At 41.7% G+C, this 137,516-nt stretch overlaps 8 protein-coding genes and 1 non-coding gene across 12 annotated transcripts in view; 4 read left to right on the top strand and 5 right to left on the bottom strand.

Moving 5' to 3' along the window:
- LOC126390658 (cilia- and flagella-associated protein 54-like) overlaps positions 1-24,543 on the bottom strand; it is a 25,804-nt gene extending 1,261 nt beyond the window's left edge. The window contains exons 1-54 of the mRNA XM_050045054.1: positions 24,318-24,543; positions 22,058-22,163; positions 21,606-21,755; positions 21,220-21,385; positions 20,669-20,727; positions 20,075-20,218; positions 19,575-19,688; positions 19,068-19,163; positions 18,782-18,974; positions 18,538-18,609; positions 18,285-18,397; positions 18,034-18,148; positions 17,530-17,615; positions 17,260-17,397; positions 16,510-16,651; positions 16,218-16,273; positions 15,888-16,016; positions 15,471-15,711; positions 15,177-15,310; positions 14,840-15,037; positions 14,648-14,740; positions 14,355-14,543; positions 13,925-14,043; positions 13,677-13,824; positions 13,304-13,459; positions 13,039-13,161; positions 12,740-12,856; positions 12,417-12,525; positions 11,787-11,876; positions 11,571-11,697; positions 11,267-11,369; positions 10,705-10,796; positions 10,403-10,600; positions 9,927-10,096; positions 9,690-9,844; positions 8,679-8,888; positions 8,276-8,475; positions 7,548-7,683; positions 7,071-7,200; positions 6,703-6,864; positions 6,398-6,607; positions 5,802-5,889; positions 5,467-5,637; positions 5,298-5,364; positions 4,760-4,945; positions 4,581-4,667; positions 4,367-4,486; positions 3,327-3,374; positions 2,732-2,873; positions 1,825-1,991; positions 1,531-1,685; positions 1,313-1,436; positions 854-1,013; positions 280-437 (exon numbers count right to left, since the gene is read on the bottom strand). Coding sequence (XP_049901011.1) covers positions 280-437; positions 854-1,013; positions 1,313-1,436; positions 1,531-1,685; positions 1,825-1,991; positions 2,732-2,873; positions 3,327-3,374; positions 4,367-4,486; positions 4,581-4,667; positions 4,760-4,945; positions 5,298-5,364; positions 5,467-5,637; positions 5,802-5,889; positions 6,398-6,607; positions 6,703-6,864; positions 7,071-7,200; positions 7,548-7,683; positions 8,276-8,475; positions 8,679-8,888; positions 9,690-9,844; positions 9,927-10,096; positions 10,403-10,600; positions 10,705-10,796; positions 11,267-11,369; positions 11,571-11,697; positions 11,787-11,876; positions 12,417-12,525; positions 12,740-12,856; positions 13,039-13,161; positions 13,304-13,459; positions 13,677-13,824; positions 13,925-14,043; positions 14,355-14,543; positions 14,648-14,740; positions 14,840-15,037; positions 15,177-15,310; positions 15,471-15,711; positions 15,888-16,016; positions 16,218-16,273; positions 16,510-16,651; positions 17,260-17,397; positions 17,530-17,615; positions 18,034-18,148; positions 18,285-18,397; positions 18,538-18,609; positions 18,782-18,974; positions 19,068-19,163; positions 19,575-19,688; positions 20,075-20,218; positions 20,669-20,727; positions 21,220-21,385; positions 21,606-21,755; positions 22,058-22,163; positions 24,318-24,463 — 7,308 coding nt within the window. The 5' untranslated portion in view covers positions 24,464-24,543. The remainder of the gene's footprint in view (positions 1-279; positions 438-853; positions 1,014-1,312; positions 1,437-1,530; positions 1,686-1,824; positions 1,992-2,731; positions 2,874-3,326; positions 3,375-4,366; positions 4,487-4,580; positions 4,668-4,759; positions 4,946-5,297; positions 5,365-5,466; positions 5,638-5,801; positions 5,890-6,397; positions 6,608-6,702; positions 6,865-7,070; positions 7,201-7,547; positions 7,684-8,275; positions 8,476-8,678; positions 8,889-9,689; positions 9,845-9,926; positions 10,097-10,402; positions 10,601-10,704; positions 10,797-11,266; positions 11,370-11,570; positions 11,698-11,786; positions 11,877-12,416; positions 12,526-12,739; positions 12,857-13,038; positions 13,162-13,303; positions 13,460-13,676; positions 13,825-13,924; positions 14,044-14,354; positions 14,544-14,647; positions 14,741-14,839; positions 15,038-15,176; positions 15,311-15,470; positions 15,712-15,887; positions 16,017-16,217; positions 16,274-16,509; positions 16,652-17,259; positions 17,398-17,529; positions 17,616-18,033; positions 18,149-18,284; positions 18,398-18,537; positions 18,610-18,781; positions 18,975-19,067; positions 19,164-19,574; positions 19,689-20,074; positions 20,219-20,668; positions 20,728-21,219; positions 21,386-21,605; positions 21,756-22,057; positions 22,164-24,317) is intronic.
- On the top strand, positions 6,160-6,232 carry trnar-acg (transfer RNA arginine (anticodon ACG)). Its single transcript has one exon. It is a non-coding gene; the product is annotated as a tRNA-Arg (tRNA).
- A 1,572-nt stretch (positions 24,544-26,115) lies between the features above and the next one.
- Positions 26,116-28,003, top strand: LOC126389622 (alpha-crystallin A chain-like). Its single transcript, XM_050043310.1, has 3 exons — positions 26,116-26,378; positions 26,780-26,902; positions 27,000-28,003. The coding sequence occupies exons 1-3, from the start codon at positions 26,199-26,201 to the stop codon at positions 27,189-27,191; spliced, it is 495 nt and encodes a 164-aa protein (XP_049899267.1). The 5' UTR covers positions 26,116-26,198; the 3' UTR covers positions 27,192-28,003.
- Positions 28,004-28,961: 958 nt separating this feature from the next.
- LOC126389623 (melanoma-derived growth regulatory protein-like) lies at positions 28,962-30,398 on the bottom strand. Its single transcript, XM_050043313.1, has 4 exons — positions 30,136-30,398; positions 29,812-29,945; positions 29,573-29,683; positions 28,962-29,490 (listed from the first exon to the last, which is right to left on the bottom strand). The coding sequence occupies exons 1-4, from the start codon at positions 30,251-30,253 to the stop codon at positions 29,467-29,469; spliced, it is 387 nt and encodes a 128-aa protein (XP_049899270.1). The 5' UTR covers positions 30,254-30,398; the 3' UTR covers positions 28,962-29,466.
- A 238-nt stretch (positions 30,399-30,636) lies between these two features.
- On the top strand, positions 30,637-35,132 carry LOC126389621 (BICD family-like cargo adapter 2). 2 transcript variants are annotated; one of them, XM_050043308.1, is made up of 4 exons: positions 30,637-30,922; positions 31,619-32,109; positions 33,920-34,135; positions 34,382-35,132. In XM_050043308.1, exons 2-4 carry the CDS (start codon positions 31,864-31,866, stop codon positions 34,520-34,522), a joined length of 603 nt encoding a protein of 200 aa, XP_049899265.1. In that variant the 5' UTR covers positions 30,637-30,922; positions 31,619-31,863; the 3' UTR covers positions 34,523-35,132. The 2 variants fall into 2 exon arrangements, with proteins under 2 accessions (XP_049899265.1, XP_049899266.1); XM_050043309.1 differs by lacking the exon at positions 30,637-30,922 and having other exon boundaries at positions 30,938-32,109.
- A 13,736-nt stretch (positions 35,133-48,868) lies between these two features.
- Positions 48,869-54,139, bottom strand: LOC126389619 (uncharacterized protein C14orf93-like). 2 transcript variants are annotated; one of them, XM_050043305.1, is made up of 7 exons: positions 53,768-54,139; positions 51,957-52,214; positions 50,184-50,449; positions 49,866-49,927; positions 49,680-49,777; positions 49,461-49,582; positions 48,869-49,250 (listed from the first exon to the last, which is right to left on the bottom strand). In XM_050043305.1, the coding sequence occupies exons 1-7, from the start codon at positions 53,964-53,966 to the stop codon at positions 48,921-48,923; spliced, it is 1,335 nt and encodes a 444-aa protein (XP_049899262.1). In that variant the 5' UTR covers positions 53,967-54,139; the 3' UTR covers positions 48,869-48,920. The 2 variants fall into 2 exon arrangements, with proteins under 2 accessions (XP_049899262.1, XP_049899263.1); XM_050043306.1 differs by having other exon boundaries at positions 53,658-53,908.
- Positions 54,140-55,586: 1,447 nt separating this feature from the next.
- LOC126389620 (germ cell-specific gene 1-like protein) lies at positions 55,587-64,927 on the bottom strand. Its single transcript, XM_050043307.1, has 5 exons — positions 64,315-64,927; positions 59,782-59,829; positions 57,513-57,665; positions 57,251-57,362; positions 55,587-56,619 (listed from the first exon to the last, which is right to left on the bottom strand). Exons 1-5 carry the CDS (start codon positions 64,601-64,603, stop codon positions 56,325-56,327), a joined length of 897 nt encoding a protein of 298 aa, XP_049899264.1. The 5' UTR covers positions 64,604-64,927; the 3' UTR covers positions 55,587-56,324.
- Positions 64,928-72,267: 7,340 nt separating this feature from the next.
- sec23b (SEC23 homolog B, coat complex II component) lies at positions 72,268-85,811 on the bottom strand. The gene is made up of 19 exons (XM_050043304.1): positions 85,637-85,811; positions 82,731-82,958; positions 82,287-82,344; positions 82,081-82,167; positions 81,278-81,514; positions 81,079-81,161; positions 79,652-79,796; positions 77,640-77,798; positions 77,398-77,513; positions 77,162-77,285; positions 76,973-77,053; positions 76,776-76,865; positions 76,413-76,519; positions 75,925-76,078; positions 75,667-75,744; positions 74,584-74,745; positions 74,366-74,452; positions 74,025-74,246; positions 72,268-73,306 (listed from the first exon to the last, which is right to left on the bottom strand). Exons 2-19 carry the CDS (start codon positions 82,949-82,951, stop codon positions 73,217-73,219), a joined length of 2,301 nt encoding a protein of 766 aa, XP_049899261.1. The 5' UTR covers positions 82,952-82,958; positions 85,637-85,811; the 3' UTR covers positions 72,268-73,216.
- Positions 85,812-89,193: 3,382 nt separating this feature from the next.
- On the top strand, positions 89,194-125,928 carry ccdc85al (coiled-coil domain containing 85A, like). Of its 2 annotated transcripts, none has more exons than XM_050044539.1 (4): positions 89,194-89,892; positions 91,198-92,296; positions 121,852-121,909; positions 124,820-125,928. In XM_050044539.1, exons 1-4 carry the CDS (start codon positions 89,647-89,649, stop codon positions 124,836-124,838), a joined length of 1,422 nt encoding a protein of 473 aa, XP_049900496.1. In that variant the 5' UTR covers positions 89,194-89,646; the 3' UTR covers positions 124,839-125,928. The 2 variants fall into 2 exon arrangements, with proteins under 2 accessions (XP_049900496.1, XP_049900498.1); XM_050044541.1 differs by lacking the exon at positions 124,820-125,928 and adding an exon at positions 122,257-122,382.
- Positions 125,929-137,516: the final 11,588 nt, after the last annotated feature.

The following is a 137,516-nucleotide window of genomic DNA, read 5'->3' as shown; positions in this document are numbered from 1 at the left end:
AGGAAAGTTCCTCAAACTAACAAATTTCAAGGATGTTACAATTTTCATAGGTCACACATCATTTAGAAAAAAACCCATACTGACACGTTAGTGTTCTTTTTCTTTCCTCTTTTGTGTAACTTGCTAATCATCTTTTTCCTTCAAACGAAAATTTTTCCCTGAACGGGTGTAAAAAGGCACCTACTGGTATCAACTGTTGAACAACAACAAAGGAGGACAAATCTTTGTTTGAAAATAAAATGTGACAAAAAAGGGGTCTGTGTGCCTGTGTGTTGGTACCTGCAGCATTGCCATGCTGTCATCAGGCTTGCCTCTCTGTGCTTCCAGTTCTGCACCTTCGACCATCAAAAGGGCTTGAATATCCAGTTCTCCCCATCGTGCACATTCATGAAGACCCTCCTGTAACACCTGAGCTGCCTCCTCATTGATGTTCTTCCCTTGAAAATACAATCACGTTTGTCACACAGACTAAACATGCAATATTAAAAATCATATCACTAACTTATATGCAGCTCATGAAGTCTCTGGTTTTTTGTTTCATTAGTTAGCCATTTTATGTTACTGTAAACCCTTCGCTTTTTAATACTCTAATACTGTACTCAAATATTCTGGTAACACTAGGCACTCTGGGCATAACATACCAAACCTTGTTATGTGAAACAATGTAATGAAATAACGTAAAGTAGTCCTCCACGTATTTTTCAAGTGTACACTCAGTGCCAGTTTGCATATTAGGAAAATGTGTCTAACCCTTGTTTTCACATTTGTAATCCTTGTGACATTAGTCCAACTGTTTAAAACATACAATACATAAATCAGAAAAAAGAGAGAGCAGCACAAAGCATGATCAGACCTGAGACAAGAGCAGCAGCACCAGGGATTTGTGCAGCCAGGCTGCGGACCAGAGCCAGGCGGCACCGCAGCCACAGAGGAATTCCAATTCTCTCACCAGCCTCAACTGCTCTGGGACAGTCTCCATGCAAGGGGTTTGAAAAACCACAATCTTTAGTACCCTGTAGACAGGATATTACACATATTACCAAATGCATATACGTAAACCATGTACAATAAATCTCTATTCTACTGCCCCAGTCATGTGCATATTTCACATTAAATAAAAAAGGTGACATTATCACATTTTGGCACTTTCAGATTGGTTTCTGCAGTTTCAATACATGTTCTACTTTTGGTTGTAATGTTGTCATGTTCTGTAATGCTGACAACACAATACACAGATAGGGATTTCATATGCTTGGATTTTGCTCCAAAAACAACTATTTAATTCTGCATCTAATCTATACAAACATCCTACTCGTTCACTTCCAGTCCGGGCATGTAGGACCTCAGACGCAGGTTTCTGAGCGCCAGGTAAGATTCCTCTCATGATTACAGGAGACGTCTCCATCAGCACCAAGGATGAAATTGCCGTCTCAGAACTGAAGGAGGATGATAAAATAGTTAGGATGGTCAGGACATACAAACATGAGCATGTTAATACACGCACAGCACACATGAATAAGGCCAACGTACCTAAGTGCAGCATGTCCTTGCTGCAGGTATAGGTCTGCCTTTAGAAGATTGGACTCTATCACCAGTTCTAGGTTAACCACTTCATTACAGGACTGAGAAGTGAGCTGCTGAGAAATGGAATGCAACAAGGAGGATGCTCCTTCTAGCAAAATGAACTACATCAGAGGAAATGACAGAAAGTCGACATAAAAAAGTTAGAATCAACAGTAAGAATAAAACAACTCAATACTGATATTACAGTTAGTGGCAAGCCCATGAAGTAAAGATGTATTGAAATATCCAAATATATATTACCTTTATCCTTTCTGGTGTGAGCTTCTCCTTCTCTGTATCAAAGGTCAACACTTTTGGCTTTTCTGTCTGTAGACAGGAGCCCTCAGTGTCCAGCCTGTCCTGTTCATGGGGTTCTGAGTCCACCCGACAACTTGTTGTGCTGGCACAAGCTTCTCCTTCAGCATCATCTGAAAGACATTGAAAGAACAAAGCGAACACAAACCATTAGAACATGGCTAAAGCAAAATAATAACCTTATGAACAAGTTTGTTTCGATCTCACTCCCTCTTGACTTCAACCCTTTGTTTATTTTTCTCACTTCGATTTCTCTTCTTGTGCACTAAGTTGAACTGAGTGATTTCATTCACCTACAGGCTCCATTGTCTCTGATGCCAATTCAATATGCTGAATCAGCTGAAAAAAAGCCAAAAAGGGCTTTCAAGGACTGTCAACAGCCGATGGGGGCCAACACAGCGGGAAACACCAGGGTGCCTAAGGCAACAGACACTCACCGACAGCCCAACATTGACCAACTGCCGACTGTTGGCTTGGTGTGTCAGGGCCTTTACAGGCCAGTGCATATGCAGATGTATTCTCACAATGCAGTGAAAGACTCTTATTTAGCCCTACAACACTAAATTATAAAATAACCTTTAACTATTTTTCCTATTACATAACCATTCTTAGACATAAATTGGTTGATTTTTCATGTTTATTTAAAAAGATACACAGACCCTTTTGGATGCTGAACATCTGGTGAAATGAAGAACACAAAAGGTCATGTGCTTATGTATATTAGTTTAACAGTATGTATCTTACCCTATTGTCTGTTTATTAATACAACCTTATTTGGTTAAACATGTCACATGATGCAAATAATTAACCCAACATAAAAAACAGAGAGAAGAAAGTACACTTGCATACAGACCTGGAACAGAGGGGCTATGTACAGTGTTACTGAGTGCCAGGATGAGCTGAACACGAGCAAGGTTGAATCGGAGGCACAATGTGGATCCATACAGGGTTTGGACCTCTGGAGCAAAGTCACAGTTCACAAGTTCCTCCAAAGCCTAACCACAAACCACAACCACACAAATTACATTAACAATATGTTAATTTGTCAAATATAATGCAGAAACAGCAGCACAGAGACGGTGAACAGGTCAGTCAAGCATTTTTGCCTACTTATGGAAGGATATGTAAATTTTTTACGTGTTTATGTGTGTGTATTTTTTGTCAGTGCATTCATGTGAGTGTGTTAGCTGACTGACGTTTTTGAATATGTCGCAAAGACCAAATGGCAGGGAGTGGGTTAGGGTTAGGAGGATGAGGCGATTCTGTTATATTATAAAAGCAAATAAAACTGCACCTGCACCATACAAAATGGGACAGTCTCGTTATTCCTTTTAAAAATTATTTGTGCAACAATTCTTCCAACAAAAACAACAGGACATTTAATTTGAAATCTAAATAAGAATACTTCACTTTTCAGAAATCTACTGAAACCATATATAAAAAAGTACCTCAGAATTGTCCAGGAGAGACTTGTTGCTGTAGAACATCCTCACAGGCTGCAGAATAAGCACAATTTGTAATATAATCATACAAACAAGGAACCTAACAATACCTTTTATAGTGTGCAGAGACAGCACTAGAACAAAAAGAAAATGTTTAATAGTTTTCCAGAAATACTGTACAGTCTTCCACTAATGTTTAAATTAGGTTGGAAACAGCAGGTACACATATCTCTCTAAGAGGGTGAAAGGTAAACAACCTTCACATATTCCATGAAAGATTCAGATTTACAGTATTATAAACACAAGGTCAACACTAAAAGTGAGCATAAGGTATGTTAATAACACCAAGATGCAACACCTGGGGTCAGCAACCTTTATTATCAAAAGAGCCATTTTTGGCCAAAAACATGTTAAAAAAAAGTCTGTCTGGAGCCACAATACATATTTGTGCCTTACAGTGTAGTGACGGCAACACAGCCTATTTAATCTACATTAGCCTATAAACATTCCTAACAGGTCTAAATGAGCATTCATCAATATGCTTTACAACAAAAAAGCTACTCTGCAGTGGGCTATTTATGATTATTTGGTACTTTAATTTTTCAGCGTAAGTGTGAAAGTGAACAAATTTGTCCACCCACTATGAAATTCTCTGTTTTCCCTTCAAGACTTTTTCTTTTTTGGATTTGGAATCACAGACTAGCCTCATTAAGGAAACTCAAGCTTTGCCATGGCAATTGCGATTCGGCAAATTTCAGGAAAAGGCGCCAGGCCGTAGATGTATGGTGCACATAGCTGACAAGATGTTAAAATTTTTATTTATTTATTCATTTTACTCTGCTACACATTTATACTATTGTAGGGAAGAATCACTTAAAATTACAATGTTAAAAGATAACTGTTATTTATTTCTATATATTTTTGTCAAAGCCACAGGGAGCCACTGGAAAAGAGCTAAAGAGCCACAGGTTGCCTACCCCTGTGCAACACTATCAAAGGTACAGTACCAGCTTGCACAGGCTAAGAGAAAACATATGTGTTTTTACTTGGAGATTGTCTTTGGCAATGTTGTAACCATGAGGCAGACGGACTCCTGTTCCTTGTGTGAGCTGAAGTGCCTCCTTTACAGCTTCAGTGAACAGACACAGTTCTGTGAGGGCACGCATCTGCAGAAAACAGCAACCCAGACTGAAAACTCCACCACAACCACGACAGGAAAAACATTTACATGTACATATAGAAGCCAACTCAAATGCTGACCTTAAGTATTCTGCCCTCAACATAGCGTTGGAAATCTCTGCACACAGTCCCCACAAAATGAAGGTAAAGGGCGAGTATGGGCAGCAGCTGAAATAACAAAGATGATTTAACAAGTCAATTATTTATCTTGAGAATTAGAGTTCAAAATGGGGACAGACAGACAGTGTTTACGCGTTTACCGTGATATAGTAGCCTGTGGTGAAAAGCCAGTGGCAGACGAAGTTAAGGCTGGTTACAGTGGTGCTAAGGTGAACCCTGTGGGGTTCAGAGAACGGGTCAACTCCTGGGAGCAGTTCATCTTCGATGGTGTGAGAGGCGTACTGGAGGTCGGCCTGGGGCTGAGCCAGTGAGCAACACAGGACACACTAGAGAAGTGGTTTACACAAACACACACATGCATGTCAGACATAATAACTTACAGTATACAGTCATGAAAGCAAAAACTTCTCCTGTCATTGTTTCCTCAATGGTGCATTTAGCAACAAAAGTAAAAACCGTGTTTAAGAGAGAGATCAACATCCACTTTAAGTATTACCTTAAACTTGCCGGCGCCCCATGTGTAGAGGCGATGCCTCGCTGCAGCGGTTGCGAGTTCGACTCCGGCTTGCAGCCCTTTGCTGCATGTCATCCCCCCACTCTCTCTCTCCCCCATTTCTCACACTGTCCTGTCCATTAAAGGCAAAACGCCCAAAAAATAATCTTTAAAAAAAGTATTACCTTAAACAGGTGTGCAGACATTAGACAGCACTTGGTCCGTTGGCTGATATCAGACGTTAAGATATACCTGTATTTAAAAACACATCCCTCAGGAGCAGGTAGATTTAAAGAGATGCTTGCAACACAAACAAAACATATCAAATCAATTATGAACCTCGTTGACACCTACTGTGCAATATTGGCAGTGAGCCCAGCGGCCTGTAGACATCCCCACATGCCAGCCTGTTGCAGAGTTTGTTGTAGGGAGCCACCCCCAAATGACAGACCGTCCCATTTCTCTACAGCACCTGAGCACTGTAAGGCACAGTCTACAGCTTTACTCCAGTATGAGTGTGCAGCCCTGGGGATAAAAAAAACAGGCAGGAATTTAGTTATTATAAGATTGTAAGGAAAACCACGAAAAGCTCAACTCACAAACCTTTGCTGTGTAACTGTAGGCAAATGGCTGAAGGCTTATATCAACACACCCACACACACATTCCTACTCAGCAAACAGATTCTTACCGTGTGTTTCCACTGTAGAACTGTAGGTTTCCCATCTCATGCAGTGCCAGAACTCTGAGGGAGTCATGATTGTTGGCCTGGAGATACTCTGAAGAAAAGTTGGATGGAGATGAAGAAAAGTAAGACCTTTAGGACCCTGACAGCCAGACACATACAGATGATTCATGCTATTATCTTGTCATGCAATCTGCTGGTAGTCTCTGTAATACGTCTAACTCAGTGTCCCACCTATTGACAATTTGACAATACATGTCTTCTTAATGTAAATGTTTTCCACACTTCCACACCCAAGTGAACAACAAAAGCTTACATGCAGTATTGTGGCAATGTAGCTGTTCCCAACTACAGCTGTACATAGGGGCTAGTGGCGCAATGGATAACGCGTCTGACTACGGATCAGAAGATTCTAGGTTCGACTCCTGGCTAGACCCTCAAAGGAAATTTACCACTGGAAAAAGCCACATGATGGGTAAATGGCCTTTCGCCATGTGCTAACAAGGGATTTGAACCATTGTGAAACCTCTGTTGTGGTCTCTAGTGTAACTTGCTAATCATCCTTCTGTGGGTTTTTAGAATTTAGTATTGTGTGCTCTTACTAATGGAGATGGAGTATGCAGCTTTGACAGTTGGCAAGTGGTCAGGGCCGATGGGAATGTTGTAAAGAGCATTTGGAGTACTGAAGTCCTCCTCGGTCAGGCTGCAAGGTTGGATGTTTGGAGTAGGCAAAACTAAGGGGCTGAAATCAACCAGGCTTGCTGAATGGCTGAGACTTCTGCTCTGACAGTGCTGCAACTGTGTCGCAAAGCCTGGAAAGAGACACAAATTAATGCAAACAGTGAGGATTTCAAACAGCTGTTGTGTGAGTGAGTGTGTGTGTCAAATCAAAAAGCCCTGAACTCACAGGGATTTGTGTATGCAAGAAGTAGCAGCAGTAATGAGCGGCTATGCTGGAAGACGTGCAGACAATGTGGTCTTCTCTCAAGAGCTTGACGGTAAGAGCTCAGCGTGTCTTCCACATCCAGAGGAACGCAAACAAGGGACATGGAGCGCTGTTTCTCTGAATCTTAGACACAGAACAAATATGCATGAAAACATTTTGCACAATTCATACCATAGTATCTCACCATTCCACCATTAACTATGTTTTTTTTTAATATTTGGAACATTTCAATTATAAGGCAGCCATCACAATTTACAAAAGCCTACAGACTATTGTTTGTGTGATTAAAATATTTCGTCATGATAAGACACGAGGCTGGCACTTCAAACCTTTAAGATCAACTGCATCTGGTTGTGTAGAGTTTGTGAGTGCTGCTTTTTTGCGATTGGGCAGCTGCTGTGCAGGGTGAGGGCTCCGCCCAATGAGCAGCTGGGAGTCTGCGTAGCTTCTGTAAGTTACCTAAAATAAAGAAAAGAAAGCACCAAATATATATGCATACAGTACAATACACATAATGCATAAGTGTACACAAAAGAGATTAACGATTTAGTTATTACACTTTCAATGACTGACTTTCTAGATTCTATGGAACTGAATGATAACTGTTTAAGCTCTCAAGACATTCTCAATCGAAAATGAAGAGGAAAAACCTGAAAATAATTTGGGTTTCTCTTTAATTTTGCAAAGTAATGAAATATCCCATGGCATTGGTTATAAGGTATTTGTTTAATTGGCTTGCTTTTCATTGTTACCATTTGATTTTGACTATCATACAGTTTTTAACTGTGTGTGTGGGTATGTGCCACCTCCTTTCCAGTGGCCTTCTGTGTCTTGACATGGTGTGGTTGAGGAACTGGTGGTCCTCCAAAAGAACTAATTCTTTCGAGCAGCCTCCTCTGAGCATGGACTAGTAGAGGAGTTACGGTCAAGGCATAACGTTCTCTGCGACAGACATAAAGATACAGGCACACATAAACACACACAGAATCATGAGTATGTACTCTGAGACAGGTGACTCTGAAATTCTTTAAGCAGTTTTGCCTTCATTTGACTAGGGACAGTGTAGAAATGCGTGAAAGAGAGAAAGAGGGGTGTGATGTGCAACATAGGTCCCAAGGCTGGAATCAAACCTGGGACGTTGCAGTTATATTGTATGCCCTCTAACTACTTGGCTATCAAGAAGCTTCCATGATAGGTGACTCTCTGATTCAGATTTTCAAAAAATATGGCAATGTTAAATCCTAAAGAGACATTTTTTGTTTAATTCCACTTAAAATGTTTATTTAAGTGTTTCTTGTAGGATTTCTGTATATTATGCTGTAGTGATTGTGTGCTATGTTATCTTGGTCCTTAAAGTCTTGTATTTTAAAAGCTCCACACAAATCTCTCTTTAATGATAACCTGCCCAAAACCTTTACTCCTTGCTCTTGAACGTTACTATACAGAACCATTTATTACTAAATCTTAACCCACTTGTAGATTTATGATTGCAATATAGTCTGTGCTTTGCACAAAAAAAAAAAGTCTTACTGACCGAGTGTGTGAGTTGAAAACTAAGGCAAAGTGGGCCAGGCTTTCCCATTTTTCACTGTAATGAAGACGCTCCAGAGTGTGCAGCACCAGGGTGCAGACCCAACGCAGGTCCACCAGTGTGCTGTTATCCAGAGGGGATGAGAAGTGGAGACTGGACTCTAGCTCCTCCTCAGTCAGGTCACTGTCATACAAACTCCACAGCTAGCAGGGAAAAAGACGAAAGATGATGATGAAAGTCACAAACATGACTGTGTCATGTTCACTTTGTGGTTGTAAATGTGTTTTTGCTTTAGGCTGCTAAAGGTTTGCTTTTCATACTTTGGTAAAAAGGAACAATTATGTGTTTGAGTTGTTTTAAACAAGCAGCTACAGTATGTATGTGTATAGCTGTATGTGACACTTACCTCAAGTCTCTTCATCATGTCCATGATTAGGTCAGTGGCCAGTACCAGTAGTGGGGTGAAGGTGGTGTGCAGTTGGTCTGCTGTGATTGGGGAGGGAGGTTCAAGTTGAGCAACTCCCTGTTCTAGGACATTGATTCTACAGCTTTGGTCCCACACAGTCTGACACACACGCTGCAGAGTGGTCCAGTGGCTGCCACGATGTGCCAACACCTGAAAAATATTAAATATAATACCAGGATTAAGACTGTATAGTCACGCGTGATGTCCACAATTCTGTACTTGTGTGTTAGAGCTCTGATTCATTGCCAGAGCCTTATTAGGCCCAACCTGGCCCGAACCAGGCAGGGCTGTAATTTCTCATTATTGCCCCCGGGCTTGAATCAGGCCAGATTCTCACCAATTTAGCTGTGTTATTTTATTTATTTATATTTTTAATGTAACTGGCAGTTCTCATGCATAAATGACATGAGTTTTAATGGACTGAATCAAGAGGAAAAGAGGAAGAAAGAGGGGGGACTGTGACTGAGAGAGGGAAAGTGAGTGAATAATAGAGTAATATAGTTAAGAACCAGGGGACAAAGATAAAGCGCACATGAAAGAGAAATGGACTACGAGAGAAAGAGAGATAGAGAGGGGCTGCAGGGGAAGCATTCCTTTGCCTCCCCAGCAGTGGGAGAGATGTGCGAAACATGCAGTGAAGAGCAGTGATCATCATCTGCGCGTCACATGGCCATGGATAGAACCTATCAGGCACCAGACGACAGACTATTAAAATAACGAAGAGAAGAAGGACAAGTGGGGCGAGGAAATACATCAGCCCTTTGCTTGTAATAAATGTTTTCATATAAAAAATATAATTCACATTTCTTTTACAGTTGAAATTCAGGTTTTAATCAGGCTCAGGCCCAGAACAGATACTGGGCGGATTCATGTAGGGTCAGGCCTGATTTTTTGGGCCCATTCACACCTCTATTGTGTGTGAGAGCATGTCTGCTTTTGTGTGTGCACTACCATGGCCCTTCTGAGATGTAAAGCAGCTTTGTTAAGTGAGTCCAGCAGCGAGGCAGCAGTGACTCTGTGTGTCTCAATCTGCTCTTCCACAGTTCCAGAGGAGTCCTCTCCGTCCTCACAACTCTCTTCTGTGACAGAGTCATCCACTCTGACTGCTGGAGGAAAATATTGAAACAAGTGATAAAACACACACCAGGTGATAGTTTTTCTTCTAGATTTTTAAGGAGTTTTTCTCACCCTCCTTTGTGCTCCTCTCTTTGTGTAAAGCCACATATTCCCTCAGACCAGAGTGAGAGGGGTCTTGCTCTGAGGTAACCTCATATTTAGAGGACTGCTGTCGCTGTGACTTCCACACCAGGACACCAGAGTAGGCCAGAGAGAAACACAAGGGATTTAACTGACTGTAACTGAAACAAAGCACATACAGAACATAATATTATTGGCACGCACACAGGAATATACAATTTATGCAGGATTATCTATATTTTAAACAGTAATTATGGCAATAATGACGAGAACTACTACAATATCTGACTTCTGATACCAAAATCAAGACTAAATGTCTCCCAAAAACAATGCAACCCTGCTAAAGGCCAATCAGCAACAATATGTCTCTTAGTGTAATTGTGGCAACCCCTCGGTGTAACCTGTCAATAGTTCCTAGAAAGCAACAGCAAAGGTGAAGTAAAGCAGCTGGTATCGTGTAGGTGAACCTGTGCTGCAGGGCTCCTCCATACAGCTGGTCCAGACCCTGGTACAGCTGTGCTAAATGTGCCTCAGCCATGCTGTAATTGAGCTGAGACTTCCACACTCTCTCCTCGCAGCACACGTTCCTCAGCTTATGCTGGTTCTTGTGCCGTTGCACCACAGACGACATCATGCTCAGCAGGTTCTCCACAACCTGCATTTCTCTATATACACATGGAGAGACGTCCAGTGCACGTGGTTATATGAACCTACATATACAAATTACACACAAACACAGGCAAATAAACACAACACACACATACTGTACCTGCTTGTTCTCAGTCTCTTAAGCATGCTTTGTGGCATATTCTGCTTTAGTTTCTTTCTTGCATCATCATGTGAAGGTGCTTTCTTGTTCTGCTACAAACAGCAGCACAAAGTATTTGGGGTTAAGGTACTGTATGTGCCTAATGTACTGCACTTACAGCTAACTGTGATGAGTGTTGACAGTATACATAAGGCACTAAAACTGAAAAAACAATGACCTTATGATATCAAAAACAAGAACACTTTATTCCGCATAATAATATTGGTTCTCTGTGAGTGGTCCTGTAAGGCAGTTTAAAATAAGCTAATTTACAGTATTTCTTAAAGCAAGTAAAAATAAATAATGTTAATTTGCATAGCTCATTTTGCTTGGCAAGATCAGACTCAAATGATGCCAGAGGGGCATCGTCTGTACACAGGAGAGATGCTTCAGCTGCTTGGTAGATCATTGTCCATGAAATGTAATGCAAAAAAATCTTTGTTTAGCACAGATGCTCAGGATTTTGTATGTTCTTGTGTATTTACATGTATGTGTTGGGTATCTGTGTGCATATTTTTTTCACCTGTGCTGGTTCATTTCCTTTCTGGGCCTGAGCACTACTTTTTCTTTTATTCTGACTTTTTCCCTCCGAACATTTTGTGGACAGTCCCATCATGTGGTCACGCCTGACAGAGAGAGAACCATTAACATACTGTCAAGTCTTTATCAGCGTAGGCAAAACAGCTACTATCTGTAATCCAGTGGAGTGTGATCCATATGTAAGTGGACAGTGCGGCATTGTTTGGTGTTTGACTATAACTGTATACATTCGAATATTACCATTTCTTTATTTAAAATCAGCAAGGAGGTGAATAGTGAAAGCACACCTGGAAAGAAATTCAAATACGGCTTGCCCCCACTTTAACACAAGGTCTGGGGGGCCTTCTTCCATGGCTCTCTGGAGGAGCAGTGCCGCATACTCAGTAAAATATGCCTTGTATCTGAGCTTAATCACTATAAATAAGAACACACAAAAACAAAGGCGTCAATGACCAAAACTAATTATTCAATTAAAAAAAAAAGTATGTAAGTGTGTGTGTTACCATCTTGATAGGCATCCTCCAGTGAGCTGCTGGAAATCAGAGCATACAATTTGGTGGGATCCTCACAGCCTGTCAGTGGGCGTGCAGTCTCTACAGAAAAAAGAGCTTAGAGGAACATATTATATTGGTTGATGTGTAACTGTAATATAATGTAATATGCTTGACAAAGTCCAGAAATTGTTCACAGAACAATCACTAAGTTAACCAGCTGAGAGACTCAAAGAAATGTAATGAAATATTTAAAACTGAGCCTTTCTGATGTGTTACATGACGGTGTTACTTTTGGTAAAAAAGCTTCAAAAGTATTATCAAACAGTAGACTGAAACGTTTTTTATAAAAGATAATGTAAATGCTATAATATATTATATATTAATTAATACTGTATTTCTTTTCTTACTGATAATTTTATCAAGTGTGTAATATCCTGTTGCTAACATGTTTAAACTAAAGCCGCCCTAGCATATTTTTACCAAACATGGTATAAATACTTATGAAAATGCAGACACTGTAAATGTCTTGCTATACACACCACCTTGTTTTCAACATTTTTGCATTTAAAATAAATTAAACTGGCTTGTGTGTTTGCGTGTGTGTGTGTGTGTGTGTGTGTGTGTGTTTATGTGTGCTACCATTGTCTGCGGTGAGAGCTGCTTCAGATGTGATTCTTTTCTTGTTCTTCCGCTGCAGTGCCTTCAGCTGCAGCTCACCCTTGATTGTAGCATGATCTGTGGTCTTTGACTACACAAACACAGTGAAGCAAAATATTCTTCATTTGGTGTATTTTTAAAAATTATTTAATATTAAACATCACTAAAAATACTGCAACATTTTGTACGAATCTAAAATTATATTGGGTAATCCTATTACAGTTATTTCATGTTTTAAAGTCACTCTAAGAGTGAGGATGAGTCATGAAATACATCAACACTTTTACACTGTTCCTTTCACTCACAGCTTTACTGGCAAGTCTACTGATCTGCAGCTGGGCATCATAGACCTCTTGAAGCAGCCTTCGACCGCAGTCCATCAACATAGAGGCCATCTGATGCTCCCCGAGCACACGCGATGCCTGGTCAGGGAACATAATGGATAAGACATTATTTTGTTGTAAGGCTGTGGATTGGTTATCATTTGGGATATCTGGTAAGTCACTGTGGATTAGTGTGGTATTAAGAAGGTGAATAGAGTATCTGCACACTTGATATTAATCACCACAAAATAAAATATACAGGTGTATATATGCAGACATACCTTGGACAGGTAGTAAGTGATGCAGGCTATCATGTGCATAAATGACTCTGTGGCGTTTCCTGACCATTTTTGTTTGAGAAGACCTGAATTCTCCTCCAAAACTATCAAGCACTTTTTTAGCACCTGCACAGCAGAACAGAGACAAAGGCATATACACACATAGTTATGAATTATTTACAGCTCTATTGTGTGATGTTGTTAACAAAGTTAATTTGTAGCTTGTAGGACAGAATGTTGAGACTGAAATGGATGAGGTATTGCATACCTGAACAACAGGGTCACAAGTGATCTGATGGAAGATTAGAGGTGCCAGGAGGCCATAGCAGCTAGCTACAGCTTGCAAGGCAGCGCTGCCGTCATTCAACCACATTGCCAGGTCCATGGCAACAAGCATTCGCTCACACTCTGCCAGTCTAGCTTCCTGCGCACATACATGTGCACATATCATTTATAAATGTTCATGTTAATTTAAAATATCTAACCTTTGTTCACATCAATACAAGCAGAAAAAGGAGATAAAAATTCACATTGTGGTGCTGCTAACAATGATAATTACCCAACAGTTTGTGAAGGTCATTTTATATTGAAAATAAATATTCAATGTGCATGTATACCTTTAAGCAGATATTTTTTTTTACCTGTTCCCAAATAAATGGTCCACTGTCACTGAATGAGTCACAATAAAGCGATCCCTGCTGAATGTTGATCTCCGTCTCAATGAAGATGGAAGTGAAGAACAACTGTAATAGGTGAGTAGAGGAGCACCGCAGGGTCTGGACATGCAGCCTTCAGCGTGGTGAATGAGGACAGAGCAAAATGAGATTTGCAAATGCAAAGAAAAACAGACTGCTTGACTTGAACTGTGAGGATGTGTTTCCCTCCTCACCCTTTGACAGCGAGTCTATCCTGAGAGCTGGGGGACCCATCGTCGGTGTAGGTATAGTGGATCCACAGTTCACTGCAGGCTCTCTTTGCGATGGCATACTGCTCCGTTTGGAAAGCCACCTAAGGAAGGAGAAAAAAAATAAAACCATAACCCTGCTTTTTCTCTGGCTCAATGGGCAACAGTGTTAAGGTATCCATCAGTTTGGCACAGGCCAAAATACCATAAACAGTTGTCTGAGTCAGTGTTAATCATTGTAATGCCTACAGGCTCTCCATTCTACCCTACATCCAGATAAGGCAATGTGTACATGTATATTAAGGTGAAAAGGCACTGCTATTCTTCTCCAGAAGTTTTTCAGCACCTGGAAACCAGCAATGATGAGGGTAGTGAGGTGACAAAATAGAACCAAGTGTCTATTAGTTAAGCGTACCTGTGCCAAGTGAGTCCATGTAGAGAGCAGTGGTACCGGCAAGGATGCCAGCAGCGGGGCTGTTGACCCTCCTATGGTGTTGCCCAGTAGCTTGCCTTCACTGTTGTAGGCTGCTACAGCAAACACGTACTTCTGGTTGGGCTCCAGGCCTTCCACCTTCAGCACGCATTCACCAGATACTGCTGGTACCTGGAAACATACAAAGTAAGACCTAGTATTACACTAGATCATACAAGATGACAAAAGGTGTTCCACTAAACCTGACACTCTTCTGCTAAAGATAAAAACTGTACCATATTTCCAGTTCCTGGCAGGCTGCAGTCTGCGAGGCGGACTTTCTGGTTAATGCCGCCAACAGCACGGCCGCAGAGCTGGTACCAGCACACCTGAAAGGAAACAAGAAAGAACAGAGTGAGATAAAAAAAAAGAATAGAAGCTGTGTTAGATCATTTGCTACTTGTTAGATTAATAAATTAAAATCTCACTTGTCCCTTGAAGTTATAAGGTGCTGGGGCAAAGGTAAAGGAGTGGTCAGTGCGTGAGAGCAGGATGGGAGGTGGCGGAGGGCTTTCCTCTTTCTCATTTATCCTTTCATCTTTGCTTTCAGCTGAAGTCTTAGGGGTGGTAGAGATGTACAGTCTTCTCTCTTCCACCCCAGCTTTCTCTATCAGAGTGGAGGCCTCCTGGCAAGAGTATACGGACAAACACACATTTGCAAATAAACCTACACATTTCTTTGCATGTGGAAATATCAGGTATTTGACATTACATGCGTAGTTGTGACTGTATCTAAGAAAAAGAGAAAGTTTGTGAAGCTGTAACCTCGAGCAGACTCTTGGTTTTGTTGCTGTTATTTGGCTCCATGTTGTTGTACTCCAGCGAGGCTTTCTGGATCAGGAAAAGAGCTTTGGACACCTTGTTCTTCTTGATCCGATCCAACAGCACAGACTCTGTGACTAAACACAACCAACAAAGTCATACGATTTTCATATCAATATTGTTTCAGAACATTTACACTGACTAACCATGATTTATTGTAAGAGATTTCAACTTCTGTTTTGTATCAATGTAAAATTAAGCAGTAAGTAAATGTGTCACTGTAGCAGTGAGGCTGACCTGCATTTCGCTGCAGTAACTTGAGAGAAGCCCTGTGGTGGATGATGTCTAGCTCTAGATGAAGGTCTGCGGCCAGCAGAAACACATGTGTGGACTGAGTGCGTTGAGCACCTCTAATATCTGATTCTGTCTTAGTTTCCACTTCTTTTTCCTTCTCACTTATTTCATCATCTTCATTTCCCTTTTCCGATGACGCTGGAGCCAACAGAGAGGGAGTCGATGGATGGAGGGGACCAAATTTCTATCAGAATAAGAGAACAACAGGTTTTAGTGACACTCACTCTCCTGGTTTGTTTGTTTTTAAAATGTTTCCATCCCACAATACAGTGTTGAGAACTTAACTCAAGGCAAGACCTGGCTTAGAATGGTGTAAATGAATAAATGTCAGATTGAGTGTTCGACAGGTTGCATGCCTACCTGCATGAAGGCAGAGTCAATGATTGCTGAGCAATCACGAGGCAACAGTGTAGCTGCACCCTTTGCTAGAGCTTCAATACCCCTCTCCGCCACCTCACACACCTTCTGAAGCAGCTCTGTACTTGAACTCTGCAAGCACACACAAACACACACATTGGATGATGCTTCGTTTTTTAAATATTTCTGGAAAAAACACCTGCGACAGAATACAGCACATTGGCATATGTGTAACTGTTTTTTTCATCACATGCATATGCTTTTTATAACACTAAGTACTTGTATTATACAGAAATATAAGTTGATGCATGTAAAGACATTAAATTTATATACCTTAAGTATAAAGAACGAGCTTGGTTTCACACCCTCACAGTCTGCTTCTCCAGCTCCTAGACACAAGACATGAGAATGATTATATTGTCACAGCTATGATGAACGTGACGTGTAGCAGGTGTGTGTGTGTGTGTGTGTGTGTGTGTGTGTGTGTGTGTGTGTGGGTGAGTGAGAATTTACCCAGTATCAAATACCACAGTAGCATTCAATAAAACAACACAAGATGAAGTACAAAAGATACATGATTTCAGCTGTCCTGAAGACTGTTAAATGGAGGAACCTAATTCCTCACCTGGACACTGATTACTGCATTCAGCTGCACTCTCCAGCAGTATGGCCAATGTGTGTATCATCTCTGCTGTCATTATGCAGTCAACAGTTGCCAGGTCACAAGCAAAGGCCACCTCACACAGCACTGACAGACACCACAGCCACTGCGAACATGTTACATACACGTGAAGCACATACACATGAAAAGAAATAAGTAGGATTGCTACATGAAACATACAGTCAAAAATGTAAAATATGCCATACAGTAGTACACTCACTGAACTGCATCAATGCGCACTCACAGAGTCCTCCTTTGATTTAATTAAAGGATATTTAATTTTCAGTTGTGGACTCAGAATTTGAATTTTGTTTCTTCTGAATTATTGATGTGAGATTTTGTGTTTGATTATTAACTTTGAATGGAGTGTATTTGGTTGAATACAAAGAGATTTAAGTGATGATTGAGATGATGGTTTTTGTAGCAGACGTTTGCTAGCTATCTGGGCTAACTCCCCAATGTTTTTAAATTAATATCTCTATAAAAGTGACAGGGTAGTATTTATTTTCCCATCTGGTGCCCAACTTGTATTTTGTTAATTTGGGGATAAACTTGTCTTATCATGTCCACATTAATGTCACAGTTCACTCAGTCCTAAACTTCAAAAACTGTATTCATAAAAAAATTCTTTGCTCACTATATATTTGACAATAACTTGTTCCTATCACCCTAAAAGTCAACACTTGGGTAAAGCTTACCTTTTTAAATACATACCTTGTCGTAATTATCTATCTTCTCAAGGCAGTATGTAATTTTTTGGTTCTGCAGCTGGTCCCTCTGGATCACCAGCTTCACTTTACCCCAAAGAAATAACAAAACATCCAAAACCAGGTCTCCATCTGGCTGCACCTCCTACACAAACACACACACACACACACACACACAGCATATGAAATGTCTGAGCTCTAACTCTTATTGTAATCTGAACCCTTGTCCTTGGCAGATCAACCCCAATACAAACACACACACAACATAGAAACTTACAGGAGCAGAGCGACAAACAGACTTGTGCAGGGTGTCTACCAGGACAAGGAACTCATCGCTCATTGAGAATGAAGACTTGTGTCTGTCTGTTGGAAATATCAAAGAACATGACCACATTATACTCAAAGATAACTTAAATCAGTGTTGGATATTTTGTGATCAAGTAACCCAGAGTTGAGCACCTGATTCATACCTAATCAATGCCAGGTTATGAACATAAAATATCAAAGTGTGTCAACTAATATCTGACAGGAAGTAACTTGGTTAACATACTCATATATTTAACAGCAACATGGCAACACAGTGACACACACAATTAACCTGAGGGAATCAAGGAAAAGAAGCCAGAGGGCTGTTCAAGAATCAATGAAGTCTGGGCTCTAGCAATAAATTGCTCATGAGAATTCTTTGTGGACAGTTTCTATAAATCCATTTGTCTTCATAAAGGCTCAGAGCCCTGATGATATAAATCAGTCCATGTGTGGCACAATTTCCCTTTGCTACCATCAGTCATGTTGTCCTCTCTAGGATGGCTCCTCTGGGAAGACAGCAGACTGTTGAAACTGTCAAGTAAAGCAAGCTCCAGCTCGGCCCTTCTGAATGACTGCCCCTCCACACCCTGACGCAGAGAGACACAAAAAGAAACACTCAAGATCACTCAGACACACAGCACACATTAAACTCAAATTGGAAACACAAGAATACACAAGTGGTTTCCTCTTTCCTGAGTACTGAGTTGCTTGTGTGTTACTCACAGACAAAACCTGCAGCATCTCTCTGGCAAGTTCAGTGAAAGCATCTGGCTGCTTGTACTGAAGCAACATCTTAATAAACCTCACCGCAGACAAGATGGGTACTTTGTTTTCTCCTAGCAACACAACACATCACATTACTCCACAATAATTTCCATATCACTGCACAAAACAAACACCTTGCAACACATGATAGAGTGTTATACATGCTGAATGTAATGTGAGAAAAAAAATAAATAAGAAAGCAGTGACTAACCTGAAATGGCTAAATCCATTAGAGTGGCTGCTGGTGTCAGCGCACTAAGAGACTCACTAGAAGCTGTATTTCCTTCACAAACACAAACATACAGGCACATTACTAAATAAACATAGCGAGCATTCCCCACCCTAAACACCCAATTTCAATTTAAGCATTCTAAAGCACCTGCAGTACCTGAGGGTTTTCTGTTCATTGTGCACTTGTAATCACTGTTTTTCTGCTATGTGTTTGTTTTACTAACCAGACAATATACTGACGCCAGCAGACAGGAGCTCCAGGATCACCTCCTGCAGCTCTGGTTCATCTGGCATCTTCATCTGCAGTGGGCATCTGGTGCTGTCCCAGAGTGCTTCCAGAATGCTCAAGAACTGCGCTGCACTGCTGTCAAACAGGCCCATTAGCATGCGCTCTGTTGTGGTGCGGGGCCATGGCGCCTACAGTAAATACAGGCAGGCGTACAGGGACACTTCAGGGGGGGATATTAAACATTGGGTATGATGATATGGCAGTACAGTGGATGTTATTACACTGGGTATGTCCTTCAGGGTACTTTTGGTTTTGAATCTGTTTTTGGGTCTCCTTTTGACCTCATAGACTGCACGCTTGAATATCATGGCCTCCAGCTGAAAAAAAAAGAAACAGTGTTGATAAAAAAAGACCAGCACATCAACACTGTAAAGGCAAATAAATAAATAGTTAACTTAGGCACAGGAAGTACCAAGAAAATTCCTACACCCTAGTGAGATTGTTATACACTGACAGTTTCCACTGAGTGATTTTATAAATGTAGAGCCACTGTTTGCTTATAAGGTGTGAGTTGAGAATTAAGAAATGAGACAGGACTTCACATGGCACTGAAACTGATTATATATGGAGATTGGAATGGTTTTATATTTGCATGTATAACAGCATTTGTTCCTTGCATCCTTTTGATGTTTGTAGTTGTCACTGAGTTGTGGGAATGATCTCTCCTCTCTAATATTTTATCGCAGTAACAGTATAAAGGGTAGATTTTGGTAAGAGGAGTCCCCTACCTTGATAGAGGCTTCTTTGAAGGCTCTCTGAGTCTCTCTGGTGGTGGGAACTTCATTCTGCACTTCCTGCTTTGCTAGCTCATTGATTTTTCCAAGGGCTCTCCTGGCAAATTCCTATAAGCATTTGAGGAAACACAAACCACTCCACAAACAAGGAGCAGGAGTTAAAAAAAATAATTCAGCATTTCAGTTTATGAATCATTCTATGTGCATTAAATTCCATTCAGAAACATTTGTTTGGAACACTGCTATCTTGATACAGCATACAGATAGAAATCAAAACAGATTTTAATTATATAGTCCTGGGTAATCTTCTCTAAAGCAGATTAACACCAAACAGACTGACGGCAGGCAGGCTGGCTAACAGAAAACTGCAAACAGTTCAACAACAGGTGACAGTTGGTATTTATGACTTATAAAGCAGCTTGTGAATCGTCTGCTAACATCACATTGACTGTGTGCTCGTAGGTGTCTGGATGCAGATGACGCGTGTTTTTCACCTCCGCCTGCACAGCAGCCTGGTTGTCATAGTAACAGTGGCAGACGGCACAGTAGAGAGTGACAATCCATGGCAGATACTCAGCGGTCATCAGAGGGATGGACAGCTCTAAACTGGCGCTTGCCCACAGAAGGTACTCCAATGCCTGGACAGGATGATAAGAGGTGGTATAGAGGATCATGGCACCCAATTATATCAACATTATCAATTACACAATTTTATGGTTATATCATATCATTCATCAGGTAAAAGTACCACTCAGTTTTAAGAGTCTCATTGTCTACATTAGTCACAGTGCCCCAGAGGGAGGTTAAGGATACCAACTGATGCGCATAAGAGAGTGAATCACTGAAAACTTACATAATTCGCACAAGCCACATTAATAGGTCAGTTATGGTTTTGCAGATCTCCCTGTGCTTTATTACTGCACACACTTACAACATTAAGAATTCAAGTCTGATCCATCTGTCACACACCATTTCTTACCCTTATCCATTTACCTTTTTCTTAAGAGTGTATCAGACATGGCGAAAACAATGTTTTGCAACTAGAATTACAGTAGTATAACTCCCAGCTATCATTTATCTTGAAGTACCTGTGCACTACAATTCATGGTCATCAGGTAACGGCAGATATTGAATATGTGTAATGAACCTGGAAAAGATTAGAAAGAAAAAGACAAAGAGGTTAGTTCTACAGTAAAATATCAAATACAGTAGAATCTCATACTCTCCCACTTTAAACAACAAATTACTGCAATTACCATTACTTAGATGATTGCCATTCTATACTTTTTTATAAAATTTTGCTTCTGAGAAGTTGTGTCAACATATTTCCAGGACTTAAGGCTGCTGTGAAACTGCGCCTACTTAGGGCAACAAATAAGTTTATCTTGGGTGCGTCGGTATTTCTTCTGCCATCCCTTCTTAATATATTTCCAGGAATCATCAGGTACCATTGGGAGGTTATTACTTTGAGTATACAAAGTCACATTGGCTTTGTGAATAAGACCCCTGCATCTAGGACCTCACAAACCCACCCTTTTGGGTACATGGTGAAATTGTCCTGTTTTAATTTATTCTTACAAAATGTACTATAAGACAAAAAGCAAGTACTGGACAAATTACATAAGTGTTACTAATATACCATTATATAATTGCCAGCAGAGGTGCTCATGTTGCTGAAATGCCTGCATCATGATCCTGATGAACTTCAGCAAATCCAGCAGTTTACAGAGTCCCTCCTGGCTGAGAACGCTGTGCTTTTTCTCCTGCTCAAATATACACAAGGCCCAGCCCTGCATGGCACGTATCTACAGACACAAACACGCACAGACACAATAAATATATTGTAGATATGTTCAAGGGTTCAAGGATAAACATTTCAAAATAACAATGAGCTTTCTTCACATGACAAAACTTCTTGGTAATATAAAACAACAAAGCACAACAAGCATGTCCTGCTTACTGTGAATAGTCAAACATATCCCACACAGCTACTCAATGCTCACAAGCTCACACACTACAGTGTACCTTCATGGCAAAGGTATCTTGGTCTGTATCAAAACCATCAGGGAAGAAGCAGGCCATGAAGTGGTCCACATCTGTGATGTCAGTAATATTTACTGAGCTGAACTGCAGCAGGTGGAGACTGTAGCCCTGCCAAAGAGCGAGCTGGTACATCTACACACAAAGAGGGGAGGGAAGAAAGACATAATGCCGACAATATATGGGTGTTGCGCAGAAGACACCTGGGCAAATTGCTGCAGTCAGTTTTGGGAGAGTTAAATGATGAATGATGAATGCTGAGGACAGTGAAGAGGCAAGGCATGGCAGACAACATTAAGAGACAAGAGGTTGTTAATGACTGATAATATTATGAAGCTAGAATTAAACATTTTTGATGAAACGCAACTGGTAAAGCAATTAACTACAGCTGTGGAAACCAAATATTAGCAGATATTAGCAGTGCTACTGACAATTACCTTTATCCCAAAGAGAAAATCTGCAATCTGCAACATGTGCTCCTGGTACATCTTCGAAGGCAATCGATGTTTGTACTTTTTCCATATCTCCACCAAGACTTTAATCCTTCAGAATGAAAATCAAATTAAAAACAGGCAAATATTAAAGTTGATAATTAACCAGACTGACAAGACAATACTAATATGGCTGACTCATTATGTATGTAATATAAAATCTGCTCCAAAGTTACTGTAGCACCTGTTTTATTGCAGAATGTATACCTGATAGACCGCAAGTACTCTTAGCAATCATCTCGACAGATAATAAGAATTCAGAAAACAAATTTTTAAAAATGCTGCTTGCACAACTGGCCAATAATGGGTGCTCCTACTGGAAAGGTGGTATTAAGAGTGACATAACTGAGGCACCCTGTTTATATAAAATGATTGTACAACCCAGATTCCAAAAAAGTTGGGACACTGTGTAAAACATAAGAAACAGAATGCAATGATTTGTAAATCCTTTTCTATCTATATTAAATTGAATACAGTGCAAAGATGCAAAGACAAGACTTAATGTTTGAACTGATGAACTTCATTGTGTTTTGTGAAAATACACGTATTCAAAATTTGATGCCTGCAACGCATTCTAAAAAATGTTGGGACAGTGGCAAAAAAGGACTTGGAAAGTTGAGAAATGCTCAAAAAACACTCCACAGGGAAACAGGTTAATTGGTAACAGATTAAAGTATCATCAATGAGTATGAAAGGGGCATCCATGAAAGGCTCAGTTGTTCACAAGCAAGGAGCGTCACTTTGTGAAAAACTGCATGGGTAAACAGTCCAACAGTTTAAAAACAACCTTCCTCAACACACAATTGTGTTGTCAAAAAGCTTCAGAGAAATTTTTACATAGGGGGCAAGGCTGTAAAGTAACACTGAGTACCCATGACCTGCGGCCCCTCAGGCTGCACTGAATCTAAAACTGGCATGACTATATAAAGGACATTACTACACAGGCTCAGGAACTCTTTGGAAAACCACTGTCAGTAAGCACAGGTCATCACTGCATCTACAAAGGAAAATTAAGACGACGATGCACCGACTTCTCTGGGCCCGAGCTCATCTGAGGTAGACTCACACAAAGTGGAAAAGTGTGCTGTGGTCTGACAAGTCCACATTTCAAATTGTTTTTGGAAATCATGGATATTATGTCCACCAGGCTAAAGAGGACAAAGACCATCCAGACTGTAACCAGCTCAAAGTAAAAAAAAAAAAAAGTATGAGGGTGTGTTAATGCCCATAGCAGCATGAGTAACCTGCTCATCTGTGAAGGCACCATGAATGATGACAGGAATATGCAGGTTTTGGAGCAACATGTGCTGCCATCCAGATGAAGTTTTTACCAACGACGTCCCTGCTTATTACAGCGAGAAAATGTCAAACCACATTCTGTACATATTGCAACAGTGTGGCTTCATAGTAAGAGAGTATGGGAACTAGACTAGCCTGCCTGTTGTCCAGACCTGTCTCCATCAATGTGTGCCACATTAGGAAGCACAAAATGCAGCAATGGAGACCCCAGACTGCTGAGCAACTTAAGTTGTACATCAAGCAAGAACAGGAAAGAACTTCACTTTCAAAATGTCAACAATCAGTGTCCTCGGTTCCCAAATGCTTTCTGAGTGTTGTTAAAGAAAAGGTGATGTTACACAGTGGTAAACATTCCCGTGTCCAAACTTTTTTGGAACATGTTGTGTGCATAAAATTCAGAATGAGTGTACATTTACCAAAAACAATGAAGTTTATCAGTGTCAACATTGAACATCTTGTCATTGGATTGTGCTTTACTGAATATAAGTCAACAAGGATTGGCAAATTATTGCAGTCTGTTTTAATTGACATCTTACACAGCGTCCCAACTTTTTTGGGGAATTGGGGTAGTATTAAAATGGGGGCCCACAGCCATGTTATGCTCTGGTGTTAGCTACGCACCTGTCGTCAACAGTGAAGCCTGCCCTTCCTGTTTCATAACTTATGACTAATAACCTAAACAAATTGCTTAATAGTGACTAAATAATGTTAGACTATGAATAACTTAGCTACAACTTTTTTTCTTCTGAGGTAAGTTACAGCTTCCTATAGTGTAGCTATGCTAACTGTTTCGTTCACTTTAAAGCTTAACTTAGTTTTACGGAGAATAAACTGCATTAAGCTAGCCGGCTAACCGTTACGTTAATTAGCAGCAAGCTAACACCGCGCGTGCTCTTAATTATCTCACCCTTTAGCATAAGAGCCGTTGTCATGGCTGGTGGAAGAAGCGACCCGTCTCATCAGGGTTATAAATGAGTTAATGTCTCGTTCAGCGTTTACAACAACTGGGTTTCTTTTATCAAGTTTCCCGTAATATGAAGCCGGTAGGTCCATTTCTGCGGCCACAGCGGCAACTTTAACTAACTAACGTTGACGCATTTCTACTAGCTAACGTATATCCCACAACAAACTGCTCGAGGCTGCTGGGGGCAAGGCGCATCACCATGGTAACGACTCTAAACAGACAGGAAGTAAAGTGACTTAATGACATAAAGTAGTCTCACTAGGTACTAGAAAATAAGTGTTTGCATTGATTTATCGTCTCATTTTAAGTGTAAATAGTCATAGGAGTTGCAAAATGACATTTAAGTAGGGCAGATGATTGTAACTGAGGTCAAGCAGGAGTCCTGTTTTATGGAGGAACTATTAACACTTAATACATTTAAATGAGAGAGCAGCGGAAAGCACCATGGTTGTGGTGCCATAAGGGTTTAAAAGTTTATGTAGAATCTCAGTACTTGCATATAAAATATTTAATGTGTGCAGTTCTTTCACATTGGAGACTGTAAAAAAAAGGATTCTGTGTGGTATCAAATAAAACCAGTTTAATTATGTAAGTCAGTAAGTGACATAATTAATAATGGGCACAGTATACCTACTCTACTAATTTGTTAACAGGAATAACTGCAGCATAAAAAAAATATAATAAAATAAACTCCTGCTTCCTCCCACAGTCCAAAGACATGCAGGTTAGGTTAACTGGTAACTCTAAAGTGCATGTTGATTTGAATGTGAGTGTGAATGGTTGTCTGTCTCTATGTGTCAGCCCTGTGATAGTCTGGTGACTTGTCCAGGGTGTACCCGACCTCTCACCCCCTGGCGACCCTGAACCAGGATAAGCGGTTACGAAAAATGAACGGATGAAGGAAATATTGTCTCCTGTGTATGACCGTTTTTCAAGTAAGGCTAACCTACTTATGAGTGATCAGTTAGTTAGGTAGGTGTTAGGTATTCTTCACCTAATAAGCTTTAGTGTGTCATAGCTGTTAAATTTAGTTACTCTTAACTCAAGACATGAGATGAAATCTGCTCAGACAAACCGAGTGCAAATTGTTACTGCACATTTATTGAGTAGATTTCATAGGTGTATAAGTGGACAGAAATTTTGGTTTGGCACAACTGTTGGACAGTTGGAAAGGACTTCATATTTGACATCTGAGCTCATGGCAAAATGATACACGCTTAGAGCATCACCTAATGCTCTCCCATACAAACTCATCAGTTCCCATTCAACCTCACATCCATTCTGCACACAAACCTAAAGCTTCTGGCACTGGGAGCACAGCAGGCTAATGCTCTGGCAGCTATTCCTTGAACAAACACACACACAATCACACACAGAGACACACACAGATCCAGACAGGGGCATTTCCTGGGAAATGAGTATGGGGGCATCAGCAGTACTCCGAGCCAGTGTTGCCCCATGACTGGGAGCAGGGAGATACAGTGAGGCTGAGTTATGGAGAGAGAGAGGGAGAGAGAAAGAGAGACAGCCAGTCACAGTCAGACCGATGAAACAAAGAGGGTGATGGGGGGGATAAACAGTTGACATCATTGTTCCAGAAAGATCAGCCTGTTGGCAGAGTCACTATGCCAGTGTGCATGGAGGGTTACGGAGGGGAGGGGGATGCAGAGGACGTGAACAGAGCCAAAGCTCGGGTGGGATGGGAGGGAAAGGCCTATAAATGTGGTGCAGAAGAGTTCAGCAGCACCCATCTCAGACCAAGTCCAAACCAAGAGGCCTCCTCTGTCTTACTCATCGTCTTTACAACTCCTCTGGAATCTCATCATGGATATCCCCATCCAGTACCCCTGGTACCGCCGGGCCTTCCCACTTCGATTCTCTGACCTCCCCTTGGCAGAACCTCTCACCGATTGGCCACTATACTGGCCTTTCCCCTGGTCCTTCCCCTGGATGCGCCCTTCATTCCTGCGCTGGTTCAACTGGCCTGACAATGGACACAGTGAGGTAAAGTAAAATTCACCTGCGTCCTTGAATTAATCTGAAATATGGAGTTTACTGCTAACTGCAAAAAGTATCACCAATATCTCTTCTACTGCTACTTAAAATCATGATTAATATCTAATATACTGGAGTGTGTAGAGTGATGTGACAGGCCATTAGATGCACTCAAAGGCACAGAAAGATTTAATATGTAAGATTTGTCTCAATGATTTTACATCACTGAGTCAAATATGCCACTGATAAATATCCTCTTGCACTAATGCCAGTGTCTGTATTATTTAGTACCTACTTGAGCCTTGCACTGAGATGAAAACAACAACTATTTTGTTTTTTTTGCACCCAGCCGCCTCCAGGCTGCAGGCATGCAACACAATGTGTTCCTAACTGCTGTATTGTCTGTATAGATGCGCATTGAAAAGGATCGCTACGTCATTTATCTGGATGTGAAGCACTTCTCACCCGAAGAGCTGTCTGTCAGTGTCACCGACGAGTACATCATAATACACGGCAAACACGATGGCAGACAGGTCAGAGAGGCCACAGAGATCTGCAGAAATAGTCTAAACAAAGTTGACTTGGCGACAGTTTACTCATATGATATGATGACTCTGATTCTGTTTCCAGGACGACCACGGCTTTGTGTCAAGGGAGTTTGAGAGGAAGTACAAGCTTCCTGCCGGCACGTCATGTGCCGAAGTCACCTCCTGTCTGTCAGTCGATGGTATCCTTACAATCACTGCACCTCGGTCATCCTCCAGCACAGAGCGCAATATTCCTATCTCCTGTGAAGATGGAACACCAAAACAGAAAATGTAGAGCAGAATCTAACGCTCCTCACACTGTTTCACTACTAACCCCCAGTGCTACCTGTTTTTATATTTAACCTGTTACTATTATGTTGGCAGTTTAATTCATACATACAGTAGGTGGGGCATACAGGTCTAGATGTCTATAAGTGCAAGTGCCTTCTAATAAATCAGTATCTAATTCCTAATTCACTGTTATTCTGATGTCTCTGCAAGACAATGGTGCTTTAAAACCAAAGACTAATAAGTTGAGCTCATGTGGCAGAGTCTATCTGACAAGGCACACTGGGGTGAGGCGCAGGATAATGAGCTTCTGAGAGTTAATGTCCCTATCACATGCCTCTCTGCCAAAGATATTTGCACCTCGGTGTATGTAAATGACACATTAGGGCATGTAATCATATATTGAAAGACATTTCCTCTCCTTCATTAGGCATTTCCGAATGTTAGAGTCTGTACTGGCCATGCAGTTAAGTGGAAAAATTGTTTTTATTAATTGAACCTAAAGCTGGGCAATACAGAGAAAATCAAATATCATATTATTTTTTTACCAAATACCTCAATTTCGATATTGTGACAATATTGTAAGGTTAACAATTGGTGCTTTTACAAATAAATTGAATTTTTTGATAAATAATCTTTAGTAATGTGGATATAATGACCAAGTGGTTAAAGGCACAAAATAAAACAGCGACAACAGTCTGGTAAGTTCAGAAAATTACATCACTTTTCTGTAATTCAGCCTTTAAAACCAGAAAGAGACATCAGTAATGATATTACAATATCCAAAATCTAGTCTCATATAACAATATTGATATAATATTGATATATTGCCCAGCCTTAAATGAACCCAAACCATTTTAGCTTTAGATTGAAATGCTAAAAAGTCAATTTAAGGGTTTGGAAATGTAAAGACATTTTCTTGAAACTGTCACTGAAGATGATTAAAATGAATTGTATCTACAGTACACAGTATTATCTGAGTGGGTATGAGTAGGATGCCAAATGTGCTTTGTTTGTTCGTTAAGAATAGTTTCTATCGAGGAGGTGGGAGTTCTCTGGAGGCATATGCAGTCATTTTTAGTTTGTTCACTAAAAGAAAAAGCCACCAAAGGACTTGGGACCAGGTGTGTGCTTGTTGAGAGGACAGAATTTGGGTGAATGAGCAGGAGGGAAAGACGTGGACGAAAGAGGAACTGATGTTTGGAGACGGACAGTTTTTTTTATCACTGGGCTCCTTTTCCGCTGGGGAGCATGGCCTCTGAGCTGCTAAGGAAAGTGTATGTGTGAACGTATGTGAGAGTGAGTGCACAATGTGCTTGTAGATGCAAAAGTTACAGCTCTATCATTCCTTCATATTGGCAACAACCCTCTGGCATATTAACACAGAACCCAACAGATAGAATAAATATTTAAATTTAATATCATAGACCTGCTGTGTGTTCTTTTTTTATGTCTGAAGTGTTTCTGATTTCGAGAGAACTTCACATAACAACACGCACTACACCTGGGAAGACACTGATGAATCATCCTTTTGTCTTTGACTTAAGACAATTACCATCACATATTACGCATGGAGGTTTGAGCATGATAATCATTCTTTCAAAAATAGATCCAGGTGCTTTATTTCAGTGTCAATAAGAAAGAAAGAAAGAAAGACGGTGCAAGATTAGAAGATTTGTAAAATATTGAATTAGACCCTACTGCAGAAGTCACCTGTAGGAGAGAGTGGGGTTGATTGGGACAGCTTTGTATCGACACAAAATAACCTTCCATCAAGTTATTATGATTAAAAGCCTCTGTTTTATTGCTGTCAGGTTTGCTTTTAGTTATATTTTAATAAAGGTGACGATGTCTATACACCACAAATGAAAGGAACAGCTAACTTGCATACATTTCTCACCAAGAAAAAGGAGTAGCTGCTATTGTACAAATTGCTTGATCAGAGAAAAGGCATGCATAGTTCACATTTGTCTCTTTTTAAAAAACATTATGTCACCTTTCTGCTAAACAAACAGTATGATGAAGTAGTACAGAGAATAAAACGGACACAAGTCAAATGTAGGGTGTTAAGCAACAATGGTCCTTCCTTCAGCACTTTAAAATCTGGTTACAATTTATAATCATATGTTGCTGTGCAGAGCTGTCGTCCTTATCTTCTAAAGTGCAGATTATCAACAGTGTGGATAAGCAAACCTACATATATGTTGTCAGCAATGTGTGTAAGATCGGCTCCTCTGATGTCTTAGACAAGAATGTTGTTCTCTTTATTGGTTGAGGCAACATCAGTTACAGTAGAAGTCCCATTTCTGTAAATAAGAAGAGAGGTAGAATTAGGGAGAAGCATTATATAATGCATACATGTGCGGAGGTGTGTGTGTGTTCACCTACAGTAGTCTTGACTTCAGTGTTGGCTGGCATGAGAGGATGAGTCTCCTCCACTACGCTGCTGGGGAAGTGGCCAATGCGAGCCTCCTGCTGTCCGTAATAGGAGTCTTGTACCTGCAAACAGACGATTAAAGACTACAGGTATTGACAACATCACTTTTGAGAGGAGAATGTGAGTGCTGCACCCACACAAGTGTTCTTGATGTCTTACAAAGATACACAAAAGCAATATTTTCACTCACACTGCCGGCCCAGAAGAGGTTCCCTCTGTCCTTAAGCATTGCATACACATAGATGAGCTGCCCCTGTCTGATGGGGATGAACCTGCAGTCTCCTGGGTAGTAGTCCTGCAGCGCACGAGCTATCAAGATAGGATCTGGGCAAGAATGTAGGAGACTGATGTGAGGTGGGAGGCTTCATATGGAGGACAGTTTATAATATTTGTCGTATCTATTCAGATTAAAAGCTCAACATGTGTAATATCATTTCTTTCCTACCTACAGTTGTGCAACATGATCACAACATACCAAAGCACAGCAGCAAAAGGAAGTTAGTGTGCTACTTACGACTGCATTCGGAGTCGGCGCAGAGTTTCTTGTCAGAAAGTTTTGGCATCTGCCTCCCAGCTTCAGAGGTTGGCAGCAGAAGCCACACCGAAAGAGCGAGCCAGAGTTTGCAAGGCATGTCTGTATGTGAACACACCCAATTATCCAACGGCCTTATTTTATGCTCAGTGAACGTCTTGAGGGCTTTTTGCTCCCTTTTGTCTGTTTGCCGTCTTTAAGAAGGAGGTGCACTGATGGCAGCCCCTTTTTCTACACTCCCTACCCCCCTGTCTCACACATGCACACACACACAGAGAGCCTTTCAAATCCCACAAGCAGGTAAACAGGATGGGGGATGAGGAGGAGGAGGAGGAGGGCCAGATTAGACAGACCCCTGCTTGTGTCCTGACCTTCCCCTCTCTCCATCTCTCACCCGGTGTCACCCTCACTCAAGCAGCAGAGCGTTGGACTTTGCAGCAGCGCATTCCTCAGAGGTAATCTGTGTGTTTCCCTGCCCTTTTCAGCCACTAGATGTCACAGCATTTTACTGCTACCACACCAGTGTTGCCATCCTCCCTTGTCTGTCCGCCTCTGTTTGCTCTCTTTACCTTTCCAGCTCAGGAGGTGGAGCCACCGGCTGTATTTACATACTGTATGTTTCCACTGCCAAGGAAACCAGCTCAGCCTCTCTTGTGCAAACACTCCCCAACACACACACACATACACATACACATACACACACACACAAACACACTCACCAAACAGGAAGAGTGTACCTGTTTGGTATGAGTTGGCTGTGATCTGTCAGGTAAGACACACTTCATTTTTGTTCCTTGGAAGTCGAACATAGTTTAATTTAGAGGTTCTGTTAGTTCTCATAGTGACAACAGATCATGTTAAAGTAGGAATGAGTTTTTCCTTTGTGATGATTTTAAAATAAGATGCCGCATGGTTTAATGGTAGCAGGTTAGATGGCAGATGGTGACGTCAGATTTACAGGCAGAAATGACAGGGCAGACTCAGACTTCTGAGGGTTGCTAAATGTGACCAAAATCTGGTTTATATAGACAGAATTTAGAGACATGATCCTGCTGTGACTGAAAATAACAATATGTGACAGCTGCATCTTTTCAAGCCTTATTTGTGGCCATATTTGTTAAAGCAGCAGGTGGACAAGTGTGGTGTGTCTTGTCGATTTGGTTAAAACTGATTACTTTAGAGACTGTTTTAGGAACAATCGAGACTTTGTTGTGTTTGTAGGAAATAGTGGAGCACAATGCCTCTGGAATTTAGGGAGGGGAGCAGGACAAAGATAAGCTGGTATTTCGGTCAGAGTAACAAAAGCACCTGTCAGACAAAAGACCTCCTTAAAGGCCATATGAGATTAGATTACTAGAAAACAACGGCTCCTATATTCACACATGCCATCATACATGTCCTGGATTTCACATGTGTTTGGTGTGTTTTTTCATGTGTGTTACTGAAGCTCTTTTGTCTCGCTCAGTGTTATCTGTGAAGAAGAGGAAAAAAGGATTTGAATCATACCAGCAGTGGGACCACTGGCACCAAAGTGAAGAACAAGTTTGGCAGACACACACTTTGGATTACAAAATAAACTCATCACACCCCTCCAGACCAGACCATCAAGAAGAATTCCTGATTTAAAAACCAGTCCACCTGCCGCCTGTGTGACTTTAAGTCCAAGACCTGGGACAATGCTTCTCTGAGTGACGCCTGCATCTATCAGCAATGTTCACCCCCAGGAAAGACAGTCTCCCGTCCCCTAGCTTGGAGGACTCCTTCTTCCCTCTCTCCTCGTCCTCCTCAGTGTCACTCTCCTTCGCTCTCCCGTCATCCACATCCTCTCTTGGTAGCAGTGACAGCGGAGGAGGGATTGAGACAGATCTGATACTAGCGGCGGAGCTGGGACAGGCTTTACTGGAGAAGAATGAGGAGCTGGCAGCCTCTCTGGAGCAGAGGGAGAGGGAGCTGGAGGTAAGGAGAAAGCTGCTGGGGAAAAGTGCGTGTGCAAACTTTCGAACATTACTAAGAAATATACTGAGGTGTATACTTGTTAATCTATGCCACCAATCACAGTTCTCCCATCATACTCGACCAACGCTGATAACAAAAACATAGGATGCAAAAACCTATTAAAAACATGCAAACAACATAACATATAATCCACAAGCAACACTATACAACAGAGCTTACAAGAGCCATGGTAACCCTCTGTCTTTGGACTCATCACTGCACTGCACTCTCAAACTCTAACGCCTTGACTACACAATTAATCTAGCCATTAAATTCTATTTTCAGATCCTAAACAACAATCCTACACTTACTGCTCTACTTCCAAGTCACAACACAAGACAGCAACACGTCACCAGATCAGTCTCGCATGCACTTATTCTTGTACCGCCGTACAAAAACAACTATGGTCAGAGATCATTTTGTCACACTGACACTACGATCTGGAACAAGATGCCACACCACATTAGAGCAATATCCTGTATTACACATTTCAAACACTATCTGATGGAAGGACAGACCTGCAACCACTGATTTAAATCCCATATCCCATTTTACTCACTCTTCATAGCTGCCTACGTTTTGTTGTTTTGCCTCTGTTGAGTGTTTCTGTTTTTATACTGTATTGTAATATGTTTTTGTTGCATGACAGGAACCTGCTGAAAACCAGTTTTTAACTGAGTCAGGCCAGTTTTAACTGCAACACACAAGGTTACTTTTAATTCCTTTCCTGTATAGATAAATTAAATGAAATACAAATGTCAAACATTGTGAAGAGAATAAACGCATTTACTTCCTATGTCAAATTTACGTTTTTGCACATCTGCATATCACATAGACCAGGGAAACTAATGTTGCTTGGATGACCCCGACAGAGAGCGATTCACAGTTCGCACCCTATCTGACCTCCACGCTGCAAATTAAGTATCACTGACATAAGAACAAAACAATTAGACCACTGGTTTCCAGCTGGTCCAGCCTCAGAGTCCAGATTTCTGCTTAGTCATTAGTTCAAGGTCCGCACAGTTTGATACATGCACAGTCATACTTACGTTTGGCCATGTTCTCGAGCTGATTTTCTGTCTCTGTTAAGTAGCTGTCCGTTAGTCACTCACTCTACAGCAGAAAATGGCACTCAAAAGTAAAAGCTCTGCGTTAGAAATTCACTGTACTTCAAAATGAAGTGTGTTTTTTACAAACTTGACACGTTAGCAAGTCACTTGCGGTCCAATTTTGGATAGATAAATGTTTTTAGATATTATTCTCATTATTAAAAGTTGTAGAATAAAAATAATGGTAGCAGTAATGGTAGTATTTTTATCGTTGTTTTGAACACTGAATGAATGAATCTGTCCCTGATGAGTAAAAGTAACAGCACAGGCCTTTATTAGTGAGGGCATTTTGACATGTCACAGGAGAAGCTCTGGTTTAAATAATAAAGTGACTGATGCCTAATTTCACATTTAGCAGCTTCAGTTTCAGGGTTCTGACACGACTAACTGCTTGAATAGAGCATTATGTCATTAGCAGCTCCTGTGCTTTCCCTACGATGACAGGTCAAATGGTCGGCTGTGAAAAGGACCTACTTTTGTTTACAAGAACCAACATCACTGAATCTAATCTTTTCTTCAAACACTTTAGCTTCCTGGAAAACGTGTACACTTGTTGTAACTTCACAAGTAACAAAAAAACGGACATAAAACAGTCCATGTGTTCCAGTATCTGATATTTTCATGTTGCATAAAGCCTGTTAATGTTGCGTTCAATGTCTCAGGCTGTACAGCAGGAGAAGCACGTCCTGCAGAGGAAGCTGGAGATGAACGAACTAGCATCTGGGCAGAGAGAGGCAGAGCTGACTGCAGATTTAGCCGCCTTGAGGGCTGAGCTGGAGCGACATCACAGCCAGGGCCGTGACCGGCGGAGGGACGAGAGTGAGCAGCTGACTCAGTTAGCCAATCATAACCAGCGCTTGGTGGAGCAGCTGGCAGAGGTTGGTGATACTACCAGTAAAAGGGCAGACTTAATCCTGCCTTAACAAGCCTCAGAAAACATCAGTGCTATTAAAATAAACAGTATCTAGGTATGTGTGTGGGGGGATTGTCTGCATATGTGTGATGTCATGTCACAGTCAGCAGACAGGAAAAGAATCCAGACGAGCAGGTTTAGGGAGTCCTAACTTTGTCACTCATTGAATGAATAGCCTTTTTTTTAACTTTTCCATCCTCTACCCACTCAGGCTGTAACACTGGAACACACCTTGAGGACTGAGATTCGTTCCCTCAGAGAGGAGATGGAGGAATCATCTTTCAGCCGGAATATCAACTTCTCACAGCTAGACAACATTCAGGCAGAGGTATACCAACCAGTCACTTCTTAATGTTCTGCACAAGCAAATCAATACCAAAATAACTGGCTCAGTTTTAGTGTGAGAGTCATAAACATATCCTGAATGCTGCAGGAGAGCAGGTGATGCACATAAAGCATTACATTTCAAACATGGCCAAACACTATGAAATTATGATACAACATGAAAGTGAGGAGAGACGTTTTTAAGGGTGCTTTCACGCTTGGTTCTTTTCATGCCTCTAAACGAGCAGTGACTCAGCATTTTTTGTGCATATGTGAACATCCCAAGAGAACTCAGACTGCTCTGAAGCAAATCAAACTCAGACCATGTCAGGCGGTAGTCTGAAACTGGTTTGTTTCAAGTCTGCAGTGAGGTTCACTTAACCCTCTTTGCAGTTGGTTTGTTTGTCTTTGTAGTTGTTTTGTGTGACTTTATAGCTGTTTTGTGACTCTTTAGAGTTGGTTTGTGTATCATCGTAGTTGTTTTGTGTCTCTTTGTAGTTGTTTTGTGTCTCTATGTAGTCGTTTGTTGATCTTTGTAGTCATTTTGTTTCTCTTTGTAGTTGTTTTGTGTCTTTGTAGTTGTTTTGTCTCTTTGTAGTCGCTTTGTGTCTCTATGTAGTTGTTTGTTTCTCTTTGTAGTCGTTCTCTTTGTAGTTGTTTTGTGTCTCTTTGTAGTTGTTTTGTATCCTCTGTAGTCATTTTGTGTCTCTTTGTAGTCATATTGTTTCTCTTTGTAGTTGTTTTGTGTCTCTTTGTAGTTGTTTTGTATCCTCTGTAGTCATTTTGTGTCTCTTTGTAGTCATATTGTGTCTCTCTGTAGTCATATTGTGTCTCTTTGTAGTCATTTTGTTTCTCTTTGTAGTTGTTTTGTGCCTCTTTGTAGTTGTTTTGTGTCTCTTTTTAGTCATTTTGTGTCTTTCTGAGGTTCGTTTGTCTCTTAGAGGCAACTATGTGTCTTTTTTGGTTGTTATGTCTCCCTTTGTTTTTATTTTGTGTCCCTTTCAGGTAATTTTGTGTCTTTTTGGTTGTGTGTCTCTTTGTGATTCTTTAACCCATTTTTGTCGTTATGGCTGGTGTTTGTTCATTTGAGAGACATTAAGCAGGTGAAGGACAGGGGACCACTAACACGTTGGTCCTCTGGGCCTGTGCCCGGCAGGCTTGTTCAGTAATCCATCCGTGGTTGTGTGTGTCATAATTCATCTAATTCATCTCATCTAAGTCATTAGGTAATATATATTTTTAAGGTACTAAATCACACTAAATTATGTTGTAAATTACCTCCACAGGAGCCAGGTGCTGGCATTCAAGTCTTCCAAACAATCTCGCCAGTTCACATGTTTTGCAGATTGCTCTGAGAATGTGTCACTGGTAAGTAAACAATATGCTGCAACACCATACTTAAACAACTCATCTTGAGTACAGTCAGCTGATTGATAGCCTGCACTCATTTTGCTTGACATGTCACAAATTGTTCTCTCAGTCTTTCCGCAGGTGCGGCTACAGTTTAAGTTCAGCCAGGCAGACCCTGCAGCTGTGGCAAGGCATCATGAAAGAGATCAGTGGCAAGTTTGGCACCAGCGTCCTCTCTTACTTTGTTTTCCTCAAGTGGCTGCTCATGTTCAACATTTTCTCCTTCCTGGTCAACTTTGGCTTTATCACCATCCCGCTGCTTGTTTATGACCTCACACCCAACATACCTCCGAATGTGAGCTTCAGTGGGCTGGAGATACTGACTGGAGCTGTAAGTGAAGGTTCTTACCACACCACATACCATTTTGTAAAGCCACAACAATCTAAATGGTCCCTAACACGTCAAATCATTGTGCAATTTAGAGTTTCTGTAATCAATATTTTTATATTTACAATGAATGCACTTACTATACTTAACGTTCAAGAGTTCTCCAAACAAAACAAAACAAACATTTGAAAAACTCTTGTCTCTTTTCAGAAATCATGACATGGTCACTCAAGATAATCCACAGACCTTGTTGTGAGCAGTTTTATTTAGGAACTATTTTCTTTTTACCAAACTACACCCACCAAGTGTCACCACACAGAAGGAAATGTGCATCTACTCATGGATGAGAGGGTCATCCTCATGACAGCACAAGATGTAAACATTAATGATGTCCTTCTCAGCTAAGCTGTAATGTTAGTTAGCTCAGTAATGCTAAGTGAGCTAACAGTCGATGCATGCTACCTTCTGCACACCATGAGTCGAGTGCCATCTATTTCCATTATGTTCGAGAGAAGGCAGACATCTCTATCACCAATATCTCCACCACTCTGCAACTCACACCAAAACAAAACAGTCTAGAATGATAAATAGCACTACTACTTGATTTTAGGGTGAACTGTTGCTTTAACATCTTGGTTCACTCCCACAACTGATATTAAGTGTTGTTTACAGATACAGCAGGCAGCTGTTTTAGCCAAAAAACTCAGATAAGCTAACTGTACTCTACCTGCCCAGCTGGTTGAGACCAAAACAGAGCTAAAAGGAGAGTAAATATTCAAATTACATTTGTCAGGTCGCCAGAATTACAACTCAGAAAGAACATTAATGTCGCTCTGTGTCTCCTGGATGTATAAAGAGGCAACTGTGTGTTTGTTGACACCTTGATGCGCTCCAAAGTCGCAAAAAAAGAAAAAGAAAAAAAAAAAGAAGTACGATTAATGTAGGCTATGTTTAATTAACATACAGATGCTCAATACAAGTGCTTTTTTAAATGTGTTTTGTTTTTTCCAGGGTTACTTCAACTACACCGTCATGTACTACGGTGGCTACAGCAATGAAACCCTGGAGGGTCTGGTGGAGTACAACATGCAGTTAGCCTATTTCTTCACTATTGCAATCTACATGGTTCTGTGTGGAATCGCACTTATCTTCAGGTCAGTCCATTTGTCTGCATAATACGAATGTAAATCACAATATTTTGGCTTATGGTACATACATTCAGTTTAACAGTAATTTGAATACAAAAAAATGTGCATCACATGTTTTCCTCACGCAGCATGGCCAGCTCATTCAGGAAAAACTACGTACTAGCAGACTCGACTTCAAACAGTGCATGGCAGCTTCTGTGCAGCTGGGATTTTAATATCACCAATGAGAGAGCAGTGAGACAGCGCAAGAACAATCTACGTGTCCAACTAAAGGTGAGTAGTAATTTATTGTGTTACAAACCCACTTTTGTCAATGAAGACACCAAGGGAGGAAAGAGAGAAGTGTTTTACTAAAGAATCATTTCAGCTATATGTCATGAAACACATCTGAAACAAGAAGCTATGAACGACATGTTTATTTAATACAGTACTTATCCTCTAATTTATACTCGTCAACTTGCTACACTGTGCTTTGCAGTTTCATTTCATAACTGCAAATTATATTTTCATAATGAGCTTTCAACAAATTTCAGACACTTAGCTCTCTCAGAGGTTAATTCCCATGACGTGCCTCATTATTTTTTAATCGCCATGTTTGTCCTCTTCAGGAGTCTTTGTCAGAGAAGGCCCAGAGGGAGCTGCTAACCCTCTCTGAAAAGCTGAAGCACTTTGGAGTTCATCTTGGTTCCTGGCTCCTCTCCACCGGCTTGGCTGTTGGCTGTGGAGCTAGCATCCATTACCTCTGCCAATACGAACAGCAGGTACACAAGCTAATATTGAATAGCTGGTCTTAACTGTGAAAGTGGAATAGTTGTTTTTGTTGGATAAAGACAGAGAACATAAAAAAGTTTTTCCACTGTCTGAAAAAAATCATATTGTCCTATTCAATTAGTTTTAAATCTCCTTCCTTGCACAGTTGCAGATCAACTGCATGTGTAGAAAACATGTGTGATAATACTTTATTGCATGGTAGTATCTGGTCTTTAAAATCCCTATCAGCATGCGTCATAAGCTTGCAACCTACTGACAGTAATGTGTCAAGTCATTTACCAGCAGCGCAGGGTTTGATGAATGATATTACACGCAGTGTTCGTCGTCTAGCGCTATCTTGAGCTCACCTCCATCTGTTATCTTTATAGCAGGCCACAGACACCGCCAGCTGGTCTCTGCTTGAGGAGGCAGAGACTCTCCTGGTTCCCTTTGTGGTGTCTCTGATGAACCTGGTCGTCCCACTCTTCTACTCCCTCTTCAACAAGTTTGAGCCCTACTCCAGCCAGCGCAGACAGATCTACGCTCTGGTGGTCAGGTACGATAGCAGGGACACATATAGCTTGTAAATGCTATGCTTTCTTGCTTAAATGAGAAGATTGATACCACTTTGTCTGTTTAATATGAAGCTGGAGCCAGCAGCCAATTAGCTTAGCTTAGCATAAGGACTACAAATGGGAGGAAAAAGCTAGCTTGGCTCTGTCTGAGGATAATAAAACTGCCTAGCAGCTCCTCTAAAGCTCACTACTCACTAAGACATATCTCATTTGTTTAACCCGTATGGTAAAAATGAAGCATAAAAATGACACAGGTGGTTACTACTTGACTACTCCCACGCCAAACCATAAGTAGTCATTTTGAAACTTTTTTTTCCCTTTCACATTCACATAAGAACCTTAAAATGACTCAAAGTTCCCTTGGTTTCCCACAGTTCCGAACTTCAGACTCCTGGGGGAAATTCCTATGTCTTGTGATTGGTCACGTGATCGCAGCCTTCCCAAATACATGGGTTACATGCAAATTACTGGCCCATGATTACATAGGATATATATGCATTTTGATGCATTACTTTTATAGGTTCGAACAGTGCTGGGCCAGGCTAGCTGTTTCAGTATGTTGCTAGCTTTTATGCTAAGCTAAGGGAATGTCATTATTTATCAGTGGAACATGTATAATGAAGAGATTTTGATGAAATATTACTATTTTAAGCTTAGATCTGGGTATGTTTCCTGACTGAAGTGTTCATCACACATGATATGTTCAGAAATCGTCAGAAATGTGAAAATCTGGCTATGATACGAGGTGTAATTTTGGCATTTTTTTCAAACACACGCCTTTCAAAATAATAAATGAAACAAAAGTAGAATGTCACTTCCCGAAGCCAAAACAAAAATTAAAAGTAATTCCCCAGTGCTTAATATATGACGTGCCTCCTCCATTTCTCCCCCGTTATAATGAACAGTCCCTAAGCAAACAGGAGCCAGCTCCAGCTTCATTCTTAATGTACACATCTGAGAGTAGTGTCAATCTTCTCATCTAACTCTCAGTAAAAAAGCAAAGAAGCAATGTTAAACAATTACTTTAAGCGTCAGTAACTCTTGAATTTTTTTTCTCTGTTCCCACAGAAATGTCTTTCTCAAGATGTCCATTCTGGCTGTCTTGTGTTATCACTGGATGAACGTGGTGGCTAACAAGTTTTCAGTATGTCTGACAGAGATGAACCTTTAATTGCCATCTTACAACACACCAATATTGGTTTCATTAATAGACTAAATAGACATCAATATAAGCAGTCATTCATGACCTTGTTGTGTTCTCCACAGTGTTGGGAGTCCATGGTGGGACAGGCTTTGTACCGTCTGGTCATTTTTGATTTCCTTTTCCTGATGTTGGGATCCTTTTTTGGAGAGTTTCTTAGCAAGTGAGTTACACAGTTTCAGTTTGTTTGTACTCTTCACAATCATAGAAATGGGGAAATTTAATGTCAGTTGTAAATCATAATCATTTCTCTTCAACAGTGTGGTTGGGACGAGATTACTACCTCGTCTGGGGGTTCCAGAGTTTGACGTAGCCAGAAATGTCCTCGAACTCATCTACGCACAGACTCTGGCCTGGTAAGAACAAAGGTTATGAAATTGTAACCCTATTTCTATTAGCACACACAAACCCCCCTCTGGACTCTGGGTAATACTCTCCTCAAATTACCAGCAGGCATTCACCCACTGAAATTTGCATAAATATAGCTGGCCAATCAGGACGCGCCTATCTGAATATGTGTGTATAAGGCAGCAAACACTGTCTGCTATCCTACACCCTCTTCAGTGAGCAACATAGGAGCGACAGGGCCCCAAGGCAGAGGACCCTACCTTTGCTAATAGAACTAGGGTTACAATATTGTAACCTTCATTCTACGTCACACAGGCTCCGGCCTTTACTGGACTATATGGGTACAGTGTGTCGGGCCTGATGCTTAAATGCTCTGTCGTGACATAACATAGACCCAGCCCTATTAATCCTGACCAGTGGGCAAATCAGCAACGCTTAACATAACAAGGTAGCGGACAACGTTGTGTGCTGCCTTATATACTATGGGATTCACACATTATCAATAGGGCTGGGTACTGGTAAACGAGACCTTTAAGGTATCGACTGAAATAATCCAGTATCAAGAAGTATCAAAACGTCTTTGGTCAAAAAATACCTGCGTGTCATTCTTTCTGACTGTCCCGACTCCCCGATGGATCAGCAAACTTTCTGTTGCTGCCATCTCTGCAGCAACTCTCCTCTGGCAAATCATCAGTTCAACATCTGCCCAGTTAGCAAGACACAGCAGCAGCAGCAGCTAACATCCAACACCGAGCCATTAAACGTTCCCAAAAACTCACATTAACAATGAGATGGCTACGTTAATAATCGTTACTGTAACATTACTCGTGTGATGCTAACAGCTAGCTTTGTCACTGAATGTGTGCTGCTGGGCGGACTTTCACAACTGTCCATGGCTCAGAGCTCAGCCTCCCCTGACAGCAGGTACTACAACTCATACAGTCTGTGGTGTGGTGAAGTTGAGCGTGGCGTATTTAATAAAGATGGCAGTTCAGCATCAAGTTGTCATCAAAAAAGTTTACATTATGGGCATCAAAGTGAGTACTCTATTGGTATCGGTATCACTTTGAGGTAACTGGAATGAGTGATGGTATTGTAATTCTTCAAACAATACCCAGTCCTATTAATCAGGTAGGCACGTCCTGCGTAGCCAGCTACGTTTACGCATATTTCAGTGGGCAAATGAGTGCTCGTGATTACCCATAGAGTCCAGTAGAGAACAGAGCCTGTCTAAGATAGAACAATACATTCAACACTTTATACAGGATCTAATAACTCAGTGGAATTGAAGGATTTGTGTTTTCTCCCCTGGTCTCAGTGCAAATTTATTAATAAAGCTTATCCTCTATTTTCTCTCCATAGGATTGGAATCTACTTCTCTCCTCTGCTGCCGGCCATTCAGATCCTCAAATTCTTCATTTTGTTCTACTTAAAGAAGGTAAAAGCAAGTTCATAAAGTTTAGAGGCCTTGGTGATTGTAAACAAAACTGCCATGATGATACATGAACATTAGCCTGGAAATCCAGACCCAAATCTAGAAAGATTTAGGGTCTGGCTATGAGTAATGCAAATGGCCCAACTCGAGGGGCGGCACAAAGCATACATTCGTAAATATCACTGCACGCAATTGGATAACACTACGACCAATCAGAACAATACATGGGGTGACGTATACGCTTAGCTACCAGCAGAGCTAACTGGTAGATTAGACTCTTGCCGTATCCGGTCGGCAAAACAGCAAAAACGTCCTTCTTGCAAAGGAAAGACTCAAGCGCCGTCTTCTGTTCCTCTTTTAGAGAAAAAGCCAAGTCTAACTCGTTCATTGTAGCGGCCAAAGCCGTTTCAAACAACTGGTGTTCATCCGTAGCCATCTTGCAATGTTTACTGACTGATTCCGGACTTCGTCGTCGCAGCGCTGTCGTCATCTGTTTAGCTCGCCTCTGGCCCGCCTATATCAGATACACCGATGTGATTGGTGCAGCTCGGCTCCAACGGCATGGGTAATGAGCATCATTACTGATTGCCAGAGTGACTCGCTGAGCAAATTCAAATTGTGCTCTCACGAGAACTCTGGATTTCCAGGGTACATGAACATAGGTGTAGATTTTGAGGGGGATGCAAGGCACATGTACATGTGTCCCCAAAAATGAAAACATGAAAGTTGCAGGGGACTTTTTTCCTTTTACAAAATTAAAGACATGTAAACCTACGCTCTTACACATGGCCATAGGCACATGCTGGCCAAGCTGCTCTATAATGTTTTAGGCTCACATTACGCTATTTGTGCACCTGGTTAAATTATTTATTTAAATCCTTTCATCACACTGACAACATGCTTTATTTTGTGTTGTGGAAAAGACAGGCAGGGTTTGGGATTCATGGAGTGAACCTTGTGTTGCACTGTACTGGGCAAGGTCAATCAATTCCAGAGGATTAATTCAGTATGATTGGTAATTTGACCCAGGCTGGATGTGGTGCTGAATGTTTCATGAACATGCTGAATGACCTTTGAAGCAATGCTTTTCAAAGCTCTAATGAGGTTTTTAGGTTTTCTATTATGGAGTGAAACCGATATGATGTTAAGGCTGAAACGACCTCATGGGTTTGTAAACTTTAATATCATATGAGGTACTGCAGTAATGAATGAAAAATGGGGTTTGTGTTGTTTGTTTTTGTTCATGTGTGTGTGTTTTATTCCCACTCCCCCAGGTCAGCCTGACCCAGAACTGCCAGCCTCCACGGCGATCAGGCAGAGCAGCTCAGATGCAAACCATCTTCATCGCCCTCCTCTTCTTCCCTTTCTTTGTGGGAGCCCTGTCCATGGTTGCATACACTGCCTGGAGGTACGAGGTCATTTTGACCATTAGAAACTTTTATATCACATTAACAGCATGAAGTCAAAGGAAGTCATTTTACAAGAATAAAATGATCACAAACCTCAACAGTACCAGTCTCTGACGTGCTGCATTCTTACCCAGTGCACAAATCCCCCCAAAACCAAACCTCAGTCTTGTTTTGTCCACTTTGTCCTGCCCTGTAGACTGACTCCCTCAGAGCAGTGCGGCCCTTTTCGGGGACTCAACAGCACCTTCAGTGTGGTTGGAGTGTGGATGGATGATCTGCAGGACATCCCTGGTTCTCAATGGGCTGTCTGGATCTACGAAAATGTCATCAGGAGTGAAATCTTCTACTTTCTCATCTCACTCATCATAATGTAAGTGCATATTGCAAGTGTCATGTTGTGTGTGTTACATTTATTGTGCTGATGCAAATAGAATCCAGCTAATTTTAGCAAAACACATTTTGAGTCATTTTGGGCCTGAAGATCAAACACAAGAGAAAAAACTACCACAATTAGGGCCATTTCATAGTCGACGCAAAGACACGCAGACGTGAAAGGCATTGGGACGCATCGAGACGCATTGGCCGTCATGATACGTGCTCGCGTCTCAAAATGTGTTGTCCATTTTTTTGATACACGACGCAGCAACACGTGTAATACCATGCGTTGCCAGCGGGGGTAAAAATGCAAGCGACGTACTTGAAATTAACCACTTTTTGTTATTCACAGAAGAAGCAGGTATGAAATATGGCGGGCGAGGAGGAAAAACTTTGCGAACCCGTACGGGCACTCCCCCATTTATATGACAGTTCTAGTGCCCTGCACTCTAATAAAATAGCAGTACTAGCTAGCTACAGCAGTACTGGCTAGCCGGAATGCACCGGTGACTCTGCTACCCCCTATTGTGCGAGCGATGTATTGCATTTCAAGTGTCGCCCATGTCGCTTGCCTTCAATGTGTTGACTATGAAAGGAAGTGCGTTGCTTGCGTCGCTTGCTCGCGTTGCGTGTGTTGAGTATGAAACGGCCCTTATTGTCTTATTATGTGCTGCTCAGATGTTCTTCTTAATGTTGACACAACAACCTCACCTCAAGGTCCATTTAGTAGTTGTTCTGGAGCTTTTCATCACATCACATGATCTTTATCAGCAGAAACATTCAGTGTTTTATGCAGTCATGCCAGCGGCTCATGAGGCTCTACTTAGGCACAGCTGTGTTTAGAGATAAATACTAATATTAAAGATACATTGTGCAGGATTTTCCTAAAAAAACAATGTAAATACTCACACAGAAGTAATCCCTCCCAATCATCATGCATGACTCACTAGAATTGTGTGACAGTGTGTGTTTATTTCTGCAGAGACTCTTCTCTCTGCCTGTATTTTCTTCTTACTTTCTGTGTTTGGGACGTTTATGGGCATGTACCACCACAGCACTCAGGTAAAGTTGGGGCTTGACCGTTAGCAGCAGGAATCCATTAGCTAATCAGCAGTAAACATGACGTACAGCTGAGGCTGATTGGAATGTCACTAGTTTTGCAGGTGTTTGGTCCTAAACCAAAATACTGGACAAATTAAAATTTTGACCTCATGGTGGAAGTCCATAGAATTCATCCTCTGAGGATCATGTATGTCTGTACAAAATTTCATGACATGCTCATGACTGCTTTTTAGTCTAGTGCAATGGCCATTAACAACATGCCTGTTAGGAATGGGCCGATTGCTTGCCCGGCCTCATGTGGCCAGAGTGTGTAGGCAGTTCCTGGATGATGAAGGCACTGATGCCATTGACTGGCCCTCTCGTTCCCCTGACCTGAATCCAATTGAGCACCTATGGCACGTTATGCATCAGTGCATCCAATGCTGCCTAGTACTGCCACAGACTGTCCAGGAGCTCACTGATGCCCTGATCCAGGTCTGGCAGGAGATCCCCTCGGGACATCATCCGCTGACTCATCAGAAGCACGCCCAGATGTTTTCGGGAGTGTATACAGCCACTTAGGGGCCAATTTTATACTTTGATTTTCAGTGTGATTTTAAATCCAGCCCTCAGTGGGTTGATGCTTTTGGTTTCCATTGAACATTGTTACGTCATTTTGTTCTCAATAAATTATACAATGTACATCATTAAAGATTTTCAACTTGAATAATTTGTTTGTCAAGATCTAATGTGTGATTTAAGTGTGCCCTTAACTTTTTTGAGCAGTGCAGTTTGTATATGAAACTGCCCAAACAAAGTCTGTGGATCATCTTGAATAACCGGGTCATGATTTCTGAAAGAGACATTGCTGTTGAGTTTATCAAATGTATTTTTCTGGTGCTTTGAGCGCCACAAGCCAGGTGCCGTCTCGTTCCATTATATTCAAGAGAAGGCAGACATCTCTCTCCAACACTCAGCTACTCACACAAAAACAATCTATATTGATACAGAGCACTACAGCTAAGAGGAAACAAAATGTGTATCTTTGATTTTGGGGTGAACCGCCCCTCAAAGAAATCTTTGTAAGAAGCGAATTAACAGAGGCAGTGTGTCGACAAAATGGACAGTTAGGTGTGTTGTGTATGTAGTATTGTTATCGCCTGTCATGGCCGAAGCAGTTACCTTTGAGATCACTGATTTTAAGGTTTCCTGAGACATGCAGGGTAACCATGGTGCCGAGCAGTCACCATGGTGCCGAGCAGTCACAATGCTGCGTTGCCTTTCCTGACAATCATTTGACTATTAAAACATCGACTGATGCAGACTGTGTGTGTTCATGTACATTTTTGCATATTTTGTCTCAGTATGCAGATGTTGTTTACAATATTTACATGTTTTCCTTCTCAGCGTCATTATATACATCTTCTGGCAAGTCACTCAGGGCCGCAAGCAGCTTATTGGTCTACTGAGACAACAGATTGTTAATGTGAGTGTGTGCTTTTGTATATTTTTGCCTTTATTTGGTACTTATTTGGTATGTGTCCAAATGGCTGCATCACTCTTACTCTGTTTTCTCTTTTCTTTCTCTCACCAGGAAGGGAAAGACAAGTCCTTCTTGTTAGACAAACTCCAGAATCTCCAGAAATCTCATCCTGATAAAAAATCCAAAAAGAGGAATCAAAAAAAGGTTTGTTGTGAGGACTCCTTCATGCTAACTAATCACCTTTCAGCCTGAGATATGTTATCAACCTCGCTGCGTATTTTCTCCTGTCATTCAGCACACCAAACGGCGTTCAGATGACAACTCCTCAAGCGGCCAGTCCAACTCAAACGCCATGGTTCAGGCTTTACTTGCTCGCCAGCAGCTTGAAGAGGAGGAAGAAAGACGCAGTGGTGGTGTGCCCATTCCCTCCGACATCTCCACCTCCAGCAGTGTGATTCAGGCCATGTGGGCCCGTCAGAGAGCTGAGGACCAAGATGGAGATAAATCATCCTCCAGTGCCCTCGCGCAGGCCATGCAGGCCAGGCAGAGGGCTGAGGGTCAGGAGAGCGATGACTATTACAGCACGGGTTTTTTTGAAAACCCTCTCAACACATCCAGCGCTGTCACACGGGCGATGCAAGCCAGACACAGAGCAGAGGATGTCACAGATGATGCACGTGATCAGCCATCCTCTGTGTCAAGTGTTATGATGCAGGTCATGCAAGCCAGGCAGAGAGCAGAGGCAGAGGACAGGACTCGGATGGTCCCACCTCCTCCACAAAACCCAGCTCCAGCAGGCTCCAGCGCTCTCATACAGGCCATGTTGGCCCGGCAGCAGGCCCAGAATGAGTATGATGACGGTTACTGACCAGAGGGGTCTGACTTCATCTTACCACGCGGACAGATGATTAAAAAGAACAATGATTTCAATGACTGAAATCACACTTGTCAGGTTATGATTTGTGTTGACACCGATAGATGAATCAGTATCAGTTCTTAGTCCATAACACTGCATGAAAAGTGGGACCTTCCTCAGTAAACAGTGCTGTAAATTGCTGTCCAAGTGCAGGTCAACAACTGTTCATGACTGAAAATGTAGCAATAGTTATGCATTTTGAAATGAAAATGTATTAATATATATGTAGCCTGAGAAGCTTGGCAGTTGACCTCTCAACCCCATGTCTAGAGGAGGCTTTCACATGGAAATGAAAATGCTGTGAGGTCCAGAGGTTACACCTTTTTCTAAAAGATACTCACTCAATTTTAATAAAATCTCTGGAGTACATAGATCAAACTTGGTATAATTATAAACTCATAAACTGTATCTTGAATATACCTGCCTCATGTATATATGTATGTATGTATGTATGTATGTATTCTGTGAGTGTTTGTAGAATGAGATGTAATTAAGTCTTGCACACCTTTGTACCATCCTGTCTGAGCTCATAGATTTCATGTAGCATGTATACTGTCACATTCTGACAAACTTCATATTGTAAGCAATTGTAATGGAGAATGCTGGTCCATTTTCTCAAGGAGAATAAAGTCTGGAATATTTCTTTCAACACCACTGTCACATAGGTCCCTCCACATACTGGAATTCTGCATCTAAATCTCTCTCCCACGTAGTTATTGATCTTAATGACTCGGGAATTGAAAGAAAAGGTAACAGAGCTTCATCTTTGGAGATCATCCTAACCACTGATTGACTGTCATGGAAAAGACATTCAATGGGTGACATCTTGGGTAGTGTCCACTGGATGCCATCACTTTAAAAGAAAAATCGCTTGTGATTGGTAGTGGTACGATGCTGCAGTGGTTAGCATTGTTGCTCACAACAAGAGGGTTACTGGTTAGAACTGGAATTTGCATGTTCACCCTGTGTCAGTGTGGATTTTCTCTGGGTACTCCAGCTTCCTCCCACAGTCCAAAGACATGCAGGTTAATTGGTGACTCTAAATTGTCCGTAGGTGTGAATGTGAGTGTGAATGGTTGTCTGTCTCTATGTGTCAGCCCTGTGATAGTCTGGCGACCTGTCCAGGGTGTACCCCGCCTCTCGCCCAGTGTCAGCTGGGATAGGCTCCAGCCCCCCGACAACCTCCAACAGGATAAGTGGTTACGGAAAATGAATGAATGACTCATGTTTGGTTGGTAGATCTGTCACTATGGAGTGTTGCAGGGATGAGAATTTTTTGTAGGCTGAGCTGGAGGATAGCGTCGCCCTTGACAAAAACCAATGGGATTTTTCCACTGGATTTTGGATTATTGCAAAAAATATTGCAGAAAAAAACGTTAGGCTATAAATTAACTACACAGCGGTTGCATGATGTCAACGTCACCACCTCAATAAAGCTGTAAAGCTGTTTTTGGCATGATGGTTCACTGTAGTCTCATTTAGCTGCCTGTTAGCAACCGTCTTTTTTAAGACGCATAAAAGCTTCAAAATTTACAAGTGTGACATTTACTGATGTATTTTATGTTGTAGAACAAAACCTGAACATCCCTTAAGCTCTTGTTAACCTTAAGCATCGAACCAAAAACCAACTGACTTTGAGACAAGGGGACTGGAAGTGAGAGAAGCCAACTCATTTCTGCGTTTTTGGACTCAATCCTGCACCACTCTATTGGCCACCTTGGGCCACCATAATAAGGGCTGGGGTAAACTCCTCCCTTACAGTAATAATAATTAATTAATTTTAAGTCACGTGTATAATTAGTAAGCTTATATCAAAAATACTGCAGTTACTGAAGACCAGATATTCCTGTGATAAGGTTGTATTGATTCATGTTCTTGTTACCCTATGGCCTACACTATAATCAGTGACGTGAGTGTTAATTTATTGAGGAAAGGAAAAGAAATGCAAAGAACCTGTTGATTAACGGTAATTTTATCAAAAAACACACAAGAATACCGAGTGTTATCCTACAGCAGAGCCTGGGGCATCAGATGAGCCTTGAAATGTCTTTTGGCTGCCTCTGAGTCATATGAGTTCAGTGGCATTCTCTCAGAAGGAGGGCCGATGCGCAGACGTCTGGGATGTGAAGCTGTGTACTCCGGACAGGCTTCCAGTCTTTTCTGAAGTTTGGCACACAAGTCTGTGAGCTCCTGGCTGCGAAAGGATGGAGGCCGCACAATCCACCCAGGCACGCCCTCAGAGTAGCCGTCCTCCTCATCGGACATCATATCCATCGTGATGCCCCTCCAGAAGTCCATTTCATCTGGTGCTAGTACTTTCTGCCTGGATTCCAGCAGCTGTAAACACAATCAGGACAGACAATCAGTGCTGCTCAATGCACCTCAGCCTTTAGTATATTATACATATGTACATTACACTGCTCTTTACTGCCTCTTCTGCACTTCTGGTTAGATGCTGAACTGTATTTCTTTGTCTCAGAGCTTGTATTCTGTGCAGTGACAGTAAAGCAGAATCTAACCTAATGAATCTGATGTAATAAAACTCACCCTCTTCCTTCTCTGTCGACTCAGGGCTGAAGTCTTCATGACTGCCGCCTGAGCTGCAAGGTTGGGCTGGTAGCTCAACCGTATGTTCCTGCATACTGACTCATAGTAGGTCCTACATGCATCTGGAAAACAATTCAATGAGTACGTTTTAAATTTTAAAAAAAGGAAATAGTCACAGTGAAGTTAAAGGAAAAAACAAAACAATTAAAAGTTACTTACACAGAACGACGCCATTATCAACGTTGTACAAATCTGGACATGCAGCGACACCTTTGACCAAATATGAAGTGACTGCCTCGTTGTGAGGTGAGTTGATTCTGTGAAAACAACACGTAAACAGATCAGAGGACGATTTTATTTACTGTTATACAGCAGAATGCACGAGGTCTATTTTCTTAATGTTACCCTTGCTCTGGTTTGTAGTGCTTGCAGTTTGCTGGGGAGTTGTGATAACGACGCACTATTTCCTACAAAATACAAGACAGGCAAAGTCACTTTTGCTCAGTCACACTTTGTCGTAGAGCAGGGTGATGGTGCTATGCTAAATGTCAAATCATTTTTTCTTTCAAGCTTAAAGGCTGATTATTCGTTCCAAGTGAAACTTGATGGTTAACTGTGGTTTTAAACTAATCTCTCAGCTGTGTACATGATATTCAGATCTGCTACTTACTTTAGCCTAGCAGTTAGCTTAGTTAATATATTCTCAGTAAAATACATTCTTACCACAATTTTGGAATGCTGTGCCCGTCTTTTCCTCTTTGATTCCTCCACACTGGGGCCCCAGTTTACACTCGCCTCTACAGCAGCCATCCTCTCCTCCATGGATAGCAATCTGGTGGTCATTGCAGTCAGTTGTGGTTTCACCTCAGCAGCAAACTGAGTCATCTGGTGAGTCAGCCCGCTCATCATAGTCAGCAGTTTGTTGTCTTTCTCAGGACAGGCTGAAAGGGGTCGATCATAAGGCAGTCCATGTCTGTGCAGAGGAGGTTCTGGGATGTTGAAGGTCACATATGTCAGTCACATACTCATGCTATGCAAATGTATAAATTTAAGACACAAATGGGAGTTTTTTCTTGTGAGTTAAAAGCATCGGAAAAGAAGTACTGTTCAGGATTGGTATTGAAAACTTTTAAACACAACCTAGCCCAATTTTTAACACTGTAGTATTGCTACTTTTACCCATCTGAATACTTCTTCAACCAATCAAAAAATACATCTGTGAAGTCATAGGATGCTAACTATCTACTACTACCCAACAAATCTAGCTCCTGTGTTTGGTTATGTCAACCGCTGACAGTACCTGAACCTGAAACTCTATACAAGCAACCGAACCGAGGCTACATGCATAGATTCATTCATCACACATGGGCAGTGTTGAGGGTAACGTGTTACAGTAATAAACTGCATTGTAGCAGTGACAAACAAATGTAACATGTTACCAACAGGATTTTGGGTAATATTATAACATTCACAATGTTATGTAATGTGTTATGACCCAAAATAAACTGTTTTCATTTTTCATTCATCACATTGCACCACTTCCGCCAGTGCACTACCAGAAAAAGTAGGCCCCAAAAGTTGTTGTGTATTGTCATGTCATTACAGACTACATTATTATCAATATTTCCATTCATCTCGCCTATCTTCAACATCTACAACGTATCCTGTTCTGCGCTTGCATCTAAAGGCTACTTGAAAGCAGTAGAGACAAGGAGTTGGGCTTTGGTGCCTTCTTCCTCATCCTGGTAATCAGCACATCTGGGTTATGCTGTCAAATGTGCCTTAGCATATTAGATGTTTTCCCATTCACACACCCCAGAACGATGGAGTGATGCCGACCGTCCCCTTCTATATAACTCTCTCTACAGTGCTGTTGTAGCTGACTGGCACACTGGGAACCAGCAGGTGGGTCCTGCAGCTCCCATGTATTAATTTGTGCTTGTCATGGTGACTTTTTACACATCAATCCATTTGTTGGGCTCCCCTCAGCATTTGTTTGTTTTATATCATATGACAGGCACACAAATATTTATCCATAGCTCATAATTTATCAGACTTTGATTGTCTAACTGCCTGTCAATGTGTTCAAGGCTTTCAGTTTATTTAAAGAGGTCTAGGCTATTAAATTGTTCACGCTATTAGAAATATAAGAAGGGGAGTTAAATACACAGTGGTAACCACTGCATGTGAACACATGAATGGGCCAAGCCCTGCACTCCAGAGGAGAGCCTTCATTCGGCTGTGCAATATCCCCCACCACTGCGTTTGAAATGAAGTGTAATGCCATGCAACAACATTATTCTCTTTTTCTTTATAATGCTGGGTCGCTCTTCTGAGGTCATTTTGGTGAAAGTAACGCATAGCAGTGTAATAAGTAATGCAATACTTTACAGAGTAGTATTGTAAAGTATCTTATTACTTTCACATGAAGGTAACTGGTAGTATAATGTATTACATTTTGAGGGTAACTCACCCAACACTGTACATGACACACACCTGGTCTGATTGGTGTTACTCCATCTTTTAAAACAGTCTGCTGCTCCATCTGAAGTTTCAGCTTGTTCATTTCTCTCTTGGCTTCAGCACCGTTGAAAGTGTTAACTTCCATGTTCTGACTGATACACTGATCCACCTGCTCCTCTTTGACCTGTGGGCGCTCTTGGATCTCCTTTTGCTCCCTAACAGGCATCCGTTCCATCTTAATGTTATATTGCTGCAATGAAGCAGGTACCTTCCCAGAGACGGACTGGGCGTCTAAAGGACAGAGAACATACATTATGTAACCTGTTTAAAATCCAGTAATATTTAACAGAAATATATTTGTAAAAGTGCAAGTAAGATGTGTTTAAGCCAGATGTTTTTGATTTGCTAAAGGTAGAGGATCAACTTTGTCTTTACAGCCCTTAGCCAGTAACGTTATACCAAAAAAGTGTAAGTGTAAAACGTCAATAAAAGCAGAATGCAATGATTTGCAAATCCTTTTTGATATACATTTTATTGAATGCAGTATAAACCTTAAGATATTTTATATTCAAACAGATACTTTATTGTTTTTTGTAAATATACATTCGTCATGAATTTGATGACTGCAGCACATTTCAAAAAAGTTGTGACAGAGCAGGAGCATGTTTACCACTGTGTGACAATAACACTCAGTGTTTGGGAATTGAGAACACTAACTGTTGAGGGTTTTTAAGTGAAATTCCCTCCAATTTTGCCTTATGTATGACTTCAGTTGCTCAGCAGTCCGAGCTCTACATACCGTATCACACATTTTCAAAGGGAGTCAGGTCTGGACTGCAGGCAGGTCAGTCTAGTACTTGAACTCTTTTACTACAAAGCCACACTGTTGTAACAGGTGCAGAATGTGGCTTGGCATTGTCTTGCTGGCATAAACAGGGACGTCCCAGTAAAAGATGTCTGGATGGCAGCATATGTTGCTCCAAAACCTGTATGCAGCTTTATTACCCATGCTGCAATGAGCACAAACACACCTCCATACCATCATGGACGACTGCTTTAAACAATGTGCTGGTAATAATCTGGATGGTCCTTTTCCCGAGTGTTCCCGAGCCTGTGTAGTAATATTCTTTTAACAGTTTTTTTTTTTTTTTAAGTGCAGTGCAACCTGAAGGGTCAAAGGTCACAGGTGTTCAATGTTGCCTTTCAGCCTGACTGCAGAGATTCCTCCGGATTCTTTTATTCTGTTAATGATATTATAGATTGTACATGGACAACATACATTGTTTTTAAACTTTTGGACAGTTTTTTGCTTGTGAACAAGTGATTTGGGGATGCCCCTTTAAAACTAAATCATGATTTATCTGTTACCAATTAACATATTTACTTGCTGAATGTTCCAAACAGGTGTTTTCAGATCACTCCACAACTTTGTCAGTCTTTTGTTGCTCCTGTCCCAACTTTTTTGGAACATGTCGCAGGTATTAAAGTGAGAATGAGTGAATATTTACAACAAAAAATAAAATCAATCAACTCAAGCATGAAATATCTTTGGACAAAGGTTTAAAGGGGACATACAAATTATGTGATTCTGCTTTTATTTAAGTTTTAAACAGTGAGCCAACTTTTTTGGAATAAGGGTCGTAGTTTAACTGGTGTTCATAAAGCACAGTTTCCTCCAGCTAAAAGTATAATTTTTCCACATAAAGGCAGGAAGTACTATTTCGCTAACGTTACCTTTCTAGCTCCTGTATCTGCTAATATCAATGGCTGTAACAAAGCTGTTGCCTGGCAACGCTATAAGGCTATTAGCATCCGGCTAACGTTACATCCATGCTAACACGAACCTGCTCTGACTAACACTACTCCAGGTTTTAACACAGTCAGCTGCTCGAGCTGTTGCTTCAGCTGGATGACTTCTCTCTTGGAGCGGACAACTTCACCATGACACTCCGCTATCGTCTTCTCGACCAGTCCAAAGATTTCCTCTGCAGCCGCCGCCAGTCGGTCTCTGACCAGCAGTTTGAGCAACTGCGTCCCCGACATGACGCAGCACCGGAGAACGTTACCGCTATATGGAGAAGGTGTAGGTGGGTGGTGTACGGATTTTTTAAGCAGATAAACAACTTAAACTCCCCGGGAACTTAAAGTTGAATTGTTCACTGCATAAAATATCCATGGTGCAACTGCGCTAGTTACACTTCCGGTTTTACGTCATGACGCACAGGATTAATTGTCGCCTGCGCCCCCTGCTGTCCTGGAGGGCTCTCTGTCTCACTACTGTGAAAACATAAATTATCAAAGAATTAAATTAAACATATAAATTGTTTTTCAGACTTTGTCTTTATAAAATAAAGGTGAGACAAAATTCTATTTTTATAAGCAAAGAACCAAAATAAAAGAAAAAAAACCCTCAGAACAATTAACACAACAGCAATACCTCATGGTTTCTTTCCAAATTTATTACTTGCACTGTTTTCTTTTTTTTTATAATCCAATAAAACACGTTTCAGTGGACTTTACAGCATCAGCAACAATATCATTAATTCAGAAAAATTATAATTTACGAGATTATTATTAGTAGTAGTGTTAAAGTATGTTTGGAAATGATCTTAGTCATATTTTTATTGTATTTTTTCTAGTCTGTAATTATTCTATTTTTATTACTCTTAATATGTTTATCCTGTGTTTTACGTCTGCACCAAAAGACCAAAGAAAATTATCTGTAAGTGAAAACCAGTGAAAATCCTTTTCTGATTCTGATTCGAAAGACCAAGAGATTTTTTTAAAAAAATTTTTGTCTTCGAAACTTTTCTGATAATTCTCAGATGATAATCTTGTTAATTCAGAAAAACAAAAGCATACTTTTGTCAATAAAAAATCCCTCAAAATTCTGAGATAGTCTCGTTAATTCAGAAAAACAAGAGCAGAATTATTTTTCATTAAAAAAAATCCAAGAATACTGAAATGATAATCTCGTTAATTCAGAAAAACAGAGGCAAATTTTTATCTTTTTTTCTTGAGGGAATGCATTAATCTCCCATACATTATGTTTCTCTAACTTGGCTTGATCTTATGCCATTGCTAATGAAATTTCCGAATCATAAACACCAGTTGTTAACATCTTATATGGACTATTCTCTGTGAAATGAACAGCAGATAAAAGAAAGTCAAAAATGAATTTGTCAGTGTCTCCTGTATTAGATTATATTTTAAGAAGTGGCTCTTGAAAGCAAACTATTCATGCCAAAATAAGCCAGTGTCACTTAGTAAAAATACAACCACCACCACTATAATGAAATGTAATTTAGCAGTCTGTTAAGACAACACTGCCCTCTGTAGGGATAATGTAGTTTATACAGTGCTACAGATATTAAGTTTTAGTTTTACCACACAATGACAAACTTAACTTTGTTTTTCACCAGTAGTTCTTAAGTTAAATTTAAGATACCATTCAGTCCTGTCTTAACACATATAAAATAATATGGTCCACAAAATGTGTAATAACCTTGATTGAAATGATTAAAATGACTTCTACTCATATGTGTTCAGATTAGAAATTAAGCTCCTGGAAGTGGCAATAACCAAACTACAATTTTTGAATGGAGGGGAACTTTAATATGCAGCATATTCACATGAAACACTCTGAAAAAAGACATTTTCACAGCTTTGTATTTTATTTCCCTCCAGTCAAAGCAGAAACATCAAGTTAAAATTACATACTGCACTCAAGATTGATCATTGTGAGATTAAAAGTGCTTTATAAATTTTTCCTGATATGATGAAAAGCGTGTTGCAAATGCTCGTTTGGGCTTCGCGAGACAATAAAAGTGACTGATTGTGAAAAACAGAAAAATGATGCACAACTTTGCACAGTCATTCTGTGTACAAAATACTGCACACTTACACCCCACGACCTATTTACAGTTTATATATGTAGGCACGTCATTTGCAGTAAGTGTTTGTGGCTTTGTTTCACAATGAATGAAACCAGTTAACCAGTGACCGCCTGTCACCCTGTCTTTGCATTGATTTATTGATTGACTGAAGCATGTTTAATAAGGCTATTAGCATCTGAGAGACCCTCGCTCTATTGATATGGGTTTACTTCACATTTTTAAATCTACATTGCGGCAGGTTACATGAGAGAGAAAACACCGTCATCCATGAGAGTAGTTCATGTCCACTGTTCCCAGTTATCAGCTGGTTTGAAGCTCCTGTGTGACTTGAAGCTCTGTGACTATCAACTTCAACAACACCCCCACAATTAAGGCAGTGTTAAAATGAATCAGGTGGAGCTGATGATGCAGCCTGAAATCCTGTCTGGTTGTCCATCCCGACCACATATGGACAACAGCGCTTGTCACACTCAGAGGAATGTCACCACCTGCTGTCCTGTCCCTCTCAGCACTGCTCTTCCCCCAAAGATGTTGCAATGTCACTCAGGTCCAGAGAGTCTGCAGGTATGGGAGTTTTCCTGCCACTTTTCAGGGTCTGGCTGGGATAAACCTCCACAGATTTGGAGATGGAGTGCAGGGAGTGTTCCCGGAAATATCCAAAAGCATCCCGCGCATGCTCCTCGCGGATGCTTTGCTCGAAGGTCTTGCGTTTGTGCCTGAACTCGATGACGGTCTTTGTGTAGGAGTTGAGGGTGGTGACGGATGCGCCCATGCAGCAGGTGAAGGATGCCCAGGCCATGCTGATAGAACACGAAGCAACAAAAAAAGAAAATGAGAAATTTACTTTGTATCTCAGCACGTGGAGACTCTGCTGTTGGCTTTGGTGATGAAAAATGATGAGCACCCGTGTGGGAACACAATTCAAATTGCATTTGGACATTTTTCTCTCAATATTTTTGTCTGCTGAGATTAGTGTCAATCACTTCTAAGTCCTTCCGCTCCCCTCGAGCATGCGGGGCCACATGTGAGATCAGACAATCAAATCATCGTCTCATGTACTTTTCACGCGGTTTGGTTAATGCTCACAAAAGGTCAAGAATTGTTTAGCCTCTAAAACGAATTTTCAGCATACTGTGCATATTGTAAAAGAGTGAAATATCATCCCCTTATGCAATTCCAATCACGCCTGTACTGGGGCTTTGCACACCAAAGCCTAATCCTGCCATAACATGAGAGCTTTGGGCTTTTTTCATTAGCGACAGTGATGCTGGGGAGAGGTGAGAGCTGGGCTACAACCCACTATTTGGGGCTGCTACATACAGAATGGCTTCCCTCTTATGGGTCTCCTAACGCATGAGTCTTCTTAACTTAATTTATATAGAAGTGCTTTATATGATACTGATGAACAAACATAGCATAAATACATCATACCAGAAGGACCAGCCATAGTCCCAGTTGTAGGGCCTCCAATCAGGTGGGCCGAGGCTGACAGTGACCTGGAAGACCTGTGTGTACATCACATGAGCCACCATGCCAAGAAGACCTGAAATAATACAAACAATATGTTGGTCAAATACAAAATATGCACAAATAATTTCTCAGAAATAGGATGATTTGTTTCCTCAAATACAGACTGACAGTAAAAGCATTTAACTTACACACATAGGGCGTGCAAACACAATAATGAGACTACCTGAGAGCACAGTGAAGACGGCAGCAAAGGCATTGAGCTTGAGTCCATCGATGACGTTACTGGAGTGGACCAGGTCCAAACACATGAGGCTGAAGCCCACCACCAGCAGGACGATGTACAACATCTCAGACACCAGCGACAGCCACAGCATCCCTGCAAAAAGGCCAAGTTTGATTGCAATAACGTCAAAGGTTAAAGGTCAAGCATGTGGGATGAACGGGGATATGTGTCATAAATTAACTATAATATTTTTAACTGCGATTTCATTAGTGTAAAATCACCTGAAACTAGGAATCGTTTGGTTTTCGTTACCTCCAAAGGAGCTTTTTATATATACATACAGAGCGGGTCCTTTTCCACGGAGTCTGCCATGTTGTTTCTACAGTAGCTCATGAGGGACAAGTTAACCAACCACCATTTGCTTTTTCGTGTCAGCCACTGTAGTTTTCCCACATGCTTGGTGCATAGAAGTTACAGTTGGTTGCAATCTGCAACCCCACCACAAGATGCCACTAAATCCTCCACACTAGACCTTTAATATTTTATATCATAGTCTAATATATTTTACAGTAGGTTACATGGAGGGTACACAGTGTAGTTGTTTCATGCATGTCCTTCTTAATGTCCTGCTGTGGCCGAGGTTGAAAGGGGCCATAATGACATTGTGTGAATCAACAGACACTGATATGTTTTCGACAAGTGGACGATTACAACCTAATCCAACATCTCAGTGGCTCCTCTGGCAGCTACCAGGGGCTGATGTGACAGTAAAGTGTCCGACTGGCAGGATGCTGAATTTCAACTGATGTCAGAGCCCTTCGCTCGACTCCAAATCTTATTCAGCTTTCCAGCGAATCGAGCCAAACGTAATTGCATCTCGATTTGCAGCCCGACTCTCATCTTTCTTCCTGTTCAATCCCTTCACAGTGAGACAGGAAGTGAGTGCTTCTCAAATCACAGCGTACAACACAGCTGAAAAACCTAAAGGTTAACACCAAATGTATGTGGCTGCATCCACGTTTCCATGGTTTCATATTAAAGGGCAATGCCCAAGATGAAGGTTAAGTGCTTATTGAACTTGGGAAGTGGGAGGTTAGAGAAGCAGACTGAAGATATGTAACTATTCACAGTATAGGGTAACAATCTCATTATTTTTAATATTTAATGTCGTTCATCAATAGGTCAACTTAATTAGAAAATATATATTTAAAGGGACAAGTCATCCCAAAATCCAAAATACATATTTTTCCTCTTACCTGTGCTCTTTATCAGTCTAGATTGTTTTAGTGTGAGGTGCAGAGTGTTGGAGATATCTGCTGTAGAGATGTCTGCTTGCTCTCCAATATAATGGAACTAGATGGCACTCGGCTTGTGGTGCTCAAAGTGCCAAAAAAAAAACAAAAAACTCAACAGCAATGTCTCTTTCCATAAATCATGACCCAGTCACTCAAGATAATCCACTGACCTTGTTATGAGCAGTTTTATGTGGGAACTATTTTCTTTTTACTGATCTACATCCACCAACTATATTACTGTGCAGAAGGGTTAGGGTTAGGAATCAATAAAAAATCACCTAAATCAAATCTACTCTAGGACGAGAGGCTCATTCTCATGATAGCGAGATGTAAACATTGATGGCGTCCTCCTCGTTGAGCTGTAACGTAGCTAGCTCAGTGGTGCTAGGTGAGCTAGCAGTAGATGCACACTTCCTCCTGTGCAGTGCTACAGTTAGTGGGTGTAGTTAGGTAGACATTGCTGTTGAGTTTTTCAGATGTATTTTTTTTGGTGCTTTGAGGTCCACAAGCCGAGTGCCATCTAGTTCCATTATATTGGAGAGAAGGCAGACATCTCTACAGCTGATATCGCCGACACTCTGCAACTCACACCAAAACAATCTAGACTGATAGATAGCACTACAGGTAAGAGGAAAAATATGTCCTTTTGATTTTTGGGTGAGCTGTCCCTTTAAATTCTCTGTTAGGTTTTGGCTTTAGAGACTGTACTGTTCTGTCATTGTCTAAGTGATCATCAAACATGATACATTTATTCGGAAAAGAGATGTGCGTCTTCTTTGCCTGTAGCCACGTCTGTTGAAGATCAGTGAGGATGCCTCGATAATACGATTAAACCTTTCCAACCTCTTTCAGGCAGCATTTAAACATGTGACCTTTACTGAACAGACAGCAACTGTTTTTCATGAGTGTCCGTGTGGCATTAAAGGACTTTGGATCAGGGTTGGAGCTCCTGGTGGGGAGCAGTGGACACTCACCTTTCTCTGACGCAGGGGCCAAGTCGATGAAGCTTCTGCACATCTCACCTACAGCAGAAAAACAACAAATCAGTATAATCTCCACACTAAGAAAAAAAAGAGGAAAATCTTTTTCTTTTGACAATATTAACAAAAATCAATGTTTTTTCCCAAACAGACCCCATAGTTTTTTAAAGATAGGCCTTTTAAAAGATACCAAACGGTTGACATATCACCTCATGGTGTTTGTAAAAAAGAATAAAAAAATCTAAATTACGAACAGCGTACTGTTATAATACTTGTAATATGTTAGTATACCAACATATATCAATTTGTTATAATGGAATTAGTAGTATTGCCAGCACTAGTATTATTTCCACATATTTATTCTGGATATTTACCATCACAGTTCTTTAAAAATGTCTCAGAAATGGTTAAAAATCATACTGATGTATTTTTTTTTCATCAAATACATGATGGAATAACATTAAATATATGGTATAAACAACAGTAGTGAATATTCATCCTTTTTTAATGTCACAAAAAAGTACATTTATTATCACAGCATCACTTCCTTTACCATAAAATGGCAATTCAGCCATTGTTGAGCATGGCTTTAGACAGTAAATAAATCATAGTCATGATTTTTTTTTTTTAGCATATATTTAATGGTGACATTAAATATATAATTTAACAACAATGAATGATCAGATTTTTTTTTTTTTTAAATCATAGCAAATAGTCTTAGCTTCACTCCCCTCACCAAAAGGGGGCAAACGAAATGTTTGGTGGATCATGTTTCTTTTTTTGTTTGTTTTTAAATTGACCCTTAATGGACTTTTATTTTTTGTAAAAACCCACAAAAGTCTCTTCATTAAGGCCTCTTAAACTATAATATGTCAAAAAAAACATCCCACCACACAGAGCCGCCATGTCTGGAGTGAATTTTTTTGTCACTAACCTCCTGTAGGAGGCGAACTGAAAAGTCATACTAGCATCATGTAGTGGATTTCTTTTTTCATAACATGCCTAAATGGTAGAGATGACCAAATCAGGTTGAGTTAAGTTCCGCACATCTTCATTAAGATGTAGTGACTCAAACGTGCCCTACCAAAGGGTTGAGTAGAAAGTTTAAGGGACATTTTCATTACTTAGCACATTGTGTAGCAGTGGCATCTTCAGCTTCTACTCTATAATACATGACATGGCAGTTCAGAAATAAGTGAGTAATTTGTTTGTGGGAAAGTTCAGAGGACGACACAAGTTGTAGAAGAGGTCAGAGGGGACCGGTTTGGGATTAAACATAACCAATAAATAAATGCTCTTAGCACTGAACTGACAGGAGCCTCAGTCCAAGTCCCAATCTGTGTTTAATTCCCAATTTCTGCCCAGGTGTGTTTGGCTGGATCAGCTTAAACTGAGTATGACCCCCTGGCTGATGACCACACGGCGAGAGCAAATCCAGAGTTCATACGTTCAAAAATGAATAAACAGAATGTTGAGTAAGAGGCATATGTCAGAAATGCAGCTTTTTGGGCTCCTGGCTCAGTGTCACCAGCTGGTGCGTTGGCAGCGCCGCTCAACATCTGCTTCTTGTCCTATTGAATTACAGGTACTTTGCACAGAGTCACAATGACAGGATAGAGATATTAGATGCACTGTGATCACACGGGTGCCTGTCAAACCTTAAACACACTGCGAGGCGTAATGAAAGCCTGTATCAATCGAACAAACAGGATGTGAAAAAAAATGACCCTTGACACGTCACATTCCTGCAGATGTGATGTTTTCTTTCTGTCATCTGTCGAGCGGAGCGTGTCGCTGGATTTGTTGTAAGTGGAACACTTTAATCAGGTAGAAGGAGGGTGGCAACAGCTGTTTTGAGGAAAAACTCATCAAGGCCCCTGTTACATAATCCTTATTAACTCAAGCTGTCTCAGCCCCCTCCATCGTACAGCCACTTGATGAGATAGACATGTGCTGGGAATTCCTTTTAGAGTAATCTCAATGTGTGATTTATTTCTAGTCCTGAGCATCATGGAAATATGTATTATGAGCACATGATCACAGTTATAGGCAGAGTGGTGTTTTATTCTTTTGCAGATGGATGCTGATGTGAGCTAACCAGAGAGGACTAATCTAATCCGCCTGATTACACCTTTGACCTGCTGATGCACGTTACCTTTGCAACCTATTCTCCCCCTTTAGCAGCTTCTTATTAAATAACTACACTCCAATGTGACCTTTTCCATTTCCCTGAGTGAAGAATTGAAGCTTGAGCACACTTCATTCACTGGTTTGTCTTCCCTTTGGCTTTAAGCTGTGCAGCAATCACACTCTGCTCCTATCACTCGCTGCACAGCCACCCACTTAAAGCCCCGGTCCAAACACAATTCTGAATCTGCTGTTTGCATTTCATGCAAGATAAAAAGCAATTTCTACCAGATCCCTGCAATTTGATAAGTAGACTGATACAAATGGACGGCGATTATCCTGAAATTGTCATGAAAGGGAGTCAAAAAGAGCGACTAATCTCCATTTGAAGTGAGTGAGAGCTGACACGCTGAACCGAGAGCTCCATCATGACAAATGAGGGAGGAAAAGTCACTGAAGTGATTTTTAAAGGCCAACGTTTTCATTTATTTGGGTTTGCGTTTCAATAATGTGAACGGTGAGTCATAGGCTTAGACAATAGCCTGCTGTCTGTCTAAGAAAACTGTGATGATGATGTTTTATTCTGTAACAGCCTGAACAAAGGAGGGAAATGAAAGGAGTAAAATATGAGGAAAAAGATGCAGTCATAGGTGCAGATTTCAGGGGGAATGCAGGGTGCATGTTCCCCTCAATATTTACAACACCTGCATTTGTCCCCCCCGCCAAACAAAACATTGAATACAGCAGGGGACTTTTATTTTGACAAAATTAAAGACATTGAAACCATAAATTGATGCAGAAAAGGAACAAATTGGTGCATAAAATCTCCCCAGAATGCAGGAAATGTATTTATTTATTTTTAGTGGAGAACTGCCACCCCACCCCCATTTCATATGTGTCCCCACTAATATCTAAACAAAATCTACGCCCTTGAAAGTAGCTATAATGGGCCTACATTAATTTTTTGAAGTAGATTTTCAGGTCAGTGGTATCAATACAAATGTTATGTAGGCTTAAACAATAGTCTGCTGTCTGTCTAAGTCAACTGTGATGATGATGATGATGATGATGACAATTATTTATTCTGTGAGTAGAACTGAAGGTGTGAAATATGTGGGAAAAGATGCAAAAAAAGTAGCCATAGGTATAGTTTTCAGGGTAAGTGCAGGGTATACATCCCTCTCAATATTTACAACATATGCATTATGCATAATGCATTTTTATTTTGACAAAACTAAAGACATTTACACCATAAAACTGATGCAGAAAAGGAACAAATTTGTGCATAAATTTCACCAGAATGCAGAAAATTAAGTGTCTGGTTATTTATTCATTTGTTTATTTATTTTGGTGGAGGACTGCCACCCCCCCCCCCCCACCCCTCCCATTTCACATGTATCCCCACTAATATTTAAACATAACCTACGCCTTTGAAAGTAGCTATAATGGCCCTAAATTGATTTTTTTGTAGTAGAGATTTTCAGATCAGTGGTATCAATGAAAATGCTATGTAGGCTTAGACAGTATCCTGTTGTCTGACTAAGTAATCTGTGATGATGATGGTGATGATGATTTATCCTGTAACAGTCCAAACAAAGGAGTGAAGTGGAGGGAGTGAAACGTGAGGAGAAAGATGCAGTTTTGGTTACTCCCCAAAGAATTAGACGTAAGTGTAGTTTTCAGGAGGAATGCAGGGTATACGTCCCTTTCAGTGTTTACAGCATATGCATTTACAGCATTGAAAATATAGCAAAGGACTTTACATCATAAACTGATGCAGAAAAATCACAAATTTATTTATTTGTTTTGGTGGAGGACCCCCACCCTTTCATATGTGTCCCCACTAATACTTAAACAAAACCTACGCCCTTGAAAGTAGCTATAATGGCCCTAAATTGATTTTTTTTAAGTAGATATAGCAGGAAATATAGCAGAGAACTTTTATTTTTACAACATTAAAGACATTTACATCAAGAATTGATGCAGGAAAATCACACATTGGTGCAAAAAATACAACATTTTTATGTTTTGTTGGAGGACCCCCAAAAGCTATGCCTTTGAAAGTAGCTATCTAAAGCCTAAATTGATTTTTGAAGTACATTTTCATATCAATGGTACCAATAAAACGTTATTAAATGAATTTGAGTCAATATTAAAACACTGTTTTTCTACATAACTGCTTCTTTTTCCTCATTATCTCCTTTAAAACTGTTTCACTGGACAGACCAGTGAAGTGGACACCATTATCCCTGCAATAACAGGCACTTAAAAGTTGGACATGAATATAAAATGTCTCCTTGAGCATCAGGTAACTGTGTCTTACGGTGTGGTATAAACCTAAGATAGTCCAGCAGCCACACACACACACACACATCACACACACACGCCTTCTCCTCTTACTTTCATCGTGGATATTCTCCTCACAGGAGAACCAGATGCCCGTGTGGAACTGTCGGAACAGGAACCTGTCGTCCCCGGTCTCCCAGCTGTACACCACCTTGTTCGGGTCCGTCTCGTTGACTCCGTAGTCTATACACTGGTGCGTCCGCAGCTTGCTGCACTTGGGTTTGGGGACTCTCTGGGTCCCCACGCACCAGTAAGTGGTTATAAACGCGGTTATGGAGAAGAGCAGGGCGAAGAAGTTCAAGGTAACCGACAGAAGGCTCCTGCATTTGCGACTCGTCTTCATTGTCCGTGTGGAGGAGGGTGCAGCGGCGCGCGGAGGACCGAAAAGTTCATGGGTGCTAGGTGGAGCAGATGCGCGAGTCCCGGCTAATTCCCAAACACACCTGGTGAAGCGCAGGTCCCATTTGGCACTCTACAGCCACCATCCCATACACTTAGGCTACATGAACGTCTCCATTGATGCGCAGGATCCTGGTCTCCACACTGGGCTCAGCTGTGTGCCAAAGTCTCACATCTCCACACTTTTTTTCTCCTTTACGCGCGGTGTCCCACGAGTGTCCAGCCTATAGGATGTCACGTTGTCAAAGGATTTGACGCACGCTTGCATCAAGTGTGGGATTTTCTAATGATGCGCTCTGTCTCTCCCTCCCTCTCTCTCTCTGTCAATAGGATGCATCTCCTCCCTCCATCACTTACAACCATGGGTGGATTACTGAACGGGCCTATCAGGCCCAGGGGCTCCATGTGTCAGGGGCTCCCTTTGCCCTTCACCTGCAAGTTGTCAATCAAATTAATAGGTATGGACTTCGAAGGGACTCAAAATGACCAGAAAAATGGGGAAAAACAATCAGAAAGAGTCATAAAGGACTACAACTAGACATAAAACCATCACAAATAGACGAAAATGTCCTCAAACAGATATAAAATGACCTCAAAGAGACCTAAACGACCAAAAAGAGACATAAAATAATTACAAATTGACACAAAATGTTCTTAAAGGAACACAATATGACATAAAAGAGACCCAAGTGGCTACAAAGATACAAAAAACAATCACAAATAGATGCCAAATGTCATCAAAGACACACGAAATAACCTCAAAGAGACCCAAATGACTACAAAGAGACATAAAACAATCACAAATGGACACAAAATGTCCTCAAAGAAACACAAAATGACCTTGAAGAATACCAAACGACTACAAAAAGACACAAAACAACCACAATTAGAACCACAATGTCCTCAAAGAGACACAAAATGACCTCAAAGAGACCCAGACAACCTCAAATAGACACAAAATGTCCCCAGAGAGACACAAAATGACCTTGAAGAGATCCAAACGACTACAAAAAGACACAAAACAACCACAATGTCCTCAAAGAAAAAAAATAACCGCAAATAGACACAAAATGACGTCAAAGAGATGCAAAATGACCTCAGAGATCCAAACGACTACAAAGGGACATAAAACAATTACAAATAGACACAAAATGTCCTCAAAGAGACCCAAACAACCCCAAAGAGACATAAAACAATCAGTAGACACAAGTAGACACAAGTATAGTAGACACAAAATGTTCTCAAAGATACACTAAATGTCTTCAGAGACACCCAAACAACTACAAAAAGACAAATCAACCACAAATAGAACCAAACTGTCTTCAAAGAGACACACAATAACCTCAAAAAGACACAAAATGTCCCCAAAGAGACACAAAATGACCTTGAAGAGATCCAAACGACTACAAAAAGACACAAAACAACCACAATTAGAGCCACAATGTCATCAAAGAGACACAAATGACTACAAAGATACCTTAACGACTACAAAGAGACACAAAACAACCACAAATAGACACAAAATGTCCCCAAAGAGACACAAAATGACCTTGAAGAGTACCAAACGACTACAAAAAGACACAAAACAATCACAAATAGACCCAAAATGTCTTCAGAAAGACACAAAATAACTCAAAGAGACCCAGATGACTACAAAAAGACACAAAACAACCACAGGGAGAATCAAAACCACAAAAAGATGCATGACCACTAGACTAGAGATGCAAAACCACCACACATGCCATTAAATCCTGCACTAGACCCTCAAACAGTAATGAAGTAATTTGGTCCCTGAGCAGATACAGGTGTCTGCTAACAGTTGATCAAGGTTTTTAGAGACTAACTGTAAAATGTAGGTGACAAGTGAGCTGACATTTGTGTTGTTTATTACACCAGATACAGAAGCTCATTTGTAGTCCCTGAACAGAGGCCACCAGCGAAGAGCAAAAACATTGTATTTGACACTTGTTCTGAATTATGCCGAAGGTCTGAAAATGTTCCTGGCACATATATCTTTCAGTGATACAAATTAAGTGTATAAAATGCAACTGTGTAACTATTTCTTGTTAAATCCTCACAGCAGCTGAAGTTCTATTAGTCCTTACTTTTGTTTCTGAGAGCTGTTTCTGTTTCCAGAGAAGCGGATCTGTGAGGAGGGAGGTCATGAAGAGGATGATGAGCTGCTTCTAAACAGACTGATGGTGGTCTGTTGAGCTTTACACACTGTGAGAGGAAGAGATGACTCCACAAGTCTGAGAGTCTGCAGAGAACGTCGTCTAATCTGAATTTTGCCGGAGTGCAGAGAAAACACAAATGTTGGCATTTCAAAGTCGTTTCCCTTGAAACTGCGATTCTTCTGTTGGAGAATGAGCTAAAAATACCAATCGTTTGAGCCTCCGTGCAAACAGTGTTTTCAACCCCGGAGTAAATGAGGCCAAGATAGGCCTGACATCTCTGTTACCTCAGCAGCATGCCTTCATGTTCAGCCCCACAGGCTAAGCCGCACTTCAACATGGCTCTGACAAATCAGGCCACCAAAATGCCCCAAATACTGCTGAACAAGCTGCTGGTGATACTGGGGGTAATTACCACCTTGGCTTGGTCTTGTACGTAAAGGTGATCGTGGGGTGAGCGGCACATTTGCTGCTGCAATTACAAGGGATTAAACCTCCCACTTTAACACCACTTGCTTCATATTATACAGGCTTATAACAGATGGGATTTGATGAACTGCTTTGCGAACAGTTGAAACGATTCCAGGAGACGATCCACTGAAGTACTGTGGGGTAAGTCGTCACTTCCCACTCTGTGAGTAAACCCTTACACACATCTCAAAGCTTCAAAAAGTGCCCCATGTCCTGAAATCACCCAGTGGGTCTCTGCCAACAGCTGCCCAAGAGTCTTATTGAATATCAGCAGCACATTGGAAGTCAGAATACTTGGCCACTGACTGGTAAACACTGCTTATGACGTCCATGAGGAGCGTGATAGGCTGTCTCCCGAATTCGTGGCAATAACAGGAAGTTAATCCCTGCTCCCGAGTTAACACATTTTCAGTCCTTTGGAATGAGTGTTCACACGTCCACCAAAGCCTTTAGTGGGAGAATAATTCAGCTTGGCACATTTCAGAAGACTCAGTTCTTTATTGTAACTGCTTTTAATGAATTGTTCAGGTAATCTGTACAAAAGGAACAAAGCACATGGACAAACAGTAATGACAAGAACAAGCAGGTAAGGTAAAGTAAGACATAAATAACTATAAACAAATCATAAGTAGATAAGGCCATATTCAGTCAACCTGGCACATGGAAGGTTGTTAAAGTAGTCCAGAAGCGCTGCCATGCCTATCTCAGCTCTTCTAGCTTTAAGTGTGTTGTCACCTCTCTGACCCAACGGGCATGTGAAAGTGGAGCCCTGTCCTTCCACGTCAGGAGAATTAGTCGGCGGGCCAGAAGGGATGCAAAAGCCATGGAGTCTGATCGGCTACTTGAACAGGACAAGCCCTCTGGAGCTGCTCTAAACACAGCAGTTACAGGGTCCGGTGGTGTATTACGACCGAACATCGGTGAAAGAGTTTCAGATGTAGATGACCAAAATGTGGCAATTGAATGTCAGGAGAAAAACATGTGGTATAGGGTAGCGGGGGCAGCATGACACCTCTAACAGGTGGGGTCAACCTTAAGCCTGATTTATGGTCCTGCGTTAAATCAACGACGTACCGACGTCGTAGGGTACGTGGCTACGCAGGAGGCTCGCCGTAGCCCCCGGTGTAGCCTGACGTGCACCTCCCAAAAAATGTAACTGCACGTCGAGGCGACGCAGACCCAGCGCAGACCGAGAGGGTTATGATTGGTTTGCTTGGTAGCAACGCATTTCCGGTTCCGTATTTCCAGATTGCGCCATCCCCGCCATCTTTAAACATCTTCTGTTGCGATGTAGATGTTGCAGTATTAACATACTTTCTTCGACATCCAACAACTTTAACTCCAGCAAGATTCTCTCTCTCTCGGTCGCCATTGTTCACTGTGACCGGAAAAGCCGGAAGCTAAACAAAGAGTCAACTAGAGACGATGATAACCATTCAGGAAAGGAACGCAGCCCCCTACTGCTCTGGCGGTGAATTGCACCGCGACAAAATGGAGTGACGGAGAAGTTCGAAGGGTTCACGACGGCGTCACAGCAACGACGTAGGTATGTCGTAGGTATACCGCAGGACCATAAATCAGGCTTTAGGGTACAGTCTGGCAAGTCTGCCTCTGCAGAGATGTAAATGGTGGAACGCTTTGAACTGGAGTATACGATGCCTCACACAAATTAATGACTTATATTCTCTCAGTCATGGATCGCCAGGTCTTATCAGGTAACCTCATTCCCAGTTCTTCTTCCAAAGCACCCTTTAGATGTTTGAAGGAGGGGCTAGACATATTTTGAATCAGAAGAGGCAGTTGAACTACGTACAGAGCAAACACTATATGAAGTGAGATTTAATATACATTGAAGTCTAAATTTGTGTGAATCTTTAGAGTGGGGGCCACATCTGACTTCATGAAATCTTGGAATACTGTAATCTTTAGATCAGGAGTTAATAAAATTTTGATGACCGAGTCCCAAGGTAGGATTCAGGATATACGAAATCGGCCACTTTCACCGACTAGTCCCACACAAACCCACGATCACTGAACTCTTTACTATGCTTTGCAATTTCGTGAGCTACCACATAGCTCCCCTGTGTTACACTTTCAATACTTTTAACAAGATTTATGAAAACTGACAGTTCGGCAGATAAGTCTTGTTGAAACTGTTCAACCCTACGTTGTTGAAGGACATATAATTGGTCTCATGATGGTGTTTGACATTGAATTCCTTGAGGACCGAATTCACCTGTTTGCTGATTAGGCAGACCACTTTATGAAGGAGTTAATCCATTTCCCCAGAAACCTCCTTTTCTTCTCAACCATGCAGCTTATTTTGGTTGGCTTTTCCATCTCACTTCAACATCAAACTGCCAAGTTGTCCACTAAATTCGCTAATTTTAGCTAGCAGCACTAATATAGATAACTAGATGTAAATCTGGTGACACTTGACAGTGCCACTAGCTGCCAAGCAAATACTAGCTTTCCGCAAGTTGGTGTTCCTAACCTGATGGACACTTGTTCAGGGGGTGCAGTTTGACGCAGTAGCTGAGAAGTGTATTAAATGTAAGGTATTGAAATGGATGTCAAGTATCAGTTCAGGAAGGACCCAAATGCAGAGCAGGGGGCAAGTTGAAGGATAAACAAAAAGTGAGCTTTAATAAAGCTGATGAAAAATCATCCAAACAGGCAGGTAGCAAAAAAATCCAAAAGACAGGAGAACCAATACTAATTGAAACAACACAGGGAAGCACATGAGAGAGTAGGAAGAATCAACAACAAAAAAAACTGACAGGGAGCAAAGGGAAGCACACAGGTATATATACACAGAAAACTAATCACAAGAACAAGACACAGCTGGAGTAGGAGGACACGAGCAAAAGGAGGGAAATGGGGATTGGCCTATAACAAAGGTGTGGTGGGGAACACTAGCGTGGAGCAAACAGGACTAATACAGAAGAGAAGGACAAACGGCACTGATGAAGACAGGTGTGACAGAAAACAGGCGGGAAAATACACAAGGACAGGAAGTAAAATCGGATGTGACACATGAGAGAATCTACAAAATAAAACAGGAAACAGCTTAAACATGGATGAATGACATGAAACAAGGAAGAGCACAAACAGAAAACCCAAAAACAAAGTCCACAAGATGACACAATATTAACAAAAAAAACAGGATCAATGGACAATGGACTGCGGATGATTAACCCTTTCTTCTATACATTTTAATAACGGCTATTTTTGAATATCTTAATTTCAGTTTGTTTTATTCCTCCCCTTTTTCTTTCTAGTTTTTTGTTTTTATAAATGCTATTTTGATAGTAAAGGTTTGCGACCATATGCTCACCATGTACTTGACACACATTGTCAGCAAACTGTATTGTTGTTGTCACACTGTGTTCAGAAAAGTTTCATGCTTTATGTAATAGTTTCCCACCTGGAGATTTAAGGGTGGTTTCTGTAAACTGTCAAACTTCAAACATGTTTTCTTTTAACTTGCTTTTACCTGTTTGCTGACTTGCTTATGGCATTTTCTACTACATATACATTCATTGTTTTTTTTCCTGTTTCAATAGTACGTCCCGGCTCTATTTTGTGCACTTTTTTTCTTTCCATTTTTATTTTTTGCTGCACTTAATCCTATGAAATCTGCAATATGATTATTATTATTAATATTATTATTAAAAGGGATGGTCCTTTGGAGTTTAATGTCATATTAGGGGGAGTATTAGGTCATACATCTGTGGCTGCGAGCTGCCGTGGGATTAAAAAATGGTACATGTACACTGTCACACAATATTAATATGCATTCAGACTTAACTTTTAGCTCCTATAATCTAAATCGCTGAAAGGAACAGAACTTTACTATTTATGGCCGACATCATCTGACTACAGTATTGTGTCAGTTATATAAACATGCTATGACATATTCCATATAGAAATCTTACATAAGTTATCTGAGACACAAGCCGGAATGGATTTCTCTGGCTGCTGGACGACAACTGATCCGTTAGGATTTGATGGAAGATAATAAGACAACACATTTCCTTACAGCTTTGCCTAAGCCTGGGAATCACATGGACATGAGCATCATGAATGATCACCGAAGAAAAAAAGAAAGAATAGTGTGCTGGGAGAATCTCTAATGTCCTTTTGTCCCCTGAACGTCATCAAACATGCACAGCTGCAACCTTTGCATGCATCAAGATGGCTAAACATATATACACGCAGATTAAAATGAGGACACGATTATTTTTCCCCTTTATGAGATCATTTCATATCCATGTACAGTGCGGCATCAGATGTCACGCAGCCTTCACCAAACTGAAAAATGCATGGGACCTAAAAGGAGCTTTTGGTATTGTGCAGGAGTATCCATGTCAGAGGAGATTAAGAGCCGTTGCGTTGCATCCTTTTACTTGGCCTTGAATACCTTTGGAGCATATGTGGCTTCACAGTGCAACATTGTCAGGCCTAAGCTCTTGATAGACACAGACTTCATTTGTATTTCTGTGGCAACTTCCGCTTAAAGCTGCTAAGAGTAGAATTTGCCTCTAAACAGATAGCCCCCAAGGATTAGTCTTCATAATCTGCCGTTCACTGATCCTCGAAATCATACTGTCTGGGTGCTCTGGAATCAGCTTACAGTGACAGTAGATGGTGTGTGAGTGGTTTTATGATTGGGATTGCGTGCCGTCCGGGTTTTACGTACAGTAGCAGCAAATGAGAAAAAGACAATTGTTGAGGGAGAGTGTTGCTTCCAATGAGCATGGACGACGTGTCACCTGCTGTTGTAGCAACACGCTGTATGTGTGCCGCTCTCTTGCACTCACTGACACGCAAATCTGCGGCGCTAGACGTTAAGAGCAAGACCTTTCCTTCTGCTGCACATCAACAAACAGATGCCTGGTGTATGAACTGAGCATCTCTGATAACCTCTGCAACTTCCGTGAGAAAATCCAAAGCAGGAAACTTAAGTTAATTTTTTTAATGCTTTATGAATGGGACGTGCAAGCTGGTGTGAGGACAGACAACACAGACAGTGTTTCCTGCCAACAGGGCTTTATATGGATAGTATTAAGACTCCAGACAGGATCTAAATCAAACAACTGTCCCTTTTATACAGTCTTACAGTATATTAAAGTTTGATTACAAAGACACTTGGGCAATCATCGGGTGCAAAATACCAGATGGTGATGAAGGCGAGATGAACCATAGAGTGCCCATACTAAGTTAAAAATAAATCTAAATGTTCGTCATTGAAACACAGTCAGTCTCAGTTGAGTTGATGCGATCGACTCCAATTCCTCGGAACATTAATCCTCATTATTCAGAGGGAATTTTCTTGGAAAACACTTAAAAAGGTATAATCCATGTAGGATTTTAAATTTCAAATAAACTGTGATTAACACGTCATCAGTGTGAAGCCCGATGAGCCCGTTGAACATTTCTTAGAGGTACCATTATAATTTATTAATGAGAAAACTCTAGGCATCTTCAGCTATACACAAACACGTATAAGCATCCTATTAAACAAGCGCCTTCAACCAAGTCTGATGCAGCGGACACACATTTTTGGGACAAACACAAAAAGAAAACAAACAAAAAATAATCATTATTAGTCTAATCATTCTGCATGTCAGAGGTAATATAAAAGAGGAATAGAAAGTTTGATATTGCTTACATCAGGACAGTCTGGAGCCGTTTCTTATAAATAACAAGTTAATGACAATGAGTAGAAATGTTTTCTCATTAGGAATGTGCTCCCTTGTTCTGTTCATGTTGTAGCATGGATATGTCACATAAGACTCCAGAAAGGACACAATCAAGCAAGCACATACAGTAGACTCTGTCTCCTTTACAAAAACAGGGGAAATGTTAATGGATCCCTATGTCGGAGAGGGAATGTCGGATCACTCCTTCTACGCGGAGCTGGAAACTGCCAGCTTCTTCAAGTGGTCCATGAAGACTTGCAGGCTGACGTCATCAGTGAGGATCGGTGCTCCCGTCTCCTGCAGATCATAATAATACATTTTATTTAAAAAGGCGCCTTTCAAAACACCCAAGGTCACTGTACAGAGCATAACATAACACACAGAGCAAGATGCATGAATTGGCAAGCACATATTGTTGCTGTGATAAAATTACAGGAATCAAATGGGAGACAAAAATACTGGTTGGGTGATTTACGTGGAAATATTTCCATGACATAACTCTGATCCCATGGTCACTTTAATAAAGCAAACAGGTTCAGCGCTAAGATTAGCTTATGCAAGACCTTATTCTCTTGATAATCTCATTCTCAGACTGCCGTAGATTCGCAGTGTTTGTAAACTGCAGGTTATAATTCGGCTCTTCGCGGGAAATAAGAGATTAACGCTACTTTGGGCTTTCAATCTTCCACACTTAGCAGTCAAAGGTGAGCAGATGCAAAACCTGTGTTTGCTGACAGTTACATTTTAAGCACAGATTGTTTTTCACCCAGGGGGACGGGCAGTCCTGTGGTTTTAAAGCCTTGATTTGGATGTAAGATGCAAATGAGAGATTTCTGAAACTTTCATAAATTGTTTTAAACTGACAGGTGGTTATGAAAGCTGTGCAGGAGGTTGTAAATAACACGAGCATGAAGCCACATGAGTTCTGCTGAAAACGTTGCTGACTTCTAAAAACAATTTATTTCCAACTATAACAAGTTTAAAAAAAATGGTAAGTCATCTTATAATACTGTACCTGTCCCCAGGCGTAGAGGTTGTTGTGGGTCTGTGATGGGTTGACCTTCGAGAGCAGGAAGCGAGCCTGCGAGCCTCCGTGCTCTGTGTCGATGTAGCGCGGCATAGGGAAGCGCGTCTGTAGGATCTCCTGGGCGTCGTCCAGCGGAGCCTGCAGCAGCTGTTTGAAGTTCTCGTACTCTGCCATTTCCTGGTAGCCGGCCTTTCGCCACTGCGCTATGGTCTGGAAAAATAAAGATGAAAATGACAGCGTTAAGAAATGCCTGCTGTGTCAACCAATGTGTTCGTCTTTTCTAGAAAGAAATAAAGGAGATGATGATTTTTGGAGCAGCACTGTCTCACCTCCCCGTGGTAGATAACCAGCTGGAAGAAAGTGTCCATCAGCAGGATTCGATCTGGCAGGATGCTGCTGCTGTCCAGGAGCACAGGCTGCAAAGAACAGGACACATTTAAGAACAATTCAAGGATCAAATACATAAAGCCATCCTGAAGATTGAAGGAAAGGCCTCCCGCTGCTCTGACACTGATAATGATGGTGTGGAGGAGGGTGTGAGGCTGACCTCTGGTGGTCCATGGAAGGAGTAGGAGTAGAGGATGGGCTGGATCATGATCAGGGACTGGGTCAGGTCCTGCCTGACAAAGTGGTGCCTGTAATAAGACGACTCATCGGGGCTGTTGTTGAACACCTGCAGGAAGGGCGACCGCCTCAGGTGGAACATAAACTGCAGATGGAAGAGAGGAGGAAAATGTTAGGATTTTGAAAAACATACAGTCCCAGTGCAAATCAGTTATAAGTGTGAATCTAGTATTAGAGATTAGAGATTAGGAATGTGTGTGATTAGTCAACTAGTCCATTAAATGATGCTAACCTCACTAGTCGGTGCCAGACATACAAGTTAGGATTGGCATGCGAGACTAACCCCTAGCCCTTCCTCTTTTCCTAAAACTCACTCACAGACACAAACACACGCGGCTTTCAGACTCAACGGATGGAGTGTGTGCGACTGGTGCAAGTCCGCTGCTGTCTCTAACGAGGAAAGTATGTCCGACACTTGGACACACACTTGGTGCTGAGATCTACTAGCTAGGCTGAACAATTTAGGATCCTTTGGGTGGATGGGAGATCCTGAGAAGCCTGGACGTTAATGTGTGTATATCAACTTGCACGCACACTCATGTATGAGATGGTATGGTTTCAAAAAAGCTTGAGAGGATGTCCTGTAATGTCTATCAAGGAGTAAAGAAACATTTAAGATGCTGTTATCAGAGAATTTTGATTTTTTTTTAATTAAAAATTTACTCAAAATAATAAATCAATAATCAGATTAGTTGGTGATTAACTTAATGGTTGACAAAGAATTGATTAATCATTGCAGCTCTAGTTGTCACAGTTTGAAGGATAATATGTAGTGTTAATGCATGGTGCAAAGTGCCACACATTTCAGCCACATTTACAACACAATTTAGTTAGAAAAAAGGTGATAAATGATTTCAAATGTCTCCTATAATACACACAATATTTTTTATTTTTTTATTTAAACTTGTGTTTATACATCAGGGAAATTAGTTAGGAACATCCCTAATATAGATGGGAAAATACTGTTTAGTCACTTTCATGTGTTTCCACTAGGAGGCAGGTTTACCTGTGGGTAGAGAGAGAGAGACTCCGACAGCTTGAAGGATGTCGGATCATCTTTGTTGAACTGGCCGAACTTCTGACACTGAAACCAACAGAGGCAAAACACTGTTCAAACACTGATATCTTACACAACCTGGCACATCACAGAAGAGTAACACAATATGATGGAACAACTTCATATCGTCATAATCCTAACAATGCCAACTATGCATTATTCTCATGACATAGTAGGGAGGAGCTGGTGTGTGCGAGCGTCACTCACCAGGCGGATGAGCTGCCTGTCAAGCCAACGAAGCACGTCTGGCCCCTCCTCCGACTCGGCTCTGAAGACACCTAGGCGAGCCATGAGCACGGCAGCGGCTTCCTGGTCGAATGACGACTCGATGTGCTGGATTTGGGACTGTGCATCTGCCCAGCTTTAGTGGGGAGAGAAAGAAAGAAAGAGGGAGGGAGGGAGGGAGGGAGAAAGTGCAGGTGAGCATGGGAGTGGTGTGACTGACGCACATGCACACAGATCTCTGAAGGCGTCGCCACAAATTACAGGAATGTAAACATCCTGTCTAGTGAGGCTCATGTTGATTCTAGCTGTCACTTTTCTTTCTTGACGAAATGTCAGCCTCGTATTATCATGAACTAACACGTGTAGGTGCATTAAGTGAATATTTACTGAACAGTCTTTCTGCAATTAACAATGCTAATAATAATATTCCAGGCTGACATGGAGCAAGGTGCAGTTTTAAGGGGTCTTACTTCCTGGCGACTGTAGTGACCCGTATCCTCCTCTGTGTGCTGGAGTGCTGGTACTGGGTTACGAACTGGATCGCCCCTCGGCCACCCTGGGGGACTGGTGCATTGTGCTGCACACACACAAACAGAAGAGACAGTAAGACTTCTATTGTCAATCACTTCTCTCTTTGCATGAGCCTAACAAACGGCCTCCTACCACAAAGGAATCGAACACAAAAAGCCATTGTCTCAAGAGTTTTCCTAAGCAAAGCCTTCATCATATCACAATTAATCACTTGTTTGACGTGATTAGCGGCTGTGCTTTCATCAGCCTACAGTAATCACATCAGAGCTCACGAGCTAAGGTCGAAGAAGTGTTGTCCTCACCTGATTCACCACTTCAAAATAAACGCCCAAAGTGGTGGAGGGGTTGAGGCCGCAGATTTTCCACTGGCTCGTGCCACCGATACCCATCTCCTACACAGACACAGAGGACATATTGTGAAGGATGCCTTGAACAATGGCTCTCAGATTACTCCTCAATTGTGAGAAGGAAGGAATCTGAATTCGGGGTGGCGACTTACATTTTCTGACACACAGGAGCCCTTGGAGTTGAGTGAAACACACGGTCCAATGGTCCCGCAAACCTTCACTTCCCTTGACGTCTATATAGACAGAGAGACACACAAGTTTAAGTAATTCATACACGCTTCTTACTCAAGCAAAAACACAGCAAACGATGTGTTACTCCTGTCACTAAATCTCTCCCTTACCTTGACCTCCAGGACGCCTCCGAAGGCCATGCGGAAGTCTCCATTGTAGTCTTTGCTAAAGACTCTCTGGAAGGTCTGCTTGAACAGGGAGGTGTTGAAGGAGTCTCCCATCACAATGTGCCCCCTGATAATAAATTACAACAAACTGATTAGGTCTTAATGTATCAAGGATCAAACATCCCTAATAGTAAGTGTAATATTATCCCACACCCTCCATTAATAACGTGCTGACGTACCCAGTGAGATTAGATAAGCACTTCATCTCCAGCAGTCCCGTCTGGTCCAGGGCACAGGCGTAGATATCAATACAGTGGCCATTTACAGCTGAGCGGTTGGCCATGGCTTCATAATACTGTGTGATTAAAAAAAAACAGACAAAAGACATGAAACGACAACTCAATGGCAGTTATACCCTAACCTCCCTCATATAGGAGATTTGTTAAGGAAAACAGTGCTGCAAATGCCAAGATCTGCTCACCTTGGTTGCTTTCTTCAAATGGCGAGCGTTGTCTTTCTGGATGTCGTGCCAGGAACGGATGGGGGTTTTCAGCTCGTCTCCCACCACCATGCCTGGGCCCTGGGTTGGGGGCCCTCCGATGAACAGCATCACACGAGCCCCTGTGTTGGGGAATGTACCCTGAAGAGGAAGAGGAGAGGAATTTTGTTTCAGTTAAGTGTCATTGTACACAACCTCTGCTAGAGTTATGATTTAATACCACAAGCTTTTTATTTGTCTGTATCATGTAGTGGTTACAGGGTTCTTACAGCTGAAGGCAAGTTAGATTGAAGACTTTTAAAGACGTCTTTCATGCTTCAGAATGAAATTTAAAGCCAATTTTACACTAACCAAAACTGAAGGAAAGAAAAAAACATTAGAGACACTTTTGCCAAAATGTTTATTGTATCATAAAACATTAAGTTAAAATGTTAGAAGATCTATTTGAATGCTAAAAAAGTAACACTTTCTAAAGTGGAGCACATGAAAAACCTTTTTTGCCTTGTTCATTTTTCATTTGATTGGATAGGGTGAATGTAAATGAGTGTCATTGGTTCCTCTATCTTGATCTGGAGTGACGTTAATGCAAGACGCACTTGCTAAATTATTCAAAAAATAAATATTACCAATTATTTTGAGATTTTACGGTGCAATGTCAGAACGAAATGGTTCATTAATATCCTACTTCCCATGTCTTAGCATTTTTGAAACCTTTGAAAGACTGATTTAAGACATTTTAATAACAATTAAACCTTCTTTTTGGATTCAATACCTTTTAAGACTTTTTTAAGGATCCGCAGGAACCCTGAGTCATAAAAGACTTTGCCCATTGGAACAGAAAGAATGCACTAATTTATATTCACATTGATATCAGGGTTGCATTTCAGGACTGCTCATTAACTGCAGCACATGTGCTGAATTTTTGTTTTTGGTTTGTGAATGTTAATAATGAGCACTTGGGGACTAGTGACCTAGTTCTCTAATGTGCCATTTAAAGAGTAGCGTAAATGAAGGCTGCCTTAGTAGAAGAATTAGGATCATTAATACAAACACAGTGTCAGTAATCCAAAAACACCTCCTAAATACAAGCAAAAAAATCAGTAAAATTGGCACTAAGTACGTGTAGGTAGGTTTCACATCAGCAAATAAGACATAATTATATAATAATTCATATCTATTTTATCACATCATTTCTATTCAAAAAGCAGTTTTAATTTTCTGCTAGTGTATAAAGAGTGTAACAAGTCTGATTGAGAACTTTTGGGGAATCAGTGACGCAGCCAAGACTTACAACAAAGTCCGTAGTCCAGGAATCTGGGAAAGTCAGAGACACTGAGACATTTGGAAGCAGGCCACGTAGTGACAAAGCCACTGGAATGAGCTTTCAATGACAACACAGTCCACGTAAACAGTGATTCATTTATACGGGGACAACGTGTCCTCGTTCATAGACAGCAATCAAATAAATACGGCTACAAAAAGTGGATGCTAAACACTTTTTCGCAGTTCAGCTTTTCACGTTAAAGACTCAGTCATCAAGTCAAACACCTCTCAACGAATCGGGGAATCTGGAGTCACTGAAAGAACCAAATTTACTCTAATCGGGCTTCATCTCGTATCTGCTGAAGGAGAGTACAGCGGAGGAATGATCTGTTGCATCAGTTATATAACCACACAGATTAGCGGTAGGAGAGGAGAGGATAATGATGGTGGAGGGAGAAGACAGAGGGCAAACAAGGAACTAGCCTTTGAACTGACAAAGCACATGTACTGTTCCTGTGGCAGATAACCATCAGCCGGTCTATGCCTTTCTCAACAGTTACATGTGGCACAATCGTCTTCAAGAGGCTAAAGTTCAGGTTACTGTGGAGAGCCTAAATAAGGTCTGGTTTGGATTGTGTTTAACCACACATGTAAGGTACAGCATACTCTGGCATTATTTGTATTAACTTAATGTACTGTTATTTGTGTTTCTGAATGTGTGTGTGTTGTACCTCCAGCAGACCGACAGCAACGGACAGAGCAACACCAGTGGAGCGGAGGGGCCGTTTGCCCTGAGGGACAGGCCATGGGTCTCTCTGAAGCTCACCGAGCAAATCAGTCAGATTCATATCGACTTTGTGCACCGGCTGAAGGAACCTGAGCAGGAACACAAACACGGTTTAGACAAGAAAAGCTGACTGTGTTGGTTTTTTTTTTTACTTTTGGAAACAGTAACCATTGAAGGCGAACTCGTCAATAGACCCTATTCCCCATGTTTTTGTGTCTTGTAGACTCATGGGAGCAACAACTTTAAAATTAGTCCAGTGTAGAGAAAGAGCCCTGCAGCTGACGATATAGCCACTTTGGGCAGGTGCACCATTTCAATCTGCGTCTATTAAAAGTGCTTTTTTTGCCGTCGATCCTTCAGAGAAATGTAATGTTTTTCCATACCTTTCTTTTGTTGCAGTTTGTTCTATGTCTAAGATCTGGATAACAAGAAGTCTTCCTCTGAAATCTTGCGGACTTTTTCACATTGTTGAAATCAGCTAAATATTCAGTCATGATACTGAAAGTCTTTTAGATTAGAGTAAGATACAATTTCTGTATTTCAACACAACAAATTATTAGCAGCATTCTCCTGTCTAACGCTCACTCACTGTCTTCTTCCTGCAACAAGTCACGTCTCTTAAGATTTCAGAGCATGACTTCTCGATAGCAAAACAAAAAGACCAGAACACACAAAAGGTACGGAAAAACATTTCACTCTGTAGGGTCTTTTCTGTAATGTTGTAAGTAGGGCTGCAGCTAACGATTATTTTCATTGTCGACTAATGTGTCGATTATTTCTTCGATTAGTCGACTAATAATTTTATCGAAAAATGTGTTAAAATGTTGAAAAATGTCGGTCTGTCTCTCCCAAACCCCGAAATGATGTCATCTAATGTCTTGTTTCGTACTCACGCCAAAGGGTTTTAGTTCACCGTCATGGGAGAGTGTGTAAAGCTGCCAATATGTGAACATAAGAAGCTGCAGTAAGAGTATTTTGGGGTACTTTTATAGTACTTTTCTATGAAAAATGACTCAAACTGATTAGTCGACTACTAAAATAGTCACCGATTATTTTGATAGTCGATTAGTCATTGATTAGTCGACTAATCGTGGCAGCCCTAGCTGTAAGACATTCATTATGACGATCTGAGCATGTTAATGACAAAAACAAACACTTAAAATGGATGTTAATTGATGAATTGAGTCACTACATCGTCGCCTGTTTCACTGTTGCAGGCTGCAGCTGTCTCTCTCAATACTAGACCAGTTTCAAAAGACTGTTGTTCCCACAAGTAGACACAAAAACATGGGAAACAGGTTCCGGGCTGAACAATACCGGTGTTCCTCCTCAACTAAAAGACATGTGGGAAGTGCTAAAGCTCTTCCATACCTGCAGAAAGCTCCAGCCTCCTGAGGTGCCGCTGGGCGACCCTGTTGTCCTGTTGCTCCTGGCTTCATTAAACCCAGCATCTCCTGAAACAGACAAAACAGAAAAACAGTTATTACAGTTGGCTTTTCCTATGTTTACATATTAATCTCCTCCATTTGTCTCTTTGCTCAGTTTCACTATGCCTCTGCCCTCAACCCACCTGGATCTGTTTGGAGGAGAGGTCCTTGGTGCCCCTGAACACATAGCTCTTGGCGATGCCCTCACAGCTGAGCTCGTGCACCTGAACCATGCGTCCGAATGTGATGAGGCCCACCAGGGCGTTGGGTGGCAGCAGGCTGAGGGACATCTGCAGGGACTCCTTGAGGGCCTGGAGGTCCTCTTCTTCCAAACATGTGTCCACCACATACAGGAAGATGAGAGGGGCCGGGGGTCCACGCTGTAAAGAGGTGAAATGATGAGCTTTGTTCCCACACACACACTCACATACTGAGGAGCTGCCACTGCTAATTTATGTCTTTGTTTTCCTTGTCTGCAAAATGAAAAATGTTTGCCTAAAAGAAAACGGGGCTGAATTAATGTTTAATGTTTGGTTTGTTGTTTGCTGAATCTATGTTTCTAAAATACTGACACAAGCAGAGACACAGCTCATATTACTTTTGAAAACCACATGCATTATTCATGAAGCCACACTTGTTAGCCAAAATAGTAGTTGGGCCCTCAGTGGTCTCAAAGCCAAGGATGTGTCTCTTTAATTTCAGGAAGAAATATTTATTATAGCCTACTTTTTACTTAACATATTAAAACACTATAAGGTTATGACAAACCTCTTTTACTAATGTACCCAATTGAAACTGATCCCCAAATCCAGAACAACGCTGCTCAGATGTGCCAGAGTTGCAGGATGAAATCATTGGTATTCACCTTTGCACAGTACACCTGCAGTACATATAATCTCCATGAACAGAGCAGAGGTCAGAGTGCAGACATGTATGTTGTATTTACCTGTACTATGTACTCAATGGTAGAAAACTGTGGCATGAGTTCAGCTGGCTGGTTCACTTCTGATATGCCTGCATAGGAGGGAGGGAACTGTGGAGGGAAAAGGGATTAATAAAGGAATGTAGCCGGTCCACATTAAGTTATGTCATCTAATGAGTTATGACAAGCGTAATATCAAACTGAAGTATGCCGTGAACGTCAGTGCTTACCGGGTTTCTCTGAAAGCAGAAGTTGCACGCCCATATTTTTGCTCTGAAGTCAACTTGACTGTAAAGGAGGGAACAAAACAATTTAGGGTTTGCGTCCAGTTGACAGAAGTGTAACTGTGACTGATAGTGGGCCACTTAAGGTGTATTTGTACCACACCCAGTGCTTGTAACACATCAGCATTTGAAAGTGCTGATGTGTTGAAAAATATTCAAACACAGCACCAAATTCAAATCCCTGCTACACTGAATAAATGCCATGAACACAGGCGTTAGACAGTTGCACAGATAGTTAAACATAATTCCTATGTAAAAAAAGAAAGTTAAATTACACATCAAGTTTAAATAGTAGCTGAATACTCAGAGTTTTTTATTGCTTTGCAGCTGGAACAAACATTAAAAAAGTTCACATCTGTAAGCAGAGGTGTTGTTTCCTATCTGACTCACCATAGTGGGTTGAGCACTGCCTTGCAGTTGGCGCGGCTGCAGAGAACTGGTTCGTACTGGACCGGTGGCAAGTCAGGCCTCTCCTTGAGTGGTGTGAAGAGGCAGGAGACCGGGACCACTAGCCTGGTGGCTTCCAGGCGGCTGAAGGGCCAGAGGTTCCAGCTGAATCTCACCCCATCCCTGTCCTCGTTCTGTTGGATGAACTCCTGGTAGGTCGCCATCACCGAGCTTCAGTAGAGAAAGAGCCCAATAGATCACAGTGAGGTTGTAAGTCCAATAGTAACACTGATAGCTTAAATTTGTTCCTGGTTTCACGAGCTGCAGTAAGCTGCTCTTTATACAGGTGCTCCCTCTAGGTAGTCTAAACTTGTTCCGGCCTTTCACTGCAGTGAGCCGCTCTTTATACAGGTGCTCCTTTCTCTGCTATGCTAAAATAAGAGACAGATATTCGAAAGCATGACGTAGAAATGTGTCATCAACAAACTTGACCAGCGTGTTCTCCTGAGGTACAATACAGTGCAGAGGAATTCCAGTGGTATTTTTAGGCGACACCTTTGTTGGCCTGTGTCAGTGACATATCAATGACGCCTTTAGCAAAGCATCACCAGAGATCCTGCTGTAGCAACTGTGTACGCTCCCTCTGTCTCACTACTATCAGAGGAACTTTATATCCCTTGAGCAATACAACAGCATTTCAGCAGAGTAACAAGGTACATTTAAAAAAAAATGACAAAAAACAAAAGTTACAATCTTTTTTTGTTGGCTGAGCATAGAATTTTAGATCATACCTGTGTACTAGGTAGACTGTCACTATCATTTAATATATTCTCTATTGGGTTATTGTGGTCTGTGTATTTTATTACATCTCCATTTTACAGTATGTGGTTTTAGGATACTGAAAGCTGTATATTTCAATTACACCGTGCATATAAAAGCCCAATGAGGGACAAGAGTTTCAAATTATAATAGCAGCACAACAGTCTCATGCTCTGTGTTGGAACTACGTTAAATTGCTTTGTCGCTATCTAATTAAAAAATGTAAATCAAATTAAACCATTATGTCCTCACTTAATTGAAAGAAATATCTGGTATGGAAAATGTCATATAATACTGAAACATCCACATGATTTACCATACTCTACTGTGACTTCTTCAAATGACCACTTTGTCTGACCAACAGTCCAAAGCCCCAAAATCTTGACTTTACTATCACATAAAACAAAGAGAGCACGAAAATCTTCCCAGTTTTATTATAAAAACAGCTGGCAATCTAACTTGATGACCTCTGTCACCTAATCTATTGCTGACCTAATGATTTCTTTTCTCGTACTACACCAGATTGTTATATGCCTATGTAGTACATTTAATTATTGCAGGTGACAGTTACCTGGCCTGAGATTAGAGGCAATTCATTTCTCAGTAGCTACAAACACTTGGGGCTGTGCAATATATTAAGATTATCTCAATATCATAAAATGAAACAAGATATCGTCTTTGATTTTGGATACTGTAATATGGTAAGTGATGTGCTTTCCTGGTTTTGAAGGCTGCATTACAGTAAAGTGATGCAATTTACCAGCCTGTTTTAGCTGTTCTATTATTTGCCTTTACCCACTTAGTCATTACCTATTTCAACATCACAGATTTTCTTTTTTAATCTCACTGTGTAAATATTTTGTGAAAGAAACAAAAGTCAACCATGAAATTATCACTGAATTGGTATTGAGGTGTCAGAAATACTGTGGTATTTGATTTGTATCTAGCCCTGTATTCTAATCATTGATTGATCATATAAGTAAAATGTGAAACAATCCTGTGCTCCAGCTTCTTCATCGTGAGTTTTGCTGCCTTTCTCTGTCTTATGTCTTTCTGTCTTGAAAAACTGAACTGGACATTTGGACGGACAAAACAAACAAAATGAAGACATCACCCTGAAGTCTTGATCAGCTTATCAGTTTAATATCGAAATAGCTGGTTATCTAACTTCTCTGCCACCTGATCAATTAATAAACGAATGGCTTCTGTTCCAGTATGACACCAGGTTGCTGTATATTATATAAAAGGTGACGGTCACCTGGTGTGACACAAGAGGCTATCATTTCTCAGATGCTATAAAAAAAAATGCATCCACTTATGTAACATTATTAGTGTCTAGCTCTTGTTGGATGATCGATTTATTATTGATCATGTAGGTAAACTGAAAAACATTCCCATGTTCCAGCTCCTTCAATGTGAGTGTTTTGCTGCCATTTTCTGTCTGTCTTTGACATATTTAGTTGGACAAAACAAGCAACCTAAAGCCATCACCATGAGGAGATTAATCGATAGTAAAAATAGATGTCAGCTGCTCTGTATCTAATGTTTTTCTTACGAAATATGGCGTTTGCTTGGCCCTATGCAAATACAGGGATGTGGAGTTGCTGCTGCTGTTGGGGGTATTTGGTGATTTCCCCTTTTGCCCTCTAATGGAAAGTACAAGGAAACCTTACCCAGAATTCATGTCAGGGAATTAAATGAACCTCTATGACAGCAGCTAACTTGTGACAGGCCACGTATCATCACAGATGAACCCAACGGTGAAGGCTGGTATCTGTCGTGAACAGCATTTCTATTCAGAGACGTACACACATCGTTTTCGCTTTCTCTTCCAGCAAGCAGCCACACAAGGCTCGTCATAGTAAAGACGGTGTTGTCGAAACAAAGTCATTTTAACAGTGATATGATGTCTATTATCTCTACGTTGCTCTGACTGTCACTCAACCCTCCAACAAGCTAACGCTACGTTGTGCGGCTAGCTGTGTTAGCTAACGGAATGTAGCATTAACGTTAACCCACTTCCTGTCCCTTCATGAATGGAGGCAGAAACTAGCGGCCTATTATCGAGCTAAATAAAGTCGAGTGCTTACCTTGTGTATCAGGTTGGCCTCGGGTCTAAACAAGAGCGAAGTAGTCTGCTGTGTTCAAAAGATATTACAGCATTTGGAGGTAGAGGCAGACGGATGTACGGGACAGAAAGACGACGGTGAGGCTATCGCTCCCTTTCAGCCGGCTCCTGCACTTTACTAGAATGACGTGTTACTCCAAGTTCGGGCGTCTCCTATTGGCTCCTCTTTCCATGACGTTTTAGGGCGTGCGTGCTCTGGTTTGCCTACGCACCGGAAGAGGGTTACTATGGGAAATTGAGTTTACAGTGCAACAGTGTATCTGCCTCAGTGGCAAAGGACTTGTTATCATGTACAGTGTGATGACGTGTGATTAGACTTTTGTTTTAACTCTTTGTTATCTCAGCACCTAGTTACCCACTGTGTAGAGAGATAATTAATCACAACCTATTTATAGTGTGACCTTTGACCTGTTGTGGAAGGTGAAGTAAATTAATTTACTCAATTATTTTAGTTGAATATTTCCATTTTATTTTTCTACTCCACTATAACCCAGAGGGAAATATTGCACATCTACTTTGTACTCTACTACATGTATTTGGAAGTTATTGTTAGTAATAATACAATTAAATGCAATGTTTTTTTCTGTTATTAGAGGCTTCCTGTAGCATCTGCTGAAGTTTATGCCCTTGTCATTGCAGAATGAAGTCCTGTGAAGAGCAAATCACTATTTATTTTGTTTTAATTTAATTAATCTCCATCTAAAGTCACTGCACTTTGACTCATAGATTCTAATTCTACACACAAAACTCATTTTCCATCCATATTATCATCATATACAATATGATTCACTGCAGCTGTAGCCTAAAACAGTAAATAAAGAATATTTTGGCAGCTCAATTTAAACCCACAGATTTTTTTTTTTTCATACAGCTTGAGGCAAGCTTGATTTGTTTGGATGAACAGAGGGCGTAGCCTGCTCCTAGCCAGCCTTACTAATTAGTGTTCACTACTGCATACTGTGATGACATCCCTTTTGAAATAAGTAATGAATGGTAAGCAGCACAGGCCTATCTATACACTGTAGGCCTACTGCTGTATGTTTACTGTACAGTTTTACATCTCAAGGTCACACAAACCCTGTTGCCTCTCATTAGCAGCTGTCCATGGTGCTGGAGTGCCAGCTGCTGGTTGTGGTCATGACATGCTGCATTCAAGGCTCGTCTCACATACTGGGATGTTTGGTATATGTCTGCATCAACACCACTTGTTAGTCGGCTGTAGAGAACTTGTGGGACAGGACCGTCATGCTCTGAGAATCACACTCTGTAATCTATACAGCCAAAGTGGTAATACTGATACAACTGGTTCCTGTTAATGTAAATACAGTGGTTCCTGGTTTGAGCCCTTGGGTGGGGTATTCCCTCTGTGCAGACTCCCCACCCAGGTTGGATCCAGAACCTGCTTGCTGTGAGGTGACAATGCTGACCACCGCACCACCATGCCACCATATATTTGTGCATGAACCTGAAATGTTGAAACATTTGTTTTATAGTTGTTCACATTCTTTTAATTTTGGACATTCGGAAATGTATGTCTTAAGGGATACTGGTCAGTTTATTTAAAGTTAATCTCTATGTGTTATTGTTTATTTTGAAAGCAATGATAAATGTCATGATCCTATTTGATAAAGGTCATATACACAAGTCTTAATTTGATAAATCAATGCTGTCTCTGTAACGTGAAAATAATAAGTTAAATAAGTTTAACCACTATAACAAATAACAAATCGTGATTTGTCTACTACTGATTTCAAAATTTCTCTTTTTTATGTCCTTCATTTTTAATTTTAGTCTGTCATTTGTCTTTTTTGACAATTTACTTTCTTAAAGAAAACACAGCTCAACATTTGACATGCAATTATGTATAACTGTTGTGCACTTTAAAACATGTAGGGTATTAGCCTAGCTGAAATGGTTGACTGTGAATGGGACAGTCTGATTATTAAAAGTACTTTTATTCAAAGTATTGGATAAAATATCTAAAACTACACCAAACACAAATTGATCGCCTGATGCTCACTTTACTTGTCACGTCAGAAATTGCTATAGCAATGTTTCATAGTTTTAATTGGTTCTTATACCCTCCTGCTTCATTTAGTAAAAGTATACCTTCATGGATGTGGTGAAACATTCTTTTAAGGAGTCAGAAGCAAAGTTTCAGCATTTTACAGTTACATGTTCTGGGTCCATGTACACCTATCCAACATATTTGGTGTCTTTTTCTAAGTTTTGGGGGTCAATCTTTTCAATAAAACACTTTTTAAGAGGATATTCTGATGTATTACACTTGTACTTGGGGCACTACTAGCCAACAACCAATTATTTTGCCAAGTTTTCCACTTACAGTTTGTGCCACACTGCTCAGATGGGTGTATCCGCATCTAAACTGGATATAAATTATTCTGTATATATCTAGTATCTATAACATCATAATTTGGTGTAAGTTTGAGAGTTATGTAGGGGATTGTATTGAAGAGGAGTGCAGAGTATGTGTGAGCTGACTGGTTCTATTAGCAATAATTTTTTAAATTGCAAAAGCAATATGAAATGATGTGCCTCATGATGATGTACCAGAAAAGGCATCCTGTACATCTAAGATGGGATATGAAACACATATGGTGCAATGGTGGAAACTTCTATTTGTTACAGCCAAAAACATTATGGGATATCAGTGGTGATTGTGTTTTATGGGTTCAGTCCCTGGACCCAGGTCAGAATTTTCACTAACTGCTACTACCCAAGGTGCAAATTCTAGTTTGGTATTAAGAAAGCTCACAATGCTATTTCAATAAAATAGCTCTTCCCAAGTGGCAGCTTAACAGATAACAACCCTCAATGGCACCAACAGTTAAACCAAAGAATGAAAAACCTAAGGTCTTACTCTGAGTGCTGATATGCATCATGGTTTCCATGGACAAACAAATTTATATGTGCAGAAAACTGAATAAAAACATGCTTTATAACCTCATTTTACTGACTTTGGATTCACAAAAAGGTCATTTTGGGGTCAGGGTGCCCCCAAATTGCACTTATACATTTAGAACAGGTAATATCTGATGATTATATGTTAAATAACATCCTAAAAAACTATAATGTCGAGACATTAAGTAGCCTATATAAAAATATCATGCAGAAGCTGAGATCTGCACTTGTTTGTGTGACGCTTCTTTGGACCCCTGAAGTTACCTTGATCCACAAAAAATATAATGGTATACTTTAAATATGTTATTTAGTTGTGCCAAGAGATCACAAAAAACTTGAATGATTACTGTTGCAATCTTCCCCGGCTGCATCAAACCACAGATTCACTGGACTACACTATACTAGGACCTGGAGGACACCTGCGTTTTACTACCTGCACCTCAAGCTGCCTAAATCCGAGAGGACGTGAACTCAGCATTTCCCACAGCCTGTAAGAGTGTCAGTGAACATGGAGCGGCGCTGTAACCAAGCGGTATTTTTGGTGGAGGATAAACCCCTGGAGGGAGAGAGCTAGAGAGAGGCAGAGACAGGGGGAGAGCTGTTCCCTCTCCTCCTCTATCCGTGTCTCCGCCGTGCACAGCGGACTCTCTCCTGTCTCTGCCTCGCAGTGTGCAGGTGTGTGTGCACCGACTGTCCGCTCAAGCTTTTCACACTTTCACCACATTTGGGAGCGATTTTGGATACTAAACCGAGGCGGCAACTCACACTGGAAGTAGGCTGCCCACTGTCCACCCCGGCTGAGAGGATGTTGCAGTGATAGACAGCAGAGCAGCTTCTCCACTGTATCGCACTCAGCCGGCATCGTCAGCTGTTGCTCTAGCAGAGAGTGAAGAGTCGGGAGCAACAGAGGAAAAGGCCAAACTATGCGACTGACTTTCTGCCGGTAACCGTTTTCCACCATAAGTCGACCGGGGAGCGGATGCGAGCAGAGGTTGCCAACGAGCCTCTGACTATTTTCTGCTCTTTGTCGGTGCCGGAGGAGCTGTGCCAATGGAGAAAGCGACTCCGCCGCCCCAGCCCCAGCTCCAGCTGTCGATAGCGAAGACTGAAAGTCCAGCGGAGGACATCTCCGGGCTGACTGACGAGGAGCTGCTCAAGTGGACCAAGGAGGATCTGGTGCGGCGGCTGAGGCGCTCCGAGGCCGACAAGATGAGCGTGATTCTGGACCACGGGAATCTCATCCGAGAGGTCAATCGCAGCCTCCAGCTGCACTTGAACGAGATCAGGGGGCTGAAGGTGAGGGGGCGCGCATCGGTGAGGGATGAGATCATAGGTTTTGGAGCGCACCTGAGAGCGCGCATAGCGGGAGGGATGTTCTGCTGTGGAGAGAGCGCCTCTGCAAACGTGGTGTGAGAATAGATGGTATCATTGAAGTTCAGTGTGCCGGTGTGTAGGCCTGTGTGAGAATCTGATGGGGATGAATGATGATGACCCGTGTGCACAGGCTTGTTGGGCATGCTTAACCTAAAGCAGGGGTAGAGTTGTAATTTAACTTTTGCCAGAAATGTGGGAAATCCAATGTTTTAAAAATGAAGGAGAGTTTAATTAACAAGGGAAAGCAAACTGCATCCCTACAACTCAACATATAAAGTACAGTACAGGCCAATGAGGCAGACATTCATCCTCCTAATACTGAAGGGGAGGGCATGTCTCTCTGATCATATGCCAGTGCTCAAATCTGGCATCCAGATCTCCCCCTGTCTGAGCTACACACCTCACATTCCTAGACAATCCTTGCACATAAATCTTCAGCATGTGCAGCACAATTTGCCTCAAGAACGTGGCATTTGCTTTGAAAGTATTTGCAGGCATTCTCCTTTTTCAGTGACCTTTCTACTGCTTCTATTTTCTGCACTGCTAATAAGAAGAATGTGACACAAATGTCCACAATATTTACAGCTAAAGCTGAGACCCAGCCTGAGGTAGCCTTAGATGAAACACATGGGGATCATTTGCCTTTCTCGGAGACCTCTTCACCTCTTCACCCATCCTATCCGAGCTGCCTAATTACACAGGAAAAAGCTGGAGGGTAAGAGAGTGGGAGAGGGGAGGGGAGAAGAGAAGGAGCTCTCGGGGAGGTGAAGGAGGGATGTTTAAGTAAACGTTGCTGGGTGTAAAATGTTCGGGGCGTGTGATTTCACTGCTGTAACCCAGTCTTATTTCTGTGTGTGGCCTCTCCATCTCCTGCAGAGCATTCTAGTCTACATTATGTACTTCACATTGAATGGCACACAGTGAGTCAGTGCTTTTGTGGGAAAGACTGAGAGGATTAGGATTTCATTTCATTATGATTGCATACAGCGTTTGACTGATATCTAAAAGAGTGGTGAAATGGATTGAAATCGGACAATGGTTCCTGCGATTTAGCTGGAGTTAAATCAATAGAAGACAAATTATTTTGTTTTGTACCAAATCAAAAGCACATTAATGTTCTTTCTGCTCTGATCAGCATTGTCATATTTTATAAAGCTTCTTAATGCCTAGGCCTCAGTTTAACCCCATCTCTCTTTTCCTCTTGTTTTTCCTCTCTCTTCCTCTCAGGATATTAACCAGAAGCTGCAGGAGGACAACCGTGAGCTGCGGGACTTGTGCTGCTTCCTGGATGACGACCGCCAGAAAGGCAAACGTGTGTCCAGGGAGTGGCAGCGCTTGGGACGCTACAGTGCCAGCATCATGCGCAAAGAGGTGACCCTCTATCTCCAGAAACTCAAGGAGCTGGAGCTTCGACAGGAGGAGGTTATCCGGGAGAACCTGGAGCTGAAGGAGCTCTGCCTGCTGCTGGATGAGGAGAAGGGGGTGGTGGGTGGAGGAAGTGGCAGCGGAGGAAGCGTAGGGGGAGGGAGTGTAGGCGTGGGAGGGTGCCGCAACTCCATAGACAGCCAGAGTAGTTTGCTGCTGGTGCCCGGGCAGGGGCTCCTGATGAGAGACGTGGGTGACGGGAGCAGCACCTCCAGTGCCGGGAGCGCTGACAGCTCCGATCACCCTCACCACAAGCAGCCTCACCTGGCTCCAGGCATGGGTGGGGTTGGTAGTGGTGGGGAGAAAGGGAGCCCTGAGCTTGTGCACAAACCCAGGTGTAGCAGCATCAGTGGAATAGGAGGCGGAAGTGGAGGAGACAGGGATGTGTCCAGCCCCGAGCACCCTGCTGGGCGCCACCGGAGTACAAGCCTGGAGTATCCATACACCTTGCCTCAGCTGTGCAGGCCCCGCTGTGGCTCCATATCCGTGCCTGACCACAGTCGAGTGATGCGGGGCCTCAGCCCGGAAAAGTATGGTAGGAATGTGGGCCGACGCAGTCCGGAGCAGCACCCCAAGCACCACAGCTCGGATCTCCTCCTGGGCCAGAGGCAGCACTTCCCGGGTCAGGGAGGCAGTGGGGAGCTCTATCAGAGGCACAACAGGAGCAGCATTAGCAGTTTAGGCTGTGGGAGCCCAGAGCCCAGGCAGGCACATTTAGGGGCCACTGAGCACCATGAAAAGGGCTGCGTGGTCCAAGGGGGCAGCCCTGAAACTCATAGGCACCAGTACAGTATGAGCCCCGACCATGTGAAGTTTGGCAGCCCTGTGAGAGACGGGCAGAGGAGGCCGGCCGGAGACGAGCTGTCGCCACACCATCGGAGCATCTACAATGGCATGAATGGTAAGTTTGAGCGTATGAGTGCATGTAATGTGATCATCCTGTGGTTTCTAACATCTTATAAAATATTCCCATGCACACAACCCCTGGAATTCAGTGGATGAAACTGTGCAACATATTTCACACTTTAAACTTACCTAAAGCATCTACAGCAGGGTGAAGACAGTGATATTCTCTGTGAAAACTGTGAAAATTAAAAAAAATACTTGCTGTGTGAGATGCGATTGGAATGCACTTATTTGATTGAGAAAACACAGATGCTCTTCCTCAATGTGACTGTTGCAAAATTTACAGCATTATTGATTTTCTTGGCGCCTCGAGAGGAATGTGGGTTGGCTCAGCGGATGAGAGACAAAATAAGGGATTCAGATTATTTTATTATTTTACATGTTCTGTATCCAAATCGAACAGATTCGACTCAAATGAACCGTACTCAGACATCAGTGTGTGGTGTAGCGTTGCAACACAGATGCACCTCTCAGACGACGAATTACCCCCTAAGTCTTTGCTGCAGCCGTGCCCGTCTCAGTGAGATCAGTGAGAGTTAAGGATGTCAGAGAGAAGGAGGAATATCAAAGTACCAACTTGGCTGCTGTTTAAATACCCCACAGTGGCTGATAATGATTTCTGGAATCCGAGGGGAAAAAAAGTGCTGAGTGGCACAGAGCTGGCAGAAGCTAAAGGACAAATTCCTCAAGGTGAAATATCTGCCTGAGTTTGCAATACGAGGCTGAAATTACAAGAGAAACAGAAAGAGTGTACACAGGGCAGAGTATGTGTGTGTATATATGCCACCAGTTATGTGCTATTGCATTGATATGATTAGTTATAATTACAAAGCAAAGACACAAATGACTGTTTACAGAGTGAGGTATTTGTACTGACATTAGGATGACCTTAAAGGGGCACTCCACAGATTTTACACATGATGATGAGTTCACTGGTCACAGGGAGCACAACGCAGCCTGTGAAATCAGTTGTATAATGTAATCTGTGGCTCTGCAGGAGCTTCGTCAAGTCTGAGGAAAAAAAGCCCCGGTGATGTAATTATGATGTCATCAGGGTTATCTCAGTCTGTTGGTCTGGAAACTGAAAAATGTCAGAGAGACTGTTACAGAGTAGTTATAGTTTTGTATTTATCATCAGTTTTTATATGGTTTTTAATTTCTGTTTTCAATTAAGTTTCTTTACAGTTGGCTTCCAGGGTGCATATGCCGTTTCAGTTTAGTTTTTTGTGTATACAAATGTTTAATTTTAGTTTAGTTTTGTAAGTTTCAGTGTTAGTTTTAGTTTGCTTATTATACTGTAAGGAGGTATTTGTCAGGGCACAATTTAAGAAGTTCAAAATAGGTGTTACAATACAATAGGGCTGCAACTAACGATTATTTTCATTGTCGACTAATCTGTCGATTATTTCTTCAATTAGTCGACTAATCATTTTATCGAAAAATGTGTTAAAATGTTGAAAAATGTCGGTCTGTCCCTCCCAAACCCCAAAATGATGTCATCTAATGTCTTGTTTCGTACTCACACCAAAGGGTTTTAGTTCACCTTCTTGGGAGAGTGTGTAAAGCTGCCAATATCTGAACGTAAGAAGCTGCAGTAAGAGTATTTTGAGGTATTTTTATAGTACTTTTCTATGAAAAATGATTCAAACCGATTAGTCGACTACTAAATTAGTCACAATTATTTTAATAGTCGATTAGTCATCGATTAGTCGACCAATCGTTGCAGCCCTACAATACAAACACTTTGTAAAGGAAATTGACTCAGTCACGTAGACATCCTATTCTTAATAACAATGCAATGTATTCTCATACTACAGTTTGTATGATATCTAATGAATATGAGCCCCATGAATGGCGTTAGGTACTTAAAATAATGTTACATAGGTTAAGTTTAGGCAAGCAGAGTCACTTTGGTGAGGTGTAAGAAATGAAACACAGCTGGGTGTCTTTAATTTTAGGCAAGTATAGTTACGTAGGTTAGGGTTAGGAAAAGACACGGTGATGACGAACATTAAAGTCACTTGGTTTCACACAGTTCCAAACACCATCAGCCTTCCCCATTTCTGGCTCTTAAACTCTTCCTTTTGATGCCAAACCGTGAATGTAATCGTCAACACAATCTGTTCATCAGAGGGAGGAGATTCTGCTGAACGTGTAGGTTTTGTGTTTGTGGTGTCAAAATTGTGAGCTTATGGACAAATTGTACTGCATTATTTTATTTATAGGCATATATGCAAACAGTGCATTAGAACAGCCTGACCAAGACTTCCTCAGGTCAGTTTTGTTGACAAAGATTAAAACTAAAGACATTTCCTGTATGTTTTTATTTTATAAGTAGTTTTGTAACTATTCTCCACAATTTTGTTTCAGATAGTTTTCATTTTTTCCAGAGTCTGGTTTTGGTTTTTATTTCAGTTAGCTGAAATATTTAGATTTAGTCAACTATGATAATCTTGTTACCAACTGAAGTTGTGGAGTTTGTAAAAACATGGGTATCTAACAGACAGGGATGGTCTAACTAAGATACAATATTGAGCAGCATTATGGGAAATGTAGTGAGGCTGCCCCATCAAAGTTGAAGGTTTGAATAATCAGTTAGAGACGCCCCAGTTGACTAAGATTTCTCCAAGTCCAGCAGGGCTTTTTTTTTTTTTGGTCAGTAAGTGTACTTCTTGGGTCGTCATAGCTCCCAGATTTAGCTGCCGATTGAGTGCTCTTTGCTTTCATTCTGCTTCTGAGTGAGATGGAAGCAGAAAAGAGAGACTTTGCCTGGTCAGGCTCCGAGCTAACATTATTTTCTGCCTTCTGCGAAGTTAGCCTGCATTAGCTCAGGGGCCCAACTCAGTGTCACCCAGAATGTTGCAAATCCTGTTCAAAATCTCAAACGCTGTATGGAAAAAGAGTAACGATTAATTGAATATTTGTATTAAACTGCCAAATCTGTTTAGACTGACATAATTCTGAGTCAGGTACAGCCCTAAAATGAAGTGTTTTTGGGGTTTGACCTGTACTCGTACTAAAAGTCAGGATATCTCAACCTCTGCTGCTTTAATTGTAACCATTATTTTGTTAACTGTCCTTTGAGACCCCCCCCACAACTTTATCAAATTAAAACACCAAATTGCTGAAGCACAAGAATTACAATGAAGCCACTGCAGCCTCAGACATTACAGTCTGGTAGTAAACATGCTCTCTCTCCAGCCATTTTGCAATCTCTGCTGATTGCACCGGATTATCATAAAGACACACACACAACTTTGATTTGGATCATCGTTCTGTTTCTATTTGAGCTTTTTCCTCTGCGCTCTGTGGCTCTATGAGAGATTTCAATCTTGATGTAACCTGAAACCCATATGATGTCTGCAAAAGGCCACGCCACATTAATGCCTCACAAATCCTTAATTGGAAAATGTTGTGAGTGCACGGGGCGCTCGCTGGCCCCCGAGCCTGGTGGTTTGCCAACTGTGGCATAACTGTTGTGAACTTAGCTCGGAGGGAAATGCATGCACCAAATAGCCTTTAACCAGGTTCATAAAAACTTCATTAAGCATGTGTGTGAGAGAAATGTGAGCATGTGCGTGTTGCTATAGAGTCATATTAGTATATCATGATAGTTGTCTGTCAGAATGGCTCTTTGTCTCTATCATGAATGTCCCCACAGGGCTGCCATGCCTTCGCTGACCTGACAAGGACGCTAACTTCAAGTGTCACAACTGTATTTACAGTTAGATCAAGACATGCAATCAAGACTTAGCTGGAGGTGGAAGATTTTGCTTTTATGTTAAATAATTGCATCACAATCACAGAAAGGCTGTGTATTGGTGTGAAATTTTGCCGACAGATTAAAACACACAAACGCTGCAGAAATGAGTGCATGAACAGATAGCCTGCTGCGAGGTAGCGGAAGTAAAGAGAGCAGCTTTGTGGCCGTGTCCGTGTGTGACATCCACTGACCCATCCTTACTGCCATGTCCTTTTTTGGACGAAGAGGGAATTTAATTCCTGTGACGATGTAGTACACTCCACTCACTTGGATTATCCTCTAAGCCTTTTGCACAGTATTATTTCATTTTTTTATGTACTTGCGTGTGTGCTTGTGTGTGTATGTGATTTGGGTGGATGTGCCACAGTGTCCCATCCCGGGTCACTCCAGCAGTGTTTTATTCAGACAAATGAAAGTCTCATGTTCATGTGCCACTCGACAGCACTGAGGCTCAGGCCATTTAAATTCCTGACAAAATCCAAAATGAAAGCAAAACATCACTGACCTCTGCAGCCTTTTAGTACAAACTGCTTTTGCATCTTATGGGAAGCTTATCACACATATTCTGTTATGTTTGAATCACGGAGAAGGGTATAACAAAAAAAAAAAAATGATGAGAAGCATTCTTAGTTTTGATTTAAGTCCAGTTTTCTGCCAGAAAAAAAAAAAAAAACCTCTCATCTCAACAATACATAATCCACAGGACGGCTCCTAGCTCAGTGAATAGATTGTCCACCCCATGTTGGCTGAAGTCCTTCGCAGCGGCGTGGATTCGATTCCAACCTGTGGCCCTTTGCTTTGTGTCATCCTCATTCTCTCATGCCCTTTTCTGTTGCTGTCTTGCTGCACTGTAATAACGAGCATAAAAGCCCATGATCCAGAAAATAATTAATTCATGTACGTAAAAGGCATTTAGAAAGTTAAGGCATAAAAATAACTGCATGTCAATTTGGAATTTTATACGTTCCTGGATGGCAATAAATATTGTCTTGCCTACATATAACGATGGGCCTGTAAAGCCTGTATGTGACCCAGTACAAATAAAAAAGGAAACCTTCAGTTCAGTTGTGACCCAGATCAAATCCGTCCATCTTGCCATGTGATAGATTCCCTCTCAGTCAAAGATAATCAGCCATGAACACTGTAGTCTCCTGACCCAGACTGTTTGCTAAGCCTGTAGGATCTCTGCACTGCAGAGGGTCTTTTTCAAAAAGAGGAGAGACTTAATCATGTTTTCTGCTTTAGCAATCACAAGTTCTGCATATTAGCTTAAGCTGCTCAGATGATCGAGAGGAGAAAAAAAAGGCTGCATGGGGAAAAAAAGACATTACAGTGTGTGGGAGAACCTCTGCCCTTGTGATGCCAATGAATGCCCCACACACACACACACACACACGAAGCCCCACCCCCTTGCACACATATGGTTTGTATGTATTAACTTTACAAAGATTACAGCAGCAGGTTTACCACTCCAACTTCCTAGTTATTTTTGGAACTATGGGTTCTTGATTTCACACAGAGACACGCTACAACAAGCAAAGCGCCTTTAGCGAGCCGCTCTGGGAGCTTGTGCCTAAAGTTTAACAAGGTTGAAGTGTGGGCGCTACATGCTGTGATGAATACCCACGTGGGAAACAAGCCAGGCAGCCGGGCATGGAAAACAAAATTGAGGGAGAAACAATATTGTGTGTTTCTGAATTCCCTGAACTGTACAACAAATATGCTCTTGTATCGAGACCTCAGGAGGAAAGCCGTCTTGGACACACATTTCCAACCATCGGGTGTGTTTCAGCAGATAGCTTGTGTCGCCTATGTGACAAACATAGCTCAGTTTTGTTAGACTGTTTACAAAGTGTCCCCCCTCAATAGCTCTACAGACCTACTGAAGTTTCTTTTCTGAGGTCAACAACTGCTGTCAACAGCAAGATGACATAATCCTGCTAGAAATATATATAAAAAAAAATCTACCTATTTTGCTCTATGCAACTTGTCAGATGTACACTTAACCCAGCAGTGAGTGCAGCTCAACTCATATTGTGTCTGAAAGGGCCTTTACTCTGTGAGTTGGTTGAAAACTCGTCCTTTTAAAATGGAAACTATATTTCAGTCAGGAACATTTTAATCAAAGAAAACTCTATTTCCATTTGCAGTATTATATTTAGCAGTATGACTCTGTTCTGAGAGAGCACACCTCTCTGCCCTTCCATGTGCAAACAAGGAAAGCCCAAGGCAGAGAGAGCAAACCTCCCTGCCCTTCCACGCGCCTACGCGGAAAACCCAATGCAGAGAGAGCAGCATCAAAGACCCCTCAGGAAGAGAACGGAGCAGCATCAGTGACAAACAGAAATGACACTGATAAGTCAGACACAGCATGAAAAGGAGGAGCTGGGGTGAAGGCGGCTTGCAAGGCGGCTTGCAGAGGGAGCAGCAACAGTAGGCAGGCCAGAGCAGTTTAAATAGGGCACCCTGAATGAGATTTACCAATTGGTCGCATAGAAAGGAATCATGTGATCTATCAGCTGATCCATCAGTTGATTGGGCTGTTTGAGATCAGCTGATGTAGCTGGGATGTGAGCTGATTGACACTGTGTCCTGTCTGAACTAACGCTATGCTCAGTTAAAAGATCTTACATAATATGCAACTAATGGCTACATATGATGCTAAAAGACTAGACAACCACACTAATACATTTTTGCTTTAAAACATATAACAATGTCTATATTTACACCTAGCATCCTCATTACTCTGGCGTATGGGAACATCTTTGAAAACACTGCTCACTCTGTTTTAGTTAGAAAACTCTGGGGTTGGGTTTAAGTCTGGACGGGCGGAAATGGACACTTTTGAAAACAATAAAGCAGACACCCAAGTTCACATTCTGATTGGGTCTTATCAGCCAAAACATTTTAGCTAGGTCTACATACCTTTTGTGATTTTATCCTTCTTTTGTGGGTACAACTTTCCCATTACCATGCCTCCTCCGGCAATGGGTAATGCTCCTGGCTCTTATATGTTGACATGTTTGCTTTGTAACGATTCCCAATCTGTATTCTGCCACCTTGACTGCTTCGTATTTGTGTTACCTTTTTTAACAGTTTCACCTTTTCGTCAGTCCAAGCAAAGAAATCTCTGGTCTTACTTTTGGTCATCTCTGCAGTATGTTCTGTAATTAAGCAACTAACCACAGAGGAAACGATGTGCTCGCCCAGTGCACATAAATGGTCATGTGATATATGTTTTCAGGCGTGATGGAGACAAATTCTGACACAGTGCTAAAATGGTGGTGTGTATGGAGATTGTTTTCGTTTTAAAATGCTGTTTTAAAATGAAAACACTTCGAAAAGGTCCGCCAGTGATGTGCTCCTTGGCCTTGGTAAGCTATTTAGCTGGGCGTGCTAAGGGGACGTACACATGTCGCGTCTGTAACTGCCTGGAAAACACGAGGTTGGGCACTGGGTGCTACTGTTGTGCCTTTTCTGTGAGAGCAGCAGGTTTTGCCTGAGGTTTCTAAGCAACCTTAACAAGCACCGTATCATTGCCTATTTACCTGAAATCCTGAGTGCAGAGCTGATCTTCTTCCAGGTGCTGTTTGTGTGTAGGCCTATTGTTCTAAACTGACAACACTAAAATGCTTAAATTCTCCATATTTATCACAGACTGATATTTATGGAAGAAGGGAAAGATGTCTGTCGGCTATGATTGATTGGTCAAGTTGAACTCTGTTTATCTCAGGGTGCAGCTGTCCCTGAAAAAATAGGCGCTCGGGAATGCATGCCTGCCGGAATTCTACACTGAAAACTCTTACTCTTAACTTTACTCTGGTTATGGAAAGAGAATCAAAGAAACAACCACCGAACTACTACATACTACTTCAGCATGTGGAGAAATGCAAAGCCTGACAGGCCTGCCATGTGGTTACAGTGGCTAAGCTATGATTTGACAATCACTGTTTGGGGGGCGGGTTTAGTTTTAGTCAGTTAAACAAATATATTTATTCAGAGACTGTATCTTTGAGAGAAGTGTCTCGTGAGCTTTTGCATCTCCATGTCTAAATCAACTTAATGAGAAGTGACAAACACTGGCAGCATAATTCTCCATTCTTGAGCATTTTGTGCTGTTTTATCTGATCGAATTAGCAAAGATCATCCCATTGTCTCATTCGCTCTCATTCTATTAATCTATAATTGTAGCATCAGTTCAGACCATCCAGCTCCTCTGGCTGTTGTTTGGAAGTGCTGCTGCCTGTCTGCAACAGGAAATCATCACTGAAGCTGTGGCCTCAGATAATGTTCTCCCTCTCCACTGTCACTGTGAAAGCCTGGCTATCGCTCTCCCTCTTCCTCCTCTCTCTTGTCTTTCTCCTTCCTTCCATCCTAATTGGCTGCCAGTGTGAACAACCAGCTGTCGGACAGAGAGAAAACTCTGATTACAAAGCCCTCTTTCTGGAGGAGGCTGGAGGATGTACTGTTTGCCAGGCTGAGCCAAGGAAAGAGGGTTGAGGAAGTGTTTGAGTGGATTACTGGCTGTTTTCTTCCTCTCCTTCTCTGTCTCTTTCTGTCTTCCTCTCTGCAGCCCATCTTCTCCTCTTCCTCTGACTCCGCTCTGCCCTCTTCTTCCTTGCTGGTTTGCCAGAGCGATGGATGGAAAGCATCCCCTTGACAAATTGTGAAATCTCACAGCCTAAGCAGCATGAAGAAACTCAAATGTTTGTCACAGCTGCTTGGCATGAAAAGATTTAGGGGAGCATTAGGCTGCTGTAATTCAAATGGATCAGTATTATTACCAGATAACCTCATCTGAACTGCCAACCATCCTAGCTTTTCCCTTTCCTTACTAGTTCAACTTACCAAAGTGGCATGATGTTGCACAGATTAACTTGTTCACATACATAATTCTGTATTTAAATGAAGACTATTACAGACACTATAACTGTCTGTATGAATAATTAGCGCCCCTACCGGTTAGGTTTAGGAAAAGAATTGTGGTAGGGCATAATCATGTTATGCACTTAAAGGAATAGTCAGGATCATTTGATGTGGCGTTGTATGAGGTATTTAGCCATAGTCAGTGTAATACATACAGTAAATGTTCGTCGGCACGCCCTCAGTTTGGAGAAGCAGGCTGGAATATCAGCATGGAGGCTAAGGCAATGTACTGCTGTGGATGGGGTCCAGCAACAAAACATATTTTGGCACCTAAAAAACAAAATCAGTATCAGTTTAAATGTACGCTAGAGTATTTTACTTCTATACCTTACCGTCAGACAGCAGTTTCTGACGGGGAACTGAAGCTGTTCTTTCGCTCTCTTCAAAGCCAGACTCCATTGAGAAAAATGATTTAACATAATTGAAAACAGGGGCTGCTGGTCTACTGCTGCCTCGATCAGTTGTTTTGTTTTGTGTTATTGTGTGACTTTGGCATTTGAAAGGGTTAGCTCAGATTCACCAAAGTCACACAATAATACAAAGAAACTAACGGATCAAAGCAGCGGTAGACCAGCAGCTTCCGTGTTCAGCAAGCTAAACGGTTTTGGTCTGTGGAGTCTGTTGGCTTTGAAGAGAGCGTTGAGCCGTTAATGGCTTCCTGTCGGAACGGGCTGAGTGATGGCAAAGGTAAAGCGGTGTAAATATTCTCAATTTATTGTACACTGAATCTATATCACATTTTTTTAGGTGGTTAAGTACGTTTTGCTGCTGCCCTGTGTCAGCACTCCTTTTGCTTCTCCAAACTGGGGGTTTACCGACAGACGTATACTGTGTGTATTCCACTTAACATGGATAACTACTTTATACAAACCCAATTCAAAAATCCGAATTATTCCTTTAATGTAACTAGTTTGACATGATAATGTGACATTATGTAAGTAACTTAAAATAACTCAATGCTGACTTTTGGTTTTTACAAGGGACAGGAGCCCCAGCCTCCGAGGTGAAAGCCCTGTGCTTGTTTGACCCATTGCAACCGCATGGCCTCCGAATGCAGACTTTGTCGCTCTTTATTCTACATTACCTGACTTCCTCCTTTGCATTATAGGAAGGAGGACAGCCTGCAGCATACAGGTCACATGATCACAGCCTCCTGGCCTCGATTGCGTGGGAATTATAACACATTACTTTTTTAATAAGTACCAAGAGTGAATGAGAATAGCCTAGTAAGGGTCGTATTTTCATTCCAAAATTGGGTATTCCCTGCTTGATGTGTTTTATCAGTTAAAGAGCAGAGGAATGAGAGCAGGTTAAAGCTCCAGAGATAGTTCGAGTTAAAGCCATGAGAGACGTGTTTCTCATGGCGGATGTCTTTATCACAACCCCTGCAAAGGGGAAAATGTTGCTTTTAAATGCTATCATGGCATTTGAATCTGTAATCACACCTGAGACCGATTATCCCAAACACCCTTGCCTATAGACCATCAGTGATTCCATTAACCAAGGAGTGCATGATTAGGCATTTTGTTTATCTACCTCTAGTGCATATCATTGTCATTTTTAATCAAGCCGCCCTCAGCTCCGTCTCTTTAAAGATTGCTTCTCCGGGATGGAGCAGAGAGTCGTGTATTGCCTCTCTGCAGTGTGATACTCAAACAATGCACGCTCCTTTTTTGGGTCCCTTATCGGTAAATCCCAGTCAAATACTAAGACAACAGTAATGTCAATGGGAAATGGAGTGTGAAATGTCTCTAACAAGGGAACAAAAATTATTTTTGGCAAGCTAAATTATAAATTAGAGGGAGGCAAGGAGAATGATAATGTACTGCAGATATAACCAAGATGAACATATGTGTGCATGTGCAGCATTCTGGCACTCTGATGGATGTAAATGTTATGATTTGTTGTAACAGATCAGTATTCATGAACATGTTGAGCACTTGGCCACTGATGCACCCATACATTTCCCCCAACAAGCAGCTCCACAGCTAAATAGCTGTGTGAGTTATGACGGGGCTGCTTGGCGTGTTCAAGCATCGCTCCAGCCCAAACCCCAGAGGTATGTGACAAATGTTGCACAGTAGCCCCAGTCATCCGGTAGACACGCAAACCCAGTGGAATGGAGAACAGCCTTTGTCCTCTTACGCCGTGCCAACGGGGAACGGCCCACTGAGCTAAGAGGAAATTAGCTTGCTAGGCCAGGTAATTAACTGGAAGTTGAGTAGCTGCCATGTACGAGGGCAACACTGGGCCTCAGGGAACCTCTGTCAGTCCCAAAGTCACCAGCAGTAACCACATTTAGCAACGTTACATATACTTCAGCTGTAGCTGTGTGTCATGACGGCAGACTGAGGGCATCAGGTGATCAGGTGGGAGTGAAGGAGGTGAGTGGAGCTGGATGGATGTTGCTGAGTGCATTAGGTTCACATACAGTGTGCAGCTCTGTGTTTGGCAGCATTCAGTTGTCTTTGTGGCAGTTTTTTTTCAGTCATACTGACTCGCATGAATTTCATGACTTATTCAAATTAATATATATATTCAGCCTGAGTGAGTTTGCTGAGGGGCATTGACAGAATAGGAGGAGAAATGAATAGAATTATCTTCACATTACCTCACCCCCACTCAAATCAAGTCTAAGTGACTTCTGCTGAACAGCAGCCTCTGTGGCCATAAATAACATTTTTAGGATAATGGTAAAATGCTAACATAGTAGCACCAGTCGAGACCAGTCAAGAGTGATGAACTCAATAATTCCCATGAGTACAGTGCAATAAATTTGTCCTTAATTATCATCTCTTATGCACATAGAATATCAGTAAAGTCAGCTAAATAAATCTGTAACACTGTAAATGAGCAAATTTTGATAAAGAGATGATTATTTACCCCCTTGTGATGCAGGGAAAAAACAACCATATCAGGAATCAGATTAGCATTTCCACTCTATATCTTCACTCTTCATCCATGCTATATATAAATATGTATATACAGCATGTGAGAAACTACGGATTGAATGAGCATCCCAACTAAATATTTTTATTCTATCTACAGCTTAAGACAAGTTAGGTTTAAGACTTTTTTAATGCAACTTGGATTGAAATTTAGCACCAATTTTACAATTACCAAAACTGAAGAAAAACATGAACCAGTGTCAACAAAACTGGGAAATACCTGCTGTTTGTTGGCGGGATTTCTTTGTGATTGCGTGTTTCTCACTCTGCATGTGGGATTCCACTGCTTTGAACAAAATACACCGAGCCTCGCATGCATTGCCTTGTACTGGTTTCAGCCATGCCCTGAAATCTTGGTTGAATAGCCAGTTTTTGTTGAAGCTGTAGTCTTCTCCATGTCCTCCAGGGTACAGTGACAGCTAGCTGCAGACTGCATTGAGCATCCTGTCTGGAAACACAATATGAGTGTTGTTGGTTCCTCTATCCTGATCTGCATGTCATTGATGTGGCAGCCATTTGGTACATTATTTAAAAAAAATAGATGTTACTTTTTTGTTCCTTTTTAGATTTTACCATTTAACATCAGAAAAAAAGATTCACAAAATCCTAAGTCTCATGTCTCAGCATTTTTAAGATGTTTAAAAGGTTGATTTAAGACATTTTAATACCACTTAACGTAACCTAAAGTGTAATTTTTAGGCCTATTTGTCATATTAATGATTTATTCAATAAAAGAAAAAGATACTTAGCACTGTCTGACAATACGATATTGCCACACAAAAATATCGCGATACTATGCCGTATCGATTTTTTCCCCAACTCCTACTTTTAAGACGTTTTAAGGATCCACAGGAACCTTGTCACCTCACCCCGTGTCATTGTGGGTTTTCTCCAGGTGCTCCAGCTTCCTCCCACAGTCCTAAGACATGCAGGTTGAGGTTAATTGGGAACTCTAACTTGCAGTGTGAATGTGCACGTGAATGAATGGTTGTCTGTCTCTATGTGTCAGTCCTGTGATAGTCTGCCGACCTGTCCAGGGTGTACCCCTGTGTCAGCTGGGATAGGCTCCAGGCCCTCTGCGACCCTGAACTGGATAAGCGTTGAACATATTCAGTACACGTTTTTTTTGGGGGGGGGGGGTTCTGATGGTCATTGATATCTCACGTACTATCCCTGTGGATGACGGCAAAGTACTTTTTAAAAGCCATCACTGATGCAACCTGTGAGAGAACTGAGAACTCTTCTTCTTTCATATTCTAATTGTTTAACTCACCGCTGATCTCCAGCAGTGACTCCGCTCCCTGTGGTGTACCAGGTGCCAAATACCATGCAAGCAAGTCTGAATAAAGGCTTTACAAATATTCATGTAATAGACATCTAAGACAAAAGCCATTTCTATAACAGATAGATTAGGTGTTCCATGTCTAAACGGGGATTATAGTTAGCTAACATTAGCCACCAGAAGCTATTGGTCATACCAGACCAGGTAAATTGGTATGGGCAAAACCCCTGAGTATTTCATGCATATTTATCCAACTTTAAATCCATAGGAGAAAGAATGTGTCATTTCTTCTTTAAAGGCTGCATACAGTCTTGCTTTGATGCTCAGTTAGCTTGTCTGTGGGGCCTGTCTGTTTTGCACGTGTATCGCTGATCAAGCAGCGGTGATGAGCTGCTTTGCTGCTGCCATCATGGTGATGGTTTTTACAGCCTCACCATCTGTTAAAACAGGACTAGAAAGTGAGATAACATATCGGGAATATAACATGTCAAAAACCGCTGCTGCTGACAACATGATTATCCCTCCCTTTCACAACACCCAGGATGGAGTTATCCATTTCCTGGGGCATAAATCTCCTGCCCATATTGTGCATTATGTGCATTTGATGTAATGTTTTTCCTGATGAGAATGACAGCGAGGCACGTGCGCAGCTCCCATTACCGCGGATGGATGGGCTGATCCCACAGACGTGAAATGATTGGCACCACTGTCATTATACCAGTTCTCTTTCAGAGAAGTCTTTTGGTCTGTGAGATTTCCTCTCGGAGATATTGAAATCAATTTCATTACCCCCCACTGCTCCAGACTGACTGGCTCATTTCCTTTACTGTTACAGCAAAAAAGTACATTTAATTACCTCTTTCATCTGGCTTTGTGAGAGCTTAGGCTGCAGGTAAAACAGAATTGAGAGAATTCCTGGGTTGCTTTGTAGATGGTCATTTTCTGTGCTGCTTTGTTACATTTTTAATAGTTTCTCTTAATGTAGGCTGATGAATTTCCACATTCTATTGCCATTTAGCTTTATTTTGATATCTCAAGAGGAGCAATGTGTAAGATTTAAGGGGATTTAGTGGCATCTAGCAGTGAGGATTGCAGATTGCAAGCAGCTAAAACTCCCGGTTAGAATTCCTTCAGTGTTCCTCTTCAAGACAAACAGACCTGGTGATGATTTAAACCTGTGAAATCACTGAATAAAGCAGTTTCACGTTGATAAAATCAGTGTTTCTCCTGCGCTACTCATTGTAGAGGGGCTGCTAGCTGCAGTGGCCGACATGACAGCGTGAATGGCCCTATCTAGAGCCAGTGTTTGGTTTCGTAGTAACATGGCGGTGCAACATGGCGCACTTTATAGACAAGGACTTGCTGCCTCTGTAGATATAAATGGCTCATTTTAAGGTAACAAAAACATTTATTTTCAGGTGACACTAAAGAAGACATTCTCGTTATATCACATTCCATTTCTGCCAACTAAATCCTACCATCGTATTGTCATAGAATGGTTCATATGATATCCTACAAAAAAATGCATGCGAAACAGTTTGTATAATATCCTACGAATCAGCGCCCCACAAATGACGTTACATGCTTAACGTACAGTTACGTAATTAATGTCAAATTACAGCACATTCTCACTCCAACCTCGTCACATATTGACATTTGTTCATTGACTTTCCACATCCACATACGACGTGAAAGGTAGTGATGGTGAAATCGAAGCTTCATTAAGCAGTGAACCACTTTGACACAACTGCTTCAAGAATGACACACTGCTGCGAAGCATTTCATACGGTCAGAAGAGTGACATCTGCTGGCTGTGTGTCAGAACTGCATCTAAGTGGAAGACCTCAAGACTGCCTGTAGCGAGGCGTCGCTCTCGGTAGTCACGTGATTGTGGGCGTGCCGAAGCAGGGATCGAAACACTGTCTCGGGCCACTTCAAAAGATCAACACTGTGTCGAGCAAACTGGCTCGAGCATAACATCGCTAGTGAAAGGTACCCTGGGTGCGTTGGTTGTTGACGTTCTTAGATGCCGTGTCAAGTTTTCTTCTTTCAAGATACACTTCTGTTTTCACAGGAAATTTCGCATTTAAATACAGTCTCTTTAAAATTAAATGCACAACGTCGGTACCACACCAAGAAAAATACGGTCAGGTTTAGGCAACAAAAGGAAGTGGTTAGGTTCAGGAAAATAAGAACAGGGTTTGGCTTTGGAGTCTTACGGGACGAGAACACTTCTCTTTCGGGTTAAATTCGGTGTTTGTTGGATCCATTCACCACACCTCCTGTCTGCCCCCACTCAGACTTTCGCCGCCTTAACTTTCATCCTTGTCCCACTGCGTTTCCCCCTGATGCCGCTGGGGGCTGTTAACTTATTACAGCGACTGTCTGTGTATCACGATGTTTAAGGACACCTTTTTCGTTGGTCTCTGACGCCGCAAGTCACTGCCCAAGCGCCAGATTTCGACGTCTTTGGCGTGAGATCGTGGTCCGAGTTACGGAGGTTAGGTTTAGGCAAGTAAAGCTACTGTGATTAAGTTTAGGAAAAGAAACATGGTGAGGTCGTACCCTAAAATGACTCAAAGTTCACACAGTTCTGAACACGTGTCTCCAGGGAAAAGTCCAGGTTTTTGTGAGCCATGCACCACCCCAACCTGCCTCCTTACAAGACTGCTTGGGACTGCTTCCTGGTTAACTCCCCTCAGCGCACAGGTTACACGATTGTAGCCTTTCAAAATATGTCGGATATGCACGAATTTGGGTCCAAACATACCAACAGTTTGTGAGAACAGCCTGATCCTACACACTGGACCTTTAATATTCTAATTTTACTTTTATTCTACTCTCTATTATGTTCCCTCCTTTAATGTGAGCAGAGCTGTATGAAACGTGCAGTATTTCAAGAGCAGAGGAATATAAATTCTTGTCCACACCTAGATGTAATCCCGAAGGCCTCATACACCAGCGGTAATGTCAGCTCATCCCTCAGGCGTTACGTGATGAAATGTTACCTAAAGTCTTTATTTCATTGCATTGTTCTGGAGCAAACCACCTCATATATGATGCAACACATTGCATTATTTCTATCTTAATACAAAGGGGCTTTTTAATGTGACACAACTACAGAAGGATTAGTTGTTTTCATCAGGGAGGGGAGAGACAAAACAGTCTGCGAGTGTGTAAACAAGTTTCAGCCTCAGGACACGGGTCATCAAGGTCTGAAAGCTCGTGGGAGTTGAGAAGACAGAAGCTATTAAATTTGGATCCTTGGTGCAAAGAGGAAGCAGCAAATAGTGCTGGGGTGCTTGAAATCTAACATCACTCACAGCTGGTGGAATTACCAATATTGCGTCTCATCCCCGCCCATCTGAGCCACACACACACACACCGCAATCCTCTACACGCTTCTGTGTGCCCGGCCTGTTTTATTATTCAACAGCTACACGCTTCTGTGTGCCCGGCCTGTTTTATTATTCAACAGCGCTGAGGAGTGATGGGTGGTGACATGTTAAAATAGGACAACAGCAGTTTATCTTGCAAATGTCTGCTTAAATATTTAATTTACCTTTGAGAGTCATACCAGAACGCACACCACGCCAATGCGACTGACAGCACGGCCCTTGTAGAAGGGCTGATGTAGAGGGGGAGGCTTGAGCACAGAGAGAGGACAAAAGTAAAAAGAAAAGTTAAGGGCTGATGTTGTGACAGCACTCGCCTCTGTAAATCTTCCTGACAGTATTCCGTTTCTTTTTCCCTGCTCTGCTGATCCCTTTGTTTAGATATGAATCTTACATCAGTGGTGGATTTCAGAAGAAAGATTTCAATTTTTTAGCACCCATACAAAACACTAAAATTCCTGGTAATAGTCAAAACGTTGTGTCTTTACTGCACGCTTGGGTTCGCACGTGGTTGTTAAAGTATTCTCTCCCTTTTTAATAAGGATGTGTGTACGCCTGTCTGTGTCCCTGGGATCACAAAAGCAAAATAACAGCACACACACACACAAAATCACACACAGCCCTTGTAGCCTTGATCAGCCTACAGGGCTCCAATTATCCAGCTCTACTCCAGTGAGTTTCGTGCTCTTGTCTCTCCACAGTCTTCCTCAGCCTCACAGCGAGCCGAACAGCAGAAACCACGGCTTCAAGTTATTTGCCGTCTCTACCTGCTGCCATCGCTTACTTCATTACAGCTCTTACACAGTAGTCAGAAAACACTTAGCATTTATTACAGCAGCGTGACAGCTTTTCCTCTCTTATTTATAATTACAGTCTGATGTGCCAACAAATGTGAGCTTAAAAAATAAAAATGTTTTTAAAGCAGAAAGGATTTCTGGGAAGATTGCCCCTTTTTATCGGCCTGAAATACATATAAAAAACAACAAAGAAGAATGATGAGGATGTTTTTAACTAATTAAACAAACCTGAAAAACAACTTGCTCCTCTGAAAGCAGTGAGTGAATTAGAAAAATGCTTGTAAGGACTCTAAATGGGCAAAAAGACGGTACTGTACCTGCGCTGTAATGGGTCCATCTTTAAGAAATAGTTCTACATTTTGTGAATAAAGATGTTTATTCCCATTCTTGCTAGAGTAAGAGAGCCATTACCTTAACATTAAGACTCCCCATGAAACATAGATTTATCCAGTAGATAATAACAGGCACTAGTGGGCAGAGTCAAAAGGTTCTGACATGGCAATGGTGAAGGAGGTCATAACAATGTGCCTTTTAACAGAGGCAGCGTTGTCAAGGGCAGTGGTCTGTGAGGCCATTAAATACATTGCAATATGTGGGTGGAGAAGTCTTGTCACTATGTTACTGATTTGTTCCATTCTGACATTTTAAGGCCCCAATCACACAGACAGTGTTTAGGCAGCTGGAGGTTTTGTAATTGTTTTGCAGTTAGAATGAAGCTTTTTGCTTGCAGTTCTTGTGTTGCGACGCACCTCGCTTTTCTGTCCTCTAGTCGCCTGGCGTTTGCTGGAGCACTCTGAACACTCTGAAAAGTTCAACTGAGAGCGGAAAAGTGCCCCACGTCATCTCTTTATTCATCATCTTTTTTGCCGATTGTCCGGGTTGTCAACCTGCCCCCGTGTCATCCTAAAATATGCCTAGAAACGGCCATCATCGAGGCGAAGCTCCTGGACCAACTGGTGGTACACCCCATGATCCACCCTCAAAAACAAAACAAACACAAAAAACAAAACAAAATGGTAGATTAATTTCACAGATAGGTTAGTGGAAGGACATGATGGGGTTGTTGCCTCGTCTGTATCCTTAAGCTTTCAGAAAACGTTCACAAATATGAATATAGTTAATGCAGAATACAGACAGAAGACTCTGATAGTGCACCCAAAAATGAAAATTCAGCCATTATCTACTCACCCATATGCTGAGGGAGGCTCAGGTGAAGTTTTAGAGTCCTCACATCACTTGCAGAGATCCAAGGGGAGAGGAGGTAGCAGCACAATTCCACCTAATGGAGGCTGACAGCGCCCCAGATTCAAACATCCAAAAACACATAATTGAAACCACAAAGTATCTCCATACTGCTCGTCCATAGTGATCCAAGTGTCCTGAAGCCCCGACATAAATAGTTGTTTGGAAAAACGTCATTTGAACTCTGTTTTTAGCCTCATTGTATCCTGTAGCTCTGACTGCCTCTCTGTACACCGTGCTCACATGTACACGCTTGCGCGAGACCGTGAGACATGGGCACCGCATTTATGTGTGTTCATGTGCTTTCGCTGGTCTCACCATAAACAACTTTTTATGTCGGGGCTTCAGGACACCTGGATCACTACGGACGAGCAGTATGGAGATATTTTGTGGTTTCAGTTATGTGTTTTTGGACGTTTTAATCTGGGTCGCCATAAGCCTGCATTACGTAGAGTTGTGTTGCTACCTCCTCTCCCCTTGGGTCTCTGCAAGTGTTGTGAGGACTCTAAAACTTCACCTGAGCCTCCCTCGGCATATGGGTGAGTAGATAATGGCTGAATTTTCATTTTTGGGTGCACTATCCCTTTAATAAAGCACCAACCATTTGCTGTGTAAAGATATAGTGGAGCAACAGCGCACTCTACCTGTGTGTGTGTTGTAATATGAGCTTCTCTGTGGTTTGTTGTGGTAACCCGGCCTGGCCAATGTGTATATCCTGGGGTAGCTCTCAGCCGGCACTTTGCACTGTGCTCATATGGCTGTTACCGGTGATATCAGGATGGTGCCATTGCAGGAGCATAGCGCACATCCTCTGGTTCACACCTGGTTAACACTGTTAGCTCTGTCAACACTGTTGTTAGACACCAGCTCAGCCACCTCCATGTTTAAAACTGAAAAAACATTCCTTTAATAGACTCAGCGACCGTAGATGTATTGTCCCTTTTATTCATTTGGTGTTCTCTAGTGATACAATGCATGATTTGTGGATATACAAAAGTTAACTTTCACTGCCATTAAAATACACCATTATTACTGTAACATTTCCTGTCATTGATGCCTGTTTGGAATGGGCTGATTGCTCTGCCTCTGGTATTGTGACCTACAGCTTTCTCTGGTATTGCTTCCTTGGGTCCTAAGCAATACACCTGCTATGACATAGTTGCATTTAGGGTATACGTGTCATTTGGGTGCAAAAGCTCACATGAACATTTTATGGCCTCGATGAAGTCAAAGCCCAGCTCCTTCTGGAAAACAGCTACATCGCTGATGCTTGAAATGTGTGTTTGTTACAGTCATAACGTTTCCTGAACCAAACCTAACCTGCTATTTTGTTGGGTGCTGATTCATTAGACATCATATGAACTGTTGTATGAGGATACTTAATACAGTCTCCGCTCTCTGTTTCTGCATCTGTTCTTGAATGATCTGCAGCAAGCAATCAAGAGCAAGCTGTACCCAGCATGCCATTTGGCAGTAAAACACTTAATAGGGGTCCTCTCTCAATATTCTACACAGTGTGAACATTATACACTACTAATAGATATGTCCCATAGAGCTCCAGAGTTTGTACTCGACACTCTACTGGGTCATCAGTATCACACCCGCCAAGTGTAATGTCCATTTAGTTAGATTAAGTGTTTGGAGACAATGTCAAAAAATGCCTTTGGAAAGAGAACTTTGGAAATCCTCAGGCAGCCATTTTGTTGATGAGTTGATGAAGGCCAGCCTCAGTGAGTGACACCTCGATATTTTTTGCTTCTTTTCATAAACAAGGTTACTCCTACTGTCATTGTTTTTGATTTGAATGATGAAGACAATCCACCAGGCCAGGGTCTCTCCAACACTGACTGACAGCCAACTCATCCATGGCTGACAACCAGTGTAACCAATCAGCATATCGGTGCTACAATCTTAGTGCAGCAGAAACGACCAAAGCAATGAAATTCCCCCAGACCTAAAGTGGTATCGACCTGAAATCTGGCCTCGCAAGACTGGGCCTTTCTGTGAGACTGACCAAACGCTGACTTGAATCCATAAATACCCTGCATTCTGTGTTTCCACTTTGTGTTCTGGCCACTCATAATCTCCGTATTATGCATTCAGAGCTTAGCCTCACGCTCCAGAGTTGCACGTAACAGCGCTGACTGTAACTGCCCTGGGGACGTCAAGACAAGCAGTTCTCCTGCCAAGCAGCCTCGCTGACTGACTGACTGTCTCCCTGATTGTCTGACTGACTGCTAGATAAACGGAAGGTCACTGATCTACCATGCATCTCCACAGGCTCTCCTGCGCAGCCGGCCTGAATAATTTATGTGGCAGATTTTTAGGAGATCTGAGGGAATGGCCATGTGAAATTACCTTGCATTGATCCTGTTAGTTGAGAGAAGGAAAGGAAGGGGGGGGGGGGGGGGGGCGGGGGCGGTGGTTGACGGATCAAAAAGGATTGCGAGATGAGCAGCCGTGAGGAGAGCAGGTTCTTGTGTTTACTGGCTTGATTCAGACATCAATACCAATGTGATTACTGGTTTTGACAAATTATACGGATACACTGCTCTTTCATTTCTTTTTTTTCAGAGCTGGTTTGGACCTCTGCCTCCTTTTAAAGGTTCAGTGTGGAGGATTTATTGGCAGAAAGGGAATATAAGATAATAAGTGTGTTTTCTTTAGTGTATAAAATTACCTGAAAATAAGAATTGTTGTGTTTTCTTTACCTTATAATGAGCCGTTTATATCTTCGTGTGGGAGTGAGTCTTCGTTTATGGAGAATGCCATGTTGCACCGCCATGTTTCCACAGTAGACCAGAATGTACAAACCAAACACTGACTCTAGAAAGGCCATTTGCGTCTCCACAAATGCCACTGTAGTTAGAAGCCTCGCTACGAAACGCAGGGTTGGAAAAACACTTATTTTTTAATGTGAAGCTGCTTTATTCAGTGTTTTTACTGGTTTTAATTACCGGGTCTGTTTGTTTTGGACAGGAAGAGACCTCTGCGGATAATTTGGCTCACAGGAAAAATCTCCTGTATGCCAACGTAGTTAGCAGTCCCTCTGCGATCAGCAGCGCAGGAGAAACACTGGTTTTTCATGTGGCACTGCTTTATTTAGTGATTTTACAGGTTTAAATCACCAGGTCTGTTTTGTTTTTGAGAGGAAAAGATAACATGGCTTAGGTAAAAACCTTCTGTTTGTCTGGATCTGAGGTTATCAGAGTAAAAAGGTGAGCACACATAGCAGATGCTGGGCTAATAGCCTGCCCCTGGCATGCCAGACAGCATCAGAGAAGCACTGATTTATAACATGAAACTGCTTTATGCTGTGTTTTTGCGGGTTTAAATCACAGAGTCGGGTTGTTTTGGAGAGGGAGAGACCTCTGTGGATAATTCGGCTCTCAGTAAAAACCTCCTGAATGTCTGGATTAGAAAGAAGGTGAGCGCACATCAAGTAATTAAAGGATAAAAGGTGAGCACTCAAAGCAGGCACTAGGCAAGAGTCCTGTCTGCAATGTGCCAAACAATGTATAAAAACTGCTTTATTCAATGTTTTTACTGGTTTTAGTCACCTGGTCTGTTTGTTCTGGGGCAGAAGGGATCTCTGCGGATAATTCGGCTCACAGTAAAAACCTCCACAACAATGAACACTGAAGGAATTCTAATCAGGAGTAGTTTAACGGGATGCAATTTACAGTCCTCACTGCTACACACCACTAAATTTCCCTAAATCTTCACTGCTCCTTTGGATCATTTTGCAAACTTATTTCACCAATTTTCTTACTTCTTATATAAACTAAGATTATGAGTTACAGTTAATAATTGGTGTCTGGCTGCACAGGGAAAAGGGTTCCCCATCAGGAGCAGTGATTTATTCAGTATGGGAGCAGCCTCTCCCCAGCCAATCTCACAGATCTCTTTGTGGGGGAAATTTAGAGCCTTTCAGTCGAGCTCCGGTGTACAGAGGTGGAATTTAAGGGAGCTTAGGCCCCACATTATTCTTGAGTAATCACATTATCTATACACTCTTGCTCTGACCCACACAGAGCCCTCTTCCCTCTACACATCTCTCACATCCCGTTAAATCCAATTTTGGTTTTAACGCCCTGCCCATAACTAAATCAACAAACACGGTCCAAGTGTGCTGTGTGTTTTCTCACTTTATAACTCTCCTTGAAGAGGTCACAAGGCAAGTTTCATTAGACATTGATCAACTTCACTTTAAAGGGATTCTCTTGGATTTTGGCACAGTGTGTTAACAGAACTGCTCCATCACGAGACAGCAGTTTGTAATCTTGTGACCCGTGTTTGTGACTGCAAACCTCGAGACCATCCATTTAATCCATTTTCAAATCCATTTAAGCTAGTTGTTCTTGTGCTTGACTGAGCGCATCCTAAGACCCAGAACTGACTTCGCATGATACGTCAAACAAGAAACTGTATTGTCTCCACGGGGCTGTTGCTTTCTATCTTTACTCTTTCTTGACTGACATAGTTTATTATCTGCGCATTCTATGTTGTCCTTGTACTATAATTCCTAACAGCGCTGTAGGCTAACTGTAAGAATCGCAGGTAGGCCTAAATCGACTGTGATGTACAGAGCAGCCAGACTGACACCAAAAATAATGCAACGAGACAAAAATATCAAGCATGTTTGAAACCGATCTGGACGCCCCAGACAAGGTGATGAGCTCAGGAAGAGAGGGGCGCCAACCTCCATACAGCAGGGTGATGGCAAGGCCTTGCGGTCATGTGTTTATTATGAAGAGTCATCTGGAGCACATCTGGAACTAATCATATTGTATTGTGAGCCAAATCATTTTGCACCAATATAATCAATTTTAAAGTCATGTTTCTGGCAACAGTCCAAGAACACTTTCAGAAACTGCAGGGGTGTCATTGCTAGGCCGTTGTATGTTTATATGAATCCATCAGAGCATGTTCAGACAAAGTCCTGCTTTCAAATGTACCATTTAAATAGCTATCAACTGCACTTCCTGGAGACTTTCTGTGTTTGTGTCTGTTGGAAGACTTTAGGACCGCTGCAACCTGCAAGGTGAAGGTCAGTTGACAGATGGAGACAGCCAAGAGCATCAGTGGGGCACTTTCCTGTACGTTAGCCATGCCATGTCTGCTGTTACTGTAAAAGATCGTAATGCTTAAAACAACAGTGAAAGCAAAATCATAACACAAATGTCCCTGGAAAACTAGTTAAAACAAATACATATAAGACATTTTAAAACCCTTAGTCAGTGTGATGAAACCCTGTACTGCACCAAGGTGGCCCAAGCTGTCACTCGGTGGGCAAGCAGTGACCACCTGCTCAACACAGCCAAAACCCAGGAACTCACTATTGACTTCAGTGGCACGCCAAATCCAAAAATACCCATACGAATACACAGAGACCCCCTCATCACCACTGACTCTTTTAAACACCTTGGAGCACACATTAAAAATAACCTGAAGTGGAACACTAACACTGAACACATCATTGCAAAAGCTTAACAACAACTGCACTAAGACAGCTAAAAAATACCGGATCAAGAAACAAGTCCTTGTTCTTTTCTACTCAGCCGTCATTGAATCCATCATCACATCTTCTATTACAATGTAGTATGGCAGCGCCGCCAGACAAACAAGGAAAAATGCTGCTGTTAAATGTTTCACTGGAAAAATGGTTGATTTTCCACTGCCCCTGGAAGCGGTGGCCCTCGCTTTTGACTTAACGCTTTTTTGCTATGGCCATGTCTGCAACCTTGGAGGAAATGTCGCTGCTAGATAACTCTTCGTTAGCTTGTCTGTTTATGACAACACAATAGTTCCTTTTTTTTTTTAAAGATATTTTTTGGGGGGCCTTTTTTAAGCCTTTATTTGATAGGACAGACAAGTGTGAAAGGGGGAGAGAGAGAGGGAGTGACATGCAGCAAAGGGTCACAGGCTGGAGTCGAACCCGGGCCGCTGCGGCAACAGCCTTGTACATGTGGCGCCTGCTCTACCACTAAGCCACCGACGCCCCAACAACACAATAGTTCCACCTGCATGGTTCTAGACTCGCTCACCAGACCTTTCTCAAGAAAAGAAAGGTCTGGCTAGGCCGACTCTCACTTTAAGATTGGAGAAAAAAACGCCCCGGCTTTTTTTATTTCTTTCAACCAATCACAATCGTTCTTGGCGGTGCCACAGCAACGGTGCGCTTGCAAAAATATTGCCGGGGGGAAACAGGTTTTGGTGTAACACGCCCACAAAAATATCACCTACAGGACGCGAACCATGGCAGAAAAATGGCTACATCCCCGCAAGATCAAACACCGCAAAAGTTAGTAAAGGACGTGTTGAAAACGGTTGAAAACTGCTACACAACCGGAGGTGGTAGGGCGGGACTTCAGCGGGTGGCTCGTTCCGCCCAATGAGAGGCTGATCTATGCAGCGAACTTCCGTCCACTCAGACTAGCGTGGTTCCTACTTGGTCCATGTCTACAACTGTATGATAGTTGTGCATCATGAGACCAACGGAAAAAATGCACAATTTACTTGCTTGTTTAACCAACATTGTGAGGCAGGGCACATACAGTATATTTTGAAAGACAAGCCACGGGCTGTATAAAATCTGTCTGTGGGCCACGATTGGCCCCTGGACTGGACTTTGGGCATGCTTGAATTAGAGGGTGGAGCTGTGGAGGAGCAAGGGGTGGATCTGACTCATAGGGTGTAGCCATGCCTCACAGACAGCCTGTCACTCACGCAGCCTTGCCCATACATAAGCAGAACTTTGGGCGTTAATGAAATGTACAGTTGCCATGAATGTTGAAATTAGCCATAGAGACCAAAATTCTTTTTTGTACTAGGCTGTAAAAATGTTTTTTTTTGCTTCAAGTTGAGCATTTTATCATGGGTGGTAATGGGAGATTGACTCACCCTTGGCTCCACCCTCAAGTGGTCATGTGAGGAACTACAGTTTTTGGCACTTTCAAGTTGGATTCATTTTTCAGCCCTGGAGGCTGCCTCTTGACTGAAACAAGTGATTTTTGTGGGGTTTGTGATGCTCCAAACAATGTATCCACCATTTTACCGCTACTCCTTTTCTCCATGATTCTGTGCGGCAAAAAATGCTAGGACTGGCAAGTTGTAATTACAGGGTTTGACCACTATATCAAATTTGCTTCGAAGCTTGGCGCTGTTCCTGGGATCTTGCTCAGAGGCACTCAACCTGTTCCAGAGTTGCTCATCTGCAGTTGACAGCTGAGTTATCAAGTGATCCAGTCACTCACAAGCAAAAGGTACACACAGCCCGAGTCAGACCTTCAGCTCAGGGCGGGGAGCGAGCTCCGGGCTGGGAGAGCGAGAACTGAATTGAAACAGGTGCCAAAGTGGTTGCTCCTCTCGGTTAGTTTAATACCTTAATACAGTTAATGTAAGAGTTCCACAATATAGTAGCTGACATGTGGTTTCGCTTCGGCAGTTTGCACTTGCTAGTAGCAGGCAGGCAGGGTGAGAGAGTGAGTGAATTTGTAGAGATGAGGACTCGTTGTTTCAAGCGATTGTTTCATGACTGGCACATCACTAATCTGAATGTCCCAGATGAGGTTCTCAGCTCAGGAACAGAGGGCACACCAACCAAGTGTTTGTTATGAAAAGTCATCTGGAACACATCTGGAACTAATCACATTGTACAGTGGGTAGTTGGCCTAATATTAACTTTGCACTAATATGACAAGCATAAAGTTAAAGCTGATTTGTAGGGACTGTTACACTCAATGATGGAATCACAGTAATAAATGCTGATTTTAATCCTGGCATCAATCTGAAACCACACTCACAAGCTGCTGGGATGTCATTGCTGAACCACTCTACGTCTGTATTGATCCATCAGAGCGTGTACAGATACAGTCCTGCTTTCAAATCTATCATCGTAACAGCTATCATCTTCACTTCCTGTAGACTTTGTGTGTCTCTGTTTGTGTTCATGTGTGAGGAGGATGTGAGATGTGATCATGTATTTACCGCTCTCTAACTGGTCTATGAGCTCCGCTTTAGCCGTGAAATCAATTCTATTCCACACACCCTGACCTCCAAATGAAAACACCCTCCAGCCCACCCCTTTTGCATATCTCTTTGTGCCGTCTTTCCTCATCCCCCCCCCTCCCCACGAATATAACCAAAGCAAGGGAAGGGGCAGGGAACTTAGTGAAGGTGGCTATACTGGAATCTTTCGCAGAACTCGGCGGTCACAAGAGTGTTATGAATCTTTAATGAGAGATGTTAGCACGGCAAGGAGAGGAAATGTGCTGAAAACATGATTATGGGCTCATGGGGAGGAAACTGTTGGAGAAAGAAAGAGAGGGATAGGGATATCAAGCGGGGGGGGGTGCAAGGATAAAAATTGTTTCGAAGGGCGAAGGAGGTACAAAGGGATAACATTTTTTCAAAGCTTGGACTGCTTAAGGCAAAGGCATTTTTCCACCGCTTAACCGAACCAAGTTCTGACCAGAAGCGCTCACAGAGCCAGAGAGTGTGAGGGCAAATACTGTGCGTCCTGTACTTTAAAACAGCTTGAGATTAACACCATTTGGTTTGACAGCAACATTTTTCTTGCCGAGCAGAAATGAAGCAGCACAGGAGTTTTCGGTGAAGGATGTCGAGATAAGAGTCAAGAGCCTGCCTCGTATTTAAGGACAATAACGTTGACTGCGATAGTGTGAAGTCTTGCACAAAGCTGTTTGATGTGTTACTCCTTAATAAATCCTTGTTTTTATCTCTTGCTGTCTGCCCCTCTTAGTCTCCTGCTATTGTCCCACGTTATCTTCCAGTCTTAAATTTGATACACTCTGAGATTAAGGTCTAGATAAATCAGTCTGCCTGTAGGTGTGCATGTGTGTGTGCATTAGGATTCACATTTTCTGTGAAGGTTGTCGCTGCTCTGCTTGCTGTCACTTGCACCGTTGCAGCAGAGAAACAGACGAGGGGCGAATGTGGTAAAGTTGTGAATGCTACAACACAGTATAAAATGGTGGCCATAGGCTTTCTGAGTGGAGACTACTATCATTCAGTGAATTCTAATGGCTCATCTAGATCGTTACCTTTGTCACAAAATGCTTTGAGTTTATAAAGGATAAAGATAAAAGTGTGAGTGTGATGTAACATACCATACAAAGAGATGAAAGTATTGATACCACTCCCATGTCTGTATTAAATATGGAGCTAGAGCCTATGGGCAATTAGCCCATGGACTGAAAGCAAGGGGAAAAGGATAGCTTGGCTCTTTCCAAAGTAAATAAATCTGCCAACCAGCATCTTTATAGCTCACTGATTAAACATTGTATCTTTTTTGTTTAATCTGTTCACAAACAATAATGTGAAAGCAGTAATTTGTGGTATGGAGGGAATTATGGGCTGTTGCTAATTCTAGGTAAACAACAGCTGCAAGGAGTGACTTCTCAAAATTGTCCTTGTCACAACAAGCTACACAGAAGTGCTGAGTGTAATGATAAACTACTGTTTGCCAAGAAATAGTTATACTGCAACTTAATTTTGTACAAAGCCAGGCCAGTTGTTTCTCTCTGCTCCCAGTTTTTCTTAAGCTAATCACCTCCTGACTATATGTGTTGACTTGGATGAGTTTAATAATAAAAATTCTTAATTTCACCTTTTACATACATTTCTGCTGGAAAGAAAAACTGGTAGTAGCCTCCTCCTCCTCCATGGTTTATCAATGAGTCATTTTCCCTGTTTTGGCAGTCTAAAAACACAGACATCAGCTCCAAATCTTTAGGCCCAGTGAATACCATAAGAAAACTTTCTGTTGCTGCCGTTACATAGGTTAGATGCAATGCCGAAGAGCCATCCCTGGAGCCGCTCTCCTCCTGGGCTGGCGACGGTCAGTTCAGGAATACATTGACAGAAATGGAACACAATATTCATAACTATGTTGTTTTTAGTTTATAATTTCCTGAGACTAGGAAACAACCTTAGATTGAACTGTTTATATCTACATACAGGGCAGGATGTCTCCAGGCCTCCAGGAAGTGTGCCAGGTTTTGAAGCCAATTTTCATAATGGCCAAACAATTATAACTTCTGGGTCTGCATGTGATACCCTGTGGCCCAAAAATACTTTTTTTCATAGGCTTACATAATGAGAGACGTGTGTAAATCAGTGGATACATTTTTTTTATGTCTCAATCCCCGCAAAATCAGAATTTAATCCATTCAGTTCAATATCATTTGGAAAGTTTAGAAGAGCTGCTCTATTGAATTATTTTATCCCAATTCAAGTAGGTGGAGCGCTAAACCAGCTGTAAGCATCATCTGGGTAGTTTCATAGGCAGCAGTTGAACCATTTTGGTTTCATGCGCCACTGAGCAAATTTCATACAAATGAACGCGGCCCCGTAGCCAATGCTGTATCCAGGTCTCTTTATACATTCATGGTCCTCTCTCACTGCCATGTTGTACAGTAGCCCAGAATGGACAAACCAAACACTGACTCTCAATAGCGCCATTTGCGACCAGTTCCAGAGGCTTGGCACATGGGAGAAGTCTCAGTTCTCCAACCTCACCACTAGATGCCACTAAATCTTACACACTGAACCTTTAAACCTGTCGGTAACTTTTAGGTAACATTAGTGGTGTGATGCTGACAGTTAGCCCTGTCATCTTGAGCATGTGGGCGGACTATCACCAACTATCCCTGGCTATGAGCTCGCACTCCTGTAGCAATAATCTTCTATAGCGGTGGGGAGGCAGAGAGACCGCTGGTTGGAGGGCACTTGTTACATTATAAACAGAGAGACAAAGAGCAGGGCATGGAGGAACTGAGCAAATCAATGTGCTGCGAGGAGCTCTACAATGAAATACAATTTTATTCAATAAATTAACAGCCTATTTAATAGGCTGTAAGTGTGTGTAGCATGACACTGGTTAAACACAACAATGCATTTGATCTTTGCCAACGGAAATGATATCCGTCTTTATTTGCATATTGAGCGTGGAAGTGTGATCCGATCACAGGTGGTCACTTGAGATGCATTGTAACGCCAGGTGTGAACAGACAGACTTGAAGCTGTCCACTTGTGATCTGATCACCCAAGACGCATGGTAATATCAGGTGAAAACAGGCTCTTAGATTAATGAGGCGCTCTTCTCTTGTCAAAACAACACACTGAAAACTCATCTCTTCCTTTCTCTCTCTCTCTCTCTCTCTCTCTGTGACAGCTTTGATATCAGCCGGCTGCTGCACCAACAACTGTAGAAATGTCAAGCTATGGGACAGGTAAGAACCCCTCTCCGCCTTGTTTCTGTTTCACAAACGTCTTTTGCATTAATTAGAGTCTTTGAGAGAAGAAAAACCAATGAAGGTCATTGTGTGTTCTTTCCACGAGGGCCCATAATCCTGTAATTAGCTCCCATTATTCTATTTTACCATACAGAGTGTCTCCTTTAGCTGGAGTCTCCAAACCAATTTACATTTAAGAGTCGGGTTGAAGGATATTTGTGAAAATGATCGGAAATCTCCAAGTCTAAATAATTCAATATTTTCTCTCTGTTCTCCTTCTAATCATTAAGTGATCAACACAATATCTCTGATTTATATTCTGTTGTGATCCTGTGTCATTGCAGGGTCAGTCCTTGAGTTAGCCCAGCGTCCCAGCTCCAGATGAGTAATGTGTTTGCATGCTTGGTCTGGCCCAGGTGTAATCACAGTGGGTTTACAGTGGGACTACAGAGTTAGAGGTGACCCTATCCCGTCCCCGTGTGCCATCCTACATCTTCAGTCAGGCCCCAGTGGGAGGGCAAGATGGCTGTGTTAATATTTAATGACTGCAAGACAAGACACACCTCCCCCCAGAGGATAGTCACAACCCCACGTAGCCGGGACACACACGCACACAAACACGCATAATCCACACACATTCTCATGGTCGTTCTCCCATAAATGGTGACCTTTCCTACCTGTGGATGAAGGCGTCCTCCTCCTTTTCTTTCACATCAGTCTTTTCACCTCATCATTCCTTCTGTGCCTGCGCTTTTCCAGCCCACTCCCACTTACCTCGTACAAAAATATCAATGACTCAGGTGAGGAACAGAAGAAAATGTACTGTATGTCAGTCGATGATTTGCGAGCGTGGAGAAAAGCAACAAGGGTGTTCTAACAATGCAGACTGAAGTCAGGTCCCATGGCCGTCCATGGGTTCTCTCTGCTGTGGTGAAGACAGACACGAACAAAAGGATCTGTCACTGATAAGCAACACAAAAGCCTGCAGTAATGAACATTTTATCTCTCTTAAACTCTCTCTTTTATATGCTTCCACAGGATTTCTGCAACTTGTCTATCTATCTATCTATCTATCTATCTATCTATCTATCTATCTATCTATCTATCTATCTATCTAGCCGACTCCAGTTTGTATGAGTCACTCGCTAAAGACAGTTGGGGTTGACAAGCTGTAACTAATGGCTCAGTTAATGGTTAATAAATAATTTGCACATGTTTTATAGTTCAGGAAGATTATGAAAAATCCCCTTGGCTGGTGAATCTAGGAAAAAATCAGTTTATTACCAAGTTATTGCCACCTACGTTTGATGTTGTAAGAACTGAATATTGCCTTTAAGGTTAAATTCGGTATGTGCATTGGTTTCAGGGTGTAGGGGGTTGGGAAGTGGCTATGGCCTCCACCCCTGACATCACAGATTGCTTTGTCGCAGCTAGAGTGATCCCATCACAAGATGGTCTCTAGTTTTTTGTTTTTTTAAATTAACTGGTATATATTGTTATTTTTGTTTTTTGTTTTTGCCTCAGAGCAAGAGGGTTCTTGGTTTGAACCTGGGGTTGGGGGTTTGAACTCTGGGGTAGGGGAACCCTCACTCTGCGGAGTCTGCATGCTCTGTCGAGTTCTCTGGGTACTCTGGCGTCCTCCCACAGTCCAAAGAGTTGGGTTAATTGGTGACTAAATTGGTCATAGGTGCGAACGTGAGCTTGAATGGTCCCGCCTCTTACCCAGAGTCAGCTGGGCTCCAGCTCCCCTGCGGGCCCCAACAGGATAAGTGGTTATGGAAAATAAATGAATGAATGAATGGTATATAAGAATCATTGGTTCCAGCGGGCAGGTCAAAAAGTGACAAAGCAGCGCTCTCAGTAAGTTATTAATAACTTACAGAAACATTGCGTACAATAGTCCACCTTCCACCTTTTCTTCTCCACTCTCTGTCACTCTCTCTCCGAAATATATATACACGTACACTCTGTCCTTACTTCAGTCCTTGGTCCTGACACTTGTGCTACTGTAATGCATAAAGTTTGTGGTTTGCAGGTCAGGTTCCGGTTTGGTTTTTGTGTCATTGCCCCCGCAACAAAAGTATCATCATCCATCACAATGTTTCACTGAGGAAATCATCATATGCCAATTTTTATGACATCAACTAACCCTGGTACTTATCTGGCAGGAGAACACACAAGAGTAGGTGTTTTTTTATAGCGCACATTTTGACATGTCACAGCAGGAAATGCACAGGTGTAAATAATAACATTAATGATGGCTGAATTCCATTTAGCTGAGTCAGTTTTAGAGTCCTGTGCCTGCTGGCTCACTGTCACTGCTGACTGGGACACTTGAACACAGCAGAGCCATCGCGAATGTTATTAGTAACACCTGTGCTTTTTTCTGCTTTGACAAGTCAACATGTCTGCTGTGAAACCGAGAGTGTTTGTATTGCTAACAGTTTAGTGTTAATCACCATGAAACTGAATAATGCTTTCTGAGTAATGCATTGCTATGCAGATATTTTATGGTGCTTTACTTAGCAGGCAGCTATTTAGCAAGAATGCATACAAAATAGCGGTCATGAATGCGTGATTTTATCCAACAGAAGTTGGACTTCCTGTTAAATGAAAGGTGGAATCCTGACTTCATTCAGCTTAACCAAGCAGAGAGACTGGCCTCATGTCAACTAGCTCTTAGTCATGATGAGGTTCATTTGATACCGCTATTACACATCAAACTTCTCATGAAATACATGTATTAATCTGAGCACAAGATTTTTCACTCCCAAAAAACACATGCATTTACTAGTTGTACCCCATTTGAATTTAAGTTTTGTAATTCTTTTAATCAAGAATCAATAAGATACAAGATAATACTGTAGTAATAAGACCTCCTCTTCTTGTTCTTCTGTTCCTGCACAGCTTTGATGCCTCCTCTTGACCCCAACTTGACCAGCTAGGCTCCTCAAACGGAGGGGAGGTTGCAGTGGTACAGCCCTCCAGTGTCTCCGGCCTGGATAGACACGAGGGCCCCTGGACGCCACCCTCCAAACTCCGGATGGTCTGTCGTCCATGGCCTCATCCATGTCCACAGCCCTGAAACAGCCTGCCTCCATGTTTTTATTTCTACATATCGAGAGTTTGAGGGAAGAGAGGGAGTTCTGGGGGGAATGCTGTTAGTACGGTTGGTAAAACTCGAAGACTGCCGTAGCTAAATGGATAAGAGTGGATATCTCTCCCTTCCAACTGTGACACGGCTACCTCCCGGAGAGCGCCTGCAGAAAGGGAGGGACACCGGGGATCGGTGAGAGAAGATGTAGAGGACTCTGCACTGTTTTGTGCCGCTACCCTCTGTTTACAAATGTACATCACTGGTGGAGAAGCACATAAATTAAACTTTGTATACCCTGCTGTTCGAAACCTGAATCATTATCCCACACTTTTCCCCCTTTCCCACCCTGTTTATCCACTCCCTCCCTCTTCTCCTTCATCTTCAGATATCCATCATCTTCAAAGTGTGTAATGAGACTGGTGTAATCTTAACGTTCTGTCTCTCGGTCTCCAAATCCAGCCGATCACATGATCCATCATCTTCAAATGAATTTAAAAACAAAACAAAAAGCATAATTGTCAAAGATGTTCTAGCAAAGAAAAAAAAACAACCTCTTCCTGTGTCTTAAACCAAGATGGTCATCATTACTAGCTGCTGACAGATGTTCTAGTTCTATAAGATGCAATGTTCAGGTGTAATTTTTCTTTTTTGTATTATCTTTTTTGCTCCCTTAAAGCGCCTATATTGAAGCTGGGGAGAAGATTATACGTTTCTCCATGTTGTTTTTTACAAGGAAGTAAAGTCCAAGTAAAAAGTAGATTATTGGATTAGTTTTCTATATATCTATATATATAAATATAATATGATTATTATTTTTGACTTACTGGTATTAGAACTATTATATGAAGATGCATAATGATATCTATCGAATAATAAACAGACTTCTTTATGTAAAAGTGCATCGCCTGCTCAGGTTTTATTTTGGTGTGCTGAAATGAATCAGGGATGCGTGTGTGCTGACCTTTGACCCTGCAGCCAAAGGTCGCATTGGACACGTTGTGAGCTGATAATATGGTTAGGAAAAAAATCTATAAGGCATATACAGCAGCAATGACCACAGTATAAGTTGCTTCTTACGTGTGCAAAGGTTAAACTGATTTTGTTCAGCGTCATAAACAGAAATAAGGATAAAGTAATTGAGCTCTAGCAAAACACATCCTGACCGCCACACGTGACCAACATCTCATGCTGTCACATCCTGTCAACAGAGACAATAGGATCAAACAGGAAAGAATTTCCTGTTACAGTGAGCCAGTGGAACAGCCAGCTCCGCTTCCTCTGCACACATCACCCTCCCTCATATCCTGACCAACAGGGTCAATCCAGTTGTGCCGTAACATCTGCTACTAAGGATTTCCGAAACCACTGTGTGCATGTACTTTTGTGATTTGGTCAAAGGATAGCTGAAGATGTTCCCCTGAAAAGACGAAAACCAACAATGCATTATTCTATCTCTTAACCAGTTTTTCCAGCTGAAAACCAGTGTATATGGGTATTTGAAAATCTTGACATTTTAGTGCAAAGTACTCAAATTCTGCATATTGTCTTATGAATATACAAAGCGACTGCCGGCTACTGTTCGAGACCCGGCTAATGCAATTGAATTTTGCTATTGGCTGATGTGGTGGCAGGTGATTTCGTCACCAACCACCCCTCCACTATTCCACAGCAGGAAGGAGCAATGTGTGGTTTAAGCTCACCGTGTCCCTGGTGTGGGTTAAGCGCAGCAGAAATTGATGTAATTACCCCTTTCAGCTCATGCACGAAGGCTCCAAAGGTTGTTGCGGCACTTCTGCACCTCTGAATTTTTTCACATGCCCACTGCATGTGCTGCGCTTTTCAGTTCAACAGTCTTGGCCGAGCACGTTTGCCTGTACAGACATCTCTACGACTCTTCATTGAGAGATCACAGGGACAGTCAGGTGACCTTAAAATAATGGAAGAAGTAGCCACCACATGTTGGAAAGACAAGGCCTTTTTGCCTTAGGGTGTGGAAGAACATGAAATATCGCTGTAATTGAGATAAGCAACAGTAAAAATTACAGTGTACATATGCAATGTTTGGTGGTTCATTGTTGTTTACTACTGTTGCCAGTTAGCCGACTTTTCCGGTAACGTTCTGCTGGTAACACTAGTGGACTTATCTACCTATCTACTTGCTTATATAAAGAATATTTTGTTTGTACACTGCCTGGCATTTCCAAACATATTGCAACAAACAACGCGTTGGGCATGAATGCCTTCGTACATGTTCGTAGCTTGCATACTATCTACAGAGACACACACCAAAATGTCTGGCTCAAATATAGAAAAAGCTTGCCTGTGCATTTCTTAGCACCTTGCCCATGTTAAAACTTTTCTCGCGTTCCAGGTTTTTTTTTTTTTTTTTATTTCCAGGTTAGAGGCATTTTAAGTAAAACTCTGGGGTTTAGTAACTCTTTAGAACTTCATAACCCTGCCTGTAAGCCCCAAGCCTGTTTGTCCCTGAATTTATAAATCTGTATAAACAGGTTACAAATACAAATTTTCATTTTTAAAAATAATTTCCTGAAACAGGTGGGCACTGTAGATTTTAGCAAACGATACTCAAACAGGAGTGTAGCCGTCTTGCTACCTCTGTGAGTTCCCCAGCACAGATGTGCAGATTCAGCACTCCATCTATATGCAATACTTTTATTTACCATGACCCAGCACACAACAACAAAATCAATCCTCAACATGTGCCTATAGCTGCCCGACTCCTCCAGCACATGTCTCCCAGTCCATTCAGTTTCAAACCAAAAACTCAAGCAGTGTCCTTCTCCCCAGTTTGGGCCGCAGTCCTTTGAGTGCCGGCACACTACTGCATGAAAAAGGGAGAGATGTAATCAGAACAAATCAGCAGCAGCTGTGTCAATCAACTTACCTGGTGCTACTCTCATGAGCCCCCCCCCCCCCCCCCCCCCCACCCCCCCCCCCCCCNCCCCCCCCCACACACACACACACCTCTCCCCTGCATCTGGCTACTAATCACACCCACCTCCACAAGGAGTAAATAGTGCATTTGTTGGGAACCATTTTAGCTGCGGATAAATACACATTTGGTACTGTGACAAATTACAGCAGCGGGGCAGCGTATGCAGGCTCAACTCAAATAAAACTACAGTGCATGTTTATTATAATGCAGGGACATGTTACCCAGTGCTACAGTGTGGCTCACTGATGTGTTTTTAATAGCTTTAGGACAACAGTGGAGCTGTGCGGCACAGAGGAATAAGATATATCAGGCTACACAGGCGGTAATTGTTAGGAGGAGTGATGTATTGGGCTTTTTATAGGATTTGTTGACAACATCAACAGATTTCTCCTTTAGCATTAGCATTAAAGTGTTTTGTTGTTATGGTTTGATTTGGTTTGGGTATGCCCCTAGGAAATGAATGTAAGTCAGCACAAGGTCATCGAAAATACCAATTTGTATTAGGCCGTCCACTGGGCTGAGGCATTACCAGTTCACTCAGTACAAGTAAAAACTAACTGAGGCTGATCTGGTTTGATCTGATTGCTTAGAGTGATTAGGGTTTATTTATTTGCCCCAGAAAAGCTCTTTAATGAGGGTCTGTGCTCAGCTGGTGTTTAAATCAGATATGTTGGCACTGCTGCTATATATTGTCCTCCTATGGGATGCCCTGCTGGGGCGTCTGGGGGAATCTAGTGACTGATGGAACTGAGTGAACACCTTATCTGTAAAGCAGAGAATAAAAAAAGAAAATGAGAACGTATACATGTGTGTGATAAGAAGGACGTTGCTTGGATGCAGAGAAAAAGGAAAGCCAGTGCATTATTTTTAGTCTTTGTAATGGTGTGTATATAGTGTTATAAATGCTGTGTGATACAAATGTGTGTTTTGACTACTTAATCTAATAGGTGTGATGACATGAATTATTACCAGGATGTGTTATAGTGTTAATTGTGACAGTTTATAGATTTTCCATGTGTTACCGTCACATCTCTGTACATGTGTGTGTCTCTGTGTGTGAAGGGGCGTGGAGGTAAATGTGTGTGAGCATGTTCGTGCTTACGTGCTGCTCAATATGCAGAGTCATGTGGGTGGTGTGTGGGTTTCAGCCAGCCAGACAGCGGCAGGTTGATTAAGACACACCCTCACTTGCTTATCCAGGAAGACAAAGAGAGTGTGTGTGTGTGTTTGTATTGATTTGTGTGCATCTGTGCAGGTTTTGATGTTAAACGGTATTTATGTACAATACGTGTGTTTGGATGTGTGAAAAGTGTGTTGGTGAGCTGCAGTTTATGTGTTTGTGTGTGAGTGCGTGTGTGTGTGTGGGTGAGAGCATGCAGCGCCACTGATCTGCTCTGCTGCATTGCAGCACGTCCTGCCCATCCCGAGGTCGCCGTCGTCCTCCGCCAGGGCACTCTTCCAAGGTCGCAGCAGGTCAATCCTCCCCATCTGCATACCCTGCCGATGCAAGGGTAAATCTATAAACACCGCACCAAATCTGTCGTCTGTTAGAGCAATGGGACACCAGTAAGAACCAGAGCAGGAGATAACCATACTCAGACTGCATGGCCACAATAATCTATCAGCAAGGAGATCAGACATGTAATCTACCCAGATGACCGGTCGATCAACCGGGGAAACCTATCAACACAAGATGAACTACTGCAGCACACACGTTCTACATGCAAATGCTCGCAGCTGGAGTCGGATATGATGACACTTCGACTTGGGAGCTGTTAGTCAGGTGGACTTTACTGTCAGTCTCTGGAAGATGAGAACATTTATGGGGGTCATCAACAAGCATGTGGAGCCAAGGCTTTATGACCAAAAATGGCCAAATTCATCATGACATAAGGATGTTATTGCTCTGTATGTTGCTGGCTGAAGAAACATGTAGACAGAATAGAAATAAATATATATTTTTTAAATGAGATAAAAAGCACTCTCTAAAAAATCACACACCACAAATGTGTAAGTGTCTGTGCGTACAGTAAACACAAACACACTCCATGGTGGATTTACTGTTTTACTGTAAAGGGCAAATCTAAGTTCAAGGGCAGAATCAAACCAAGTATTTTCTTACCCAGCTGTGGACACAAGTAATTGGTCAGTCTAAGTCAGACGTGGGACCCAAGTCCTTAACATTGAGTTTTGAGTCCTAAACAAGTCATGCTGCGCTTCTCATCAAAATGCCATTTTAAATTTACAAAAATCATGAATGCTTTTAAAAATGTGTATTCATTTGTTATAAGTGCACCATGAGCTTAATAATGAAAAAGTTGTGCTCATGTTGCACTTTCATAGCATATAGCACAACTAACTGGTACCACTACGCATTCTCACTCTCTCTGTGACTTCATCACATTTCAACATGTGGTCATGGATTTTCCACGTCCAGATACGACATGAAAGGTACCCTGGGTGCGTTGGTTGTTGATGTTCTGGGACGCCGTGTCAAGTTATGCCTATTGCATTCATTGTCTTCTTTCAAAATACACTCCAGTTTTCACAGGAAATTGACAGTCTCTTTCAAAATAAACGCACTGCGACAATACAACACCACGAATTGACGTTTTTTTCCCTTCAAATACAAACGCACGTGGTTGGATGTAGGAAAAAAGAACAGAGTTTGGCTTTACAATCCGGTCTCCTGGGTGCAAGTCCTTGTTTTTGGACCCACCACCACTCTCACCCACCCTAATTGGACTTTCATCGCCTTAACATTCGTTCTTTTCCCGTCGTGTTTCCCTCTGATGCCACTGAGCACCATAAAACGGCGACTAGCCCCGTATCATGCCGACGTTAAAGGATGGCTTTTTTCGTCAGCGTCTGATGGAAGGCACTGCCCAAGCGCTGGATTTTGACAACTTTGGAGTGAGACCAGGTTGGGTACCACAAAGAACTCATGGCACCCACATTAGCTCACTATGTTAATACTAGCCTCGACTTTTTCCCACGTTCTTTGAGCAACTTCAATTGTCAAAAGAAGTTGTTGGAAGTTATTGAGTCTCCGTTTATAATTTTCGAGCCACTTGTTTTGCATTCTGCAATTAATTTGTGTTGACAATTGAGTAGTTTTTGTACACATCTAAAATTATCTTAGGTAGTAATGTAATGTTAGTTCTGCATGGTTTTCACCTTCAACTTGATTCAATGCTGTCAGATTGGTTCAAACAAAGTGGATCTGGGGAATCAAGCATCGACATGCTGAGAATAAAAAGTGTTAACAATGGTTGATTCAGAAAATGAAGGGAAATTAATTCATTCGTGGCACACTTTATAAGTAACATACTTTTTGATCTTTGATTTCAAGTGTTTTCAAGGCAAAAGGCTGAAGTCCAAGTGAAGTCACAAGTCATCAGTGTTTAAGTCCAAGTCAAGGTGCAAGTCTAAAGTCATGGCATTTGTGACTTGTCTTACCTATCTTACAAAAGAATACAGGTGAATTTGGTTTAGTCATATCTGTTTGTATTGCTACTGAGTATAAAGCAGATGTATCAATGAGTAATGCTTCCACAGTAATGCACTGCCACTAGAGATTTCCTGTTTCCCTTCTTCTGGCATCGACTGACTTCATATCCACACTCACAACCCAGCATTAAAGACTCAACAGTGGCTCGTCTCCAGTGCTCTGAATGAGAGAGGAATTCCCTTCAAGTGCAGCGACAATTAAGCCAGCTTATTTCAACTTTACCTGGCCTCTGCCCATGTTCCATTAACAAAGAAAAAAACACCTCAAGTGCTAGCAGATATCACAGATGCACATTCACTCAAACTTCTGGCGATTTTTTGGAATATGCTGGAAAGGCGCCTATTATCTTGCTGCAAGCATCATTTTTGGCTGCAGAAGCTGTTCCAAGATTTTTGACTCCTTCTCAAAAGCCCTTTGTTGGATCCTTTCTAACTAGCACAGACTCCTTTAATTTCCCCATCTTATCAACAATGTTCTCACCTTCACACCTCAGACTTACCATTCTCACAAAAGCTTTCCCTGAACTCGGCGCTCCTCTTTCGAAAGATAAATTGCAGCTTTGCAGAGTTTTTAGGGATCACCCTGGACCCTTTCAAGGTATCTTTGCCCTCAGAGAAAAGACAGCATGTCACTCTATTCCTGTCAAACTATTTTCTCACAAACACCAAACACCAGCTGCTAGCCCCATAATTCCTCAAGGGAAATCCTTCCTGTCCAATCTTCTATCTAAAGCAGCAGCCGTCCCCTCTATCCGTGACAAAGCCATCCTTGATGACACATGCAACAAAGAAATGCATCTTTAGCAACACTGTATGTCTTCCTCGAATTTCCTTCCTCTACAATGACTACAATGTAGTCCCTCTAGCATTGAGGGAGATGGTTCGCTTTCACTTTGCCCTCAACGGTCATATGTCTTGACTCTTACCCTACTATCCTTTGTCTGGACTCCATGAGCTATACCCCACCTAAACACAAGTATGCTTGGCTAAGGCCCCTGACACACCATGCTGATGGTCAGCTGCTGGTCAGTGTTGGGCTGGTAGTGAGTATTTATCACCCTAGTTTCGGTGGTGTGTTCCGCACCATTGGCTCTAGTTGGTCCATGTCAATCCTTGTCAGGATTTTTTGGCTGCTTTGGCATGCTGAATTGAGCCACTGGTGAAGGAAATTGTCAGTTCAGCTCAGTGCACTGGAACAAAGACGTAAATGAGGAAAGTAAACAAAAGACTAAAGTCAAGAGGGCACGAGATCAAAGCTAATTTGTTATATTAGAAAGGAGTATGTTTTTAGCCACTGAGCTCTTTAGCAGAAACAGTTCATAATATTAGGTCTTGTTTGTGAGTACACGGTAAATATTCCATGTTCTTTTAACATGAGGTTATGTTGTAAATGTCCTAATTGGCTACCTAGCTTTTTGAATCCGTTCTGTTGGCCTTCCGGTTTCCCATTTTAATGACCAACACATACTGTCACCTGCCGGTATGGATAGTTATTTCCTCTTAAGCACACAGAACGTACATGCTACTTGGCCATTGGCTGAAGTATTAAAGCATACGCAACATGAGGCGATGCAACAGTTGGCCTTCATCGCCAATAGTTCCTTGATGTCGGTTTGGTGTGTCTTGGCCTTAACCTGGCTGATAGCATCTGTATTGTCGTCTACTGCTCGTGTTTCTTGCCCTGTCAGACTTGTTTTTAGTAATGTTACCATGCTCAGAGATCTCCGCAATTAGTACTTGTTACTTGTTAAGAACAATGCTACTATTGCCAGTAGAAGTAATGGCCAAAACTATGACAATTAAATTATAGGAAATAAACGTAACAAAAGGGGTATTCCTGACTTTGTCCCCCTGAACAAGTAAACCTGCTACTTGATTTATTGTATGTCGACAGGTTCATAACTCCTTAAGTACCTCCTTCACACATCATCTCCATGAAACACTATTGCTATGGAAATGGATGCATTTGCCAGTTTTTCAGTTTTTTCTTTTCACTGAAGAGAGTGAGAATTTGGGTATAAATCAAAACAAAGAGCACCTTGGGAAATGCAGTTTGTGACAGCTGCCTGACTTGCCTTCTGACCATGTCTCTTGCCCGATGTGGCTTCAGGGAGCTGTTTGACAAGGAGTGGCTTGTTGTACAAATACTCCGCCTCAGCTCATCTGCCAGGATGCTTGGGGTTTTATTACATTCACGCAGCAGCAGGATTTCAATGGGGCTATCAATGATTTATTGTCTAGATACAACGGAAACAAACAAATAGATCCCCAATGATTTACTGTAACACGGCAAAGTCTCAAATTCCCCTCATATGAGAGAAGCTCATTTATTTATGTAAATGGGTGGCATCCCAGTGAGCTCCCTTGTGTAAAATGTAAACCACGTCAGACAGGCCAGTACGGGAAAAGGAAGGAAGAAACACCCATCACTTCTGTTATTCTCCCTGCACTCTGGCAGTTGGTTCTCTGGAGACAGAGAGAAATGAGAAGCATCTTGAAGCTTCACTGATTTGAATAAATGCACACATGCATGAGATCTGGACATTTTATAGTTTTTGTTTTGTTTTCCAAATCTGCAAATGATACAAGTCTTTGCAATGCTGCGTCTGCATATGAAGTGAGGAAACAAAGTGCCTCATCTGCATTCTGTCAGTGATCATAAAAACATAACTCCTTTGTGATCACAGCCAAACACTTTGCTGTAAACACAGCGTCAACACGGCCTGGCAGCCTCACAACAAAGTGCGTTTAACTTCTCAGCCCATGTAGGTCACCACCAAATCACGTCGATGCTACATGCATCTTAGGCCCGTTTGCTAATGACCCATCTCTAGTACAATAGGAGTTAATTACATCCTCTAATGACTTCACACACTAAGGCTAATGGCCAACAGAGATAACAGATCTCTCATTACTCATCCCATATCTTGGCTGGAAAGGAGGACTTATTAAACAAACGTCATTGCGGGGACACTTGTCACATTTATATGGGTCCTGCTAGAAAGCGACACTAATGTGTTTAAATCTGTCATAGCTGATGTCATTAAAACACACATTTCTCCACTGAGATAATTGTGCTTTTTGATAATGTGACCAGCACTGCAATGGGGTCGCATGGTCAGACAGCCAAGCAATTGTCACTGGAAGTCAGTAATTAGTTGAATCCATATTCAAGGTAATAATATGCAAATATATAACACATACAGATAAATTAAACAGTGCTCATATTCATCAAACCTCAAAAGCTCCCACATATTTTTGCCCAAACTGCACATCTCTTACATTTTATGTGCAATATCGTATCACACGACTTTGTGACCTTAACGACTTTGAAACTCAGAGCTCACGTGTGAACTCAACGACTCTGTAAAGGTTAACACCAACACAGAGTTTAAAGCCTGCGACTCTGCACCAGTCCATTAGAACTGAAGAAGTGGATAAGAAGTGAAACATCTTCAAGAAACTCCAGCAAGTCCAGTTGCCTATGATATAGCATATAAGATTACCATGACCTGGATGACTGAGAATCTTCACTAACATCTTTTACATTTGTAAATTTGTTTGTTTTTAATAGAAAATGTGCATCAGAATCCACATTAAAATGTCTGCTGCATTAACAGATGGCAGCAATTTTTCCTTCATAATACCTAAAAGTTACAGTATCTGTTAATATAAGCATGGGTTGTGCACAATGTATAACCTGTGTCATGACCACTTATGGCCATTTATGTTTATCATGTTGCTGTAGCACCATCTACAGTATAGGTATAATACAAAACATATTTTGCATGATTGCTGGGACTAGATCTGTTAACATGTCGCCTTAATTTGGCTGCAATACCAAGATGCATGGTTATGGTGGTAAGTGCCACCTAGAAAAGTCTGACACATGTTACAAGAAAACTGCACTGAAGATAATAAAACAAATTAATACATTTTGTTTATGTAATTCCAATTGTAGATCATGCACTCAACTTTATTATATCGTCTGTGAAGTTTGAGATGTCCTACCAACTGATGGAAAATCAAAAGTGACAAGAATGCAGGCTACATGGAACACAGATGTGGAAATACAGATAGGGCTTGTTTTTGAACCAATGTTTTAAGATATACATTAAATTCTAATTAAAATACAGCAAATATTATCACATTACATGGTGATAATTGGGGGGCGTCAAAGGGTACAGCTGACCACGGCTCAAGGCCAAGGGAGGCCCATGAAAAGGTCTATGGTTGACCCTTAAATTTTCTTAACAACAACAACAAGTTACATGTATTTACATGATAAATAAATGTATTTTTATCATTAAAACACATTTCAACGTTTCATCTGATACTCCCACTTCCCGCAGGTATTGTAAAATGGTGTAGTCCATCTGACATGGGTCAGGTGCACGATGTCTGAAACTCACAAGTGCCGCTGATGTAAACATGAGATGGACTGTGGCCTGACTGCCTGAATGTCTTACCACAAATCAGGAGCTGCTAAAAGAAAAGCCAGGGTACAGAGAGAACAAGAAAAGGAGCAGAGAGGCAATGGACAAATGTGTGGCAAAAAAAAGTGAAGAAGCAGCAGGTATGACAGGCAGAGCTGAAGGTGAGAAGGGAGGCAGAATAATTTTCAGTAGGAAAACCTGCCATATTGCACTTAGTTTTAACGCTACGGTGAAGACACAGGCATCATATTAAACAGAGGAACAAAGGCATCCATTGGTACTTGTTGGAAAGGGGGCCAATTCACGCTCCAAGGTCCGCTAAATTTTGGTGAGGAAAAAAGGAACATTGTCATTTTTCAAAATGCTGTATTTAAATGTTTCTGCATTCTGGGGTTCCTGAGCAGTCTTGGAATTGCATAAATTGGGACTGGAAAACAGTTCACAGCCACTCTTTACTATTTCAGTTCTGTACATAATTTGACCAGTTTGACCCCCATGGGTGTGGATGAGGGGCCCACTTTTGACAATGTTGTCATCAGTTAAATGGTGTTCAGTATTTACCAGTCCAGCTCCACATGGAAAGCATTGTGCAGTTGGGGGGCTGTATCCAGCTTGCAGTCCACATAAATACCACATTTCTACAACTGTGTTGAAGTTCTGCCCCCAGCGTTTGGCATATTCAGACAGTGTTGTGCATGAACGTGCTAAAAGAAGACGTTCATCAAATGCGCCCATGTTTTGGGTGGATAGGAAACTGAACCAGTCCATTTGTGTACAATTAACACGCTGCTGTGTTTTACGGCACCTGAGGGTTTCAACACCTGGCATGCTGATGTAGTGTCAAAGATTGTTTCCCTGTTTATATCATGGAAGTATGAAGGGAACAGGATAAAGCGTTGAAGGCGGGGTCCCCATTCATTCCAATGAAAGCTGCTCAGTGGTGCATGAAGTCAAAAAAGTTAATCTTCCAGGGAGTAACATCACCTGGATTGTAAACATCATCAGGCCCATAGAGCAGGTGCAATAGAAATTTTGCCTGCAAAGCGGCAAACTTCTTGCAGCTGAATCGGCTACTTCCAGTTTAGCCCTCCACTAACTTGAATGGGGATAAAATGATTCAATCTTGCAGTTCGTCCAGACTTTCAAAATGTAATCAGACTGAATGGATCTAATCCTGAAACTGGTCATGTCACAGGGGTTGTGATGCCCAAAAAATGTATTCACTGATTTACAGACGTCTCTTTCCCAGTGTAAGTCAATGGGAAAACTTAGAGTTGTGGTTAAATGGTTCGGCCACCATGTCAAATTGGCTTCAAAGTCCAGTTGTTACAACCTGGCTTAAGGATGCAACAAAGACAAGACAAGTTAATAACAGGGTAAAATAATGTTTATTTATAAAAAGTAATTATTATTATTATTATTATTATTAATTAAGAACTAGTCCATACCCATTGGTAGCTTTGTCACCTTCTACCTATGCCAATCCTCAATGCCTATGTGCAGTTTCACATAGATTGACCACGTCAGTGAGTAGAAAAACGTGGGACAGACAGAATGACTGACTGACAGTTTCCGTGATTATGTACAGCATAGCCTACCATCAGC

The sequence above is a fragment of the Epinephelus moara genome, chromosome 5 (genome assembly GCF_006386435.1).
Source record: "Epinephelus moara isolate mb chromosome 5, YSFRI_EMoa_1.0, whole genome shotgun sequence".
Classification (NCBI taxonomy): Eukaryota; Metazoa; Chordata; class Actinopteri; order Perciformes; family Serranidae; genus Epinephelus; species Epinephelus moara.
The sequence above is the reverse complement of the archived record's forward strand: the minus strand, read 5'-3'. Positions and strand labels throughout refer to the sequence as shown.

What these genes read in the sequence shown, in the direction of transcription:
- LOC126389622 (XM_050043310.1), top strand. Translation starts at nt 26,199, where the DNA reads ATGGATATCCCCATCCAGTACCCCTGGTACCGCCGGGCCTTCCCACTT. An exon ending in CTGACAATGGACACAGTGAG is followed by an intron (nt 26,379 to 26,779) that starts GTAAAGTAAAAT and finishes TTGTCTGTATAG; the next exon opens with ATGCGCATTGAAAAGGATCG. An exon ending in GCAAACACGATGGCAGACAG is followed by an intron (nt 26,903 to 26,999) that starts GTCAGAGAGGCC and finishes TTCTGTTTCCAG; the next exon opens with GACGACCACGGCTTTGTGTC.
- LOC126389623 (XM_050043313.1), bottom strand. Translation starts at nt 30,253, where the DNA reads ATGCCTTGCAAACTCTGGCTCGCTCTTTCGGTGTGGCTTCTGCTGCCA. An exon ending in ACCTCTTCTGGGCCGGCAGT is followed by an intron (nt 29,684 to 29,811) that starts GTGAGTGAAAAT and finishes GTCTGTTTGCAG; the next exon opens with GTACAAGACTCCTATTACGG. An exon ending in ACACTGAAGTCAAGACTACT is followed by an intron (nt 29,491 to 29,572) that starts GTAGGTGAACAC and finishes TCTTATTTACAG; the next exon opens with AAATGGGACTTCTACTGTAA.
- LOC126389621 (XM_050043308.1), top strand. Translation starts at nt 31,864, where the DNA reads ATGTTCACCCCCAGGAAAGACAGTCTCCCGTCCCCTAGCTTGGAGGAC. An exon ending in AGAGGGAGAGGGAGCTGGAG is followed by an intron (nt 32,110 to 33,919) that starts GTAAGGAGAAAG and finishes TCAATGTCTCAG; the next exon opens with GCTGTACAGCAGGAGAAGCA. An exon ending in TGGTGGAGCAGCTGGCAGAG is followed by an intron (nt 34,136 to 34,381) that starts GTTGGTGATACT and finishes CTACCCACTCAG; the next exon opens with GCTGTAACACTGGAACACAC.
- LOC126389619 (XM_050043305.1), bottom strand. Translation starts at nt 53,966, where the DNA reads ATGTCGGGGACGCAGTTGCTCAAACTGCTGGTCAGAGACCGACTGGCG. An exon ending in CACTACAAACCAGAGCAAGG is followed by an intron (nt 49,778 to 49,865) that starts GTAACATTAAGA and finishes TTGTTTTCACAG; the next exon opens with AATCAACTCACCTCACAACG. An exon ending in TGATAATGGCGTCGTTCTGT is followed by an intron (nt 49,583 to 49,679) that starts GTAAGTAACTTT and finishes ATTGTTTTCCAG; the next exon opens with ATGCATGTAGGACCTACTAT.
- LOC126389620 (XM_050043307.1), bottom strand. Translation starts at nt 64,603, where the DNA reads ATGAAGACGAGTCGCAAATGCAGGAGCCTTCTGTCGGTTACCTTGAAC. An exon ending in GGAGAATATCCACGATGAAA is followed by an intron (nt 59,830 to 64,314) that starts GTAAGAGGAGAA and finishes TTTCTGCTGTAG; the next exon opens with GTGAGATGTGCAGAAGCTTC. An exon ending in CGTCTTCACTGTGCTCTCAG is followed by an intron (nt 57,363 to 57,512) that starts GTAGTCTCATTA and finishes GTATTATTTCAG; the next exon opens with GTCTTCTTGGCATGGTGGCT.
- sec23b (XM_050043304.1), bottom strand. Translation starts at nt 82,951, where the DNA reads ATGGCGACCTACCAGGAGTTCATCCAACAGAACGAGGACAGGGATGGG. An exon ending in TCTCCTCCAAACAGATCCAG is followed by an intron (nt 81,162 to 81,277) that starts GTGGGTTGAGGG and finishes TGTCTGTTTCAG; the next exon opens with GAGATGCTGGGTTTAATGAA. An exon ending in TTGCTGTCGGTCTGCTGGAG is followed by an intron (nt 77,799 to 79,651) that starts GTACAACACACA and finishes CTTCCTCTTCAG; the next exon opens with GGTACATTCCCCAACACAGG.
- ccdc85al (XM_050044539.1), top strand. Translation starts at nt 89,647, where the DNA reads ATGGAGAAAGCGACTCCGCCGCCCCAGCCCCAGCTCCAGCTGTCGATA. An exon ending in ACGAGATCAGGGGGCTGAAG is followed by an intron (nt 89,893 to 91,197) that starts GTGAGGGGGCGC and finishes TCTTCCTCTCAG; the next exon opens with GATATTAACCAGAAGCTGCA. An exon ending in CATCTACAATGGCATGAATG is followed by an intron (nt 92,297 to 121,851) that starts GTAAGTTTGAGC and finishes TCTCTGTGACAG; the next exon opens with CTTTGATATCAGCCGGCTGC.